Here is a 144179-nt window from a genome sequence, read left to right as displayed (position 1 = left end):
TTAGTTGCCTAACTGTATTTATATATGTCTGTGTCGATTCTTGCACGACCATGAGTCATTTCATATATGTATGTATATAATTTTGTTCTTATTTCTACCGCCCGAGGTATTGTGTAACATTCCCTGTGGTTTTTGTTGGCTGTGACAACAACAATTCATTACAGTTTCTTGTTTCAAAATCGTTTATCTCAATTTAAGCTCCCCTTTATTTCAGTTTCGCTTTCAAAGTGAACTGAAATCGCAAGTAAGCAAACACCTCAAATCGATCAGTGTGTTCGGAATTTGCCACAAATGTAACGTTTTAAATTGAACAATGTTAATGAAAAATAAAAGAAAACACACGCACAACACAGAGATGGACAGAGAAACGAAGAAGGCCGTTTGCTTGAATTGCTTAAGCATCAGCACCGGCTGCAACAGCGAAAGTTGTTCCAGCTTACAATCAATCCAACAAAATGAAAACGCTTCTATTTTCTTCAAGGTACGGAGCAGAGCACACAAAGAAAGCGCCCCCACCCCAAAGCCACATTCATCATTTCAAAAAAGTGAGAAGAGGAAACAACAATGCATGTGAGACGGAGGCGAGAGATGCCATCAATACTAAAGCCATTAAGCGTAACTGTTGACCCAAATTACCAATTATTTTATTACCAAAAACGTAATCGTGTAAAATATTTACAAAACATAGGCGATAATAGCGAATGCTTTTTAATTGTTCGGTGCGTCTTCGATTGGGTAAAACAACAATTCATTTGTGGGAGTAATTTTTCGCCCCAACGGCATTTTATGTTGCGACATTTATTCATTTTATTCGGACGCATTTACGGCAATTATCGTCATCAATTGCTTTCTAAGATTAATTGTATCCTACACAAATACACAGCTGCAGTAAAATAGAGATTTTCTTCCTGTTACAGCTATGACCGGCCTATCGACTGGATTGCAAATGTTGTAGTCTTGATGTGTGATTTAGAGATAGATACATACGTATATGTAGGTACCCTGCCTTTTCATTTTATTTTCAAACACACAAAATCACTTGACACATCACCTCCTGAAAATATAGAGCATACTCGGAAACCATCTCACTGATGCACGCAGCATATCTATGCACCTTGGAAGTGTGTCAATTGGTCATTATTCGATTCAATCTTTTTTATATGTAAGAACAAACCGTCGTTTGTAGATTCTGTATATGTGTATGTACGTCTACTTATATCCCAGCCAACAATTTTTGCCGATGGCTCTGATATCAGATTTTTTTCCGAGATTTCGTAACCTTCCTTTCCGATTATTTTCCGAGTGCTCTGCACAATCTCGGAAGGGAAATTTTGATTTGTTTTCTTTCCGATTATTTTCCGAGTGCTCTGCACAATCTCGGAAGGGAAATTTTGATTTGTTTTCTTTCCGATTATTTTCCGAGTGCTCTGCACAATCTCGGAAGGGAAATTTTGATTTGTTTTCTTTCCGATTAGTTTCCGAGTACTCTGCACATAATCTGAAAGAATTTTTGATCTGTGTATTTTTCTCGCGAGCAAAAATCCCGAACTCTGGTTGAGAGTTAATTGTATACAAACAACGCCAGCGGCAAGGGAAATTTCTTTGCTTTGTTTGCATGCTGTACCTTGTTTTTTAGTTATTTCGCAGCAGTTAAGTGAGTAAGACGTAGCGGAACAAATTATTGTGTGTTTTAAAACAAATTAAAATTGGAAGTTTGCATACACATTTTGTAAAAATATGTTTATAATAACAAATATTAATAATTCTATTTTAGATACGCCAAATAAAGAACAACATCGTGATGACACATGGAAACTTTATTAGGAAAAGTTGTGTTTTATAATTTTGCAAACACACAATATCAGCGGGCAGCAGCAATGAATACTATTAAATCCAACTTGTAAAGATGATGAAATAAATAATAAAAAAATTCGCATTAAACATCCGAACATTTTCCGAAATATAAATCACCGGAATTTTTTCCGATTTTCAGATAAAACATTACGAAATTATTCAGATTTTTTCCATATATCGGATAAAATATCCGATAATCTTCCGATTTTTTTCCGAATATCGGATCAAATATCCGATAATCTTCCGATTTTTTTCCGAATATCGGATCAAACATCCGATAATCTTCCGATTTTTTTCCGAACATCGGATCAAACATCCGATAATCTTCCGATTTTTTTCCGAATATCGGATCAAACATCCGATAATCTTCCGATTTTTTACCGAATATCGGATCAAACATCCGATAATTTTCCGATTTTTTTCCGAATATCGGATCAAACATCCGATAATCTTCCGAATTTTTTCAGATTTTCGAATGTTCCTTCCGAGTTTTTTCCGAAATTGTGTAGATAATCGAAAATTCCCTTAAAAATTTCCCTTTTTTTTATTCGAGTTTTTTTGCGAATTCGTTCAGAATTCGGAAAGAAACTCTAATATTCCTTCCGATTTTTTTCCGATAAAACTTTCCGAATTCGTGGGCACCTTCACACAATTTTGTTCCGATTTCTGAACGAATTCGACATCAGAATCGCATACTTGTGCAGAGTTTCGTTCCGAATTCGGAAAAAAATCGGAAAAAATTGTTAGCTGGGATCCCATGGACATAACACAGACACGCTGACAAACAAACAGTTTCTTATTAAAACCGCAAAGTAAGCGTGTTGCAGACAAAAGGCACTTCCATTGTGGCCAGATATACGTTGTAACCACAAGCTCCCACGTCTACTCTGATGTGGGAAACTACGACCAATGTTCGCGTCACAGATAAAACCGACATCCCCATTCATAGAAGATGAATGACGATCCCCATTAGAATCAATTCGTTTGACAAAAATTGCGTGATTTACTCAACATATATATGTATGCCCGAAGACGTAACCCATATGGAAATCAAAATTCGTTTTTTGATGGAATCTAATACATAAAGCTAAAATACATGCTCCGGCAAAATTTCAAACTTCTGCTTTCACAAATAGCGATTCTATTCAACAAATGACATTTCGGAAAATGGCATAACATTGCATATGTTGTTGTAATGACGGATCCCAAAACCAAGCGTTTTCGCGGTTTTAGTTTCATTACTTACTCCCATTTGTACATGATTGATAATACCCCAAATACTCCCCCTCAAAAGATTGATATTCTATAAAAGACTTTTTTGTTTTATAACGTTGGCTGATTTCCGTATTGCCAGTTGTTTTGTGTTGTTTAAACTTCGTCAAAATATTTCAGTTGCACACTCATACATTGTTCCTCGAAAATGCAACTAAATATATCAGAAATAAAAAGGACCCATGTTTGCTTTTTACCTGTGTTGAAAATGTGAATTTTTGACGTTTCGAAACACGTAGCTTCGCAGTTATTAAGTTCAACGGCGTTAAGAATCATAATACCTCGCAGATTTTCAGTCATTTGACGATACGGAAGTCAGTCGTTGTTTGCTTCTCTTGTAAACTTATATTATGTGACGATATGTAGATAGCCATGGATTTATAATCGACATAATAGGAGTAATGTCGTATTATATATAATTCCGTTTGCAACATTTCGCAATATTCATCTGACTATGCTTAATTCTCCGCCCGTTTGTCTCTCCAATTTTTGAAATATTCTAGATGGCCAAATATCCGAGATGTGCTGTCCCAAGATAATATAAGACATTCACCTTATCTAAGATATAATATATTCACTCTATTTGAAGTCCAGTATGTTTCCTCATAGAAGAATCCTGTGGCTAAAATATTAAGTAAAGTTTTCAAGCCCCTAACTTCAGTATAGATCCAAAAATTGGGCCGATAGTGCTTTCTTCTTTCAATAAATTACATCAATACATTTTTCATATACATACATATGTATGTCTGAAATATAGATGTACCCATTTATTACATTTATAATCATTTAATTCCAGATGCCGATTTCCCGCTGATGATTTCAACTTTGAGGAAAATGTGTTTATTTCACAACTAAGGAGAAGCGTTCTCGATGTTTCTATATTAGGCCGGGGCGATTTGAAAACCTTAATGGGCCCTTCGCGTTTCTGATTCCTGGGGTTGAACTGAGCAAAAAAGTCTACTGGACCATATATCTACCGTGAAAATCGAGCCTCCCGATTTTGACTTTAAGTTTTTTATTGACGTTTTTTGGATATTTTGGCATATAACACCCAAACCATTGAGATTTTCGATCCAACACAAAGACAAACATTGTAGCCAAGGCAGTAATTGAAAACTCTCTAATACATCGCAAAAGCATTGGAACGCTCCTTCAGACAGTTTTGGCCATAAGAATGTGCAAACTTTTCGGAAAATGTCGATAAATGACATTGTGCTACAAAATTTGACCCGAAAAATATTCAAGTGTTCTGATGCAAAATTATATCGTGTTGGGATCCATGGACAACGACAATGCATTTATTTCGTTTGGGTCACTTCGTTTTATTTTTTTATAACTGTAAAAGTAGTGAAAATCTGGGTTTCTTACATTTTCAAATTTAAACGGGCATATCTTATTTTTTCCACAACGGATTTCTTTTGATCCTTCTTCCTATTAAAGGGGTGAATAATGTCTTTTGAATAAGCTATTATTGTTTTAAATCGGTTAAGAAATGGCTAAGTTATAGTGGTTTATGTCTGAAAAACCCCACAAAAAACCTATAAAGGAATTTCTCATAATTTTCAAAATAAATATTGAACAAAACAAAAAAAACATTATATTTTTGAAAATTATGAGAAATTCCTTTATAGGTTTTTTGTGGGGTTTTTCAGACATAAACCACTATAACTTAGCCATTTGTTAACCGATGTAAAACAATAATAGCTTATTCAAAAGATATTATTCACCCCTTTAAAAGGAAGAAGGATCAAAAGAAATCCGTTGTGGAAAAAATAAGATATGCCCGTTTAAATTTGAAAATGTAAGAAACCCAGATTTTCACTACTTTTACCGTTATAAAAAAAATAAAACGAAGTGACCCAAACGAAATAAAGGCATTGTCGTTGTCCATGGATCCCAACACGATATAATTTTGCATCAGAACACTTGAATATTTTTCGGGTCAAATTTTGTAGCACAATGTCATTTATCGACATTTTCCGAAAAGTTTGCACATTCTTAAGGCCAAAACTGTCTGAAGGAGCGTTCTAATGCTTTTGCGATGTATTAGAGAGTTTTCAATTACTGTCTTGGCTACAATGTTTGTCTTTGTGTTGGATCGAAAATCTCAATGGTTTGGCTGTTATATGCCAAAATATCCAAAAAACGTCAATAAAAAACTTAAAGTCAAAATCGGGAGGCTCGATTTTCACGGTAGATATATGGTCCAGTAGACTTTTTTGCTCAGTTCAATCCCAGGTATCAGAAACGCGAAGGGCTCATTAAGGTTTTTTTCCTTCCACACAAATCGCCCCACCCTATTCTATATAGTTATTTCTTTTAAAAAGTGTAACTTTTTATAAATTATTTCATTCCGTTTTTCTTTTACTAAAGTCTGTTATCTATTTCTATGGAATTTTTTATGTACCTATGTGTCTGTTGTTGCTTATTTCTATGCGTTTGAATAAACAACCACTATTATTTATAAATGTGTGTATATGTTACAGATATCCAGTGACCCTCCAAACATTTGGAAGTTAAATATATCATCGCTCAGCAAATGAGTTTCCTAAAAGTGTCTGAAAATGCAAAAAGCGACTGTTGTCATTTTACAAAAACAATTTCATTGAACCAGTCTCATTATCTCATTCTAACTTATTTTAAACCTTGTGTAGAATTCCTTGCGTACTTTACTTCAGATAAAAAAGCGATTGTTTACCTTTATTTATTTTGCACAACATTGAGCATATAAAGGCCATTAGTCAATCTTAGTATTACATATAACGGTGGTGCAATGGATAGCATGCTCGGCTGGCATTCTGCATACCCGGGTTCTAATTCCGGGCCAGGCGACTTCAAATTTTGAAAGTGGTAAAATTAATGTTGTCGACAATTCAGATGAGTATGTAAAGTAAACTATATGTAAAAAAATAAAATATGAAAAATAAAACAATAAAAAATAAAATAATAATAATATAAATAAAAAATCATAACTATAGGTGTCTATTCTGGTTTTAAGCTCGATTCAACATTTCGTGACGATCCACAGTGGATCCACCCATTAGCCAAAAATAAAAAAATGAATGTCAAAATATTGGTACAACATCTGGCAACACTGACAGCTATGACATGGACCTTTTTAAATATATATTAGTTTTTGTTTCATTCGAACGCGAACTTCTCAAGGAAGCTTCAAAAGTCAGAACATTTGAGTAATATTTTTTTGTTGTGAACACAACCTAAATTTTAAGTGCAAGTAAATATATTCAAAATATCGCGAAACTAATACGTATAGCAAAATATTATAGTGGATTTTGAAGGAGGAGGTAATAGCTTAATTTTCATTAAAAAATAGTGTTATAGCGTGTTGTGAAATTCTAGTTAGCTGCATATTTTCTTAGTGTATTTTGTAATGCCAATTCGATCATATACTTAAATTTGACCTAAGGTTTTAGTCATGATGCCCACCAGTGCCCACCTCGGGAATAATTTTCCAAAGTAGGTCATGGGTTTAAGATTATTCAGTATTAAAATCAGCTGCCATCTAGTGCCAGACCATAAATGGTGGGTCGCTCACTAAAGCTGCCCTAGAATAGGGTTTCTATGGATATATTAGCGTATAACTCAGTTATCTGACCACGTACATTAACATAATTGGCATCAGTGGCAAGATGAAGAAATCTTCTTCCAAACTTGTCTTACGTTGGTGGTACGTGCCTTCCAGGAAGAACGCTATAAGATCTATATTAAACATTTTACCAGTTTTCAGACAAAAAATTTTGATTTTTTTTAATCCTCTAAATTGATTGGATTTTATGTTGTTTTGGAGACGGTTTTGTTTCCCTAAGCCTATTTTTGCATCAAAAGATAATCGGGACCTTTGTTCATGTCATTTTGTATTAACAGCATAAAACAATTCTTACCGTATACCCCCTCCAGAGGGGAAAGGGGGGAGAATGCTACGCTCGTGATTTCTTAAAACACTCTTTGCAGCAGCACAAAGCTGTAACTGGCGCATTGGCTTGATTTTTACACTCTAAATATTTTTGGCCACTTTCTCAATACAAGTGGATCCACTGTGCGATCGGACCATAATTGCGACCTGGGCGGACTGACACACAGACACTAATCGCTTTATCTCGTCGAGATTTGAATTTTGGTATGCCACATGGGGGGATCTACTATTAATATTTTGCGGTGTTACATTAATTTTCGGAAAAAACAAACTTATAATATCCTTTCCAATCTGTGATGTAGGGTATAAAAAATGCATGGAAAAACACATCTTTTTACTCATATAATTTCAATAAATTTAAAATTTATAGACTAAAAAGGATACTCTCAGGCATCGTTCTATGGTAATTTGTAATAATTGGTTCTTAAAACTATGACCTACCTAACTAAAAACCAGTAAGGAAAGGATCATAGTCGGGCGGGGCCGACTATATGATACCCTACACCACTGTGAATATGTAAAATATAGGAGATATGTATCAATTTGAACTGATTTATATACATATATATACACATCCCAAATTTCATCAAAATTAGACAGAGCGGGCGAAAATATACGTAGGAGCTATATCCAAATCTGAACCGATTTCGATATAAGTTGTTACACTTATTTCTAGACTAAATTCAGTCACACATTCCAAATTTCATCAAAATTGCACGTAAATAGCGTGTGTTCAGCAAATACGTCAAATCGGCCGAAAATATATTTGGGAGCTATATCGAAATATGAACCGATTTCGATGTAGTTTGGGACATTTATTTTGAGACCGAATTCAGTTACACATTCAAAATTTCATCAAAATCGGACGTATATAGCGTGTTTGGTGCAGCAAATACGCCAAATCGGCGGAAAAATATATGGGAGCTATATCCAAATCTGAACCGATTTCGATATAATTTGGTACATTTATTTATAGACCTAATAAATTTAAATGTCAAATTATAGCTACATCGGTCTGAAAATGTAGCTACAAACGTCAAAACACCGCAAATCGGGGGTACAGTTATATGGGGGCTATACCAAAACGTGGACCTATGTCCACAAGTTTGGTTATATAAGTGTATTGACACTTAAGAACCCTAAGTGTCAAAATATAGCTAAATCGGTCTGAAAATGTAGCTAAAACTGTCAAAATACCGTAAATCGGGGGTACCGTTATATGGGGGCTATACCGAAACGTGGACCTATGTCCACAACTTTTGTTATATAAGTTTATTGACACTTAAGAACCCTAAATGTCAAATTATAGCTACATCGGTCTGAAAATGTAGCTAAAAACGTCAAAATACCGCAAATCGGAGGGTACCGTTATATGGGGGCTATACCAAAACGTGGACCTATGTCCACAACTTTTGTTATATAAGTTTATTGACACTTAAGAACCCTAAATGTCAAATTATGGCTATATCGGTCTGAAAATGTAACTAAAAACATCAAAACACCGTAAATCGGGGGGCACCGTTATATGGGGGGTATACAAAAACGGGGACCTATGTCCACAACTTTTGTTATATAAGTTTATTGAAACTTAAGAACCCTAAATGTTAAATTATAGCTACATCGGTCTGAAAATGTAGCTAAAAACGTCAAAATACCGTAAATTGGGGGGTACCGTTATATGGGGGCTATACCAAAACGTGGACCTATGTCCACAAGTTTTGTTATATATGTTTATTGACACTTAAGAACCCTAAATGTCAAATTATAGCCAAATCGGTCTGAAAATGTAGCTGAAAACGTAAAAATACCGTAAATCGGGGGGTACCGTTATATGGGGGCTATACCAAAACGTGGACCGATATATCCCATCTTCGAACTTGATCTTCCGACGGCTAAAAAAATTGTATTCCCCAATTTTCAGCGAAATCGGTCAACAAATGCGACCTGTATGTTGCGAACGGACGGACGGACGGACGGACGGACGGACGGACGGACGGACGGACATGCATAAATCGACTCAGAAAGTGATTCTATGTATATCCCTAGAAGGAACTATGGGTCTATCTCGCTTCCTTTTGTATGTTACATACAAATGCACTAACACATAATACCCCTTACCACATAGTGGTGTAGGGTATAACAATGAACACAATAATATCTGTTATAGTTTCCGAAAAACATATATTTCTTTCTACTGAATTTTGCAAAAAAAAGACGATTTTTTTTTTTAAATTGTGAAAACTTGTCGTTTTTAGGAGCAGGCCACGCCACTCCCATATCTTCCAATAGTTTGACCTATTTATTAGTTTATTTAGTTTCAATATGATTACTATCGAATCTCACATCGAAATTAACAATCGGTGACGACAAAACATTGGGCTTTTGACATGGAAAATCGATTTCTGAACCATTGCCCACACTCAGTCAAACATCGGCAAAAATAATTTAGCGCTGCCACATAAAACAAGAGTGCAAACTTCTAGTAAAGCATGTATTTTTCGAGCATTTCTACTCGAGAGTAAAATCGAGCAAATTTGAGCTTGCTTCTGGGACATTATCACATTATTATATAGCAATTTCCAGCTTACTTGCTACCAGTAACCGCACACTGCCGCTCGCGGAAGCAAATATTTGCCTAATGTAACCTTAGCTTTATTTATTGATTATTTTATTACTTACTTAGCCCCGAGAATTTTTTTATTTTGTGGGAATACTTAAAATTTTGTATGAAAATGATATTTTTGAATCTTTTTAAGCATTTTCAAACAATTAACTATTTCTTATTTATTTTACTTAAAATTGAAGAAGTTTTTTTGAATTTAGTTTTTTTTTTCATACATTGGTGCCAATGTTTTTGTTTTGGTAATCAACTGTTATCTTGCTAAAGTTTGCTAAATGATATCTTTTTAGTTTTTTTCTCTATTTCCGTATAATTGCTCTCACGCCCGTACCTATTATTCAACGCGACGTACTAAAATAATTCACCATCTACCACAACAGTGCCCTTGAGCGTTCGTATTACCCAAATACGTTATGACCGAAATCCTGTTTAAAACACAAAACCGCGATTAAAACATATTAAAACTTTTTTCATTCGTAGACACAAATATAATTGCAATATATTGATTTTCATTATTTGTTTGGCTTTTATTTTCAAAATACAAAACATACACAAACAACTTAAACTTAAAACTTAAAATACCCTCGACGTATTTCGGTAGTGTTCATAAGAATACATGTGTTCTACTTTTTTTCACCACAAACGCTTTGGGAATACGTACGTATTTAGGCATGCGCCTTACTCTCTGAAAACATTTTAGTCCATTTCCAACTTAGGCAATTTTCCTTGCGGCAATTGTCAGCTTGATGAAGAGAGAGGTGAGGCATATAATTGCTTAATGTGGAAATGGACTTACTGAATAAACCTTGTGAATCAACGCAAAGTTTATTTTGGAATTGGCACGTCTGACGTTACCTCAATAATTTGGCGGATAGGTAAAAAGAGAATGCAATTTTACTGGGGATTTTATTGTGCCGACACTGCCCTAAGCTCCTCGTCACTCATCGAAAAATATGTCTCGGTTAAACTAACCTGGGGTACTTTTCTCAACAGGTTGAAAAAATTGTTAGTTACAAGTGCAATATTCTACAACTAACAACAAATAGGTGAAAAAGTCATATATAGATCAACCAGATTGAACACTAAAAATGGACAACTGACATCTCTTCATTACTTTTCAATCAATCAGTTTGAAAATAGTAAAAAAATTATATTTTAAAATCATCTAGAAATCAACCAGTTGAAAACGTTCAATGCTAATCACGGTGGTTTCGGCGCAAATAATTCGCATATACACATTGATAGACTCGACATACGGAGGAACAATAAGGAAACATAACTGAGAAATAAACCACTCGTGTCAAAATAAAAAAAGAAAAATGAAAAATAAATAAAACAATGTGTTTTGTTCATTCTCTTTAAGACAAAAACAATATTTTAAACTGACTATAAAAGGTCAAAAAATAGTTAGATATGAGCTGTGTTCCTTTACTTACCTAAGGTTACAATTTTTGCCATTTGTTACCATTTTTTACCTGCAAAGCGTTCCTTAACCCCAGAAAGTGTAAGACTGGCAGCAATTTTTAAGAGAGTGAGAGAGGAGAGAGAGCACATATGCCTTTCTCTTCTACCACAGGCTATCAGCAAATTTTCTGCAGGTAAAAAATGGTAGAACTGATTTTTCGACTTTTGTTTGACGATTATTTCACAATGAAGAAAAATATGGACGAAAAACAGGAGAAAAAGTCGAACGCTGACAAAACTAAATTAAAAACTGTGAAAAAAACGAAAATTGATTTTTTATGTTTCTTTTTGACATTGCTACCAGATCTACCATTTTTCCGTTCCTTTGCTTTTCTGGTAAAAATGTTCATGAGAGAGCAATTGTGAGAAATTTTGACACTTTTCTCTTTTACCACTTTTACCATTAAACAAATAAGAAAAGCGTTAAGTTCGGTCGGGCCGAACTTTTTATACCCTCCACCACAAATTTCAGCCATTTCGGTGGATTAATGTGGCCACTACCTTCAAAATACCGAAATTCGGAAGGTACCGTTCTATGGGGGCTATATGATGGCGTGGACCTATACCTACAAATTTCTGGGGGGAAAGTTTTATACGCCTAAAGAAGACTAAATACCAAATTTCAGTCATATCGGTGTGATAATGAGGCTAAAACGTTCAAAATATCAAAAATCGGGAGATATTGTATTATGGGGGCTATATCAACACGTGGACCTATATAAACATTTTATGGTAGAAATGTTTCTTAGCCTCTGGAAACACAAAATACAAAGTTACAACCGATGCTTTGGTCAAATGGGTCTAATACATTCAAATTAAAATGACGCGTGCTTTATATGGGGCCTTATATGGGGGCTATACCAAAACGTGGACCTATGTAACCCAACTTTGGTAGGAATATTTTTTGGCCTGTGGAGACACAAAGTACCAAATTACAACCAATTCGGTGGTAAAATGGGCCAAATATCTTAAAAATTCCTTAAAAAGAATACGCGTCACGCGTCATTTTGTATGGGGGCTATACGAAAGCGTGGACCTACATAGCCCGCTTTCAATACCAAAAGTCCTACGTAAATATAACATATTTTCCCAAAATTTCATCAACCTACGTCAATCCGTTCGGACGCTAGAGTGATTTCCACAGACGGACAGACGGACGGACATGGCTATATCGATGTAGAATTGCACGCTGATCAAGAATATATATACTTTGTGGGGTCTACAATGATTATTTCGAGTAGTTACAAACGTAGTGACAAACTTAATATACCCCCATCCTATGGTGGAGGGTATAAAAAGTAAGGGAACAAAGCTATAAATTAGTTTCTATAGATCAACCAGATTGAACACTAAAAATGGACAACTGCATTACTCTGCATTACTTTTCAATCAATCAGTTTGAAATAGTTTGAAAAAATTATATTTGAAAAACCATCTAGAAATCAACCAGCTGAAAACGTTGAATGTTAAACACTATGGTTTGGACTCGACATACCAAAAGAGGAACAATAAGGAAACATAACTGAGAAACAAACCACTCGTGTCAAAATAAAAAAGGAAAAATAAATAAAACAATGTGTTTTGTTCATTCTCTTTAAGACAAAAACAATATTTAAAGCTGGCTATAAAAAGTCAAAAAATAGTTAGATATAAATTAGTTTCTATTCATTTTTTGTAATTTTTTAAATTGACTCTAATCCGGTCAAAAATAGTTCGTTTATAACAAGGCATCGGATTTTTGTATGTTTTTCTTATCCGATTGAACTCAAATTTTGGATCTAGGCGTTTCGATATTTGGGGTCATATCAAAACATGCAAAAAATTTGCAAAACATATGCAAAATATATGCAAAAATTATGCAAACAGTTTTTGGCCGAAAATCGTCATAAAAGTCGTAAAATTTTCAATTAATTAAAGTTGGAAAAATCATCAAAAATATTCCAAGTGTTCTAAATTAAAATTGTTGGGCATTTAAAGTCGATTTTTTAGCAGATTATTATGTTATCGAGACCTCTTACGACAGTATGGTGTAGGTTTTAAAAAATGAAAATATGCAAAAATGTAAAATTTGACAAAAAATTTCAAATGTTTTATGTAAAATTCAATATTTTCCTTGTTTAATTTGTAGCATTGGGCTGGTCTTAACTCAATGGGTGCAAATCGACGTAATTTTTTTTTAGCCGCGGGTGCCGCATTAACATTTAAGGTTTGTTAGATTTGAAGATTGCCAAAGTTTGAGCACAATTGGAATATTTTAACACGTGCTACTGGGGCCTCGAAGTTATGAAAATCTCGATGTTTTGGCTATTTGGCTACTTCGGCAACCCATATCTGTGGAACGGTTCAAGCTATTTGCAGGTATTATGCATTAAATTCTGTTCATTTTATGTTCAAAAACAAAACAGGTAAGTATTACTGAATTCAATATAATAAAGCCAATTTCCCGATAAACGTGACTATGTACGCCTTAGGGCGAAAATGGAGTCTATTAAAAAAAATATTTTTTCCTTTTTTATCAAATTTTGGAATGAAATCAAATGTCTTTTACATTTTATCGTAATTTAAATTTATTCAAGCGTTGACATCATGTGGTTTTGGAACTATCTGGGTACGGCTGACTACTTGGAGAACGCATTGTTTTAGTTGTTCGTCCTTTGTAAATAATTGGTGTTGTAAACTCTGATGAGCTCAACACCTCGCTCCTCCTGAAAATTCGTTTTTAATGTTTAATCTCTGTTGTTGTTGTTGTTGTAGCAACTAGAAACCTACGTATAAGCATAGGTTTTTTGCTGGATTGGCAGCCGCTGGCCGAAACACAATGGTTTCGGGTCAATCCGGTACGAAAGAACTCGCTGCCGTGGGATTGGTGAATCTCTTGACAGGTTTTAATTACGCCAGGTAGAACTTTTTCTAGGAATTTCGGCAGCTTGTAAGTTTGGATCGGATATTTTTGGAGAAATTTCCATCTTTGTTTTATTAAGATTTATGTCGCCTTTTGGCTATTTACGGTGGTTTGCACTGTCGGATCAAACAATGCCAGGTCAACAAGTTTAGGTCTAAGATACCACAGATTATTTATCAGTTTGTTATTTTCTTTTTCTGATATTTATTTGTCAATGTTTTCGTATTGTAATAGATTTTCAATGAAGTCTAGGTCTTGTTTTGATGCTAAACGCATCGTTGAATCTGAAGAACCATCTGTCCCGAAAAGAATCAAGCGTGGCTTCAAGAAAATCCTAACCACTATAAAACACTATAAAAATGGACCAATATTGGTTTTGATTCCATATTCACGTATTGTAATCTAAATCTGAAAAGTGTGCAAAATTTCAGTTCGATTAGTCAACTGCAACTGTGTTAAAAATAAGTTACCAGATTTCAATTAAACGGACATCAAAGCAAGTTAAATAAAACACTGTAAAAATTAATATGAGCTGTTCTACAATTTTTGTTTTTGCATTAGATTTGTTGCCTAACTGTATGTAAGTCCCGGGCCACACTAAGAGTAATTTCACTGAAATTTTGACATGAAAGCAAAAGAAAATGTAAAATAAAACGGTCTGTTTGTTTCATACGAATATTGCAACAAAGCAAAATTGCAGAACACATGAAACCGTGTACAATAGTTTCTTGAAATTATGATTTTTTCCCAAAAAATGCAAAGTTTCATGTCAAAACTTCATTGAAATTACTCTAGTGTGGCCCGGGACTAAGTAAAAAACACATTAATGTGTGGATACGCATAACAACGAAGGCAAAACATTCGATAAACACCAGTAAGGCTTTTTCTTTGCAGCGTGTCATCACATTTTAATTCTAGCATAGTTCGGATAAGCAACAACAACACTTTGCCCGTTTTACAATATTACAGCAATTGTTTCATTTGTTTCCATCGTCTACATTTACGATCGGTTTTTTGGCTAACCGTCATAAACATAATTATTCATAAATGGTAGAAGAACGCCACATTTATTCAAAGGCTTGACCTTTTCCGTTATGGAATAATTTCGTCTTTAGCTGCGGTACTCAATCAACTACTACTTGCCAACAACTACTTTATCATCTTCATGAAATAATCGCGGCAGTAAAGGCATACCATTCTGCATATTAAAACAACAACATAAAGCCAACACCACCAACTTTGCCGACGCCAAAAGCCATGTATGTATGTCAAAATTTTAGTCACTAAAACAATGACGTCGTTTCATTTTACCACATACAAGTCGTCATTAAATTCAAATTTTGTATTTATCGACCGGCCGAACGATCTGCCATAGATCATAAGGAACGCGAGTCTAACAACGAGTCCAAGTCAAAGTATTTGAGCAGACACATCATTCAATGTGAATGTCAAGTGCATGCATGGCTCAAACGAATGGTCGGTCATATTCCCCAATGTTAGTTTAACGGATGGTTGGAATTTAAATAAGAAGTGAACAGGAAATATACAACACCTAACAACAATTAAAATGGCAATTACAGAAACGTGTACATACAGACTTACGATTTCATAGGTCTAGTTGATTTTTGTATGAATGTATATGTTTATTAGTCAAGACCTTGATCGCGTAAATATGGTTTAAAAGTTCACAACACTCAAATCAACTAATGACGACTATAGCCTCCAGATGAGTTCATCTAACATTCTAAGCAATGATAAGTACATACATACATATGTGGGCACAGAAATAGCGTATATTTCTAAAGAAATTCAACAAAATTTAAAAACTTCAACACTTCATATTTTGTATAATTCGGAAAAAATCGAGTAGGAGGTTCTGTTCAAGCGAGCGGTAGTGTATATGTACATAACTTATTGAAGAAAGGAAGCAAACATGGATTAATTTTTAAAATTCATGGTAAGATTTTTGATGGTAAATTTTTTTTATATTAATAAGAATGTTACGCAAATGTGTTTTATTTATATTGGGTATTTGAAGCTATACCCGTTAATAGATGAATCTCATGCTCTATGCCATACTATGAAATGTAAAGAAAGTGCATATGGCCACTGCATATGTCACACTACCATCTCAAAACTTTAACTATAGAGGGCAAAAAAATCATAGGATTTTATCTGTTACTTAACAGATTTAACTATCGATAGCTACTAATAAATTAATTTGACAGAACGCTTAATATTTTGTCCAGCATAGAATTGATTTAACTATGCGACAGACGCATTTGTAAAAATTGTCGTGATTTTTGCCAATTTTTGGTTTTAACACCACCGGTTTGTTGCAACAGTGCAGATATGCCCATTATTGATAATACCAGAAATTCTCGACCTCAGAAGATTATTATTCTTTCTATAAAACGGTTTTCATTTTATAACGTTTTTGTTTTCTTATTCTGTAGACTTATGCTTTTTTGAGTACGTCTTTGAGTTAAAGTAAAATCGTTGAATTCTGCCCCAGTCTCATGCAATTACCATCTGATGTGGTCAACATCTACCTTTCCACATGAAACAAAAACACAAATAACAAGTAAAAAAGTATCAGTCGGCTTTGCCGACAGAGATATACCCTCAGCCTGTGCAAATTGAAACACTTTTTTCACAAAAAACTTATGTATTTAGGGGCTTTCAAAATTTTGGTCTCGTATGAACCGACAAAAATGTTATTAGGATTAAAGTTCAAAAATTTTGCTGAAAAGGTACTTAAAGGAATGGACCGACATAGACCATGGGGGTGCCATAGGTGGTTTTTACACCCTTCGGGCTGTTTTCACAAGAAGTATGGTCTTGCCCCTGAAACAACTTTTACCATCGTAATTGAAGCAGCGAATGTAAGTTTGCTTCAACAAAAATCAAAGTGAAATTATCCAAAATTTTGTGTGGGAGGTACGGGATGGAGTGGACAAATATAGTCCATACTCGAACCTGATCTATATCTGGTAGATATTATGAGAAAGAGTTATCGTGCCCACAATTTTTCCGAATATTTTTGAACTTTTGTGGGGTAGGTACCTGAAGGAGTGGACTGATATGGCTTATCTACAAACTTAAACTAAGTTTAGAAACAATATTACGAAGGCCAAATTTTGGCCGGAACCGGCATTTGCGTTCGAGAATTACCTTGCGCTTCCACCCATAAACTTGGTGTCATAGGGTTTGTTTTTCACCTTTCAGGCTATTTTTTTAGGAAGTATGGACTTGCCCCTGAGGAAACTTATACCTTCGTATAGGGGACAGTGAATACCAGATGGTACAACAAAAAACAAAGCGATTCGAGAGCAGGTCCTAAACTGAACTTTTCCGAAATTTTGTGTGGGAGGTACTCGAAGGAGTTAATCGATTAAGTCCATATTGGAACCTCATCTAAGTCTGGTAGAAATTTCATAATGTGCAAAGTATGGACCAAATCGGTTACTCCCTTCAAGAGTTATCGTACGCACAAATTTTTTCGAACTTCTGTAGGGGAGGTACCGGAAGGAGTTGACCGATATAATCCATCTTTAAACTTGAACTAAGTTTGGACAAATTATTACGAAAGCCAAATTTTGGACCGAATCGGCAGATCCGTTAGAGAGTTATCTTGCGCTCCAACCACTTCACACGGTGTCATAGGGCTTTTTGTAACTTTCAGGCTATTTTCTCAGGAAGTATGGATTTGCCCCTAATGAAACTTACAGCGTCGTATAGAGGACAGCGAAAACAACTTGCGTAAACAAAAATCAAAGCGATTCGAGACCAGGTCCTAAACTGAACTTTTCCGAAATTTTGTGTGGGAGGTACGCGAAGGAGTGGACCGATTGGGTCCATATTGGAACCTAATCTAAGTTTCGTAGAAATTACACGATGTGCAAAATATGGACCAATTCGTTTATTCCCTACAAGAGTTATCGTGCGCAAAAGTTTTGCGACAATTTTTGAACATTTGTGGGGGAGGTACCTGAAGGAGTGGACCTATATGGCCCATCTTCGAACTTAAATCGAATCTGGACAACATATTTCGATACCCAAAATTTGAACCGAATCGATTGATCCATTCGAGAGTTATCGTGCGCACCAGCCAGCCAGACCGACAGACAGATAGACAGACAGACAGACGGACGGACATTGCTAGATCTACTCAAAATTGTCTGAAACGGATATCGTACAAACATACTTGGGGTCTAAAACCATTATTTCGATGAGACACATTTTTGGTCGTATCAAAGTGTAAATACCCTCTTTAGCCTAAAGGCTGAGGGTATAAAAAATATGTGGGCACAAAAATCGATTGAAAGATACATATGTAAGTAAATTCTATTTAGCAGCTAGTCTTAAAGCACATCTCATCTTTCAAACCCTTCCATTTGCATTTTGATAATCGATATCACTAAAATTGCAACCTCTAGAGTGAGTACAAGGTTTAGATGGACACCAGACGGACGAACAGGCAGAGCTAAGTCGACTCAGAATTCGGAAAGAAGTCGATCGGTATGTTACAAACTTTTGGGCTAAAACTAACTTATTATACCCTCCCCACGTAGTGGTGGGTTGCAGCATAAACTTCAAAATAATTGAAAATTTCGGCGCCAACTCAAAACCTGTAACAACTGCCAAAATGCTTATTCTTCATTGTTCTAACTCAATTCTTTACGTCGCGAAAGTCTACATAAACACATATTTCGAAACTACTACAACCAGATTGAGCTCCAACGATTACAAATTTTACGTCCGTAGAATAAATTATTAATTAATTTAATTTTATTTGAAACAGATATTGACGTACTATGGTGTACGTATGCCAATAATAGTACGTTTAGACTATGGTGGATTTAGCAAATCCAGTCGATTTAAGTTATTATTTTCATACAATATGTTTATGTCAAATAAATCGAAATAATGCATTTAAAAATTTTATAATTGTATAGTCTAATACTAAGTATACGTCAAATAAATCCTCATTAAGAAGGTTAACCCGACAAAAACCTATTATATAAACTGTGTACGTACACACAGAGAACAAAATAGGATTGATCCAACAATATTCGAAGAGCAAAATATGAATAGTAAAAAATATTGTTAGATTTTGTATGTAGTATTGTGACTCCAACAATCGTTTTTGTGAATTACAACAATTGTTTTTGTCAACTGGACAATATTATTATCTTTTCTTCGACTATTTTATTCTCTACGTTGATTTGATGGTTCAAAAACCAAAGAGAAATTGACATCAACTTTAAAGCACCCGTGTGCACAGGCATCCACTGGTGGCTGCTGTAAGATACTCTTACTGTAAATAATTCAACAACACTTGGACGTTTAAGTATTTTTTGTAATTATTATTTAATAATTAATTTCAAGCACGATTTTAGATTAAAATTATGTCTTCACAATTTGGAAAAACCATGAAAATCGACAAATGTTTCACCATAGACTAATGAAAAGATAGACGACGGAATGCTCTCACCGAGTATGTTCGAATTGAGTATGCTGAAAGCGCAACTCAAAATAAAATGCCAAAAAATACAAGTTAATAAATATTTTGTTCTGGCAAAAGGCAACTTGGGGTTAGTTTTTGATGGGAACAATATCCTCAGACAAAAATATCCTTAAAAATATTTCCATTTTCCGCAAAAATCGTCTTCGAACTTTTTTGAGTTTTCGTGTTTGAGTAGGTTGACGGCGCAAAATTGAGTATTCCTTCGTCTATCTTTTTATTAGTCTATGGTTTCACCATTGCTTTAAAGTCGCCTAATGCTCATGACTGATGTACACCATGAGATCTTGTTTTTATTTGTTTCTTCTTTCTCATTCTTCTTTTGGGTATTTATGCTTGATTTATACCGGCACAATCTGAGAAGTATTTTTGGGAGGAAACTTATGCCTGGTCGTAATTTGTGTTTTCATAGTTGTTATGTTCTTTTTTATTCCTTATGTTGTGGTGGTTTGCTTTGATGAGCGCAATGGAGTTGTTCTGTTTGTCTTTGTTGTCAGTTAAAGCATTAAAACTTGACCATGTATTGAGCTGATCAATACTCGCACGTGACATTTTTATCAAAGTTATGTGAAAAGAATCTAGGCCTATAGAAGGTCGGCCATTCAGAGTTCTAACAACTCTTGACAACAAACATAATAGATTTTATATTATTGTGATTTGAGTTTCTTTGTAATTTAAATCACAATAATGCTTTTGACAACAAACATAACAATCAGGTGGGCTTACTGTCCAACTGTATAAACTGTGATAAGAATTATATTCAATCAAATCAAAATTTTCATTATCAGGTTTTCAGGGCTGACAATAGTTTTTGTAAAAATTCTAGATCCTGATAGTTCCTACTATCGGTATTGTTAATGATTATTACAATGTTGCGAAATTACGCAAGTTGTTTTTGTTTTTTATGTTTGGAGCAAAAGATGGTATTTTTGGATTTGCAATTGTAATGCTTGAACAAAACAAATCAATTGTCGGAACAAAAATATTTTTTCTATGCGTGTATGTAAGAAGAACAAATTACATTAAACCAATTTTTTCAGATTTGAGCAAAAATCTGTTGGACTTTATGTTTCACAATCGATAAAGCTGAGTCGTCGATATTTCCATCAAGATATGCCAGTTGTTACCGACCAAAATTGGTAAAAATAATACACGACACTTTGAAAGAAAAGTTTCAATACAAGCTTACAACGCTGTTTCTGTCGCTAAGTCTTACCGACAAGTTTATACTGGTCGCTTACGTACCGAAAATGTTCGTCAGGTAGTTGTTAATTCTGCAATTAACTTTCGAACTTGTCGATAGGGAATGCAATTTTCTCCGGCTGCCCATATCCAACCCTATACATAAAAACAAAATACTTAAAATTTACATCTTCCATTTTCTTTTTTGTTTCTCTTTTAATACCATACAACATAGTATGGAGGGTACATTATTATTTCATCAAGAAAGAACTTTCAATTTAAACCCGTCTGTTAGAACAACAACAAAATTAGCCACTCTATGGCTACTATAGCTTTAATTAAACTTAGTTTATTTTAGGCTTATAAAACGCCCTTCTCACAAGCTAATTTCTTTTGTGTTGTTGTAGTTCCAGCAAAATGTGCCTTTAATGGGTTTCAAACATGAACTGACGAATTAAAAATGCATAACTTGTATTGCTTCCATCCATATACAGACAGAGAGACAGACAACAACAATGTCAGATAAACCACACAAATGGATGTTCCCGACATGTACTTAGTTACGAACTTATTCACCATCGTCAAGAGATTTTTATCAAACACTGAAGAAGTAGAGGACAAAGCAGCTTGGCCGCCTTTGATTCTATGGGGTTGTACGGCGCTTGCGTGTGTTTGTGAACACAAAGTGTTATTGTAATTTAGGAGTCTCAATCAAAATGTTGAGCAATGAAATCATCTCCGATTTAAGGCAAATTCAGTCATTGACCTCATAATGGGAAAACCGCCGAACAAACCAAACAAATAATTTAAAACTGGCACCTTATGACTTTTGTAACCATCTTCGGATACCAGTTCTAGGAAAATCAAAAAGCAAGCTGTTTTGAAAGTTGCACGCTCATGTTTAAATTGGAATTTTCGTGAATAGAAAGAAGCAATAAGAAAAGGTAGTTGTAGAAACGAAAAACCTGAAATGTGAAGCGATACTCGGCTGTTACGACAACTGGTTTTGACTGCAATTGAAAAAGAAGCAGTGTGGTAGGTTATGGTTAAGTTATTATTATATTCATAAAATCCCGTTTACGTCAAAGCTGGTACAAAAGAAAACTAAAATGAAATTGTTAAGTAGAACATTAAACTACCATTACAATAGCAGGATTAGTAGCGATAGGAAAATCAATTAAATGTTTCCTCTAATCTAGATATGTATATGTACATACATTAATACTATTTTTTCCAATTTTGGGCTAGAAACCAGTTTCGAGAAAAACACGTTTTAAGTTCCCGATTGAAATTTGACTTCCCAAATTAGAAAAAAAATACTATTTGGACCATATTTTGTAAAGAGCTAGCCAGATATTAGTGCTAAATTTCTGAGCAAGATGAAGCATGATTTGAAGTGTTTGTTCAACATTTGTGTCTAAGTGCAGTTTAGGGTCTGTTCGAAGATCCCTTGGAAATGTATACCGATGCGCGATATCTATCGAAAAGATATGACTCCCAAAATAAGATCCAATTCCATACTGGACTGTATCGGTCCATTCCTTAAAGTACCTCCTCCGTAAGACTTTTGAACTTTAATCCTGATCCACATTATTGTTGGCAAGTTTAAATGTCCAAAAAGGACCACAAAATTCTGATAAGACCCTAAATGCATTCTATCTGTCTGTAGATGAAAGTTTAAATTAAGTTTATATAAATTTCAACAAAAGTTACCAACGAAAAATTGTCTATATCGAACAAATTCTTTCAGGGTTGTGCTAATTGAATTGTTCTTAATAAAAAAGTCCATAAAATTATAAAAAAGTCAACAACACGTTTTCGATTTTTGTCCACTGCGACACGATTGTGTGTCGTAGACGTTTAACATTATGAAAAACTATATATGTATTAGAGTGGGGCAATTTAAACACCACCACGGGCGCCTGCAGTTTCTGATTCTTGGGATTGTACTGAGCAAAAAAGTAAACTAGACCATATGTCTACGGTGAAAATCGAGCCCCCGGATTTTGACTTGAAGTTTTTTTCTCAAGGACTTTTGGATACTTTGACATATATCAACCAAACCACTGAGATTTTCTATCCAACACAAAGACAACAATTGTAGCCAAGGCAATAATAAAGAACTCTCTAGTACATCGCAAAAGCATTGGAACGCTTCTTCAGGCAGTTATGGCCTCGAGAAAGTGCACATTTTTCGGAAAATATCGATAAATGACACTGTGCTACAAAATGGGACTCAAATTCAGTGGGTGGAAAATCCCTTTCGAAGATGAAAGCCCTCGGTGAGTGTACTAAGAACCCTAAAGGAAATTTTCACCATTGATTAACTTTCCGAGATATTGCGTGATTAATGGTTTAATTTTGGCCCCTTAATTTGTGAGAAAATAGCTTTATATCTCACTAAAGCGTTATTGTAGCTTCATTTTGATATTACATGTCTTCAGTCAAATCGAATGGTGAATCTTTTTGTAGAATATTTCATCCCTCTAACTCCATTCCTTTTATGTCCTTTTCGTCCTTTATTTTTTGAACCGTAGTAAAAGTACCAGAAGACGAGATTTTACAGCATCCAAATATTCTACAAAAATGTTGTTCAGAAGATTTTAGGTACGGTTCTCATTGATGACCAATCGATATTTCCCCGTTTTCATGGTCCTTTTTGACATTTACCCGGTTTTTGTTGAGAAAACTATGCTTTGTTTTTATGTATATTCGTTATTGGTATGTGGTGCTTTTGAAATACTTACCATAAATAGCTCTTGTAATGACGAACACGTTAATAACAAATTTTATTGAAGGATAGATCCGGTTATCTCAATTTTCGAACCGGTTATTCTGATATAAAAACCGATTTTGGAACCGGTTTTAAGTAACCGATTAACCGTATATGTATATCATTAGAAAGCTAATAAAATGGTCAATCAAATGACAGCAAGTAGCTGATTACAACTTTGTTGGTTCCGAAGCATTCTTAAACCGATTTTGATGTAAAATATCACTGGTTTCAAAAATTCTTTTTGGAGATGAAAGTCGATTAAGATAGTATTATAACTCTGGAAAGACAGTTATGCCATAGGTAAAACTTCTGAGTTATGGTGAGATGAATTTGTGTTATGTTGTTTTTTTATCATGCACTTAAAGTTCATCAAGAACTCAGAAGTTTAAACCACGTCAACTCAGTGATATTTTACATTTTTTTCTATCTTCGGAACCAACAAAGTTGTAATCAGCTACTTGCTGTCATTTGATTGACCATTTTATAAGCTTTCTAATGATATACATATACGGTTTTGATATGAGAATAACCGGTTCGAAAATTGAGATAACCGGATCTATCCTTCAATAAAATTTGTTATTAACGTGTTCGTCATTACAAGAGCTATTTATGGTAAGTATTTCAAAAGCACCACATACCAATAACGAATATACATAAAAACAAAGCATAGTTTTCTCAACAAAAACCGGGTAAATGTCAAATAGGACCATGAAAACGGGGAAATATCGATTGGTCATCAATGAGAACCGTACCTAAAATCTTCTGAACAACATTTTTGTAGAATATTTGGATGCTGTAAAATCTCGTCTTCTGGTACTTTTACTACGGTTCAAAAAATAAAGGACGAAAAGGACATAACAGGAATGGAGTTAGAGGGATGAACTATTCTACAAAAAGATTCACCATTCGATTTCACTGAAGACATGTAATATCAAAATGAAGCTACAATAACGCTTTAGTGAGATATAAAGCTATTTTCTCACAAATTAAGGGGCCAAAATTAAACCATTAATCACGCAATATCTCGGAAACTTGATCTGTGGTGAAAATTTCCTTTAGGGTTCTTAGTAAACTCACCGAGGGCTTTCATCTTCAAAAGGGATTTTCCACCCACTGAATTTGAGTCCCATTTTGTAGCACAGTGTCATTTATCGATATTCTCCGAAAAATGTTCACTTTCTCGAGGCCATAACTGCCTGAAGAAGCGTTCCAATGCTTTTGCGATGTACAACAGAGTTCTTTATTATTGTCTTGGCTACAATTGTTGTCTTTGTGTTGGATAGAAAATCTCAGCGGTTTGGTTGATATATGCCAAAGTATCCAAAAATCCTTGAAAAAAAACTTCAAGTCAAAATCCGGGGGCTCGATTTTCACCGTAGACATATGGTCTAGTTGACTTTTTTGCTCAGTACAATCCCAAGAATCAGAAACTCCAGGCGCCCGATAACACTTTTTTCCTTCCATACAAATCGCCCCGGCCTAATATGTATATATACTACGAAATTTGTTGTGTTTATAGCATTTTTAATCCATTAAATATCGAATGAAACACATTTTTCATTCCTAGGACGAATTTTTCGGGTTAAAGTTACCATTTATTTTTAGATACGTTGTAATATGATAAAAGGATCGACCGATTTTAAACGACAGCATATAAAAACAAGTGAGCAAAGGGTATAGTCGGGACGGGCCGACTATGATACCCTACACCACTACACCTGTACATAAGCTTTTCACTCGTAAAGATTTCTTGTAGGCAGATACTAAAGTTTTCACCTATCTGGCTTTTATACCAAATGACTTAAGGCGAAATGAACCAACATAATAGTATTTAATTTTATATTTGGATCAAACGAAGTGTTTTTAATCATAGCTCAAGAATGTGGCGAATAAAGTTTATTTGCGCGGAAGCTATGACCGCGTAAATGAATAAAAATAGGTAAAAACACGGTGAAGCAAACGAGTTTTTTTACGTTGTTATTCGATTGGCGGTTAAACCGTTTAAATTACGGATTTCTGTCCAAAGTAAAAGTAGAGCACTTCTAATGTATCACATTTCAAAATCTCCACTACATCCACCTTTTATGGACGCTGACATTTTGAAGCCAGATTTTAGGTGTTTTTTGTATTTTTGATCTAACTGCGACGCGTATTCGGATATTTCAGAAAGCATATAAAAGAATCAAAGTACTCGCGATTGCGCATAATTTGATATGTATATTGACCAGAGATGGTCTGTATGACGATTTTTTAGGTTTTCGACTGTAGGAAAGTTGTAAACGTCGAAAACGTCATATACCCGTAGAAAACGTATAAAAAGTAGTAAATGTCATAAATCTCAAAAAATTTATGTTACCATCATATTTTTCACTTAATATTAATTCTGCAAGCCTGTCTTTGTTATTGAAGAGGCTCCGTACCTTTTTTGAAAATAACAGCATATTTTTATTAACATTTTAATTTTTAAAATAACTGAAATAATTGAACAATAAATTGGATTACGCACTTAGTACGCCATCTACAATATATTCCGAACACTACCACTACTTTACGTAGATTCAAAGAATTTGCGGGTGAAGTAATAAACAAACATATGTGTAATGCCCATATAATATAAAAAATATATATAAAATGTACATTTTAGAGTGAAATCTTTTTATGCATGTTTTGTAATAAAACAGGATCTCAAAAAAATAATAATAAAATGAGTTTTATTATTATGGAAAAACATCGATTTTTAGGATATAAAATTCGTTTGTTTATTCTGTCAAAAACCTTGTTTATTTGGCTAGGTTTACGACGTTTCCGACGTATGTAATATACGTCAGAAATGTATGTCATATACGTCATCATTGTAGACAGACCATCTCTGATATTGACTATGTAGCCCAGACAGCATCACTGTAAGCCACTGCCAAAGGGCAAAATTTATTGCGATATTTTTTCGAAAAATCCTTTTTTTTTATTGGGAACAGTAATTACAATATACTTTTGATTGTGCTGTGACCCCAAGATATTTTAGTTTTCTGACGGCCCGGATCATATAAATCATAGATCGTGAAAATCCATCCACTAGAACAGCGAAAACAGCAACTGCAAAAACCGAAAAATGTGCGTAAAATGTTTTTGAAAATATCGCGGATTCAATCGCGTTTTCTGTGGATCGTTTTCTTTTCAATGGAGAAACTGACACATTACTCGCGTTTTTGCGAAAACAGTGGTTTAAAAAATTTAGTGGCATCCGATTTATCCCAATAGTGTGTGATGCTACATCCACGGTTCTTGATGGATTTTATCGAAATACGTTTAGATCGATGTATTTTTTCATGGATGATAGTGAAATCGGATGCGCATAAAAAGTGTATGCACTTTGTGCAAATTATAAGCGTTATACAGTTTGTTGCACACTAAACTGCAGACGATGCTACATCTTCGTGGCCAAAGTAAATCCTGGCAAATGTGTACAAATTAAAAGAGAAGAATTCGCTGTATTGGTAAACCGCATGCGCATCAAGTGATTTTGAGGATTTCGCGATTTACACGCATTTCAAAATGAACATTACCCGATACAGTTTTATTTCAAGATTATACCCCACTTAAAGGAACCCAACATTTATTTGAAATATACCCATATCTTCTGTGATTGTTTGCGTGAAATATAACTAAAATAGGAGAATAACTCAGACCAATTTTTTTACATTTTCTACAACTAACTCACAAAATAAATTTTAATATTTTCTCTTACAACAATTTTATAAATTTCCTCAATATATATATATATATATATATATATATATATATATATATATATATATATATTTTTGTTTTTTGGTATAATATGCAAACCGCTAAACGGATTTGTATACATTTGGTTTCATTTGAATCTTCGCGATGTTTAGATTACCTACATGTTTTTATATATTTTTCAGATGCATACACAGCTTGAATTTTACTAAAACAAGTTGCAAACTACCAATTGTTTTGAATGCTTTCCTAATTTCCGCGAAAATTTTCAACTTCTTCACTAAAGTTATGGAACCTCAGTAAACATATAGTATATAGGAAGCCATAAATTAACAATGTTTCTCGATATTAGTCCGGTCAAAATAGACATGCGTATAAGGGGGAAATAGCAAAAATTCCCACAAAGCTGAATTTTGGTGGAGAGCTAGGGTTGGCCATTAGAAGCAACGTCCTAAAAGTCCCCATCGACCCAATGTGTGCAAAACATGTTATTCGGGGTCAAAGGTCATTTTTGGAGGCATTATTAAGTTTTTTTAATTTTTCTCAAAAACGGTAATACTTAGCAAAAGCCCGCTAAAGTAAAAGTTGTAGATTCAATAATTGTCTACAAGATTGGTCTTTATGATTCTTAAAAACGACTTACCATTTTCGAGATATCTCGATCCAAATGTCAATTAAAAAATTAGCCGCGTAAGTACATTATGAGGAGAATCGGTTAAAGTAACGACACTATGTGTTCGATACTTCCGTAAGCTTTCAAACGATATCCACTTTGCAGTAATCGGTTCAGTAGAACTGGGTCTAACCTGGTTTCAAAATTTGGCCCTTCGGGTCTAATAACCGGCGAACCGGATCCGCAACTGTTGAAAATTATACATTTCCGTAATCAGCGCAACAAACCCTACCTTCGGACAAAACTTGAAAAAAATCGGAGAGTTTTTGTTGGGGTCGTTCCCGTTGGGCTTTCGATTATACATGTGGGTTAAATGGGCTATTTTTGCATAAAATGACTCTAACATTGAATAACTCTACTAAACACACTCCGATTTGGTTGGAATTTTTTTAGAAGAAAGGTATAATTTCACTCTTCAAGAAAATATATATTTTTTGGGGGACAGACCCGATTACTTCGCTTATTTTAGCCGGTTCGTCTGAATATGTGCATATTTCCCTTATAAGTGCATAAAAATCATGTGTTTTTTAGAACAGCTATATCTCAAGAATGGTTCCTTCTAAGAAAAACATTATAAGGGTCAAACTTGTAGATAATTTTTCTGTCTACAATATTTACTTTAGTCACTTTTTGATTAGATCAACCGTTTTCAAAAAATAAATCCGAAAACCTAAAAACCCTTAAATTTTGACCTTTGACCCCGAATAATTTTTTTGCACACATGGGATCGATGGGGACTTTTAGGACGTTGCTTCTAATGGCAAACCCTAGTTCTCCACCAAAAATCAGCTTTGTGGGAATTTTTGCTATTTCAATGTCTATTTTGACCGGACTATATAATGAATATCGTTTTTATAAGATTTTTTCTAATGATCAGAAGCGAAACCGCCATAACTTTTGCGCGCAATATCCAAAATTAGTATCTCGAACAGATTTGAGAATGGAAATTTTTTCTCAATGCATGAACCAAAAATCGTTCATGTAGCGTCAAAAACAAATTTTAAGTTTTTTCAAATGGAATATTAAAAAATTCTGACTTTTCCTCATATACACTTTCATACGGGCAAATTGTGCCTCATCGAAATAATGGTTTTATACCCCAAGTATGTTGGAACGAAATGTGTTTCAGACAATTTGGAGTTGATTTAGTCATGTCCGCCGTCTGTCTGTCGGTCTGGCTGGCTGGAGCGCACTATAACTATCGAACGGATGAACCGATTCGGTTGAAATTTTTGCTTTCGTAATATTTTGTCCAAACTTAGTTTAAGTTCGAAGATGAGCTATATCGGTGCACTACTTTCGGTACCTCCCCCACAAAAGTTCGAAAATGTTCGGAAAATTTGTGCGCATGATAACTCTTGAAGGGAATCTAGGTACTTCTTTGCGGAATCTAGGTACTTCGTTTCGGACTAAAGACCCGACCACGCCCAACTTTTAGATATGTATGTTAATCTCCAAAACCACTGAACCGCTTTTCATGAAATTTGCTGAAAATGTTCAAGGTTTGCATGTCGGTACAGACTATTCTCTACGGGAATGTTTTAATTTCTCAATGAAGACTTTATATAAAATTTCTGTTATTTCCGTTGGATAACTTTCAAAATTCCGAAAATCGGGAAGCTATATGGTGATTATATAAAAACGCAGGTCTATACTAGCCCTGAACCTTTTACCTGTACCCTATTAATTTAAAACGCTATATTTGAAAAAATTGTGGTCGCATCTCAGAATCTAGGGACTTAAGTCCCGACTACGCCCACTTTTTAAATATCTCCAAAACTACTGAATCGTTTTTCATGAAAAAATTCAGAAAATGTTCAAGGTTTGTCCGTGGGAAAGTATATTTTTATGAATATCGGAGGAGGTGGGGCACCTTATCCACGTCCTGTTTTTTGAACTTTATATATGCAAAACGTATGGCCGTATCGATTTGATCATTAATTTTGGGAGTCCATGGTGGTTGTGTCTCCAAGGTACTCTAGGACTTATTTTGGCGCAAAAATAATATGGCCGCCTACTTCTTTAAATATGTCATATCTTAAAAACTGAGGATTTCGGTACATTTTCAAAACTTATGAACGCATCGGTTTGCAAAATGATTTGCGAGACAAGTGGTTGTTTCCCCGAACAAATGTTCTTATATGTATGTTATGCTATACATTTCAATTTTGTGTAATACATATCAAAAACTAAAGAACCGATTCCCATGGAATTTTCAGAGGTAGAACGGTACCTCCCATATAGAATAGAATGATACATTTTCAATTTGTGAAAGAGTATATGAAATTTGTAAATGTGACCTGCGTAGGAGTACCTATAGTCGGAAAGTAAACTCTGTTGCGAGCAGCGGCGGTGCTTAAACTACAACAGCTGGATGTGACGGAGTAGTCCAGAGTAAGCCGTGCGATAGAGCTATGATAGTGGCGCTTGATTTATCAAAACCCTTTGATACTGTCAAAATTATATGTGTGGACGCCAGTTGTACGTAGAATTTAGGGTCAAGAAGCCCAAGAACCGTAGAGTGAAACATGGAGTTGTCCAAGGTGGGGTGATATTGTCGGAACTGTCTAACCTATACCTCTCGTGAATTCCAACCGCTGCACAGTGCGAAATATGAGCCCTTTAGCGGAACTTTGCTAATAACTTTTAAAGGAATGGGCGTAGATTCCTAAAATTTTGCAAAAATGTCTCTTATATTAGTGGATAGTGTTTGGCTAAAATTGGGCCACATAGGCCCGCGGTTTCCCGCGTAGTTAAGCGGAAGGCTCAAAATCTGCTCGGTAAATCCAAAATATAACAAAAGAGGGTGACGTAGGGGATGGAAGATACCAAGGAACGGTCCTGACCGGTTTTAACATGGCAAAGCCCAGGATTTATCTTGGTCCCTCTTTCATCTCAAGTGGACACTGACCTCCCCGTGGTGTCACCTGGGGAACTGCCTTTAACACCCGTTAAAGGTAGTGAGCTAACATGTGCCGCGCGTTCACCCATAAGAACGTTAAAAACTTGGGTTTGGGCGTCGGGTTAGTAACCCTCCCCTAGAAAAAACAGTCTACTATGAAAAAACGAAAGAAAAGAAAAACAAACCCCTCTAAAGTTGACGAACCCCGCAAACGTTTTAAGGACCATGATCTGCGAATCTGCACCTGGAATGTTCGCACTCTTTATAGAGAAGGTGCAGTTTACGCGCTGGCAGATGTACTTGAAAAGTACAAGGCCGACATTACTGCCATACAGGAAATACGATGGACTGGCAAAGATGTCACAACAACACCTAAAGGTGACACACTGTATTATAGCTGCCATGACACAAAGCATGAGTTTGGTTGCGGATTTGTAGTTAGTCGGAGACTAAAACATCTGGTATCCAGCTTCACTCCAGTGAATGAAAGACTTGCTACAATTCGATTAAAAGCAAAATTCTTCAACATCAGCTTAATCTGCGCTCATGCTCCAACCGAAGATAAGGACGAACAGACCAAAGATATATTCTACGAGCGCTTAGAAGAAACATATGACCGTTGTCCTGCCCATGACATTAAAATTGTTCTAGGCGATTTTAATGCCAAAATTGGAAAGGAGAATATCTTTGGACAAACAGTCGGGAAATTCAGTCTACATAGTGAAACATCAGACAATGGAATGAGGCTGATAGACTTCGCAGCGGCAAAAAACATGGTAGTTAGCAGTACCAGATTTAAGCATCTCGATATTCATAAGGGCACTTGGCTGTCTCCAGACCAAAGAACAATAAATCAAATTGATCACGTTGTGATAGATGGAAGACATTCATCGAGCGTGTTGGATGTACGATCGTTCCGAGGAGCAAACATAGATTCGGACCATTACCTCGTTGCAGCAAAGGTACGTACCCGTCTAAACGTCGCAAATAAAGCACGGACAGACACAACACGAAAGTTGGACATCGCCAAGCTGCAAACACAACAGATAGCCACAGCATATTCCACTCAACTGACCCACATGCTTAATGAAAGCGCTTCTCGTCCCGATAACATATCAGCACAATGGCAAAACATTGCCCACTCCATGCAAACAGCCGCAAAATCAGTACTTGGATACCAGAGACCTCCACCAAAGAATCCATGGTATGACCAGGAGAGCCGTGCTGCTACCGAAGAAAAAAATGCGGCATTTAGGGCTACTTTACAATCAGTAGCAACGCGTAGCGCACGAGAGAGGTATCGGGAGAAAAGGAAAGAGGAGAAACGTCTTTTCCGCAGGAAAAAGAGAGAGATGGAGAAGAGGGAGTGTGAACAAATAGAGATGCACAGGAGACATAACGAAGTTCGAAAATTCTACCAAAGAGTGAAGCATCAAACTGATGGCTTTGGTACAGGCATGTCCTCCTGTAGAGACCAACAAGGAAATTTGGTAACTGATACAGATAGTGTGCTCAGGATATGGAAATAACATTTTTCCAAACTGTTGGTATCCGATAGCAGTGAAGACGGCGAAGATACCACAGATCCAATCCCAGAAGATGGTATTGAATGTATACCGCCCAGCCAAGATGAGGTAAGGACAGCAATAAACCGGCTGAAGAATAATAAGGCGGCAGGAGCAGATGGCCTACCAGCCGAGCTGTTCAAAACCGGAGGCGACAAGCTGATAAGGTGTATGCATCAGCTAGTTAGCACCATCTGGCAGGAAGAACGCGTACCCGACGATTGGAACGTGAGCATCCTATGTCCAGTCCACAAGAAGGGTGATAAGACTGTGTGCTTCAATTACAGGGGCATAAGTCTGCTCCCTATTGCATATAAGATAATATCTTGCATATTGTGTGAGAGACTAAAGCCTATGGTCAATGAAATTATTGGACCCTACCAGTGCGGCTTTAGACCTGGCAAATCCACCATTGACCAGATATTTACTTTGAGACAAATCCTGGAAAAGACCCAAGAAATGCAGATCGACACCTTCCATCTTTTCGTCGATTATAAAGCAGCATTCGACAGCCCTATACGTTCAAAGGTGTTCCAAGCCATGTCTGATTTTGGTATTCCTGCAAAGCTCATTCGGCTTTGTAGAATGACATTAACTGAGACGAGATCCTCAGTTAAAATAGGAAAGAACCTCTCCGAAGAGTTTATTACCAAAAGAGATTTCAGACAAGGAGACGGCCTGTCGTGTGATCTATTCAACATCCTGCTGGAAAAGGTCATACGAGACGCGAAGGTCAAAAGAAATGGAACGATATACACGAACAGCCATATGTTACTGGCTTATGCCGACGACATTGACATCATGGGTCGATCGGAAAAGGAAGTAACTGACACCTTTGCAAAAGTCGAAAGAGAATCTGCTAAAGTTGGTCTGGCAGTAAACGGCGAAAAAACCAAGTTGATGGTATCAACGCGTAATATGTCCACAAACCCCGCACCATCTGTGAATGTTGGTACCTACAATTTTGAGGTAGTAAAGGACTTCGTAAATAACATCAGTTGTGAAATACGAAGAAGAATAGTGTTGGCTAACAGATGCTACTTTGGGCTGAGTAAGCAGTTTAGGAATAAAGCCACCTCTCGTCAAACAAAAGTAACACTTTACAAAACACTGATACTACCCGTGCTAATGTATGGTTCCGAAGCATGGGTACTTGCTCAAGCAGATAAGGCAGTGCTTGCTGTGTTCGAGAGAAAAATTCTTCGAAAGATCTACGGGCCAATCTGTGTTGACGGCGAATATCGGCGTCGTATGAACAACGAGCTGTATCAACTATACAATGACATCAATGTAGTTGAACGAATCGAGATACAACGATTGCGATGGCTAGGCCATGTTATAAGAATGAGTGATGATGAACCCGCAAAAAAGGCGTATAAATACGGGCCGCATGGAGGTTCTCGCAGATCTGGAAGGCCAAAGCTTCGTTGGAGCGAACAAGTGAAACGAGATATCAGAAAGTTACATATCCCAGATTGGGAAAATACAGCAGCAAACAGAGAGGATTGGAGATTTTTTCTTAGTTCGGCTTATGGAACAAATGTTCTGTAAAAGGCCAGCTAAGTAAGTAAGTAAGTAAGTATAACAAAAGAAGACTTGTAATAATGGGGGTAAGCTTGACTTACCTACAAATAGTAAGCAAAATTTATATTTTTTGCTGTAGCTATTCGGCCATCTATGTACCTTATTAATTGTACCATGGGTCTTATTCCGCAAATTAAGAAGAATTAACAGTAACATTTGTGGACTCAATTTTATAGTACAAAATGTTAACATAACAGTACTCACTCTCCCAAACTACATTTCAAATAATAGTCTCTGGTCTCTGGTGCGTGGTTGGCCGATGTTAAATCGTGATGTAAAAGAGAGTAATGAGCTGTTAAACGAGTGTTAGTTGTACGCCGGCATTGTGGAATGGAATCCAATCGGTGGGAGAGTGAGAGCAAAACTCAGGTTTTCAAAAAATATAATATTTAGTGTACATTTCATGTTGTTAAGATGTTACTGTTACGCCGGATTTTACCGAAGAAAGACTGTGGCTGTGGTCTCCGCGAATGAACGAATGAAATGACCGCGTCCAAAGTGATTTCGTGAACAACAATTTAAAAATACTGCTTGAATAGTTTAACAAAAGGAATGTATAAAATGCATGCAAGGGACTAGCTAGCGAGCAGCACCTAAAAATACATTTCTAATAATACCTGAATAGTGAGTGGTGCAGTAGAGTGTGGTTGCATTCTTCGATATTCTTCGACAATGAAATGAAAAGCGCAACAATGCAGCCTACGGATATTTGCAAAGTAAAACTAGTCCCCTAATTGAAAAAAAATCTGCCAAGACAAGTTTTTGAATAAATAAACCAAAACGGCTATGGAAAACATAACAAAAAAGAGAAAGATAAAGGAAATAGCATAAGAAAAAAAAAACAAATAGTAAAACAAGTGTCAAATGGGAAAACAACAATTATTCTACTTAAAAACCACATTGAATCGAATCGATTTTTAACTGGCCTCGTAGAACCTTTTTAGAATGTGCCTAATTTATTTAAATTATCAAAGCCATATTGAGTTGTGCTGTGAATATCGTGACATTTCCGCGGAATTTCTACAACAATTGTCTCGTATTTTAGAGGAATTTCGGTAACTTTTGAACAGAAATTTATTCCAAAATTTTAACAATACATTCATCAATTCCGTTGCTTTGCACACACACACGAACATACCTTGTTGTTGTTGATTGCTCTTGGCTGCTGCTGTTTATACAATTTTACATGCACACACTGACGTTATTGTTGGTGCTGCTGTTTCTGTTAGTTTTTTTTTTTTGTGGAGAGGGACTTTGTCTCATAAACCGGATTTTTATGAAAGGAATTATTCAACAGCTTAAACATCGAAGGGAACCAAAACGACAGAGCAAGCGAACAGACATCAGAGCAGAATTCAAAACACAAGCATGCAATGAACATCCATAAACAATAACAACAACAAGTTATTTTCTCACAGCATTTGTGCAGAGTTTAACAACGAAGAGAACACCACCCAGTGATGTTATTGAGTAAAAAGAGTGCCACAGCACCAAATGAGGAAAACAAAGAGAAAACGAGTGAGAAATAAGGAAAAAGAATGATTGAGAGGTCGAAATATTTGGGATTTATGATGTTTTCGATGCTGGTAATAATGTTAAAATGCCAGTGTTTTGGTTTCTAAATGTGTAAAGGAAATGCTGAAATGCTCTTCTTGGGGGACGGAAAGATGCACACAAATCCCCATAAACTGGAATTTGCTAAAGTGTATAGGGGCATAAATGTACAAAAATATCCAGTCGCAAAGCAGCATAAAAGCATGTTGCCCTCTTCATCGAAAGACCAAAAGAAAAGAACAAAATAAGAAACCATATTTGTGCATAATCGAACAACTATAATTACCCAGCGAACCAAATTTTGTATGTCGTCTGAACATTTTCGGAAGCAAAATCGTTCCGTAGTAGGATTCTGTAACTCATTTTTGCTGTTATCGATAATTGTCGGTAAAATTAAAATGCTTATAATTTCGATAATTAACGAAATTTTTCGATAAGTTAACGATGAATAAAAAGTTGTCAGTTGTCGCTAGCCTCTACCGACACAAACAGTGATTCCAACTTTTTTATGTTTTTAGTCATAATTTTGCGATTTAATTTTACCGATTTTTGTCGGTAACAGCAAAAATGAGTTACAGAATCCCACTACAGATTTCTAAACGATTTTTCGTAAGGGATTTCGTTTCGAATTCGAGCGAAATGTCATTTCGAATATACCCATGCTTTTCTTCCGATTTCGGAACGAATTCGAAGCGAAATGTCGGAATCAAATTTCCCTTCGCACTACAACCACCACACACCGCCACTTTGGCTGACTTCGAAGCGACAGTTGCGTTGCAAATGTCTTAAGTATTGTATTTCATTACGCCATAATACTTGACAAATGCGATGCTATGTAGTATTTGACTTCCGAAACGTCATAAAACTGCTTTGGTCGTGCATTGCAACGGTATTTTAAAATACATACCGTTGCAAAATCTACCTACTGCATCAGTTTTCTATCTGATGCTTTTTATGTGTGTATTCTGCGTTTCAAATGCGCATCAGTGACGTTATGGAATAGGATGCTTAAGACATTTACAGACATTAACAAAGCAAATGAGGTTACAAAAGTCAGTCTATTTAACAACTTACAAAGCAGAAGGGGTTGGTTTCGTTTTATTTTTTCGTCCCAAAAACAAAGTGATTGCTCATCAAGTTCGCACAAACAATTTTTCATTTTTTTTAATATATGGTAACATGGGGCGCCTTCGCCTCGTTTTTTTCAAAATGTTCTCATATCGACATCATTAAAGTTTTTCCAAATATCATTTTTGGTAAGAATATTAGCTTGTCTTGACTATAAGTTTTGATATATAAATGATTATAATTTTGTTTTTAAAATATTATTTTTTAACATTTACAAAATGTCTAAAAAGTGGCGAAGCCTCCCCACCCATGGGGTAGCTTCGCCATCGACATAGGACATATATCAATGGACTCTAAAACTGGCATTTACCATACTTCCTCCCCAAATATCAACATTATGCATAAAAGGAACATGTTTTCTATTTAATAATCAAAAATGATTCCAAAATTTACAAAAAGAAAGATATTCTAGCCGTTAATTGAAGTAGGTACCTTGAATTTAGGCATAAAAATGAAAATTTTGCCAAATTAGATAGGTTTAGCACAATATTTATTTTAAACTTCACATTATAGCGTGGTATATATCAATAGCATAAACAATTTAAGTTAAACCTGACATATTTCTCACATTAACCCACAACACCCCTATCATGGCGGAGCCGCCCCACCCCCTACATAGTTCATAATATGAATATATTGACGTTTATAATTACTTTTATCATGCAAATTATTTGGATTTATATTCTTCAGTAGTTGTCTATTAACGGTATAAAATATAATTTTGATATCACAAAAGGTATACAAGATATTACAAAATATACCTACCATAAATATTTTTCGCAATACCCCAGAAACATGAAACCGCGTGCATCAGCAATCATATATTTGATAGAAATGCCAATTTTTGGGAGATGAAAGATCTTCGTTAAACTCACAATTTTTCCTTTAACGGCATTTCTGTAGCAGTTATAATTATCAAGAAAATCGGTGCTGGCGAAGGCGCCCCAGTGGCGAAGCCGCCCCATGTTACCATATGTATGCAACTTATAATAATTCAAGCTAATGCTGATAGACTCAACATATTCGTACACAAAGTTCAATATTGTTCTATTATTGTTACAATCTTTAAATAAAAAAAACATAATAAAGAAAAATTGGACAACAAAAACGTTTCGGGGGGAATTTTTTCCTTCGATATTCATGCGGCAGAAAAAGTTGCCCTTCCGAATTTCCCAAGGATTTCGGTGCGAAATTTTGTCAACCACTTCATATAACTTTCGTTTAGATATCGCTACGATTACGGATCCGACATCGGACGTAGCGTCCGAATTTCGTAGCGATGTCAGAACGTATGGTTTGCTGGGTATTTACAAACATACATATGTATGTTCAGCTGACATACATACAATGTAGGCATTAAGTTTACAAGTAATCTACATTAAAAACATTCTATTTTTGTGTTATTCTTTTTAGAAAGTGATAAACTCGCACTCAATCCGGAAAAAGTGCGGATATCGATAGCAAAAAAAAAACTTACAAAAAGTATTAAAGTATATTGTATTTGTGTTAATCAAATTAGCAGTTGTAACGATCGAACGGATTCAAAATATGTATAATCACTGTGTTAAATCATTCACTAACGCCTGAATACAAATCGACCAAAACAAACCCAAACACTTTCGAATTGGATTATTACTGCTGTTGTCATCTACTTTGGTAAATGCCCGGTTGCGGTCGTTAGAAAAAAAGGATAAATACCAACAGAAATTTTAATTTTTTAGGTAAGTGTATGTACTTCTGTGAAAAAAAACAATTGTTTTTTTGCTGTCCAAGAACCACGAAAATTATTGCGGATACCTGACTGATAATTGACTGAGAGATGTGAATAGTCACTCTAAAGCATAGAACACAATGACCACCAAAAATTACCGTCATCGGGCTGTATTTCGTGAATGTCAAAGTCTATCTGAATAATTAATTTTCTAATATTTTTTACATGTTGTATTACAAACATTTTAGCTAAACAAATGTTATTAACTGCCTAGAAATTGTCCTAAAAGTACGTTGAGTGCCATTCTGATAGTATGGCACTGATAGTAAAACCATTTCACAATCCCACGGCAGCGGGTTCTTACGTACCGGATTGACCCGAAACCAAAAGTGTTTCGGCCAGCGGCTGCCAACCCAGCATTATATGCTGCTACAACAACAAAAACCATTTCAGTATATTGAAATGTCAAACATTTTATTAAGAATGTATTCATAAACCTATTAGTAAAAAATCCATAAAACATTCACATTTTTTCAGTAATTATTTTCTTTTCCATTTTTTTGTTTTAAATTACACCATATTTTTTTCACATCTTATAGGTAGTAAACATAAACTGCATAATAAGTTTTCTTTTTGGCTTTAACTTCCAATTTTAATTTTCTTGCATAGAACTGGGTTTTGCTCAATAACAGACTGAGCTATACCTATTAGACCGATAAAACCGCTGGTTGTATAAAAAAATTGTCCGTTTTCTTCTTACCAATGTAGGCATCAGTAGCTCAAGCTGTAATTGTCGTGAGATTTAAGCTTTCGTAAACACGTTTCTTTTACAACTGTGAATACTATAACAACCCTGTGAATACTTGGCGAGCAATGCCAAATTTTCCAAACATCAAAAAGCGAGTAGTGAACTAATGGGTCGATTCCGTATTGCGACGCGAGTCATGTTGCGACGTCTATCGTCTCTGCGACAAAATTTAAAAATTATACTACGTAAAGCGATAGAAAATTATCGTCGATAAAAAGTTATAGTTTTCTAAAATGAAAGTGGAACTATTTTTTGATGATAGTGACGAAAATATAGTTAACATAGCATCTATCAGACTACACATAAGAGATAAATCAAATCCTTTGGAATTGCCATCAGTATTGTATGTTTGGTTTCCAACATTCATCAAAATAATTGTTAATATTTTAGGTTTAAAGAATATTTTCGGCTTCCAAAAGACGCTGTTATTTGTATAGTAGAGGCATTAAAAAATTACTTAAAAAACCCACAGATCAACAGCAATACAGCCACTCCTTGAAGTGTGTTCTGCTTTAAGGTTTTTTTGCAGAAGGAAGCTTTCAAACATCCCATGGCAATGATTTTACCCTCGGGATGGCTGAACCCCCATTGTCAAAGGTATTAAGCGAAGTTCTGGAGTTAAAAGAGGAAAAACTGTGTAAAATTTGGATTGTTTCCAAATTAACAGAAGAGGAAAAACGTCAAAATAAAAACAATTTTTATCCAAAAACACATTTCCGGGGCGTTATCGGATGCATTGGCGGAAGACGTATATATAATGGGACCAAAGAAAGATGTTCGCCATTTATATCTGAATAGAAAAGGATATTTTGGTTTAAACGTTTTGTTGGCAAGTAATATTTCACCAATTCGGAAACAAATCCCAAAGTATTAATTGTTGTTTGTTAGGTTTGCGATTGTAAAATGCGAATCAGGTTTGCTGACGGCAGACATCCTGGTTCTACTCACGATGCCTTCATATGGATCAAGAGTTCATTGAAGCAAATGATCGCTGCAGATTTCGGGTCCAATACGTGGTTACTAGGTCGGATCTTAAAATAAAAATTTGTTTGTCTTGCAGTTTATTTCGTTTCCTGCAAATGGACCATACGTTGTCAATCTCTACTTCATTTTGATGTCTTTCATTTTCTACTTCAGCAGATTGTCCAATTTCATTGTTATTATCATCCCATGTCTCTTCAATCCCATAGATTGCACCTGCAGAAACCATATTATTTGAATTTTAAACTAGAGATGGGCGCGTGCCTAAAAAATTAGGCACGAACATGCACGAACACGAACCAAAATTTTTATGCACATTCACGCACAAACACGGGGTTTTTCGAGAAGGCACGAACACGCACACTCACGCACGAAATTACAAAACCAGTAAGGAAAGGATCAAAGTCTGGCGGGGCCGACTATATAATACCCTACACCACTGTGAATATAAAAAATATATATGGAAGCTAAATCCAAATCAGATTTTGATATAATTTTTCACATTCATTTGTAGACCAAATTCCGTCACATAGTCCAAATTTCATCAAAATCAAATCTCAAATCTGTCTAAAATATATATGAGAGCTATATTCAAATCTGAACCGATTTCGATATAATTTGGCACACTTGACACACTAGGCCAAATTCCGGCAAACATTCCAAATTTTATTTAAATCGGGCATATATAGCGGACATATATAGTTTGGTGCATTAATACCTAAAATCGGCCGAGATTATATCGACACCTCCAAATAATAGTATGCTAAGTCTAAAAAGTGAGTTTGCAGGAGAAGCTCTCAAAGTTTGGAAATTTTTTTGAACTTCAGTACTATGCTAAGTCAATATTTGTTTATAACTTCTGTTCGGATTGACCGATCATTACCAAAATTAGACAGAATTTCAGTTAAAGGACGTTCGACACCTCCAAATAATAGTTTGCTAATTCTGAAAAGCGAGTTTTGCAGGACAAACTCTAAAAGTTTGGAAATTTCTTTGACCTTCAGTACTATGCTAAGTAAATATTTGTTTATAACTTCTGTTCGGATTGTCCGATCATTACCAAAATTTGACAGAATTTAAGTTAAAGGACGTTAAATATAAAAATGTAAAGAACTTGAAAACATGCTAAGTCGACTTAGCATACTATTGTTTGGAGGCGTCGATATATGTATGGGAGGTATATCCAAATCTGAACCGATATCTATATAATTTAGCACACTTATTTCTAGACCAAATCCCGGTAAACATTTCAAATTTTATTGAAATCGTACATATATATCCCGTTTCGTACATCAAATGCCTCAAATCGGGCGAATATTTATATGGGACCTATATCCAAATCTGAACCGATTTCTATATAACTTGGCACACTTATTTCTAGACTAAAATCCGTTCCACATTCCAAGTTTCATTGAAATCGGATATACAGTCTGTCGCAAAAATTAGTATACACCGTTTAAACCAAAATGTATTAGGGATAAATATCACTATAACTTATTGAAAACAACAAACAATTAGTTTTATTTGATAGACAAGAAGGTTGTCTTCCGTAATAACAATTAAAAGTGCGCAATATTTGCATACATTAGCAAATGTACGGTTCGAATCCCAAAAAGACCAAAATTTATGTCGCAAAAGTTAGTATACAACGGAGAATCCTCCTGGAACTGTGTAAAAAATTCTTGATATTTTTGAACAAAATGTAACTAAATCAGTACTTAAGATCATAAAGAGTATATTAAATGGTTTTAATGACAGTTATAGTACTTATAGTGACAAGTCCAACGTACCGAACCGAAACCGAAATTTCTTGAAGGAAATCCATACTTTTGAGGCCATTGTCCTTTTGAAACATGTAATAATCTTTAATCCTTACACATAAGGACTTTCCTTTTGAGTCAATTTTCTCACAAATGTTGCCCCTTTTCATATCCCCACCAAAAGTAAATAGTAGGAGAACCTCAAGGTCCGTTGTAAGCCCTACAGTTATACTGTCCTACCGGACATGCTTCTTGTATCCCTAGTGTATAACTTACTACTAATGCCTAATGAACTTCTTCTAACTGATCCATTTAGTTGTATTTTGGTCCTAAGTGAAGCGAACACAGCTTTTCAGAACGTTTTTGCACAATCCATGCGTTATAACAGCAGAGAAAGCTCTGTATTAAAATTTTAAATTAGCTATCATATCCTTCTGTGGTGGTGGAGTATCACTGTAGAGCTTACACCAGAACTTGAGGTTCTCCTACTATTTATTTTTGGTGGAAATGTGAAAGGGAACATAATTTGTGAGAAAATTAACTGAAAAGGAAAGTCCTTTTGAGTAAGGATTAAGGATTAGTACATGTTTCAAAAGGACAACGGCCTCAAACGTATGGGTTTCCTTCAAGAAAGTCCCGTTTCTTCAAAAGGGACAAGTCGAAACTCAATCAAGATCACCCCATATTGAAACTTTAGAGCCTTTCTGAGCTTTTCATGGCTTTAGAATTCATAAACAGGACATAACACTCGGAATTTTGCCGAGACCAATTTTTGTGGATTAATATGCTCTTTATGATCTTAGGTACAGATTTAGTTTCATTTTGTTCAAAAATATCAAGAATTTTTTAAACAGTTCCAGGAGGATTCTCCGTTGTATACTAATTTTTGCGACATAAATTTTGGTCTTATTGGGATTCGAACCGTACATTTCCTAATGTATGCAAATATTGCGCACTTTTAATTGTTATTACGGAAGACAACCTTCTTGTCTATCAAATAAAACTAATTGTTTGTTGTTTTCAATAAGTTATAGTGATATTTATCCCTAATACATTTTGGTTTCAACGGTGTATACTAACTTTTGCGACAGACTGTATATATAGCATTTTTCTTGCACCAAATGCCTTAAGTCGGGCGAAGACATATGTATACAGATATGTATTTATATGGGGGCTATATCCAAATCTGAACCGATTTTTACCAAAATAAATAGCGTTCGTCCGTTCTCCAAAAAACTATCTTTCCCAATTTTCATGCTAATCGGACAATAAATGCGACATGTACTTTGTTTACAAAAATGCATGGGCAGACGGACAGACAGACGGACATGCGTAAATCGACTCAGAAAGTGATTCAATGTATATCCCTAAAAGGAACTATGGGTCTATCCCGTTTCCTTTTACATGTTACAAACTAATGCACAAAGACATAATACCCCTTACCACAAGGTGGTGTAGGGTATAAAAAGGAGAAATCGACATAGGTGTACATTTATTTGTTTTTAAAAAATATTCATATGTACTTCTAATTTTTCTATTCTTATTTAAAAACATTAGTTTGTCCAAGCTAGAACTCAAAAGTCTAGTACGCCTTTCGTTAAGAATATTTCCAGATGTAGAAAAAATCTCTCGCTCGATGCTGAGCTGACGGGTATAGCCAAAAATTTCCTGGCTAATTGTTCTAAATATTTTAGATTAGACTGTTTCCAAAAGTTTAAAACATCAGTCGTGCAAGATACGGCACTCGATAATATGTATCAATTTCTGTATCAAGTGGAGACTTTTTCATTTTTCGTCCTTTTGCCAGTTTGATCCAAAAACTCTGATAGTTAGTGTAAATGTGGCATTGTAATTTCCTGCTCATCATATGTTCTCAATTTGTATATCAAGTAACATTGCTTTTACATTAGCTAATAAAAAATCATCTTCTTATAGGCCATTTAGATATGACTTCATTAGCCGGATAATGCCTGATAATGCACTAATATCAGGTTTTAATTGCTAAATCCGGTCAAAGTCTACCAGATTTCCCATACAAAAATAAATCCTGGTATTGGGTGGATTTATTTTAAATCCGGCATAAATCCTCGTATACAACTCTGCTAGAAAAACATGTTGCTAGACTAATATTGAGACCTACAGAGCCGCTACAAAATCGGGTAACAATTTTATTTTTGGTCCATTTCACCCGCTAAATATTTCACGATCATCACCAATAAGAATAGGGATATATTCTGATCTGAACCCGACCTCCATACAAAATTTCGTGACGATCGGTCCATAATTGCGGCCTGGAGCGTGTTTAAAATTTATAATGGACAGACGGACGGACACACATCTCAAAATCGCTTTGAAGATTGGTATACCACATTGGGGGTCTACGACGAATATTTCGCGGTGTTACATGATTTTTTCCAAAACAAACTTATAATACCCTTTTCCACATTGTGGTATAGGGTATAATTATTCAGTAAAAAAATCAAAAACGAAGTCTTATATCTATGAAATCTGAAGAATGTTGCACAATCGTATATATTTTTATACCATACTGGAGTCATTTGTCATTCCGTTTATAACACATCGGAATATTCGTCGGAGATCCTATAATGTAAATAACCACGCCCGTCCGTCTGTTTAAATAAAGATACAATGTACAATCGCAATATTTTAATTAAACTCCTAGGATGTTTGGTATTTGAAATGGACTCTATCGGTTCACGTTTCGATATAGCCCCCATACAACTGTACCTCCAGATGTTCGTTATTATGAATGTTTGAGCCACATTATCATACCAAAATTGTTGAAATTTGGTTTTTAGTTTTCGTTGGGCCTACGAAACTCTCCCCAGAAATTTGTCAGTGCAGGTCCACGTTCTGATATAGCACCCATAGATATCGATATTTTAAATGGTTTAGGTTTAAATTAGGTATTTTATATTGGATATCGGTCTAAAACATCCCTATAGAGAATTGTGGGAATAAATACACGCTTTACTATAGCCTAGAGCTGGCAAATTATCGATAGTGCTACTATGCTTTTGATCGCTGCCGTAAAGCTTTGTTAACATTGAACTCTAAAAAAATTTTTAAATAATTCGTGACAGTCAAAAAATGTGTTGGTGGTCGACGAAAACATTTTTTTACGTCAGTAATTAAAATTATAGTCGGATTATCGATATTTTAGCAGCACTAATTTGGACCCCTAGAAGAGGTATCGATTCTTAAATTGGAAGGTACTACGATACCGCTCGATGCGAAACATTTTAAATGGTTAGTCTACTGTAGTAACTGTAACTTGGTATTTCGGTTTATCAATGCCTGGAAGAGCGCCACAAAGAAAATGAGCAATATAGGTTAATATTTTGGTATATTCCCAAAATGAAGGAACAACCAGATTTTTTAAATTTCTACCAATTTGCATGAATAAAAATTTCAATCGTGGAAGCAAAGTGTGAATTTGGCATTTTCATTTCTACATAAAATTTTTCTAGAAATGGTACTGAATTGGCCGCGGGGGTACTTCGGTACCTTTTATAGTGAGATGGTACTGAAAAAAGTACTTTTGTACTGAATTTTCCATCCCTGACCCTCATAGTAGTTTTCGTATTTGCGTCTCTCATGAACAAAACAAATGGCAAACAAACATAATCTTTTTTCACTCATACTCTGGCCTCTCCATAACAAAACGGCAATAAGCACCAGACTACAAAAACGAAGCAAATAATTTTAGGAATATTTTGGTAGGTTTCCTGTTCGATGTTCGTGTTTAGTAAGGTATCTTGCACGACTTCTAAAGGGAGACCAAAAATTTAGCACGATCGTGTCACATAGTGCAGATAGTGTTTAGTCGTGTCGTGCAAAACCGTGTCGAACAAAAAAACACGATCACGCACGGCCAAAAATGCATTCCGGCACGACACGCACAAACACGGCGTTTTTCGAGTAGGCACGAACACGCACTACTCACGGCACGACACGCGCCCGCCTCTATTTTAAACCATATTAATTTGCAGTAAGTCTGCTACCGCTTGCTCCATTGACGACAAAGATATTTCTTGTGATGGTCCACCTCCTGTAATGTTCTTATTTTGAGGCATTTTTTCTTTAGTTTGGATTAAAAATGAGTCCACACTCTGTGCCATTCATCTGGTGTACGGGTTGGTGGACCACAACTATTTAATTGCTCCGCAACATCCTTCCACACCTCAAAAGTGACTTTAGTTTCGCCAAAAAGTCTGACTGCCCGAGCTTCGGTTGGGTGGGCTTCCATTTTTTCAATCAGCATTTCAAATTGCTGTTTTTTAGTAATTTTTACCATTATAAGTACTGAAACACCAAAAAACGTATATAATATTAAATAAATTCACTTAAAATAAATAAAAATGTTACTTACCTTTAAATTTTTCGTTTTTATTCGTTTGTAAAAATGAACGTCAACTAAAATACTGCAAGACTATTGATCGGACTTGACCAACTTTAATTGACTAATGAAACATCAAGAAAAATGTGATTTCACTTCTGAATTGGCATAAGTCGAGTTTAGGGCCCGGTCTCGGATCTTGATGATATATATACCGCAGATAGCATCTGGGGTCATGAGTACAACGATATAAATTTTGTCTTGCACAATTCCCGGCCACCCCCTTATGCTTCTAATTATTAAAGGAAATTTAACAGCGGGCTTTACAATGAAACACATTGCATTGGTTGGCTGTTAAAGTGTGAGAAATGTCATTGGTAATTGTGGAACTTTGAAGGTCCATATCTCGGGAAGTATGAGAGGAACTCTAAACTCGTCTTCTTCCAAGACAGTATCATGCGGGATCCCACTGCGTTGTTTTTGTATTTGCTTCTCTTCCTGGCCTACATTTTACGTGGACAAAAACAAATGATAAACATTGCTTAGGTCTTGAGTATTCCCCCATTGGCTTAACTTTATTATTACTCTCCATCATAGAGAGTAATATTTACAAAACGCACTGACAGCCTTGCAAATTTTAATGATCGCTACCAATATCATGATTTCATCCCGGCGAAGGGAATTTCCAATTGGTTTCTCAGTTTTTGAAATGATGATTTTTTAGTGAAAAATCGTACTCTTTAAGTATAGAGTATTCTCATGTAAATGAAAATGATGCTCACATTTCGTCTTTCCCAGAACAAAATATTTGCAAGTTGTCAGCACGAATCAACTAAGAACTCATCGAGTTCTGAATCTTCAACAATAACAAAACAAACAAAAAAACAACAACGGCACGCGCAAGGGCATTTTTTTTTTCAAGAAAACTACCAAACTTTTTTGTTAAATTTGTTTTTCATCAGAAAGAGCACATCTGAATTTTTTTGTTGAAAAATTTTATGTGATTTTGTGGCAAATGGCCGTCCACGAAATCCTCTACTCTAGCTCTAAAACTAATTACCTGATCGTCATGTATTTTTGTGGGCTTATTGAGAACATAAAGGTCCAGTTCTTCGTCGATCCATTTAAAAAAATATTGGATTTTACTAAAATGTAGGGCCAAATAATTCAATATTTTAATTTGTGGCTTAAAAAACTGAAATAAAAGGGGCGTTACATTTCCCTCATATGAAGCTCGCTGCAAATTAATAGATTTGCCACTGCTTTACAATTGTAAATACTTACAATCTATAATGTTTTTGTACAAACTTATTAATAGTTTGATTGATTGTCCCCAACTTCTGGAATTAATACGTTTTAATGCTCCCATCCGTTCTCTGAGGAATACTGAATATTTTTATATACCTTATCATAGAACAATGTATGCAATGAATGAGCCAATCTTAAAAATCCTTCGCGAATTTAATAGAATTAATGTACAGTCAAACTTAGATTTCTCTGATACTATTATAAAATTCAAAAATATGTTAGAATTAATTTATTTTTAATGCATTAGTCTGTAAGGAATTTGTACTCCATAGACGAAAATAAATAAAAAAATGTTTATAAATGAAATCGATCGATGAAGGACTCGATTTGTATGTCCTGGAAAACCTGACGAAATTGCATGACAATCAGTTCAAAGTGTCATTTCGAGAAAAACACGTTTTTAGTTTCTATGTTGCATACAAAAACACAATAATTATTATATAACTAATTAACCGATTGTCATATATTTTTGTGAGCGTATTAAGAACATACAGATCTAGTCCTTTTTCGATCCAAAAATGCAAATGCATTTATTCCAGACTTTATAACTAACAATGTGGGGTTTTTCACCTCTAAAAAATATTAAAATAATCACGGGCATGCAGTGTGTATGGCGGGGGTACTTACTATTGCAGCGCGATGGCACCCATAAACGCAATAATAGCCCCTGATATAATGCAACCAAATTCATTTTCTGAACAAATACTTCGTATGTCGTTAGGTCCTGAATAGAACATGAACAGAAACCATTTGTAATTCATATAGATATTAGACTTTAGCCAGTATATGTATTTGGAATAAGAACTACTAATTATGTAATTAAATTAATGAATTTCTGTTTTACTGCGTCGTAAAGCATCGCCAAAAATGAAGAATGAACTCTACATTTAATTCTATATGAATGCAACAAAATATGCACGATTTTGTCACGAACAACTCCCATCGAAGTGTCGTACAATTACCCAGAGTCAGCGCATTCACATGCAAAACAGATTGTCAAATGCCAGAACGGCACGATTTTGTTTCATTGAATTATCGACTAGCTTTGAACGCACTGGGTAAAAATTGAACGTGCGCTTAACAATTTTTGCTTCCTAATGGCGTGACAATTTTAAAAAAAGCATTTATTCGTCATGAACAAATTCGCTTCCGTAGCACTTTGCTCCGAATTATTTACCTGTATGGCGGATATGATGGAACTTATTATGCCAACTTTAGTGTATTTCTAACATATTTGAATTTGGAATTTATTTTATTATTTGTATTGTGAGTGAATATATTTGAAAGGAGAATTAAAAAAAATAACACCAACTAGTGTACCATCCATTTTAAATGTGTAGTTCCTTTAAAAGCCAAATAGTCAATACGCAATGCATTCTTCATATACTAAGACCCACAATTTATACAGTGGGACACCAATCCCAGCTGATTGTTATGTTTGTTGTCAAAAACATTATTGTGATTTGAAATACAAAGAAACTCAAATCACAATAATATAAAATCTATAATGTTTGTTGTTAACAAAACTCTAAATGGCCGACCTTCTATAGGCCTTCCTAAGACCGAAGGATAATCATTGAAACCACAGTCTATACAGTCGGACACTAAGGCCACCTGATTGTTATGTTTGTTGTCAAAAACATTATTGTGACTTAAAATTCAAAGAAACTCAAATCACAATAATATAAAATCTATAATGTTTGTTGTTAAAATTTGTTAACAAAACTCTAAATGGCCGACCTTCTATAGGCCTTGATTGAAACGATAGTATTTCAAATGTTTTTACCAATAGAAGCTAGAACGTTTACTTTATTGCTGCACAGACTTGTATATATTAGCCTGGGTATCATACTTTGTTCCCCTAAATATTATCTTTTAATAGAGTTTTTAAAAGCAAAAAATAATTTTGGATGGGAAAATATCTGATTGTATTTGTTGTTGCACACCCAGCTAACATTTTTTTCCGAATTTGTTTCGAATTCGGACAGAATTTCTGAAAAAATATCCGATTCTGATGCCGAATTCGTACCGAATTTTAGATTTTCTGACAGATTTCGGTCCGAATTCGGAAGAAAATTCGATGAAAAATTTAGATTTTCTTAGGAAAATCCGTACGAGTTCGGAAAGAAATTCTGGAAATATTGGAGAAAAGTTCAGATTTTCTGAAAAAATCGGAAACAACTCTGACGCTGATGCCTTTGATATTAACACAACACGTGTCGTACTGTACAGAACAAACCCCACAACAAGAGACAATTTTCTTTTAATGTGCTATTTATAGAAGATTCTAATTTCAAACATTCTAATGATTGTGCCTGTTGTTATCATTTTATGATTAACAGTAGAACAATGTGCAGAAGCATGTTGAAGCTATCAACACTTGAATTCAAGCTTGAATTACTATATGTTGCATTTATATTAAAAAAATTTAAAATTATATATGCGAATTTTATGACCAGTCATTTTGATCTTCGACACCAACCGAAAAAAAATTCCCTTAGAAATCGGAACGAATTCGGAATGACGATTCTTAAGATTTTTTAGAAAATGCGCAGAGATTCTTAAAATAAACTTATAGAAAATCGGTCAAAATTCTAGGAAAATATTGGAGAAATCTACACATTTCTAAAAAATATTCAGAAAAAAATCTGATATCAGAGCCGGAAAAAATTGTTAGCTGGGCAGTAATTAGTGTACCATATGTCAAGCACGCACACATACATGTGTGTATGTTGCTACCCAGCAAACCAATCGTACCGACATGTCGGATCCGAAATCGTAACGATATCTTAACGAATGTTGTATGAAGTGGTTGACATAATTTCGGAAGGCAATGTCGGATCGATTTAGGTTAGAATTCGGAACGAAATCGGAAGAAACTCCTTGAGAATTCGGAGGTCGAATTTTTTTTCCGGATTTTCGTACAAATTTCTGAACGATTTCGGAATAATGTCGTATGAAAATCAGAGGTACCTTCCGAATCTTCTTAAAGATTTCTGAACGATTTCGGAATAATCTCCTATGAATATCGAAGGAAAAATTTTTTTCTGACGCCTTTTTTATTGATAAAATGTTCTTTTTTTTAATTTCTCTTATGTTTTGCTATCATTTTGTCGTTACAGTAGAACAATGTTGAGTCTATCAGCACTAGCTTGAATTATTATATATTGCACTTATATTTAAAATATTTAATAATTGTATATACGAATTTTATAACCAACCACTTTGTTTTTCAACAGGAAACTAAAATGATATCAGCCCCTTGCTGTTAGATACATAGAAAAGGTGGTTGTTGTGCGAAGGGAAATTTGTTTACGGCATTTCGCACCGAATTCGTACCGAAATCGGAAGAAAAACATTGGGATATTCGAAGGGAAATTTACTTCCGACAATTTGAACGATTTTGCTTCCGAAATTGTTCAGATGTGTCGGACAGCCGACATTTGGTTTGCTGGGTAGTGTCAGTCACACTCAAAAATGTGTATGAATGATGCCTGCATACATGTCCTCATCAACAAGTTCTCTGTGCTTACCAGCGGGACTATATGCGCTCCATGGAGTACATCGACGCATCCATAAATATCATAAGTGAACTTACAGCACAGTTTCGATAGTCTATTTATAAAACGAAACATGTGTGGAGTCGTTACAAATCATACACCAACAACAACGTATCGTGCGTGTGGGTCTGTAAAAGGAATAACAGCATTTCTTAATAGAAGAAAAAGAAGAAGTTTGGTGTTGTGTTTCGTTGTTTAAATACCATCTTCACAATACAGACAGATGTGTTGCATGTAACTGGTTGGGAGACGTTTTCCAGTTCCTCCCATCATCAAATGTGTGCAACATGTGTGGTTGCTATTCGTATTTCCATCATCTTACCTACCGAATGATTTACGAAGAGTCAAGATGATTTTTGTCATTCGCACATAACGGGAACCCAAATCAACAATTGGTCATGTTTCACGGTGCTCTTGAAGCAACTTTAAATGGAATGTGCTTACACCTGGGAAGTTTTTGCGGATTCTGAAACTACAATGTTCATAGATGAGAAAAATTAAAACATAAAAATCGCCGAAGCGCTTTTTAAATAATCGCCATTCAAGCTGACATTTTTAGGGGTTTTTTAGGTTATCACGATTTTGCTTGGAAAGCGCAGGTACTATTGAAATGGGACCAAAGGGAATATTGTAGTTATGGAAATTCTCTACAAGATTGGCGTTTATGGTACTTCATAGGTTTTACCGATTTTGAGATATAGAAGTTCAAATTGGGACAATGCACTGACTGTATCGTCTTCTTATAAAACAGTGTCATAACTGCAATTTTCCAACTTAAACTTATATATCTCAAAAATTGTACAACCTAGGCAAAATATACGAAAGTCAACCTTGTAGAGAATTTTCACAGCTACAACATTTTTTTCATTCCCATTCCGATACGACTTCCGGTTTTCAAAGAAAGACCTGATAAAAAACTGAATCATTGATCTGAATATCTATATCTCAAAAACGGTAAAACCTACGAAAATAATATACAGGTCAATTTTGTACAGATTTTTCAATGCTGCAATATTTTATTTAGTCCCATTTCGATAGGACTTGCGGTTTCCAAGCAAAATTGCGAAAAACCTTAAAAATCCTAAAAAATGTGAAATTTGACCACGATTTATTTAAAAATCCCTCCAGCGATTTTTTATTGTATTTCTGCTTCAAAATCAGCAAAAACTTGCCAGGTGAAAGCGGTTTTCACATAAAGTTAGTTATGTTGTAGTTTTAGAATCCGCAAAAACTTCCCAGGTGTAAGCACCTTCCATTTAAAAAATAAGTTGGAGAATCGCACTACAGGTCACGTAAATAGCACAATAACAACTCTATTTTTGCCGAAAATTCTTCAATATGTCAAAATGTTTGTTTACATTTCATAGAAATGATTCACAATAACAAAAACATTTACATATTGAAACCAATCAGCTTGTCGCAAGGCCTATAGAAGGTCGGTCATTCAGAGTTCTGTTAACAACTTTTGACAACACAAATAATAGATTTTACATTATTGTGATTTAAGTTTCTTTGTATTTTAAATCACAATAATGTTTTTGACAGCAAACATAACAATCAGCTGGGCTTAGTGCCTTAGTGCCAACTGTATAAATTGTGGCTTGTTGTTTTACGCCACCTTATAATTTCATCATGAAATGTTAGCATTCATATTTGTCATTTTTATAAAATAAAAACAAAAACAAATAAAAGTAAAGAATCAAATTTTAGCTACAAAAAACGACGTTTATGATTTCTATGGAGAACAAATGGGAAACAAACGCAATTTAAATTGCTGTGATCTATTCCAGTAAATTGTTTAGGGGTAGTTTACACTATATGTAAATGTCATATGACATGAAATTTTCCATCGTTATATATTCGCTAATATGTGCAATATTGGAGATTTTCCTTACGCCATTTACTCTGTGGGCCCACACCAGCAAAAATGTAAAAAAAACTACGTCTCCACATTGCCTCCGTGGGTAGATATGGAATGTTTTTATTTCGTGTCATATGACATTTACATATAGTGTAAACTACCCCTTAGCCATCTATAACCAAAACTTTTGGAAAATACATTATGCATGTCCGTGTACTCGATAATTTGTAATAATTATAACAAATGTTTGTTTATGAAACCTTTTTTGAGCATTTTATACAAAAAACCGAAAAATGAATGAAGTGTCAAGGTTTCTCCATATAATCGAATTGTGGATATGATTAAATGTTTATTCCAATGCAAAATCGAAGAATTTCTTTCACAAAAAGGCTGACCTCCGTATCCTCAGTTGCTTGGCAAATGACTAAAAATATATGAAGTGTTATGTTTCATAACGCCGCAGTACTTAACAACTGCGAAGCTACGTGTTTCAAAATGTCAAAAATACGAATTTTAACGCAGGTAAAAAGCAAACATGTATCATTTTTATTTCTGATGCATGAGTTTGCAACTGAAATATTTTGACGAATTTTAAACAACACAAACCAACTGACGATACGGAAGTCAGCCAAATGTCCTTAAAACTATTTTAAAAATCATTGAAATCGATTGTTTTAAAACTTGTTTGGCATATTTTTCAAACAGTACACATACATACACAAATTGTGTATGTATGTATATTCCCATCATACTATTGCTATCGAAAACGATATCGTTCGGGAGAAAGACACACAAGAATGAATTGAAAACGATTCATTAGTCGCTCAGTTTGTGGCAGGAAAACCTTCGATTTAGATTATCGTTAATAATATTATTAGCGAATGAATGACGATAGTTTCTACGATAGTGGCGAACAACATTTTAGTGGAGTTTCTTGATGTTTCTTTAGACTGATATCGTTTTCGAACTATTTACGACCTAAAGGAAAACACAAGAAAACAATTTGCCAAATGTTCGGAAATTATATCGTTTTCGAAACTTATGGCTAACATTCGAACAATATCAGCAACTGGTATGTTGGGTTGTTTTCAAGTTTAGGAACACTTCCAACAAATTTTAATTGGCAGGTTTCTTTAACATACTTCCCTAGTTCTACTGGTATGTTGGGTTGTTTTCAAGTTTAGGAACACTTCCGAAAAATTTTAATTGACAGGTTGCTTTAACATACTTCCCTAGTTCTACCATGGTGGGGGTATAAAAATAAAACTCGGAATGACAGCCATGTTTAGAGAATTTAATACTCATGGTTCACAGTTTCTTCACATCGTAAAAAAAAATTCGGTAATGCGGATTTTTTTGTAACAAATAATTATTTTTGTATGTTACCATCAGAACTGGGCTTCGTTAACTTTGAAAGGCTTATCTAATCGCAATTGCCTTATGATATATGTAGGTGGGCTTTATCAGAACAAGTACTAACTAATGTAGGCACATCTATCACTAGAGTAAACACCATTTCCATTAAAAAGAAAACACATTCATGCAAAATAATAATGCCAGGCACATCCCAGCAAACCAATCGTACCGACATCGGAACAAAATTCGGACGCTACGTCCGATTTCGGATCCAAAATCCTAACGATATCTTAACGAAAGCTGTATGAAGTGGTTGACATATTTTCGGAAAGAAACGTCGGTCAGAATTCGAAACGAAATCGGAAGAAAATCTTTGGGAAGTTCGGAATGCGAATTTTTTCCTCCGACTTTTCGTACAGATTTTGGAATAATGTCGTATGAATATCGAAGGAAAAAATTTTTCTCTGACGCCTCGTTTTTATTGTGATCAATTTTATTTATATTTAAAATATTTAAAAATTGTATATGCCAATTTTATAACCAACCATTTTGTTTTTCGACAACAAAGTAATATTTTGATTGTTAGATATATACAAAAGGCGGTTGTTGTGCGAAGGGAAATTTGTTTCCTACATATCGATCCGAATTCGTACCGAAATCAGAAGAAAAACATAGCATATTCGAAGGGAAATTTACTTTCGACATTCTCTCCGAAATCGGAACGAATCCCCCTACGAAAAATCGTATAGAAATCGGAAGGAAATCTGAACGATTTTGCTTCCGAAATTGTTTCGATGTCGGACATCCGACATTTGATTTTCTGGGATTTTGTAAATCACCCTTTGCGTATAGTGGAACTTTCCCACAATAAAGCAAATTATTAGAAAGCTTTTAAATCCCGTTCAATTTCGATTCAGAATGGGTCGAAAACAAAAATTGTTGCAAAAGGGAAACAGTGTGAATAAATTGTCAGCTCTTGCCGTCCAAGGTTTTTGATAGCGATTTGTTTGTTTTACTCAATTGTAGATAAAATGCCTACTTGACTATGATTATGACAAAAATTCTACTAATTAGAAATATGCTTGAAGATAGGGAGGTAAATCATGTCACTTGATTTCACATCAAAAGTAAAAACAATTCACTTCTGTGATACGACAATGAAACTGGGTGCTTCTAATGGAGACCAATTCAGTTTGAGCCTTAGGGAAACTTTAAGTATAAACGGTTTTTGATGAAGTTAAAATTTCTAACTCCATTTTGTCGTCTGTATTCAGTGATTTTTAGAGATATGACTTATCATCGATTGGTATGGGAAAACACAATTCAAAATAAGACTATTTTGCACCTAAGCAAAATAAAATAAAAAACATTTAGCGATTATAAAAATAAAACTATTGTTATTCTATGTTACTCTTGTGTCAGACATTGAAAATATCACATGCAATATTTTTAGCTTTTAAGACATGGTTGAGGAGGAGGAGGAGTTCCGGTTCTCCATTGGGGTAAATATAAACTCAAAAAAAAGTTTTTTTTCAAAAAAAAAAAAGTTTTTTTTTCAAAAAAAAAAATTAAAGTGGTTTGTGCGGAACCTTTTTTATAATAAAATGGAATGAATGTTTTTTTTCTCATTTTTGAGAAAAAATGTCAAAAGTCATAACCCTATTCAGTATGACATCATATAAACATTTTATGTAAATTTTTTTCACAAAAAGGAAGTATATTGGCCACTATACGAGTATAAAGAATAGCGTATTCTGGAAGCCGAAATTAAGATTTGAAGCAAAAAAATAAACAATTATTTTGATGAATGTTGCAAACCAAACATACAATACTGATGGCAATTCTAAAGGATTCGATTGATCTCTGAAGTTTTTTCTGATAGATGATACGTTAACTATATTTTCTTCTCTATCATTAAAAAATAGTTCCACTGAGCTTATCATTTTAGAAAACTATAACATTTGTGTACAACTTGTTCCGATATTTTTTCTCATTTATTCAAATCAATACAAAAAACGCTCCGCTACGTCGCCGATAACTCGTTATTTCGATCGCTTTACGTAATACAAATTTTACGTTTTGTCGCAGAGACGACTAACAATGCGACTCGACTCTTGTTGCAATACAGAATAGACCAATAAATTTCAATATAAGTTACCTAAGAAAAATTGTCTACGTTTGGGGAGCAATAACTTTATATATTGACAAAATTGGGCCAGGATTGTCCTACTTGAAGTGTTTTCAATAAAATAAAATCATAAAATTATAAAAAAAGGTAACAACACATTTTTCGATTTTTATTTTATTCCCAACCTTCGACAAAAATCGAAAAATCGATATCAACAAATTTCAATGACAATTCAGCAAATTATCTGTAAACATATCATATTTTAATTTTCCAACAATGTTTTTGTAACTTATAACGGTACCCAGCAAAAATTTGGATCCGGTAGTCATTACGTAACCCATTCCAAAGTAATGTAAACAAGCTTCTTTTCACATTACAAGTAACCTGAAAAGTAATGGGTTACTTCTTAAAAAAATTACAAGGTAAACCTACTTACTTTACTCTTCACTAAGTAATGACGACGGTGGCACAGTGAGTGTGTGTCCGACTATAAATCCTAGGGTTGTGTGTTCAACGCTCACCGTCGGCAAACAAGTTTTTATACCCTACACCACTATGTGGTAAGGGGTATTATGTCTTTGTGCATTTGTATGTAACATACACAAGGAAACGAAATAGACCCATAGTTCCTTTTGGGGATATACATATAATCACTTTCTGAGTCGATTTATGCATGTCCGTCCGTCTGTCTGTCTGTCTGTCTGTCCGTCTGTCCATGTATTTTTGTTCGCAACGTACAGGTCGCATTTTTTGTCCGATTCAGCTGAAAATTGGGGACTACAACTTTTTTAGCCATAGGAAGAACGCTATTGCTTTTGGTGAAAATCGGTTCAGATTTGGATATAGCTCCCATATATATGTTCGGCCGATTTCACGTATTTTCTGTACCACACACGCTATATATGTCCGATTTCAATGAAAATTGGAATGAGTGACTGACTTCGGTCTAGAAATAAATGTGCCAAATTATATCGAAATCGGTTCAGATTTGGATATAGCTCCCATATATATGTTCGCCCGATTTCACGAATTTGCTGCAATAAACACGCTATATACGTCCGATTTTGATGAAATTTGGATTGTTTTACTGAATTCGCTCTAGAAATAAGTGTGCCAAATTATATAGAAATCGGCTCAGATTTGGATATAGCATCCAATTATATTTACGGACGACTTCGCGTATTTGCTGCTCCAAACAAGCTATATAAGTCCGATTTCAATGATATTTGGAATGTGTGACTAAATTCGGTCTGGATATAGCTCCGATTTATATTTTACATATTCACAGTGGTGTAGGGTATCATATAGTCGGCCCCGCCCGACTTTGATCCTTTCCTTACTGGTTTTTTAATTAAAAAATAACAGTTTGTGGTGCACATGTGCATTGCACATTTAAGTTCTTAAGCAACCCTTAATATTCGTTGTACGTGGCATAGTGTGTAGTGTCTTTGGCTAGAAATCAGAGGGTTCGTGGGTTAAATTCGGGCAGACATCGAAATAAGATAAAGTAAAATAAAAGTAAGATGTGTGATGAAACTAAAAACAAAATCTCTACATCAACTGTCTAAAAATAGAATTTTTTCAACTTCTAGTGGCCACAGAATAACTGTACAAATTATTCGTAAAAATGTGCTGGAAATTAAATTTTTTAAACTACCTTTTTTGTGGACTTATTTCCGTTGAGTTTTACTATGCCATAGGATGTCACTCTCATTTATTTATTTATTTTTTTGAATGTTCGATATTGTGTTAAGTATAAAAAAATTTAGTTCCAGCTGCATATTATTTGCATTTCCGTGTGTGACATCCAAAAAATACTAATGATGCCGCCTCTGGTCGCTTTAGTGAGTATGCTATTTTTTGTGTTTTAATTGATTGTATTGGGTTTTAGATATTGTTTTTAGGTATCTACTTGTGAGTGTATTTTTTCAAGCTTGTACATCTTTGATATATGATTCTCTATGCAAAGTGAAAAACAAGAAAAATGTTAACTTCGGCCAGAATTATTTTATTTTCCTGTCTACAATATCAGGCGGAGACGCTTTCTGACTACTGAGAGCCTCATAACCAAATTACAGCCAATTTAGTCTGAAAATGAAGGGGGGCAACACAAAAACTTGCACCTATGTCCACACTTTTTTGTTGGGAAAGTTTCCCGGTCAATAAGAACTCCAAATACCTGAAATCGCGAGGTACCGTTATATGGAGGCTAAACCAAAACCCATGTCCACAATTTTTGGTGCAGAAGGTTTCTGACTACCGGGCCGAATATATGAGAAAAGCTTCAAAATACATGAAACCGGGTGGTAACGTTATATGGGGGCTATAGGAAAAACTGGACACATATTGATGATTTTTTTGGATAAAGTATTTTTAATTATTTTAAGCATTTACTGAAAAAATAGATCTATCAGACGATTAGAAATATTTTTGTCGCACCTTCCCTGTCTCCTCTGGGATGTTTGAGCAGGGATGCCAACTATTCCGAGGTAAAAATCGCTACAGACCGTAGATCTTTTTTTACCTCATAATAGTTGACATCCCTGCATAAACAGTTGTTTTTTCGTCAAAAATCACCACAAGTAGCAGGAAAACTACCAACTTGGCATCCTTGGTTTGAAGAGTAATTATTATACTCAAATTCATTCAAATTTGGTTTGAGCAGACTTTAACATCAATCTACTTTCGGCAACATCGCTCATATTGGGACCTACAATCAACGAGCAAACAAAAGACCCCCAACGATTCTAGCTGCGTTACAGCGGTCCTTGTTTGCTTCCACAAATAAAGGATAAAAACGAGCGAACGAACTATGCTGCTGTTTAAATCCAGAGACACACACATATTCAGACGCACTGTCCAGCATTATACCAAGGAAATTGAAGATGAGTCACAAAAAACACCAAGATCAGTATACCTTGAAAATTCATCTGTCTTGTCTAAATTTATTTGTGGGAATCTGTTAACGGTCCACAATTCACAACTCCAATTTGACAAATAAATCGATATCACATTGGCAGCTTCACAATTTGAATTTCTTTAATTGCTCCACAAATCTCGAACGAACAATTGGATGGACATTGGCACCGTTTTCACTTTGTACCATGTCAACCTTAATGAATCTTTTCTAATGCTCCACCGGAAAATAAAACAGACCTTTCGACATGACACATTTACGCTGAGGTGGTGGCATCTGTGCACTGTGTAGTTGTTTTCTGGGGCAAATAAGATTCATTCTGGGCAGACGGAGCAATGTACATGAATTGGATATGACACGTCGTCTGGGTAAAAGCAAAAGTAACAAAATGCAACAATAATCATTGCATTACTCAGAACCAGCCCAGAGCAAAGGTCTACTTTTGCATTCGCTTTGTGGGGAAACATTAAGGCTAATCTTGATGAAATCTGGAGGCGACACGACATTACATATGTAAGAGACACATATTTTTTTATTTATTGCTTCCAAATAGGAATTTATCTGTAATTTGTGAGACCAAATGTCATCGAAGTAACTAAAAGCAGTAGTTTTATTCTTTTTGTTGTACATTAGGTAAAATAACAAATTTGGGTAAAGGTAAGCAAAACATAATAACGAGAAGAAAATATAATAAAGAGCCTACTCTAAGGAAATGACGTTTTACAACAAACATGATTGCAATTTATTATTATATGTGTTCCAAAAATATTTTAATAGTAAAATATGTATGTAAGAAAGTATCAACTGTGCCGACAGAGATATACCCTCAGCATCGGACGTAAAGAAAATTAGTAAACATAATACTTCTGACCTCTATATGGAGGTTTTGGGCCAATTTATAAGGGAGTATGGACTTGCCCCCGAAAAAACAAATTGCATACACAACATGTTGCTAAAAATTTAAAAACAATCTCAAACAAGTCCATAAACTGCACTCTTTCTAAACTTTGTATGGGAGGTATCCGGAATCTAGAATCTAGAAACAAATCTTAATGATCTTGTGGAGAATTTTTACAGAATTTTCGTTATCCCCATTTCGAATGAATGAATGACGTCATAATGTAGAAGCAAGGTTCAATACACATTTAAAATATAAAGTATGTATGTTAGACTGGGGCGATTTGAAAACCTCAACGGGCGCATTGCGATTCTGACTCCTGGGATTGTACTGAGAAAAAAGTCCACTAGACCATATGTCTACGTTGAAAATCGATTTTGACTTGCAATTTTTCATCAACGTTTTTTTTTTTTTTTTTTTTTTGATATGTTGGCATATAACAGCTAAACCATTGAAATTTTCATCCAACACTAAGACGTAATTTGTTGCCAAAACCATAAAGCAAAAGCATTGGAACGCTCCTTCAGACAGTTTTGGTCTTGAGACAGGGCATTTTTTCGAAAAATGTTGATAAATCACACTGTGCTACAAAATTTGACCAGAAAAATATTCAAGCGTTCTGATGCAAAAATTATATCGTGCTGGAGTTCATGCACAACGAAAATACCGTTGGCTTTTATGGGTCACTTCGTTTTTTTTTTTTTGTTTTATAACGATAAATGCAGTGAAAAACGGGGTTCCTAAGATTTTCTAGTCTAAACGGACATAACTTCTTTTTTCACAGCGGATTTCTATTGGCCCTTTTCCTTTCAAAGGGGTGAGTATTATCTTTCGAACAAGCTATTATTTTTTAAATCGGTTAACAAGTTGGCAACCCTGTTCTTGTGAAGTCGAGTTTTTTATTACATATTGATCCTTGATAAATTAAATATAAATATTTCCAATATTAGAGACATTACCGGCCTAAAACCCGATTGTTTACAAAAACGAACTGTGGTGTAACCAGTGTTAATTGAAATATGCCGCCAACAAAAAGACGCAGTGTCGTAGAGGAAATAAGTGTAATAAAGTGCGTAGAATGTAAATTGGAAGTAGAAGAAGAAGATGATAGTATCGATTGCGATAAGTGCAAAAACAGTTTTCATGCCGTTTGTACGAAACTAAACAAGAGACAATTCAATCACTTGGTGGCTCATCGGAGTGAAGTGTTTGTTTGTCATGTATGTGACACCAGCAATGTAAACAACAACAACTCATCAATAGCGGCTGAACTGAGTGCGATGCGAATAGAGTTGAAGAAATTAGATGAACTGAAGGAAATGCGAGAAACAATGGTATTTATGTCGAAGCAGTACGATGAAATTATTAAAGGTATGGGCGAAAATAAGAAGAGTATTGAATTGATCAAAAAAGAAAATAAAGAATTGAGAGCCGAAGTGAGTACTCTAAAAGAGACTGTAACTTTTTTGAACAATCAAAGGGTGCAGAACGATTGTTTGATAACTGGAATCAAAACAAAGGAGAATGAATCAGCTGTTGAAGCTGTGATGAAGTTGTCAGCTAATGCCGGCGTTGAAATGAAGGCTGATACCATTTCTGATGCGTATTTTCTAAGGAAGAAGAAGAGCGATAAACAGACGGTGGTCGTTAAGTTCAACTCGAAGATCGCCAAATCGAAATTAATGGCAGTTAAACCCAAATTGAAAGATAATGAGGAGACTAAAAACGTTTTTGTTAGTGATTTCTCAAGTAGGGAGACAATGAACCTATTTAATTATGCTAAATCTTTGAAGAGTATTGGTTTCCGTGCTGTTTTTACATCGAACAACAAGGTTTTTGCTAAGCGAACCGAATTGTCAAAACCACGGCATATAAAGAATCAGGATGATGTGGATAAACTGTTATCTGAGGCAGCAACGCATCAAACTCAGCGACGGAGGTCCCAACAAGTCTTAATAAATGTAGAGGAGTCGGATAACGAAAATGATTATGAGTCTCCAGAATAAATGGAACTCTGTTATTTAACTCAGTACTTTTTTAATATATAAATTCTTATGAATACTAAATATATAAATAACTTTTCTGAATTTAATAAAATTCAATGTCCAAATAATAAACTTTTTAATATATTTTCTGTAAATGTCAGAAGTATTTCATCAATTAACAAATTCAATAGATTTAAATCAATGATTGCCAGAATTTCTATTTTACCTGCGGTAATTGCGGTACAGGAGACATGGTTCAAGAGTGACGTTGCTGATATATATAAGATTCCAGGCTACAAATCTATACATTGTTGTCGATCAGATGGTTATGCTGGGACATCTATATTTGTGAAGGAAAATTTGCAATTTACTCTTTTGGAATGTAAAAGTGCAGATTTTATTGATTCAATTGTTCTGAATCTGACCGACGTTAAAATAGGCATGAAACCAGTTACTATTATTTCATTTTATAAATCACCGAAATGCACATCATCGAAATTTGTTGATTATTTGGAGCGGTCACTCTATCATTATGGCAGAAAGCCTTGTATTATGGTTGGTGATGCGAATGTTGATGCTTTAAACAATATGACCTTTAGTGATGTTTACAATATACTTCTGAATTATGATTTTAACAACTGTCACAATTTAATTACAAGGCCTGTGAGTTGTACTTCCATAGATCATGTTTATTCTAATCTTTTGCAACCAATGTCAATTTTCTCTGTAGAATGCACATTAACAGATCACAATTTTATATACTGTCAAATAGATATTGATACTCAGTTTAATAATTCGGATAGATGCAACTACTCCTTTTTGGACTATGATAAACTGCGAACTTATGCAAATACGCAATTTCAAGATTTTTCACTCCTGGGGACGCCCACGGAAGACATACATAATATTATTACAAACATTCAGACAGCCATAGAATGTTCCAGAGTTACGAAATGTATGAAGGTGAACGAAAGAAACGCAATCATACCATTGGTTAACGAAAATTTACTAAATATTATCAATTATAAAAAACGTCTGTTGAAATTGAGAAGAAAATATCCCAATAACATAAAGAATCAGTTGAAAAGGATCAGTAAAGTTATTCGCAGTTCAACCAGAAACTCTATGAATAATTACTATATGAACAGTCTTATTAACATTCAGAATAACCCGAAGAAAACGTGGCGTTTCTTAAATGAAACGCTTGGCAGAGACGTAAAAAGTCAGATATCGTTGGAAGATGATGATGGCAATCCTTTAATGGATAACGAAATTAAGGCCAATTTATTCAACAATTACTTTTTGCAATCTGTTGAAAATCTTAAGAATGACATGACTGAGGACCCTTAATAATGTTCGAAACACGCTTAGTTTCCGTTTCACCACTAACAGTGAAATAGAAAACGAAATTTCTGTGCTAAGATCGAATAAAAGTTGTGGTCATGATAATGTGTCTCACAAAGTTCTTAAAGTTTGCGCTAATAATGTAATTCCTTATCTTGCAAGCATATTCAACAGCATAGTTTCGTCGTCGACTTACCCAGATGTTCTTAAAATACATAAGATTATACCCATACCAAAGGCTAAAAATTCTACAAGTATTGAAAATTTTCGGCCAATTTCTTTATTATCATCTATAAACATTATATATGAACGTATTATTTACCACCAGTTGTGTAATTTTTTGCATGCGAATCGAATTATTACAAAATGTCAATATGGCTTTCGAAAAGGATGTGGAACAGAAGAAGCAGTTATTAATGTACAAAATTACATATGCAAAATGTTAGACGAAGGTAACAATGGAGTTGCAGGGATCTTTTTTGACCTGTCAAAGGCTTTCGACATGATTGATCATGATATTTTAATAGAAAAGCTAAAATATTATGGAATCCGTGGACGTGAGTTATTACTATTTGAATCTTATTTGGCCAACAGGAAACAGTTTGTCCAAATCGAAGGTTGTAAAAGCGGGTTATCCTTAATCAAACATGGCGTACCACAAGGCAGCGTTCTTGGTCCACTACTGTTTCTTATCTACATAAATGATGTCAGCAACTTAGAATTACATGGAAGATTATTTATGTATGCCGACGACATATGTCTTTTTTATCCCTTCAAATCAGTAACTGCAGTTAGATGTTACATGGAACGTGACTCTGCATTGATTATGGAGTACCTGCGATTAAATAAATTGTTTATAAACAAAGGAAAAACCAAACTGATTAGATTCAAGCCACACCCAGGCTCAACTTTGGACTTTAGTATAATGGTGGATGGGGAGCCCATACAAGAAGTCAGTACTGTTAAATACTTGGGAATATACTTACAGTCGAATCTTACCTGGAACCAGCATATAAATCTTTTGAAGTCGAAGATCTCACCAGCAATTGGTTTATTGTATAAGTTCAAGTATAAGTTTAATGAAGCAACAAAATTTTTGATTTATCAAACCCTAATACAAAGTCACCTTAACTATTTGGCTGTCATCTACGCTTGCAAAAATACTACGGCATTGAAATCACTGCAAAGACTTCAGAATAGAGCTTTGAAAACTATAGCGAATTTACCTATGTCTTTTCCCACTGTTGCATTATATAACAATATTTTTCCAACGACTTTACCAATTTATGGAATTTACAAGTACCAACTTCTTTTGTATGTGTATAAGTGTATACACCATATTGGATACCATACAATTGAATTTAATGTAAACCAAGTTTTGTTCAATACTCGAAATAATCAGCAGCTACGAGTTGCACTGTGTCGCTCAGAGACGACTAAGCAGAAAATATAATATTCTGGCAGCCATGAATACAACAATTTACCAAATGATGTTAAATATAACCGAATCTCAGTTTTTAAAAAATCGCTAAAAAGCTACATTAAATCTCAAATTGAAACAGTTTTGTAAACAACATTACTTACTTCTGATATATTATGAATAAATTTTCTTTTACCTGAAAACTTAAATGTTTGAATTATGTATGTATGTAACTTGCCAGCAAGCCTCTCTAATGCCTAATGGCGCTGAGGCGTTAATGTAAATGAGTTTTAAGTTTTATAACGAATAAAGAAATATTATAAAAAAAAAAAAAAAAAAAAAAATGGCTAAGTTATTTAAAGTGCTTGAAATGTGAAAAAACCCCACGAAAACTTTATCTGAATTTTTCATAATTTTCAAGCTGCGTTTCCAGACCGCATTAGCTATAATTCCGCACTCGGAGCCCTCAATGATCAAGAAAAGCCTCCACAAATAATTATTGTCATAGGAACACGTTTTGTTCTAAAAACGTCAAAATACCTGAAATCGGGGACCATAATTTTTATACCCTCAGCCTTTAGGCTAAAGAGGGTATTTACACTTTGATACGACCAAAAATGTGCCTCATAGAAATAATGGTTTTAGACCCCAAGTATGTTTGTACGATATCCGTTTCAGACAATTTTGAGTAGATCTAGCAATGTCCGTCCGTCTGTCTGTCTGGCAGGCTGGTGCGCACGATAACTCTCGAACGGATCAATCGATTCGGTTCAAATTTTGGGTATCGAAATATTTTGTCCAGATTCGATTTAAGTTCGAAGATGGGCCATATAGGTCCACTCCTTCAGGTACCTCCCCCACAAATGTTCAAAAATTGTCGCAAAACTTGTGCGCATGATAACTCTTGTAGGGAATAACCGATTTGGTCCATACTTTGCACATCGTGTAATTTCTACCAAACTTAGATGAGGTTCCAATATGGACTCAATCGGTCCACTCCTTCGGGTACCTCCCACACAAAATTTGGGAAAAGTTCGGTTTAGGACCTGGTCTCGAATCGCTTTGATTTTTGCTTACGCAAGTTGTATTCGTTGTCCTCTATACGACGCTCTAAGTTTCATTAGGGGCAAGTCCATACTTCCAGAGAAAATAGCCTGAAAGTTACAAAAAACCCTATGACACCGTGTGTAGTGGTTGGAGCGCAAGATAACTCTCGAACGGATCTGCCGATTCGGTCCAAAATTTGGCTTTCGTAATATTTTGTCCAAACTTAGTTCAAGATCAAAGATGGATTATATCGGTCCACTCCTTCCGGTACCTCCCCCACAAAAGTTCGAAAATGTTCGGAAAATTTGTGCGTACGATAACTCTTGATGGGAGTAACCGATTTGGTCCATACTTTGCACATTATGAAATTTCTACCAGACTTAGATGAGGTTCCAATATGGACTCAATCGGTAAACTCCTTCGAGTACCTCCCACACAAAATTTCGGAAAAGTTCAGTTTAGGACCTGCTCTCGAATCACATTGGTTTTTGTTGTAACATCTTGTATTCACTGTCCCCTATACGAAGGTACAAGTTTCCTCAGGGGCAAGTCCATACTTCCTGGAAAAATAATCTGAAAGTTGAAAAACAAACCATAAGCCATATCTGTCCACTCCTTCAGGTACCTACCCCACAAAAGTTCAAAAATGTTCGGAACAATTGGGCCACGATAACTCTTGATGGGAGTGACTGATTTGGTCCATACTTTACACATTCTCATAATATCTAACAGATATAGATCAGGTTCGAATATGGACTATATTTGTTCACTCCATCCCGTACCTCCCACACAAAATTTTGGATAAGTTCACTTTAAGACCTGCTATTGAATCACTTTGATTTTTGTTGAAGCAACTTACATTCGCTGCCTCAATTACGATGGTAAAAGTTGTTTCAGGGGCAAGTCCATACTTCTTGAGAAAACAGCCCGAAGGGTGTAAAAACCCCCTATGGCACCCCCATGGTCTATGTCGGTCCATTCCTTTAAGTACCTTTTCCGCACAATTTTTATACCCTCAGCCTTTAGGCTAAAGAGGGTATTTACACTTTGATACGACCAAAAATGTGCCTCATCGAAATAATGGTTTTAGACCCCAAGTATGTTTGTACGATATCCGTTTCAGACAATTTCGAGTAGATCTAGCAATGTCTGTCCGTCCGTCTGTCTGTCTGTCGGTCTGTCTGGCTGGCTGGTGCGCACGATAACTCTCGAACGGATCAATCGATTCGGTTCAAATTTTGGGTATCGAAATATTTTGTCCAGATTCGATTTAAGTTCGAAGATGGGCCATATAGGTCCACTCCTTCAGGTACCTCCCCCACAAATGTTCAAAAATTGTCGCAAAACTTGTGCGCACGATAACTCTTGTAGGGAATAACCGATTTGGTCCATACTTTGCACATCGTGTAATTTCTACCAAACTTAGATTAGGTTCCAATATGGACTCAATCGGTCCACTCCTTCGGGTATGTCCCACACAAAATTTCGGAAAAGTTCAGTTTAGGACCTGGTCTCGAATCGCTTTGATTTTTGTTTACGCAAGTTGTATTCGCTGTCCTCTATACGACGCTGTAAGTTTCATTAGGGGCAAGTCCATACTTCCTGAGAAAATAGCCTGAAAGTTACAAAAAACCCTATGACACCGTGTGTAGTGGTTGCAGCGAAAGATAACTCTCGAACGGATCTGCCGATTCGGTCCAAAATTTGGCTTTCGTAATATTTTGTCCAAACTTAGTTCAAGTTCAAAGATGGATTATATCGGTCCACTCCTTCCGGTACCTCCCCCACAGAAGTTCGAAAATGTTCGGAAAATTTGTGCGTACGATAACTCTTGAAAGGAGTAATCGATTTGGTCCATACTTTGCACATTATGAAATTTCTACCAGACTTAGATTAGGTTCCAATATGGACTCAATCGGTAAACTCCTTCGAGTACTTCCCACACAAAATTTCGGAAAAGTTCAGTTTAGGACCTGCTCTCGAATCGCCTTGGTTTTTGTTGTACCATCTTGTATTCACTGTCCCCTATAAGAAGGTACAAGTTTCCTCAGGGGCAAGTCCATACTTCCTGAAAAAATAGCCTGATAGTTGAAAAACAAACCCTATGACACCATGTTTATGGGTGGAAGCGCAAGATACGAACTTTACATGCTAATGGTGCGTCATTCTTTTTTATTTGTATTTACCTTCATGTAGGACGAGGAATTTATTATGGATCATATTTATATACCCCTACATGATTAGTAGGAGTAATTATTTTCGAACGGAAATGCCGGTTCCGGCCAAAATTTGTCCGTCGTAATATTGTTTCCAAACTTAGTTTAAGTTCGTAGATAAGCCATATCGGTCCACTCCTTCAGGTACCTACGCCACAAAAGTTCAAAAATATTCGGAAAAATTGTGGGCACGATAACTCTTGATTGCAGTGACCGATTTGGTCCATACTTTACACATTCTCATAATATCTACCAGATATAGATCAGGTTCGAATATGGACTATATTTGTCCTCTCCATCCCGTACCTCCCACACAAAATTTTGGATAAGTTCACATTAAGACCTGTTATTGAATCACTTTGATTTTTGTTGAAGCAACTTACATTCGCTGCCTCAATTACGATGGTAAAAGTTGTTTCAGGGGCAAGTCCATACTTCTTGAGAAAACAGCCCGAAGGGTGTAAAAACCCCCTATGGCACCCCCATGGTCTATGTCGGTCCATTCCTTTAAGTACCTTTTCAGCAAAATTTTTGAACTTTAATCCCAATCAACATTTTTGTCGGTTCATACGAGACCAAAATTTTGAAACCCCCTAAATACATAAGTTTATTGTGAAAAAAAGTGTTTCAATTTGCACAGGCTGAGGGTATATCTCTGTCGGCAAAGCCGACTGATACTTTTTTACTTGTTGGTTGAGAAGTTTCCCAGCAAAAAGTTTGCCTCCAAACATGCAGTTAAATCATATGTGCAAGTGATTTGGAATTGCATCAAATTATGTATTTTCACTCATGATTTTTACAAGACTACTGAAAAATGCACTGCTTAATCTGGCTATGGGTCAATCTCCAGTTCCAGGAAAGTGTTTTATGTACTTGTAGGGATCTCTAACAACTGCTAATAAAATGTAACGAACGGAATGCCTTTTGCACGACTCCGTTTGAACTGCAGCGGGATGCTATTAAAATGTGAGAAATGGATGTACATCATTGGATTGCATCCGAATGGGGTTAAAATGTAAGGAATTTGAGTGCATTTTTCACTACTCTGATTGAACTGCATCCGGATGCAGTTAAAATGTGTGAAATAGATGTCATTCGTTCGTTAGAACTGCATCAAAACATGCCGTAAAAGAACTAGTCTACATTGCTCATAGAGCAAATCCAAGATAAAGCAGATCTTTGCACAACGATGTCTGCAGTTATGGTTGCAAATTAGATGCTAAAGTCAGGAAATACTGAAAACATACATAAACATGCGAAATACAAAATTTAATGTTGGTACTACTTATTGTAGAATATAGGTAAATACAGACAATTCCTGATACGGATAAGCTCCCAACACAGGTATGACGAGCGTTGTTACACGACATTGAAAGTAATTTGTTTAGAGTTTCTAGTCTAAAGCTTAGGCCTGAAATGTTTTCTTCGTTGATGATACAATGTACACATCTTCTACGTACATATGTATGTGTATTTATGCAATTGGAGAAAATACAAATTTTTACTATATTTGTGTTTCAGAACCTACAGATAGTACTATTTTGTAAGATATCACTATTTTAGTAGCATGTTCGTTGTGGCACCTGATTGACCGATAAGTTGACTTGACATTCCAACTACCGTTCCCGTACTTTTTGAACCAACTTGCATGTGAAAGCGATTTTCGACAGATTGTTATGAAATGAAAATTAAATATGAAAATTAATCCATTAAAAAATGAAAGCATATACTTGCATGATTCTACATTCATTATTGAATCATGTTTGCTCATATTTGCTTCAAAATTTATATATTGTTTTCCATTTTTTGCTAATTTCAGTTAGGTCTCATATCAATAAGCTAATATGAATCGGAATGCTCTCATTGGTATGAGAAAGTCTTCCTTGTCTCTTTTGGGATGATTGTTGGAACTATTATTATATACGAACAGTGGTCCGAGCCGCTTTTTAATCCACTGCAGTGTTCTGTATTAATTATTTGCTAGATATTGGCATACGCAGGATTTGCTTAGTTTTACTTTATTTTTCTACACACATAAGCATTGCATGTATTGCGAATATTCCGACGACATTCTTCAAACGGAAACACTTTCATATCCTTTTGAAGCATGAACGTATATCGATGTCTCGTCCACAATAATATATTTCATAGCTGCAACAAAAACAAAGCGTAGCAAGGATTTTCAAGGGTGGTAATTAAATTAAAAACTTTTTATTATGCGCAAATCAACTTTCTGTCTGTTGAATTTGTTTTGGTTTTTTTGGTAGTCTATAAACTATTAATATCACTTTCCACAGATTTCTGAATGCGATCTAAGTGACGACCAGATGACAAGCAAATAAAAACTTTGCATTGCCATGGGAAAGAGATAAACTTTTTATGTGGGCAAGGCATCGTGAAATAAACGCCCTACATCCGACGCGATGGTACAGCTTTATGTATTCCATATGTGAATTTACTCTACCAATTGGCAAAGATGAACTGCATAATGTTGAACACCAAGTCCTTAATGAGAACTACAGATCGAATGTTTATAAACCTTATTCATCACGAAAGGAACGTCATCGAATTCGACAAAAAAAGTTACATCGATATAACATGTCTGCCGTTATTGTTGCAGACTAATAATTCAGTCATTAATTCCAATTTTTGGTACAAATCGTTAGATTTCAAACTACATACATACAGTTAGACAATAAATGTATTACAAAGATCAAAATTGTCAAAAAATGTCATATTAATTGTTCGTTTATGGCAACGAATTATGTAAAAGCTATACTGTTTTTTGTGCAAGGGGTTGCTCTGGACTTGTCCACGTGAGGGACTACGACAGGGACTATTTTCCTGCAGGCTGCGTGAATACAGTCCCCAGTGAGTCGTCATCGGATTACGAAACTCCCTCGTCGTCTGATTATAAGACTCCCCCGCAGTCCCCTCTACAACAACCGCACATGCAGCCTTTAACACCAGCCGTTGTTGTCCCAATCCCGGAAAATGCAGCCTTTTGCAATTTAATTGCAATGGACTCCGAGGTAAGATCCGAGGTAGTATATTTCATGAGTCGGAGGAATATCAAGGTGGCTGAGGTGCAAGAAACCAAGCTCAACAGCAACTGTAGCGTACAACGTGCTGAGGAAGGATTGCACCAAAAGTGGGGGTGGGGGATTAGCTTTCCTGTTGCACCAGTCTGTCCAATACAGACCTATTTCGCTTGAGCCTGTCTCTAATGACCCGTACATGGAATATATGGGGGTAGCAGTCAGGTGTGGAACTGCCGAGATAGAGTTGCCGAACGTATACATCCCGCCGAGAAATAGCTGTATCTCAGATTACGAGCCCGACATTAGCCCGCTTTTGGAAGGATATTCCTCTGGTCGTGGGTACTTTAATGCGCATCATTAGATGTGGCATTCGGCCCTCGGAAACGACCAGAGGCGTACAGCGCTGGCTGAGCAGATTGATAGCTCTACGTTTTAGAGGAGAGTGTCACAGTTCGCTAGACATAACCATCGTGTTACCTGGTCTTAAAATAACGTTACCTGGCAACCCGTCATTTCCCTTGGATCAGACTATCTCCCCATTATTGTCTCCATTAGCAGACCACTCATCACCTCTGAACACCGCACATTCGTCAATCATAAGACAGCTGATTGGCCGAGTTTCAGAGAGTACACCAACCACCGCTGCAGAAAAATGTCCAATCCTTCTGATGCTCGGGTAGCGGAAAGGACGTTCCGAGACATCATCACTGCTGCAGCCGCTCGCCGTATCTCTGCTGGCCGAATACCCGAAGTAAAACCAAACTTCCCAGCAGAGGCGACGGGATTAGCAAATGAGCGTGATGAGCTTCGTCGAGACAACCCCAATGACCCCAGAGTCAGGGAGCTGACACTGGAGGTCAACAGGCTGGTCGGCGAGCATAAGCGGAACAAATGGTTAAATCATCTGAAGAGTTGCAACATTGGAACCGGTATAGGTGAATTGTGAGCAACGGTTAAGTCACTCTCGAACCCTGGAAGAAGGGAAGAAAGGACCTCAGTCACGTTTGGCGACGTTACGTCGACTGACCCGAAGAGGTGCGCAAGTTATTTCAATCGACAGTATGTCGAGCACCCCGAGAGTGACAGGGCGAAGACAAGAGTATTACGTCGCATTAGATCTCTTCCTGCCGAGGATGACCCACCACAGTTTACAATGGATGATGTTGCCAATGCCATCAGGAACGCTAAATCATCCAAAGCGTTGGTCCCTGATGGAATCTCCATGGTAATGCTGAAGCAACTGGATGAGCCGGGAGTCAAGTATATCACTAAAGTTCTCAACTTGTCGCTAGCCACCCTCATTGTTCCCGAAGTCTGGAAAATGGGCAGGGTGGTCCCACTACGGAAGCCAGGCAAGGATGCCAGCAAAAGTGAATCGTACACGCCGATTTCGCTTTTGTCGCCCGTAGCAAAGACCCTTGAGGCCTTAGTCCTCCCCAGTATCAGAATAGCTATCAAGTTGCCGATCATCAGCATGGATTCCGTAAGCAGCACATCACGACAACAGCGCAGCACGCCATTACCACATATATTTGTCAAGGGCTCAACCAGAGACCGCCGTGTGATAAAACAGTGATGACGGCGCTTGACTTATCAAAAGCTTTTGATACAGTCAGGCACTCCACGCTGTTTGAGGACATTGAGCAGACAACCCTCCGGCCAAGCTTGAAATGTTGGATAGTCAATTATAAGTGCGGACGCCAGTCGTACTTGAATTCAGGAACAAGAATTCCAAACCCCGTAGAGTGAATCAGGAACTGTTTAACCTCTACCTCTCCTGTATTCCGCCCCCTCCAGACGGCCTCGAGATCGTAACGTATGCGGATGATTGCACGATCCTGGCGTCAGGTACCTTCCCTGATGACATCTGTCATCTTCGTATATTTTGACGGAATATTGTTTTGAGGACCAATAGCAAGAGATTTGCACTAAAAACCGAATAATTTTTACATAATTTGTTGCCATAAACGAACAATTAATTTGACATTTTTTACAATGTTGGTCTTTGCAATTATTATGTTGTCTAACTGTATATTCTAAAAACATAGAACCGAACCGACTGGCGAAAGAGTATAGTAGCTACCTCACAAACTATTGATATTGATTTGTCGGTGCTGTCAGTATTTACATTAGTATGCACTTCGCTTCGCTAAACGCAAATTCAGCTTTGTTGCTTTTATTACTATCGATTTGATGCGAAACATTCGCATTCACTTATTCACCGGCCTCTATAGCGTAAACACTCAGCTGTAGCCGAATCATGCGGCGACGCTGAAATACCATAAATGACAAAAGTGACTGTTTTGTCGCCAAATGTCCAAAACTCAAATATTTTACTACATACTATTTATATGGCTCTCGGCTAAGCGTCTGTTTGCGGCTCAAAGTAATTAACCTTGAAATTAAATACTTGGCTGGTCTTGAACAACGATCAAGGTCAGCAATGCCTTATTGAGATACGAAACAATGGTATAAACTATCCAAGGAATGCAATAAAGTTCAATGTCGAATCGAAGGAAAAGTTAAATGTATTTCGCCGGTTTCTTTATTTATTCAGTAATATGAAAGCCTTTAAGAATTTTCACAGCTACAAAATTTTTTATAGTCCATTTCGATACGATTTGTCGTTTTCAAGACTGGCGTAAAGAAGAAAACTCCTGAATTTATGAATTTGAGTTTTTAATAAGTTTTGCCAACCTTATTTCTGAATTTTGGTTTTAATGGATTCTGCCAACCTGCCACGATGCGCTTTAATTAACTTTAAATAAAAAACGATTACATAAATAGTTTTTGTCTCTATTGAAAAATTGAAAAATTAGTTGAACAATGTTTTTTGTTATGGGTGATGTGATTTAGTCTGAATGAAAAAAGAACAAAGCAATAATGAACAAAAATCTAGCCACTGAACTTGTATGATTATATGTTGGTTCCAGTTCCATGCAACACTACTAAACAGATTGTTCACTTCATAAATGCAACATTGTGTTGTCATATAATTTTGAAGTTCAAATTATTACATATTTATGAATACTTCTCACTAATACGACATTTTAAATAGAATTCTTCGTCAATATCAGGTACAAATGTCATTCATAATACAAGACAAATGAAACACTACGCAAAAGTGTCCAATTAGGTAAAAAAAAGAGTACCAAAACCGACACGAACACAGCAGAAGAACGCCAGCTTCCAAGGCAAACACGAGTGGTTTTAGCCCAGTTAAGATCCGAACGATATAGTCGCCTCAAATCGTATCGGACCCGAATTGATGCCCCGATACCCAAAACCTGACAAACAGATATTAATTTAAGCTAAGAGTTGTTATGACTGATCACCACAATTTAAGACTCATTTCTAGCTGATTATCGTAGCTTTTAGAAGAACTAATGCTGTGTTTGTTTTATGGTTAGTCAAAGGTCGCACAACGATGATGGCTTTGCGGATGATGAACCCAAAATGTTCAACTACGGCGTTTTTTATAACAAAGCGTGAGTGTTGTTGTTCTGTGTTTGTCTAAAATCCAGCTCACTATCGCTTGAATGAAAGATAAAAGATTGCCATCACAAATAGGTTTGTACGAACGACGATGATATTTTTGTGTATTTTGCTTTAGGCGATACAAACTCCATAATTAATTATACAACAACAACACCTTTCCTTGGTAGAGAATGAACGAAGAATCCATGTTCAGTTAAATAATATACATATGCATGTATGTATGTATATGAGAAAAATATGAGAAATTAGAAAATAATTTTTTCCCAACTGGAAGCAAAAATTAATTTTATTTTTATTTCCATCTTGGAGCAATTTAAATATTTTGGCAAGTGAGTGCATATTTAAATGGATGGATGGATGGATTACAGATCCTACGTGGTATAAGTCTGATGTGATGAACCCTTGAAATATACACCATTAAAACATTCTGTATAATTTCGGAACTCTACAGAATTTAAAAGCTCCTATTGTCAGTGTTGAACCTGTATTGTTTGGTGTTTTAGTATAGGCTGTCCCAGCGATCCGCAACGTGAGAGGAAATATGTATTTATTCTGACTACGTCTCATCATAATGGAGTAATTATCCAATCGCCCAACCACCCAAAGTCGCTATTCATCGCTTGAAGACCTTTGTGTCTTCGCTTGTCAATGTTGTGAAAATGAAAAAAAAACTCACATTTGATGATCTCATCATTAACAAAATTAACAATGTACATAATTATGAAGCCCGCTTAAATAAAAATAAATATTTGATTTAATAACCAACAACAACAACATTAACACAATGTCTGGACTCACAACACAATGACAGAGATATGGTAGAATATAATTGGGAAATCTGTTGTGACATCAGAATTTCGATGTTGATTTTGTAATTTGGAATGCTGAATGCTGAATATTCAACAACAGTTACACCGTCATATTGAAATAAAATACAAATAATCCACCGCTTAATCAAACATCTATCATTGGAATCGAGTCCACTTGAGAATACCATTGAAATGTTTTCAATGAAATGACCTACAAACGGAACGAACCCATTTGCAGGTTTTTGATAACTAAACACTCATAATGCCAGTTAAACACCTACCAATGTCTCATGGATTTGTGTTTCATTCTTTCATGCAAATCATTGTAGACAAACACCCACAAACGAGTTGAACGAACTTTGAAATTCCGTCTCCCTCAGCCAAAAAGGGGAACCAGAAGATCCAATTACACTAGAACACCATACAAGCAAAAATCTTAACCACAGGGCCATGCTGGCAAACACAATTGATATTCACAACTCGTTTAGACAGCGGTAAAACCCACAGTACATGAATACTTAGACAATACCGAGAAACTTTCTAAATCACTTCAAATTGGGAATCCATCATACTGTCAGAAGACAAATCTACAGTAGCCAGATTGCTGGAGTATTTGGTGTGACCTACAACAGCAAAGCAACCAGCCACAAGCAATAGACAAACAAATTGAGGTGCTTTTGGTACAGCGGGCATACATCAGTTTGACCCACTTTTACTGGGAGAACAAAAGCCGCAAGTGATCGACCATTGTCGATAATGGAATTCGTGAGATCTTATCGCAGGCGCAAAGTATTAGCCAACCACAAATCTAATGTGGATGCATGCCGCCATTGTACAAATTATTTTATGGAAATAAGTGACTGTACTTTTGGCAACGACTCACTACGTCGCAGTTAGCAATGGAATCAAGAATCAAGCCACATTTTAAAACTGTCTATAACTCGGGATTGCCTATTGAACAGATTATTTATTACTGTTTACATGTTTTAAACATAAAATAAAATTAATTAACACATTATATTTGTGTTTTTAATACAATTGAATATGACCGGTCATCCGAATAGAACATTAAAATTCTTGTTATAAGCTATTATATGTATCCCATACCGAATGAATCTATGATTTTAATTTGGTAGGAATTTTAGGTATGTATGATGTTCCGTATCAAACACAGAAAAAATTGTTTTTCTAGCCTTTTGCGATAAGAACATTTTTCCAAAAGAACTATGACAAATAGTTTTCCATTTCACATTTCCAAACCTTTAAACGCAAACATTTGCAAACCTTTAAACCTACTGTTATGCCGATATTATTTTTATTTTCTACAAATTTATGCCATTTCACGCGGTATTTTAGAGACTTTCTTTCTAGGAAACTCATTAAAAAATCATGTTTGATCGACTGAAATAATAATAATAATAATAATAAAAAAATAATAATAGGCGTTAATATATCGACAAAATAGCAGAACTGTTCTATCCTAATTACCCAAAATAAATGCCTATTTTTTAACTTCAACGTTTAGGCTAAAGTATGTTTGGACGAAATTAAAAAAATTTGGAGTCGATTTAGCCATGTACGTCCGTCTGTCTGACTGGCTGGTGCGCACGATAACTCTCGAAAGGGTCGTTCCAAAATTTGGTATTCATAAAATTTTGTCCAAACTTAGTTTACACTGTGCAACACTGGAAATGCAAACAACTTCTAATGGGCATTTTCTGAAAGTACATATTGAGACTACAAAAACCTTAATTGGGTTTTGTGTTCTTAGATCGGGTTTAGATTTTATGGCCTCATTTAAACCGACCTAAAATGAGCCTTTTTTCCAGTGATCGGACCTTTATCTCCGAAACTAATAAGAATTTTGCTTTGCAGTCTTCAGCAATATTGTAGCCCTAAAGTAGTACAACTTATGTGTCAAACAGATGAACTAAGAAAAGCTGCATCTAGCGCATCAAACTCGTTAAAATATAGAAAAGTTTACATAATTTCTGAAATTCTGGTCAGTAACAACTAAACTGTTGGGAGTTGAAACAAGTAACCATTCTAAAAATTTTCCAAATAATGTGACCATCAATTCATCAGAACATTCTGAAACTCTAAAATGGTTATTTCACGTTGTTTAAGAGGTATTTTATAACATACTTTTTACAAAACTTATTTCAAACAATGTTCACACAGGCTGTTTATTCTCATGTTGGGGAATTCAATGAATTATTGAAATATTTACCAAATTGTTGTTGAAAATTTTGCTATAAACAAGACGATAGAGCCACTTTACAACAATATAATGTTCTGAAGAGTTGTGTATTACATTCCAGAGAATATTTTCCCGAGAGGTAACATTAAGAAGAATTTAACATTTTGGGAGATACGCTGCGAAATATACACAAATTATAGAATTTTTAGATATATTATAAAATTTGAGGCAATAAATCCAGTTTTTCGAGTTCACTATTCCTCCAAATATTTTCTTCTTGCTCTTATCTACAAGTTTGCTGCAGATGTCAAAACAAGATTCGTATTGGTTTCAGAGATACAGCCCCGATTTGTTTTAAAAATTCGATCTTTTACCATGTTTAGATGAGGCCATAAAAACCTAACCCGATCTAAGAAAACAAAACCCAAATATGGTTTTTGCCTATTGGTCCTCTACTTTCATAAAATTCTTGACAGAAGTTGTTTGCACGCGATTGGCTCAAAAATGTTGCACAGTGTTATGTTCGAACATGGGCAATATTGGTCCAGCACTTCGGGTACCTCCCACCAAAAGTTCAATTTTTCTGTAAAATGGTGTGAACGACAACTCTCAAACTTTGCACATCGTATTATTCCCTCCAAATATAGATCAGGTTCGAATATGAAATATATCGGTCCACTCATTCGGGTACCTCCCACTCAAAATTCCGAAAAAGTGAAGTTAAAGATCTATTCGAAATTTTGTTCACCATTTAGTTCTTAAGGTCCCCTTTACGATGTTACATGTTTCAGGGGCAAGTCCATACTTCTTGAGATAATGGCTAAACTCTCCAAGAAACCCTGACGGCACCAACTAAAATGGCGAATCCACAAGTTAACTTTCGCAGGGAGCTTCTGATTGGTCCAAACTTTACACATCGTCTTATTTCATTTCATCCATTCATGTATCAGGTTGGAATATGGAGTATATTTGAAATTTTTTGCAGAAGGTTGTTTTCACGGTCCCTATTACAATTTTTTTCAAAAGTAGTATTTGGTATAGCCTCTCATTACGGTACCTACAGATGAAGCAAACTCGTGATACAAAGACAATATATTTTATATACGGTATAATTGTTGTGTTTACTTGTCTTTTTAGTCAGAGGTTGATGATATACATATCTCCGTCAGCACAACTGACTGATACTTTCTTACTTGTTTACAGTACTTTCGGAAAAATGATTCACAAAATCATTTCGCGAAAGACTAGAAAAAATCTTTTTCTGTGTTAGATGCGAAACATCATAGGGATTTTAAATCATTACAAAATTTAAATCATATATTCATTCGGTATGGGATACATACGCTAATATTAAGAAAAATTTGGATGTTATTTTTTGATGACCTGAAGTGTATGTAAGAGCCTTTTATACTGTGTTTCTATTAGATAACCACATTATATATTTGTCGGAAGTCCTATTATGTGTTAACATAGACCAGAAGAATCATAAAGATGTTGCCATATTTCCCTACAATATCGTTAAAATATACCAAAAATTATCAAATTTTTTTGCCACTCAAAATGGTTTGGCGGCATGGGCAAAATTGATCAAAATTACTATGGTTGTGGTTTTTAGATAATTTGTTTAATTCATAAAGTGGAACATTTCTGTAGAAACTCTTGGTCTTGGTTCGATATTCTACATAAAAAAATTTATATATATATCGCCGAAACCGTCTAACCCACATATTCAAAAAAATCCAACTGATTACATTAACTGGAACCGTTTGAAATAAATACCAAAAAACTCCATATTACATTGCTTTAGGAGGTAGTATAACCTATTGTTATACAAAATAATGAGTCGTTTTTTAGTATTTATTTCTAAAGGTTGCGGTTAGATCAATATAGTCAGTTTGATTTTTTGAACATATGGGTTAGGCCGTTTTGGCGCTGAGCGCCTCAATTGAAAACATTACACGCTAAAATTAGATTCGATTGTAGAGATCTAATATACTTCCCATTGACGATCACTAAGTAGTGTGAGTTTGAAAAGGTCTCCAGGACCACTAAGTGAAGGGTTAAATGGTGTGGTGCATCCTCGCCCATGTATAACAATGTTGTTGTGTCGGCGAGTTCCAAATTCAAGAATTTTTATAAACTACATTCTTCTGTTCTTTCCTCAATTACAACATAAGAAATATCGGCTTCGGTGCTTTGTGTAACCTGCGACATTCAAAATTTCCAATATTAATTGCTCACTAATGACTGCATGAATTTTTATCAGGGTCGAAAAATGTCAGAGTTGTGTAGCGATATTATTGTAATAATAATCAGCTGTTCGAAGAATGAGAGCTGTGTCGTATCAGGACATCTGTCTCAAACATTTTAATCATAATGTTATCCTTGAATCATCTCCCAGCCGTCTGCTTGTATGAACCGTCATTTACCACCATTTTAGTGCATGTATGTATGTATGTATGTACATATGTGTATCACAATAACTGTAGAATATATTCTATTGACTGTCAGTGAATGAGAACGTACAAACAAAGGCTATTCAAAACAACAACCATCGGGATGGAAATTGATATCAGACAATTTGTTTTGGCAGGAACGGGAGGCTCGCATTCTCACAACGTAGAAATAGAAAGACGATATGTCATTCGAAAATTAGAAGAAGTTGTACTACTGCTCCATGGTGAGTGACGGTAGGGAGAATACAATATTGTGACAAGGATTTATTAGCACACCGCTCATTGGGACTCCCCCCGCTGGTATTTTCATTAAACATAGGTAGAATTCTCCGACATTAGGACAATACGGGAGATCGAAATGTATCTGTTTTCAGTACTATGTATGGCATGTCATAAACATGGTGTGTTCTCGCTTACGACTCTCCCAATCCGTAACAAGTCCTTTACAAGGGGTTGCACATTTTAAACTTATTCAATGTGTACAATTTGCTCTGCTCGATTTGATTTGATGGTAATGTTGTTGGGCGAATTCTTTAAATGGGAAACAACGTCATAAATATTAAAAGGGACTAACTAACAGCAGGAAGCGTTCTTTCATTTCCTCTTCTCAATGTGCCACCTAATATATTTGTTCATTAATCGAACAAATCACAGAAAAAGCGAGAGATTGGCGATGCAGAAGTAACTACTAATACATTAACTTAATGTCACCAGGAAACTATCACATACCATTAACAACACAAGACTGCAATATAGACTTCTTTCAGAACTGACATAATGTAATGTATTTTTCAATTTTTATTTAATTTTAAAAGGCTTTACAAGTTTCTTGTACTGACCACACATGTGATAATCTAGTGAGATTTCAAGACCACATATTTTAGATATATCCAAATGCGTTATTATTCCTCTTACAACACCCAAAACCATTCAACACATCAATTCAAATTTATCTTTTCTTTTTGCAGAACTAGGAAAGTACAACATCCGGTCGACGGTGAGCCGTGGCGCAAAACGTAAGTAACTACCCCTTCCTAAAATACCAATTAAGTTTTAATTTATTTACATTCGAAGAAACCACCGAACGAAGAATGATCTTTTTCATTAGCGATGAAATTTTAAAATGTATGGGAATGACTTATGCGTAAAATATATGACTAAAGGAGATAGTACGCTTCTAAAAATAAACTTGTTGAAAGAAAAAAGCAAGATTTGTTTGGCATTACACCTGATTATTTAAAGAATCCTCGCCAATGCAGGTTATACGGGTGTATCCTTAATCAGGAGGGATATACTTTTACTGAAAGTACTTCGTTTTCAATATAGAGTGTATATGCATCGATATTCTATTACAATCTTTCTGTATTCCCAAGTTTTAAAAGGGCGTTCTATTCAAATGAGCCACATTTTTTACTTTATTTGGTTTTCCTTGCATAATTCTTATACAAATTGGATTTGAATGCAAATGAATGACTATGTTTACTCCAAACAAATGAAGCAAATTATAATAAAACTTAAAATTGTCATATTTTGTATAATTCGTAAAAAATGGAGGTTGCAAAAAATTTTGCAGGGGGGTTCTATTCAAGTGAGCGGCAGTGTATATATTTTGTTTCATGAATATTATTCTTAAATATTCTCTATCCAATAAATTAATGCACTTGTTTCTGCCATATCTGTTATAAATAACGATTTTACTCATATTTGAAGGTTGTTCGAATGGGAGTTTTGCATATAGTACGTTTCCGATCTATAATACACGCGTATACAAGGAACATAAGCTTCGACGCATAATTAGAGCAACATATATTTCTTTTGTAGTATATGATCGAGAAATCATAAATCGGTATGTTTGGTCGACGAAATAGCCATTTTGGACCACTGTTTGTAACCCACGTTCTTGCACTTAGTACTCCCCTTCGACATGGGATCGCGCCATATTGTCCCAGCTGCTTAATGTGGGAGATTTATTTCTCTTAAATCTTCTCCAGAATTTGGCGTAAGGTCAACATCTGGCCACTTCTGGATTTACCAGGTCTGAACACGCATTGATATCCATCGCACTGGTTAAAATTTTATAAGCGATGGGTAAGACGTATGCACCTGTAAAAATACGATACCTTGTTGGAAGACTCCGGACACCATTTTTGTTCTTTTCGTCGTTTGGAATGCCTGTGCTGTAGAAAAATGTAAAAATAACGATATTGTTATTACAAATTTTGTATGAATAAAAGGATGGAAGAACATTCGAAATGCAATTTACTCCCGAATTTTGGACGAAAATAGCTACCAGCAGTCCTTCTGCTACAATATTCGAGGTTTTATATGAAAATAAATGTTGCCATCGTTTGGAAATGCAACGAAACTTAATCCGGGCTAAGGTAAAAATCGCAAGTCCCGTTTTATATTTGGCACAAACTGTGTTGAAGTTTTAGAATACGGTTTCAAAAATCATTTTATGTCGAAAACTTTGAGAAATTATGAGTAACAATTAAACTATGCAAGACTTCGTACTGCCTGCGTACGACTGGAATTCTACGCTTACTATGAACAAGGTTATGACTTACAACATTTCAAAAATAATGGTTTTTACTTCTAGAAAATGCTATTTCTTTAACGGACGGTCCAAAACTAATATATAAGTTTCAAAGGAATGAAGTAAGTTGGCCAGGAATGAACGTGGAGTAACCTATTGAAGAAATGCATTAATTTCGAGGAAATTGTGCAGTAATTTCCGATATGTCGTGACATTACACGATTTTTAACTGTATTCTAAAATTACAATATATTTTAGACCAAATATATAACGAAACTTGCGATTTTTACGACGTAGATACCAAAAATGTCTACGTTACCTTAGACCGGATTACGTTTCGTCGCTGGCAACATTTATTTTCATATGAGAACTCGAATATTGCTGCAGAAGGGTGCTAGTAATTATTTTCGTCCAAAATTCGGGAATAAATGGTCATTGTTAATCATATTTTTCCTAAGTATTTCGAATGTGGGTCCGACTTTTTATTCGTGCAATTTTTTTCAATAAAAATATTGTAATTTCTACATTTTTCTACAGAACAGGCCTTCTAAAAGACGAAAAGAACAAAAATTACCGGTATTTCGCTTAAAAAATAATTATATACCACAAATAATTATATACAAAAAAAAAAAATATAGTGCTTCTAGGTGTACGAATACGAACTTTGCCGCCCACACAGGCGCCATCTATACCTAAATGACGGAATAAATTAAAAATTTGTTTTTATATTTTTAAATCTTTCTTCGTTATGATTATTCCCGTCAATTGTTTTTATTTGCATATGAAATATGACATTAATAACGATTTAATTCATTTTTGAGGTGTCAGGGTGAAATTATGAGTCAATCTATTCATTTCCGTCCGTCTGTTGGGATCCGTCTAGTATTCAGACAACTTTTGAGAGGACAATAACATTTAGCACACATAGACGTCTCTTTTGTTTGCCGGCATGTCAAGTTTGAAGATGGGCTATATCGTCCCACATTTTAAAATAACCCCCATATAACGGTTTTCCCGATTTCAGGTATTTTGAATTTTGTTTCTTACCAAATTAGCTATAATTTGGCATTTGACCAATGGGAGCCCTTAATGCCAAGTTAAGGCTAATTCGGTCTGAAAATGTAGCTAAAACTACAAAAAACCTGAAATTGAGCCGTACCGTTATATGGGTACAATTCCAAAACTTGGATAGAGCCCATCTTCGAACATGTCCTGTCTGCAATTAAAAGATACATACATACGAGTATTATCTCAATCTGTTTAGAAACTAGAGTGATTACCACGGATGGATGGACATGTAAAAGATCGACTCGTTATAGGGTCGACATTAGTGACATACGAAAAAACAAACTTAATATACCTTATATGGTGCTATGGTGTAGGTGATAAAAATATATTTAGTCATGGATTTTTTGTGCAAATTTACTTTTAATTGTACAATTTTAATTAAGTATTTAATCTCTCATATAAAAAGAGGACATTTCGTCGCCATGTCGCTTAGTCAAAAATAAAAAACGGTCACATAATTCGGTGGTTGTGTTGGTTCGAATCTTCGGCTTTCGTTTTTCACTTGCACAAAATCTTCGATCATTAAGCTCAACTCCAACAAGAAAAATTATTTAAGATTCGCCACGTTTGGCAAAAGATCGCCATATCTGACAACACTGATGCTGTTCCATGTTGTTTCATTCACGAACGAAACAAAATTAATCGTTTTCAAACGTTTGCTGTGCGAAATGATCAATGCCACAGTCATACACACACACACATTTGATTGTTTAACAACACAATAAGTCCCGGTCCACACTAGCGTGAATTTCATTAAATTAGGCGTTGAGAACCTTTCGCTTTTCGTTTTGTTCACACTCACGAAAGTAAACAAAACGAACTAAACACCGAGTTCGGTCAACTTGAGCTATCTCTTATGTTACACGCTAAAACTTTCATACGAAACTTTCCCATTATTTTGGCGTTCATAGATCGAGTTCCATACAAAAGTAATTTTATGAAATTACTGTAATGGGGAACTCGACCTTAGAACGCCAAAATAATGGGAAAGTTTCGTATGAAAGTTTCAGCGTGTAACATAAGAGTATGTTTCGTTTTGTTCCTACGAAAAATACGAAACGATTTCAAACGCTTATTTAGAAAGCAAACCAAACTGCCAGAAGTCGGACCGGAATCGGCCCGAAACTCTGCTCCTTCCGGTTTCGGATCTAAAATAGCACCGAAATCTGTACGATAGTTATATGGAGTAGTTGACAAGTTTTCGGACCTAGACTTCGGAAGGAAATCGATTGTTTGTTCCGGCATTTCGTTCCGTAATCGGAAACTTTCGAAGTTAATTTTTTTTCTTTCTTGTCGTATGAAAATATAAAAAATGTTTTTTCGCCGACGGTTTTTTTCTCTACACACAAACCAAGCAAGAAAATTAACCCATCATGGTGTAAAAAGTATGGTGTTTGCATGAATTACAAAACCTAAACAATTTACAATAACAAAATTGTTTTATGAAAACCAAATTGTCATTGACAACATTTGAATACTAGGGTCTTTCAAAAATAGTTCAGTAAAATTTATAGGAAATTAATGGAAATATGGCAAGATTTAAAATTTCGTCTTAATTGGCTTCGAATTTACTCTATACATAATGCGATACTTGCTTTACTTAATTTTTATGCTACATTGAAATATTCTGGGTAGATCCAAATAAATTCTGACAATTTAGTTTATAAAAAAAATCGAAATATTGGTACAATAAAAATTAAATAAAAAACAAACCCACTGTTTTTTAATCATTCTGACCTAAAGCCAAACAAAAAGCAAAAGTTTAAACAGTCCAAAGGTCAACTATAACAAGTAAAAAAGTATCAGTCGACTTTGCCGACAGAGATATACCCTCAGCCTGTCCAAATTGAAGCACTTTTTTCACAAAACACGTATGTATTTAGGAGGTTTCAAAATTTTGGTCGTATCAACCGAAAAAATTTTGATTAGGATTAAAGTTCAAAAATTTTGCGGAAAAGATACTTAAAGGAATGGACCGACATAGATGGTCTATGTGGTGCCATAGGGGGTTTTTACACCCTTCGGGCTGTTTTCTCAAGAAGTATGGACTTGCCCCTGAAACAACTTTTTCCATCGTAATTGAGGCAGCGAATGCAAGTTGCTTCAACAAAAATCAAAGTGATTCAATAGCAGGTCTTAAAGTTAACTTATCCAAAATTTTGTGTGGGAGGTACGGGATGGAGTGGACAAATATAGTCCATATTCGAACCTGATCTATATATGGTAGATATTATGAGAATGTTTAAAGTATGGACCAAATCGGTCACTCCCATCAAGAGTTATCGTGCCCACAATTTGTCCGAATATTTTTGAACTTTTGTGGGGTAGGTACCTGAAGAAGTGGACCGATATGGTATCGAGAATTATCTTGCGCTTCCACCCATAAACATGGTGTCATAGGGTTTGTTTTTCAACTTTCATGCTATTTTTTCAGGAAGTATGGACTTGCCCCTGAGGAAACTTGTACCTTCGTATAGGGGACAGTGAATACAAGATTTTACAACAAAAACCAAGGCGATTCGAGAGCAGGTCCTAAACTGAACTTTTCCGAAATTTTGTGTGGGAGGTACTCAAAGGAGTTTACCAATTGAGTCCATATTGGAACCTCATCTAAGTCTGGTAGAAATTTCATAATGTGCAAAGTATGGACCAAATCGGTTACTCCCTTCAAGAGTTATCGTACGCACAAATTTTCCGAACATTTTCGAACTTTTGTGGGGGAGGTACCGGAAGGAGTGGACCGATATAATCCATCTTTGAACTTGAACTAAGTTTGGAAAAAATATTACGAAAGCCAAATGTTGGACCGAATCGGCAGATCCGTTCGAGAGTTTTCTTGCGCTCCAACCACTACACATGGTGTCATAGGGTTTTTTGTAACTTTCAGGCTATTTTCTCAGGAAGTTTGGACTTGCCCCTAATGAAACTTACAGCGTCGTATAGAGGAGAGGGAATACAACTTGCGTAAACAAAAATCAAAGCGATTCGAGACCAGGTCCTAAACTGAACTTTTCCGAAACTTTGTGAGAGAGGTACCCGAAGGAGTGGACCGATTGAGTCCATATTGGAACCTCATCTAAGTTTGGTAGAAATTACACGATGTGCAAAGTATGGACCAAATCGGTTATTCCCTACAAGAGTTATCGTGAGCACAAGTTTTGCGACAATTTTTGAAAATTTGTGAGGGAGGTACCTGAAGGATTGGACCTATATGGCCCATCTTCGAACTTAAGTCGAATCTGGACAAAATATTTCGATACCCAAAATTTGAACCGAATCGATTGATCCGTTCTAGAGTTATCGTGCGCACCAGCCAGCCAGACAGACAGACAGACGGACGGACATTGCTAGATCTACTCAAAATTATCTGAAACGGATATCGTACAAACATACTTGGGGTCTAAAACCATTATTTCGATGAGGCACATTTTTGGTAGTATCAAAGTGTAAATACCCTCTTTAGCCTAAAGGCTGAGGGTATAAAAATAAAAATAAAATAAAAGAAATGAAAAACCAACTGATTGTCACTTACACCTGTTGTTACATTACTAGTAGCTCTGAAGACATGAAGAGTGACATAACGGTATTTTTGACAAAGGAGTACACAAAAAATAATGGGAAATTTGTTAAGGTGGAATTAGACGTGACATAGCCATAACGCCATAACCATAGAAAACCAAAGCCCAATTGGTTTCTTATGGTTATGGCATTATGTTATGTTATCACTAATCGAGTACATTGATTTCCATAGGTTTGGTTTAATCAGCTGATTGATATGGCATTATGGTTATGTCACGTCTAATTCTACCTTTAGTGGGTGGAGTTGAGCATTATGTATCGTTTTTTAATAAAAAGTGAAAATGTAAACATTTTAAGTTACTACCCTTTTGTTGATTTGTTTTAGGCCCATTGCCTATGCACTTTAGTGCATAATAACAGCCACATCACTATGAAGAAGAGTGTTCATATTCTCACATACCACATTATTTATCCTGTTATTTCTTTAAATTTATTTTGATTTCCATCCATGCATCTATTTGCAAGCGTTTACTAAATTAGATAACGTAGAAACAGTACTTGAAATTTTCAGAGATGATAGATCTTCAATGGACAATGGTCCCCTTTCTACCCAACGTGCAACAAAGTCAAATGCTAGATTTTAAGTAGATGTGCAGGTGCATGTTGGGGAGGGACCTATCACAACCTTTTTAGATTATTCGTGGAGATCACATAAGTGTTAATTTTTAATATACACAGTTTGTTTATAAGCAATATGGCTAGATACAACAGCTGAAAATCTATGAACAAAATACTAAACTCCACCGCTACGAGCAATCAATTGAACATAAAAAAAATCATTTTGAAGCTTGACCGTGACTCTATTGACTAGCTGTGTACTTTACCTTCACTCTGTATGTCCGTCCATCCGCCCAATTGTGGATCGTCACTGTCATGTGGCTGATGCTTATTTTCAGAGTTTCATAATTAATAAAAATATTACCTCATTAAATGCTTTGTGTCATGCGTTGCTTGTTTACTTTAGCATTGGAGTTTGAACGGATGAATTGACGAATGACGAAGGTAGAATCGTACTTTTTGCATTGGAGCTGACATCACTAAAGGTACACGAAAAGCTACACTGCTACACACATGTCATTTAAAGCAAATGTTAAAATAAATACCCGCCCGCTTACAACCATTAATAAATGGCATGTAATATTTTCTAATTTGCTAAATGGCAAAAAGGCCAGTCTACCTAAACGTATAAAGAGCACCAGTCCAGAACTGAAATGTCATACGACCGAAGCATTTCTCGGCAAATGTGTCTTCCGATGCGCTGTTGATGGATATGATACGCAGCCGATTCCCATGAAACCGAATATCCCAAAGCATGGCCAGACTTTAAATAACACCACTTGTTCAAGTTTTTGCTCTTTTTAAGCCCTACGCCAGAATCATTAACACCATCAACTGGCGACTGTTAGAAACGCGATTCGAAACAGATGCAAGAAACTGCAAACAAGCATCGCCAGCTCATATTATTTACCCAACATCTTCTGTTTCATTGTTTCATTACGGTAAATAGATATTTTTTTTCGTCATTTTATTCTTAGAATTATTGCGTATGTTTGTTTTGTGGTGCCCAACAACTGTCTCAGTTACAAATAGCTGCAACTGCCATAAATGAATTACAATGTTATTCATCCCATAGCGTGGAGTAATTTCTCAATAACTTCCTACACACTCCATGGATTGAGGAGACCTTTCTAATATTTATTAGATTGGTCAATCTTTATGTTTCTTTTGGAATTCATTTCAGCCTTTGTATTCAGGAGAAATGGGCAAAAATCGTTCGAAGTCACTTTGTTACGTTGCACTATAGGCAGTGTTGCCGAATTTGACGATTTATCGTCATTTTGACGATTTGTTGGTATCGATTTGTTTTTATCGATTTCTCACTGCCCAACAACAATGTACCGACGGCCATACTACCAAGCATGGCGGAATAACAAGGTGTTAAATCGATAACAATAATCGGGCCATTTACCACTCCAAACGTCAACATTTGTTCGCAAATTTTGACGTTTGGTCTGGTAAATGGTCTGATTATTGTTATCGATGTAACACCTTATTATTCCACCATGCTACCAAGCAAGCTATATTTGAGCAAGCTGTCATTAAAAACTGGCAATATGTACTCGTACCCAGCTTTACCTTGCTGCATTACTGCAAACTCGATAACTGAAAGGAGATTGGGTTATATTTATTGTTGTGGGTTGCATATCGATTTCCGTTCATTTTCTTAGCCATAGGAAAAACTCTATTGCTTTTGGTGAAAATCGGTTCAGATTTGGATATATGTAGCTCCCATTTTACTTATTTGGTGCATCAATCACGCTATGTATGCCCAATATTGATAAAATTTGAAATGTGTGACGGAATTTGGACTAGAAATATTTGTTTCGAAAACGGTTTAGATTTCGATATAGCTCCATATATGTTCGTCCGATTTCATGTATTTGGCGAACCAAACACAAAATTGGAATGACATTTTGATGAAATTTGGAAAATGTGACGTAATTTGGTCTAAAAACAATACCGTAAAATTATATTGAATGGTGGTGACGCAGGGTATCATAAAGTCGGCCCCGGCTGCCTTTCTTGCTTCCCTTAGTGGTTTTAATATACAGTAGAAATCGCTTTGCACTACAGTCGAACTTCTCTATAACGAACTTCCTTATAACGATTTTTTTCTATAACGAATAATATAACGTTTTTTTGGCAACCCTTTTTATTGATTATAGGTCTGTCTGGTTACTTTCCCAGCAAGAATTGTCCAGCAACAACTTTCTCTGAGAGTAAGAAGTTTTTATACAATGGTGAACAAAACAGTACTCTAGCGTCAATTTCATTTCGTTTGTTTGTTTATTCTTTTGCACTCAGTCGTTGGTTTGCATACAAGCACGGACGTACGAACTGTTTTCTTTATGTTTTAATTAAACAGTGTTTGTACATTAGAATTAACACTTGTAATTTATTGTTTGTTATTTAAAATGACTTCTTTAATCTGACCATATCAAACAAATAAAGAAAATCTATTAAAAATAAAATTTTTAAATTTTTTGTGCTCAGTTCGCCATATTATCTTGAAAGCGGTTCAGATTTGGATGTAGCTCCCAAATATATTTTCGGCCGATTGTACAGAAATTTTGATTAAATTCGGAAGATGTGTCGGAATTTGATCTAGAAACAACGGGCCAGAAACGCAGACCCGGTTAACCCACTTAAAGTCACTGGTCGTTTAAACGCCACCAAAAATGGTTGCAAAAATTGACGTAAAACTTGGATATTTTCGTATATTTTTGTGTGTGTGTTTTTTTTTTCATTTTGTTATCTGTTATCTGTTGTTCTACGTCTATAAGATTACATTTGTCCTATACATTTCCCCGCATTTGTTCTAAAACGCAAGCAATTCAAAAAATCGACTTTTTTGTCATTTTCGACTTTTGATGAAAACTTTAAATATACCATAAAAATTATCCAAAAATGATACATTCATACATTGTTGGGAATATAATAAGAGTATTTTCTCAATCAAAAACCAAGGGATTGTCATGTAAGAATACGCCTATATAACCCTTCCAAGTTTTCGGTACTTTTAAAAGGAAGCCCGATTGCAGGAAAACTATTAGTTTTAGAAAAAGTTATTTTTTAAGAAATGCTTAAAAAGTCTCAAAAATACAATATTCATACAAAAGTTTTAAGTTTTCTCGCAAAAAAATTCTCTGCGCTAAGTGGGTTAAGCTTGTTAATTTTGGAATATATTGAATTAAGAGAAAATGTAAATATTTGAATATAATTAAAGATGACGTATGTCTCACGTCGCACAGTGGGAAAAATGCAGATCTAACGTGCAGAAAAAAAAGTCGATGTTTTATTCTATGTATATCCATAATTATGATAATAGCCTTAAATTAATATTTTTACTTCATTTATTGATATATTTGGGCAATATATATATAATAACAATTGTTCCACAAACTTCCCATACGGGACAAGGGAGACTTTTCTCATATCAATGAGTGCACCCCGATTCATATTAGCTCAATGATATGGAACCTACTGTTTATCGCCGAATCTGAACGGCGTCTCTTAAGACACCACTTTGTAGATAAGTTTTACATGGCTGAAATACTCAGGAAATGTCGCCCACATTTCTGAGGGGTATTTTGCCACCGTTGAAAATGTTTATGTTGAATCGGGAATCGGACCCGCGACCTTCAGCGTGCAAGGCGGATATGAATACCTTGCACCACGGTGGAACCCCAATTTGGGCAATATGTATTTATTATATATTTTTGGTATAACTCCCATAGAATTGATAATATTGATGATTTTAGCAGAATTATCTAACTGAAATGGCTGAAATTTGGCATTTAGTCTTCGTAGGTGGTATAAAATATTCCGACAGAGAATTGTGGGTTTAGGTCCACTTTTTGATATAGCCCCCATAGGACAGTACCGCCCGATTTTAGTAATTTTGAAGATTTTAGCCACATTATCCAACTGAAATGACTGAAATTTGATATTTAGTTTTTGTTGGTGGTATAAGAATTGTCGGAATAGCCCCCATAGAACGGTACCGCCCGATTTTAGTAATTTTGAAGATTTTAGCCACATTATCTAACTGAAATGGCTGAAATTTGATATTTAGTTTTCGTTGGTGGTATAAAATATTCCGACAGAGAATTGTCGGTACAGGTCCACTTTTTGATATAGCCTCCATAGAACGGCACCACCTGATTTTCGGTATTTTTAAAATGTTACCCATATAATCCATTCCAAACGGCTAAAATCTGATTTGAGTATATATGGGTGGATATTACGAAAAGACTGGTTTCTGTGTCCCCAGGCATTTAGGGTTAAAAATATTGAAAACAATTTAATTTTTAGAAACGGAATAAGTAAAACAAAATGTTCTTTAACGAGGTCCGAAAATCAAAATAAAATATTTTACATATTTATATGCAAATAATTGGTCGGAAGGCGCGAAACGTCATTACCGTGCCGTGTCCCCAATCGTTTTGTTTGTTTTTTGTGCATGTTCCCGAAAATTTGTCATTCCCATGCGGAGCATTTTTTTCCGTTATTTATGTTATAATTTCCAAATTAATGGTATGTGTATGTTAATCTTTTTAATCTGCATTATATTATTTTAAATTTTATAAAAAAAATAAGATTTGCACATTTAAATCCAAGAATACTCACGTTTCCATCATTGCAGTGTCGTCATTACCGTGCATAATTTCCAACTACGGTAATGACAAAAATAAAAAAAATGGCCCATCGCTAATTAATCCATAAAATTGCCTTATAAAACAGATTTAAAATTTAAAATTAAAAAAATAAAAATAAATATATGTTACAGTGTTTGATTTATAAATGCACTAGAAACTGGAGAATAATTTTTCGTTTAGCCTCATTAAGCATATTCTTCATGAAGGGATCTCTCAAATAAAACGCTTGCCATTTAAGTTTGTCACAATCAAATGCCAAGTTACAGTTCGGGCTAAAAATAAGGATAAAATCATCAAAATACCTGAAATCGGGTAGTACCGCTATATGGGGGCTATAGGAAAAAAATGGACCCATTTTGGTTTTGATTTCATATTCATGTATGGTCATCCAAATCTGCAATGTGTGCAAAGTTTTAGTTCGATTGGTCAACTGTAACTGTTTTAAAAATTATATTTGAACTAAACAGACGGACAACAAAGCAAGTTAACGCAGATAAAGCCACTGGTCGTTTAAACGCCACAAAAATGGTTTCAAAAATTGACGTAAAACTCTGGTTTTTCGAATATGTTTTTTTCTTTTTCATTTTGTTATAGTATTTTCTGTTATCTGTCATTTCACGCTTATAAAGGTTTATTTGACCAATGCAAAATTTAAATATGCGATAAATTACCTTATATGTGCCTATATTCGTGGCACTTTAAAAAGAAGGCCCGTTTGCAGGAAAGCTACACATTTTAGAGAAAAAGTTTTTTTTTTTTTTAAATGCTTAAAAAGTCTCAAAAATATAATTTTTAGAACAAATTTAATGTTTCTCGCAAAAAAATCTTGGCGCTAAGTGGGTTAAAAAAACATTGTAGAAAACTACTCGGGTTTTAATAAAACTCATACAAAAACTCATTTATATCAAAAATGTTCATTTGTGTAAAAATGCTATAATTCATATGGGAAAAGGGTAAGAGAAAATGCACATTTTTACCGACGTATGTAGATCGTTTCGGCTCTAAACGATACCTTGAATTTGTGGACCAAACTAAAATTACAATACCAAAATTCATTAGTTGTTAATCTTTCCAATTTAATAATTCTGCTAATTGTCTTTTAACCATTCTTTACATGCAGGTTCTATCGTACAAAGTGACAACTTGTTTGCCTCAAATCCGTCCTGTATCTTTGTGGCCCATGTATACAAGCTATTCCTATAAAGCTATCTGAGATAACCAGCTAAACAAGGTGCTGCATAACAAAGCGAGATTTCAAACGACACATTTGTCATAATGGCGCGAACAAAGGTTATTTTGAAAATCCTATTTACGCTCTGCGTCTGGTCTTTTGTGATAATAGGCGTTTTCAAAATGCACGGTACCAACATTGTGCCGCAAGAGTATGTATCTGTGCCATTAAGTGGTCGCATACTGCTGCAGAAGGACGTTCTTAGATATGCCGAGACGACATCCACAACAACAGACAGATTCGATCCGTCTGAAATACTGATTGATAATAGGACCGGTAAGTAATTCACAGCTAAAATCGAAACTCATCCTTAAACATAAGTATGTATGTACAGTTGCGAAAACAATAATAGCACCACCTTGAAGAATTTGTTTGCCACTACAAAAACAATCATGATTGTTGTTGTTTCCACTAAAGATGTTGTTAGGTGCATATCCTAAGGTGTCCCCTGTTATAAAAAAGTAAAATGTATATTCACATTATTATAAATATTTGTTTTTGGCAGCTCTAATAAAAAAATATCAAAAAGAGGCGAAAAAAATAATAGCACCACTTACATTTTCTGACATACCACCTAAAAATAATAAAAAAGTTTTAAATTAAAATAGGTCATAAAAGGGCCTACAGTGCAGAGAAGCCCAAAATAATGAACAGCACCTCTGTTGATAGCAAAGTTTTACAGATAAGTTGGCATATTTGTTTGAAAATCTAAGAAAATGATTCATCACGCTATTAACTGTAAAGAAAATGCGTAAAGTAGTGGAATTAATTGATTCCTGACATAACATCAGGTCAAAATTTTCATCTGAAATGCAAAAAGGTAATATTTCAAAGGTCTTAGTAGGCTATAAAAGGACCATATTGTATCGGAAACAGTACAAGAAGTTCGCAAATATCTCAGAGAACATTATTTAAAAGCACACAGTTCCTGGAAACCCCATAATTTTAACGAATTACACGATACAGAGCCGAATAATAATCACAATGACATTTTACATTTGCCAGACCAACTGTGGGGCAATATTTTATGTAGTTGTGGCTCTAAATATTTATGTTTGGAGGAAAATAATTCATTTCTCAGTTACATGTTCTCAAAAAACTCTGAATAGAACCAAGAATATATAGCAAAAACCATTATGAAAGGATTGTTTATAGAGCTGATTTTGTCGTTAGAGACTAAGCCCTATACATGGCAAGAAAACTGTAATGAATTAACTTATTATCGATGAAATCCTAGAAAATATGACTCTATTTCATTTAGAAAATAAGATGCCACTAGTTTGGTCCTTCCAAAAGGATTTGAACAGTAATAAACTGGGTTATAAACTGGAATAAAGTCAAAGAAATTGTCTTTTGGAAGTTCCTTGGCCATTCTCTAAGGTTGTGCGTTGTCCCTGAACTATGACACATCAACAAAGTGTTAGCTAAGGTCAATAACGCAACTACAGCATCAAAACCAAAGATCAGAAAATCATTTTGGATAGTTATTTAGGGGTCCTTTAAGAATAATCCTGCGAAAAATACCAGAATCCGCTTGTTCGATACCAAGCCTATCCTGAGGCGTTACTATCGAATTCAACTGAACAATAAATCTATAGGCACTTGTTTCTCTTGATGTACTACTATTCTTGAGCAATAAAGTGAAAATATTTGTCCAATTTCTATCATTTTAAGAAAATTTTCAATGGTGGTGCTATTATTTTTTTGCCCTCTTTTTGGAGTTTTTGTTAAATTTGGTTAATTTTTTTAAAGAGTGTCGAAATTAATTGCGATTGTTGTTACTTTTATATTCCTTGGAGTCGTTTTTTTCTAAAATCGCATGAAACGGTGAGTCATAACCATTTTTTTAGGAGGTGGTGCTATTATTTTTTTCGCAACTGTATGTACATATGTACTTAGCAAATTGTTATCTTAGTATATCGTCACTATAAATGCCCGAAGACGTAACCGACATGAAAATCGAAATTCGTTTTTTGACGTAATCTGATACATAAAGCTAAAATGCATGCTCTGGCAAAATTTTAAGCTTCTACGTTCAAAAACAGCGATCCTATTCATGAAATAGCATTTCGGAAAAATGGGATAATATTGCAGATTTTGTTGTAATGGAGGATCTAAAAACTAAGCAATTCAGCGGTTTTGGTCTCACTACTTATTCCGCTTCGTATATGATCGATAATATCCCATATACTCGCCTTCATAAGATTAATATTCCGTAAAACAGTTTTTAATTTTATTAAGTTTTTTGCTTCTCCTGTAAAGTTTTGATTTTGTGGGTTACGTCTTCGGGCATTTATGGTGACGATATGTAGCTGCTTTTCGAACGTTTGTCAGGGGACGTATTTATTGTCGATTATGGCCGAATAAATGACATTTTTAAATTGAAAAATTGTATTTCGGATCAATTCTGCATAAATGATTATTTTCAAAGTTGATAAAATATTTGAATTTTAAACAAATCTTGTCATGGCACTTTATGTAATTTGGCCTGTTTTTGAGGCAAAAGTTAATAACGGTGCATTTAAGGGTTTTTTATACATTTTTAATGATTTATATGCAAAAGTGGACTAAAACAAAGAGTTATACAGTAGAATTCGGTCATAGCGAACTTCGGTTATAAGAAACCACGTTTATAACGAACAAAGTTTTTTGTTTCCGTAGAAGTTTCCTTAAGATTTACACACACATCCAACTTCTTAAAACAGCCACAATTATAACGAACAAAAAATTTTAGTAGAATTTCCTACAATGTGTTAGGATTTGCAGGTCTGCTTTTGATCACAAGTCGATCACAAGTCACTGTTTAAAATATTTTAATACATAATAGGCCTGTTCGATAACTTTGCAAGTAAAAAGTTCTTGCATGTACTTGCAACTATGTACTTCTCAATTTGAACAAACTTTTGTGTTATCGAACAGACCGAATATTTAAAAGTAGGCTGATATAAGAATTTCGCAGAAGAACACGATTATAATGAATGCCGGATATAACGAACAAATTTTGTTGTTCCTACCCCCTATTCTTATTTTATCTATTTTATTGATTCCAACACAATAAACGTGGTCAAATCGAAAATATGATTATAAAAAAACTAAGATGTTGATCCGCTAAAAGATTTTTATACACATTGATATGTTAAAAAATGTTGATTCGCGAAAAGTTCTTTATAAACGTTATATGTTGAAAAGGACCAAATAAATCGTGTAAACATGATCCCTATGTTGTACGTATTACAGCTATAATTAACACAAAATTTGACCACGACACGTCTGTCCATTTTTTACAACATATGGTGAATATTTCGTTAAAGAGAATGTCTTTTTAGTTCAAAGCGGAAGCTTTTTTGTATTTAATATTTCCTTCACCAAACCAAAAATTAATAAAATATTTTTTTTTCTGTGAAGTCAAAATCTTTGGGAGTAGACTGTATTCCGATTGCCTTCATCAAAATAATTGTTCCTTATTTGTCAAATGTTATAACAGATTTGGTTAATGGTATTCTAATGACATCATCTTTTGCTCAGGCTTGGAAGATAGGTCGGGTTGTTCCCATTACAAAAACCAAGAACGTAAGTGGACCTGATGACTTTCGGCCGATTTCGATTCTTCCGGCTATCTCTAAAATTATTGAGCACGTTATGAGAAATCAAATAGTTCAACACTGTTCTAGTTTGATTTGTCATTCACAATATGCTTTTAGACCTGGGCACAGCACAACACATTTGCTACTGAGTCTTACTGACAAAATTCGGGAAAATGCCAATGTTGGAAAACTAAGCATGCTGATTTCTCTGGACTTATCCAAAGCGTTTAATTTCGTTAACTATAATTGATTGATTGCTAAGTTGAACCAACAGTTTGGGTTTTGCTATACTGCTTGTAAATTTATATATTCTTACCTGTCTGGAAGGACTCAATATGTGACTTATAATGGACTTCAATCGGATTTTGTATCCATTTTCTCGGGAGTTCCCCAAGGATCAGTTTTGGGGCCCCTATTTTTTATATTATATGTAAATGACTTGCCAATTCACACAAGTTCTAACGATTGTGATACCTTCATGTTCGCAGATGACATGTTTCTGCTCTTTAGTGGTTGTCCGGATTTACCTGATGTATGTATGTATGTCAAACCAACATTAATGACTGCTTGAGGAATGTTGTTAGTTGGACCAGCTGCAACTCATTGTCTATTAATTCAGCTAAGAGCAAAGCCATTTTGTTTCCTGCATCAAATCGCGTTATTCCACAGTTTGATATTTTTATACAGCATGACAGGGTGCAGGTTCTAGACCGACACAAATGTCTAGGTATAATAATCGACAGTGAACTTTCTTTCACACATCACATTGATGCGTTATCAGGTAAAGTTGTATCTTCGTTGCGTAGGATTTATGGTTGCAACATGCACTTACCTTTCCATATAAAATATAAGATTGGCCATGCCTTACTTATGTCACACATTAACTATGGATTTGAAGTTTTTACTGAATAGAATAAAGCGGCTAGTAAATGCAATAACCCGGTTGGTCTACAACATTCCTAGTAGAAATCATGTGTCAAGTTACGTCATAAGATTTCTTGGATGTACGTTCAACAGATATGTGCATTTTAGGAATTTGATTTCATTCCATAAAATAATAAAGACTGCTAAACCAGTCTCTTTATATAGTGGTTTTAGCTTTGGTCGCTCGTTCAGAAACCCGCAAATTCCTATCCCAAGAATATGGAAAAACGTATTTAGAAGATCATTTTTAGTACGAATAGCTCGAAGCTGGAATCGTTTACCGTCAGAGTTACGGCCCGGCCAAACTAGCCGGGCTAGGCACTTTGATTTTTATGACTACTGCTGACTAGGACTTATTACACTGTGCAACAAAATGGAGCTCGAGGTCTGGGGGTGGAAAATTCCATTTGGGGGTGAAAGCCCTTGATGAGTATATACAGAACCCCAAAGGGCAGATCCGCCGTGAGTCCAACTTTTGAGTTATGGCGTGATAAATTTTTCACTGGAGACCCTATAAGCCATCAGAAATTAGCGTTCTATCTTTGTTCGCTGTTGCTTTGCCTTATTTTTGATATGACATGTCTTCAGTCAAATCTAATGAGGAACTTTTTCGTAGAACATTTCGACTTTCTAACTCGCTTCCTTCCATGTCCTTTTCGTCCTTTATTTCAAGAACCGCAATAAAAGTACCAGAAGATGACATTTTTCAGCTTCGACATATTCTGCAAAAATGTCGCTTAGAAAATTTTAGGTACGGCTCTCATTGACAACTAATCGATATTGTCGGGTTTTCATGGTCCTTTTTGCATTTACCCTGTTTTTGTTCTCCAAAAATGTCGCTCAGAAAATTTTTTCCAAAGCAACAGCGAACAAAGATAGAACGCTAATTTCTGATGGCTTATAGGGTCTCCAGTGAAAAATTCATCACGCCATAACTCAAAAGTTCGACTCACGGCGGATCTGCCCTTTGGGGTTCTGTATATACTCATCAAGGGCTTTCACCCCCAAAAGGAATTTTCCACCCCCCAAAATTTCGGTTCACAGTGTTATTTGATTAATAAATTCTTTCTCAAATTTTATGGTTGGGGAACCATATTTACTCATATTTACTTATATTCTTTGATGTTTAATTTTATAATCTTACTCTTTTATTTGATTATCTTACTCAGTTGAATTATACTTTGTAATGTTTTTGGCCTTGATGGCTTGTATTACAAAATGAATTAAATAAATTAATAAATAAATATAGCTCAAAAAACGCAAAAAAACGCAACATGGTACATTCAGTAGTTGATTCGGAACCCTTTTCTGAAGATATTTCCGGTGCAACGTGCGAAATATGGGAAGTTTATTGGAACTTTAAGGAATTTTGAAGTACATAAAATTAATTAAATTTTTATTGAATTCGTTAGTTAAGTACTCCACTGCAAATGATCCATACTCAGTTTGGCGATTTACTCGGCGAAACGACGTAAAAATTCACTTAAAGTTGCACTTTTGTTTCATAATCTTAGTCAGTTGCCATGATTTTTTTTTTCTTATTATTTTACAAAACAATTATGATATTTTACTCTTTAAAAAATCCAAAAAACTCTTATTGTTTTCATGCAATTTTAATAGTAAAGAAGTGCTTTTTTGAAGTTTTCAAAATTATTTTTTTTATTTTCCGTGGATATTTCAAAAGTGAGTTCCGTACATTTCCGTGTTAATATATATATTATCTGAATGTTTGGGGTCTCCTCTGTTCGCAAAGCCATAAAACAGTTGCGGAAACGTGCGGTCTTGGGTTCAGGTTTTTTAAATGACTTCGGAAATTTCATTTAATTGCATTTTCCAATGTGGAAGGTTAACGCAGCAATGAACGCCATTGTTGACTAACAAGTGACGATTTCTGTTAAATTAAGAATCCTCTCGCAATTTTTCATAGTTTTGACCTGCAAATGTTGGTGATTTATAAATAGTGCAACATTTTTGGATGCTGTGGTACAAGTACCCATATACGTTAAACATTGTAATGCATTTCCAACCTGAACTTGATCTGAGAGACATTATCAGGGCAATCATAAATATTTCCCTCGGAATTTTCCGCACGGAAAATAATTTTTAAAAATGAAATTCTTTTAAAATCAATATTCTAAAACGTTGAAACCTACTAGATTCACTTAATTATGGCGTACTCTAATCGAATCGACAAAAATATTCCCTTTTTGGTCATAAATAAGAAAATAAAAAATTGTGAAATTGGGGAAAGGGAACAAATTCCGCACGGAATTTTTATTCATGATTGCACTGTATTAATAAAATTAATGGTACAGACCTGCTAAATAGACCAATCAACATCACAGCTACAAATGAAAACAAAAAATATTGACATTTTACTCCTTAATGCATGTGTAGGATTGTTGGGCTTCACCCAGAAGTGGACCTATGTTGACCGATTTTATGTGAGGAGGATGTTTATTCGCTAATATCTTAAAATTTACATTTGCATCAAAGTCGGTTGCAATTGTTGTCTTCAACATTTAAAATAAATACCTAACATGAAGGAACCCGTCATGTGGGGGCTGTACCAAAAACGCGAACCTATATTGAAAATATTTTGTACATAAGTTTTCTATCCGCTGAAAACTGAATATACCAATTTGCAGCAAAATCGATTGAAAAATGAATGTAAAACGTAAAAACGGTAGCCGGCGTTACATGAACGCTACGGGAAACCGCGGACCTATGCGGCCCAATTTGAGCCAAACACTATCCACTAATATAAGAGACATTTTTGCAAAATTTTAGGAATCTACGCCCTTTCCTTTAATAGTTATTAGTAAAGTTCTGCTAAAGTGCTCATATTTCGCACTGTGCGGTGGTAGAATTTCGGACAAAGTCAGATAATTTTGTGAAAGTCTAAAATATCTTATTATATAAAAGAGCTTAGTGATAAGTGAGTGAGTGACAGATCATCGCCCAGACGAAACGGCTGAAGCTACAAGCTTGAAATTTCGAGTGTGGGTTGCTGCTTGTGTGTAGGGGTAAGATAAGGCTGGGTTTTTGGAAATTCGAACTGGAAGGGTACGAAAAGTACTAAAAGGTACTAAATATGGTACCCTTTGTATTGGGCAGAGCTAGAATTCTGAAATTTGGAATGAGGGTCACTGATGGAGAGCTTGAAAGATGTACCAAAGGGTTTTTGGAAATTCAACCTACAAGTGTACGAAAAGTACTAAAATTTACTAAATTTTGTATCAATTGTATATTTTTAACGGATATAGCTAGAATCTTGAAATTTGGTATGGGAATCAAGGTTGGGAAGTAGTTTTGATGTAAAAGAGCTTAGTGATAAGTGAGTGAGTGAGTGAGTGACAGATCATCGCCCAGACGAAACGGCTGAAGCTACAAGCTTGAAATTTCGAGTGTGGGTTGCTGTTGGTGTGTAGGGGTGAGATAAGGCTGGGTTTTTGGAAATTCGAACTGGAAGGGTACGAAAAGTACTAAAAGGTACTAAATATGGTACCCTTTGAATTAGGCAAACGGTAAGAGCTAGAATTCTGAAATTTGGAATGAGAGTCACTAATTGAGAGTTAGAAAGATGTAACAAAGGGTTTTTGGAAATTCGAACTGCAAGTGTACAAAAAGTACTAAAATTTACTAAATTTTGTATCAATTGTGTATTTTTAACGGATATAGTTATGTATACGCAAAGTTCTAAATGGAGGTAGCTTTGGCTAGTCGTACTTATGTGTACGAAAAGTACTAAATGGTACTAAATTTAGTACAACTTGGATTTGCGTGAACTGATAGAACTAGAAAGCTGAAATTTGGAATTAAAATTGCTATTGGGATGTGGGATTGTGGTAGTTATGGAAATTCGTACTTATGCGTACGGAAAGTAATAAATGGTACTAAGTTTGGTACAATTTTGATTTAGGTGAATGGATAGAGCTGGAATCCTGAAATTTGGTATTATGATTACTTTGGGAGTACAGGACTGAGGATGTTTTGGAAATTCATACGGGTACGGAGCGTACTAAATGATTCTAAATTTGGTACAATTTTTTTTTCTTGTACTTATTGGTATGAAAAGTACGGATAGAGCTCGAATCCCGAAATTTGGAATTAAGATTACTATGGGAGTGTATGATTGAAGATGTTTTGGAAATGTGTACAAAAGGGGACAAAGCGTACTTTGGTACAATTTGGATTTGAGCGAACGGTTAGAGTTAAAATCCTTAACGTTCGATTTAAAATTACTGTTGGACTGTAGGATATAGGAAGTTTTAAAAATTCGAACTTATGGGCACGAAACGTACTGAATAGTACTAAACTTGGTACAATTTGGATTTGGGTGAATGGTTAGCGCTGGAATCCTGAAATTTGAAATTATGATTACTGTTGGCCTTGGGAATGAAGAAGTTTAAAAAATTCGTACTTATAGGTACGAAGAGTACTAATTTTGGTACAATTTGATTTGGGTGAACGAATAATGCTGCAATTCTGAAATTGGGAATTAAGATTACTGTCGGAGTGTAGGATTCATGTAGTTTTGGAAAATCCTACTTATGGGTACGAAGTGTACTAAATGGTACTAAGTTTGGTACCATTCGGTATTGGACGAACGGATGCAGCTGGAATCCTCATATTTGGAATTAACATTAATTACTGTTATTATTTTGTATTAAAGTCAGTGTAGGGTTGAGATACATGGTTGTCGAAATACATAAGTATACGAAAATTACGAAATGATAATCAATTTATTGTTGGGTGTAGAGACAGAGCTGGAATTTGTATTTTTTTCGAGTTAGGGTGAGTATTGGTGTGTAACGTTGGTACATGGACGTGTTTTAAGAAATAAATTTACGAACGTACTAAAGTGGTCTAAATGTTGTATCGGGTGTAGGAACAGAACTGGAATTCTAAAATTTGTTCTTAGAGTAACTGTCGGTATGTGTAGTTAGGATATGGAGATGTTTTTTTTTTGAAAAACATGCTATGAAAAATACTAAATGGTACAGAATTTGATATAAATTGTTATTGTGTAAGGGTTAGCAGGAATTTTTGAAATTTTCGGAGGTGCTTTCCGAAATTGATACTGTCGTACTGTATTTATATTTAAATTACTATTATTGCGTTTGGAAAAACTGAAAGAGCTAGAAATGAGATTCCCGGTTGTTATAAATGGTTGATATAAGAAGGTAATTTTTTAGAGGTTATACCCAGGTGTATGGAAAGTACTAAATTGTGTAACATTTTGTTATAGCGTGAATATAAGGAGTTTTTTTAATGTTTACAAATTCTGAAATTTGGTATGCGGGTCGCTGATGGCTGAAATACTACTACTATTAGGCTACAAAAAGTACTAAATGGTTCTAAAATTGGTCTTGGGTTTATTTGTTTACAAGCATGTGTTACCTTCTAATAAAGTACCCTAATTAATATGCCCCAAAAAATGTGACTCGCTGTTGATGTGTAAGTGTGAGATACGGCCGATTTTTTTTTTTTTTTTTTTTTTTTTGAAAATGGTAGGAAATTTACTTAATTAAATTTAATACACTGTGTGTAATTTTATGAGTCATGTTTTATTAACCATATTCTGACTCCACAGTGTGATAGAACACCAAAAATGAGAAGACATGTGTCTCGCCGTTTTTCCCTATCTCATCAACTTTGCGGTTATAGGCCTCCAAAGGTTTGAGGCTTCGATTTAAAAAGGGTCATTTAGTCAGGACTTTATCTTCCAAACCGTTGGGAAATTTAAATTTATATCATAGGCAAAGTTGTAACTCTTGCCTTAAAGAACAAAAATTGTGAACACATATAATCCATCAAGCTTCACCTGCAAGGTCAAATTCGCCATGGTCAAATTTCTTTTAAAAATTTTCTCAAGTTTTGCAATGCAGATTTCAAACCGATCAAATTTGAAGCAAACAACCAACTACAAAAATGTACCTCAGATCTCAATAAACATTTTTCTAGAATATACGAACCCTGAAGGAACACGTCTTAATGGTAAAAATAGCAAAACATTTGTGATTTTTATCCTCTTTTCTTGGCTTTTGCTCCATAGATATTAAACCGTTCAAAATTCAAGAAAACAATCAACCACAAAAGTGTAGCAAAGGCTTGAGTAAACAACTTTCTGGAATATGCGAAATGTCTATGAACGGTTCTTAATGCTAAAAATAGCAAATAGATTTTGAAAATATCGAATTTTTATACTTTTTTCTCCGACTCTGGTCCAAAGATACGCAACCGCCCAAAAATGAAGGATACCGTCTACCACAAAAATGTACCTTAGATTCCAATAAACGACTTTTTCGAACATATGAAGATTCTAGGAATGATTCTTAGGGCTGAAATTCACGAACAATTAAATGTTTTTAACATTCTCCCTGCTCAGGTTTGGAAATATCGAACTGTTAAAAACACAAGGAAATTTTAAAGGTTTGTTATTTACGGACCTGAACAGGAGAGAATGATCTAAAATAATCGAATTTTGAGGTTGAAGAATCGTTCCTAGAATCTTCATTTGTTCTAGAAACTTGTTTGTTGAAATCTAAGGTACATTTTTGTAGTTGACTGTACCTTTAATTTTTCGGGCGGTTGCGTATCTTTGGACCAGTGTCAGAGAAAAAAGTATAAAAATTGGATATTTTCAAAAGATTTTTGCTATTTTTACCATTAAGAACCGTTCATAGACTTTTCGCATATTCCAGAAAGTTGTTTATTGATGCCTTTGCTACAATATTGTGGTTGATTGTTTTCTTGTATTTAAAAAGGTTTAACATCTATGGAACAGAAGCCGAGAAAAGAGGTTAAAAATCGCAATTGTTTTGCTATTTTGACCATTAGGATGCTTTTCTACAGAGTTCGTATATTCGTATTGAGATTTGAAGTAAATTTTTTTTTGATTGTTTGCTTCAAATTTGATCGGTTTGAAATCTGTATAGCAAAACTTGAAAAAAAAATTTACAAGAAATTTGACCATGGCGACTTTGACCTTGCAGATGAAGCTTGATGGATTATATGTGTTCACAAATTTTGTTCCTTAAAAAAACAAGAGCTACAACTTTGCCTTCGTGATAAATTCAAATTTCCTAACGGTTTAGAAGATATAGTCCTGACTAAATGACCCTTTTTAAATCAAAGCCTCAAACCTTTGGAGGCCTATAACCGCAAAGTTGATGAGATAGGGAAAAACGGCGAGACACATGTCTTCTCATTTTTGGTGTTCTATCACACTGCTGTGTCAGAATATGGTTAATAATTTTCGTGTTGCACAGTGATATTGATTAAAATTGGTATTAGTGCAACAAAATTTGCAGTGTTCGCCATTTCCAAATATTGTTTATTTGTTTTTTATATTCTTTCCGCAGTAGCGTGCACTTTGCTAGTAAAACTATAAATTTGCAAAAGAAAAAATTCTTAGGTTGTATCGTATATGAAAAGTTTTTCCACAGTAACAAACATTTTAAAGAAAATTGTATCTTAAAACAGAAAGTACATGTCGTCGGTGTCATGCTTAAGTGTTCCATACGCCATTTTTTACTTTTTGAGATACAGGTTGTTTCTAGGGTTTTCCGGTACGCTCTTTCTGAATTTCTAGTCGGCTTTCTCCTATCTTCTCCAGTTTCCGAGATATCCACGCATCGACGAGAAATCTTAAACTTTTTCCAGTTATGAAATTAATATTTTAAAAACTTACAAGTTTAAAAACACATTTCAAAAATCAAAACATTAATTTTCGGTTTAGTGGTATTTAATTTATTGAGGCAAAGGTGAAAAAATGTTTGTCACTTTGTTCCATGTGATTTACAATATATCACATTTATGTCATAAGTGTGTGGAACAAATCGACAAAAATTCTTTTTTTTTTTAATCTATAACTTTTATATTCCAATACATATTCCTTTATATTTTTGCAAATATGTTCTATATACTATTTTTAATATTTCAAGTCAAAAATATAAATATTTTCTTTAGTCAGCTCCGCAGTTGTGACGCAAAACATTAAAATGTGATTATCTCACAACTGGCAAATGGCGTATGGAACACTTAAGCATGATACCGACGATGTGTATTTGGTTATTACCAAACGCTTACAATTTGCGTTTAAATTCTGCTCTGATTTTTAATCTTTTTCAATATTTTTTACTTTGCCTTCTAAATTTTGATTTTGGGTTCGAATTATGCAGCGAGTTTTCAATATTTTTAAAAACAAATTGCATATCCCTATAATTTGACATGTTCTTTCTTCAAAACAAATTAGAAAACTAGCGTTATTAAAAGTGCAAAAGTCGAATTTTGGCCTAAAAACCAGTCCAAAAAATTATTGCATTTTTTGATTGGCAAAATAACAAAAAAAAAAAACCTTTATCGGTACAATCATCTTTAGAATTTGGCAAATTTTTTACATGCACATTCATACATACATATGTAGTTTCTTACACATACCTGAATATCAATTAAATGTTGTTTTTTATTTCTTTCAGCTATGGATGACGATCAGCTGGTGAGAGATGTTGAATCAAGGATACCCTCATTGCCTATTGCATACTGGAGCAAAAATAAAAATTTTCTCCAACAAAAGTCGTCTACATGTGCAAAGTACCCATCGATATTTGAGCTGGAATTCAATAATATCTATTGGCAAACGATGCGAACCAGTAATGGCACTTTTCAGCTGTTTGGAGCCTACTACGATATTCGGAAAAATTCACTATTGGGTCCCACCGTTCGAATTCTGGGAATGATCGACCGCATCGAACCGAAAGTGAAGACTTATTGCCAATTTTGGTTCGACGGCCAAAAAGAGCCATTCATTGTAAAGACGTACGAGTACAAGTATATCTGGTACAACAAATGGGGTAATTACAAGCAGGGCATTTACCAGCCATATTTGATCGCATGTCAGATTCCTAAGCCCTTCCACGGTGTGGTACCTAGTTCTGTATCGATGGTCGAGAAAGAATGCGACACAGCCACAAACAATTTAAGAGTTATCTACAATAGACCCCCCGATGATCAGAAGAAAGGCTTTGCCGTCTGTGTCAAGGGCTTGGACTTCCTATACGACGATTTGTCTGTGCGACTGATCGAGTGGATTGAACTTTTAAACATGCTGGGAGCTGATAAAATTTTCTTCTACAATCTACAAGTACATCCAAATATTTCAAAGGTTCTCAATCACTACGAGCAGGAGGGCAAAGTGAGAGTTATACCCCTAACATTGCCGGGTGGCCAACCTAACGTGCCCGGTTTCCAACATCTCTACTTAACTAAGAAGACTAATCACAAACGACAGAACGAAGTTATACCCTACAACGATTGTTTATACAAGAATTTATACCTTTACGACTATATTGCGCTTCTCGATATAGACGAAGTTATAATGCCAAAAGGCAACTTTGTTCTGTGGTCGGAGTTGATGGCTAAGGTAGTTCCAGATTCCCTAAAAGTACGACCTGAGGGATATCATAGTTTTAATTTCCGCAACGTATATTTCTTGGATGACCAGCAACATGAACATGGATGGCACAAGGATATACCGAAATACATGCATATGTTACAGCATGTCTACCGGGCGAAGAACTACACGAAGCCCAATCAGTATGTCAAATGTTTCCATAATCCCGAGAAGGTCCTGACTCTGCACAACCACTTTCCCTTAGCGTGTTTAGGCGGTGTGTGCAAATCCTATCCTGTGGATACAAAAGATGCTCATTTACAACACTATAGGGCAGACTGTGTTAACACCTTAAAGAAATCTTGTGAAGAGTTCAGGGAAAACTCCGAAGAGGACAAGACAATATGGAAGTACAAGGATGAGCTGATTCGACGCACCATTAAAGCACTGGATACGCTGGGATTCTTCCGGCGTTCTTCGAACACATACGGCAGTGGATATGGCTCAACAACGCACTCTTCAGAACGGTGATTACCGAATTCCTGGTGGTCTCTGACCATGCCAGCATGGTGGGGCATTCTACGGGGGGGTAAAAAGCTATTTAGCGAACCAACTAACGCCACAAGTGTGGCTAAACTAAATAGGAACCGTAACACCAGCAATGGACAACTCAGTGCTAATCCGAAAGAAAATTGTAGCAATCTATCTCCAAGTATTGTTAGTCCAAAACAAACCAACGCTACAATCCAAGAAACCGTAAAAAATATTATTGACGACGTTGCTAACAGAATATCCACAGCAATTCGTTACAAAAGATAATGAATGATACCTTAAGTTTGAACATCTGAAATAGCTGCCAAGTAGCATACATGCCCAGTAAACGATTTGCACGAGTCCCCTATTAAGTTTACCTAAATGTTGCCATTAATACCAAATGCGAAGATCAGCCTATGTGCAAATATTATATAACTCTTTATGCGGTTTTCTAATGGTAACCAACGTTTTTTGGGGAAATCACTTCAATTGGTATTGGTTGGTCCATCCTAGCCACACTTCTAGTTAATTTCCAAGTATAATTCTACATCGTGAAAGTAAAACATAATTTTAGGTACAACCAATAAGATAAAATAGAGTAGCATAAGACAACAATTTTTGTTTATTTCGAAATGTGCCTTGTAAGTCAGAATTACGTTCATAGATGGAGAGATAAGCATGAAAAAACACAAATCGCCAACTCATTGTAAGAATATAAGTTTGAACCCTAGATCCGGAACCAATGTGTAAAATTGAAGGCCGTTGTTACAAGTTACATTTACTATACGTATGTTGGATTTTTCGAATGGGTTCATGTTATCAGATTACGTTAAAGTTAAAAGTGAACTTTATGTCTGTGTTATGTCTGTTAATACCCAAACAATAATAAACGATAGCTTGTAATGATGTTCTATAGTAGGCCTAGTATTTGGTTTTAAATGGGCAGAAAAAACTACGAAGTTGATTGCAAATATTAAGGATTTCCAAAGTGTAGAAAACTACGTATGGGAATCAAAATCTCGCTTCCGGAACGAATGAAATATCAACATTGCAGTTTTCCAAAATATTCGGAACTCCACACGGACGTGAACTGTGCATTAAATCGCGTGAATATCCACAAATATTTACTATGCACTTTTTATATTCATAAAGGTGTCTATCCGATAACATCCCAACAATCCAAACAGCAACGTACATATGTTATATATTTTTCGACTCTCCTCAAATCGGTCTAATGTACTGGTTCCTCGATTTCTTCACAAATCAGATTAAAATTTGTTTAAGAAAAGTTAAGTTAAAGACTGAAATTTTAGAAAATTGTTCTTTAGTGTTATGGCTAGTTAATAAATACAAATATATTCATACATAAATACGCAAACATGTATATATACTGATAAGGAACTATGTAGCGAATGAATTATTAGATTTAATTAAAACAGTAAGGGGGTTCTTGCAGAGTAGCGGCAAATGATATTCATCAGATTAATATTTTATCGTTAAAGAACTTTGCATCCGAAGGTGTGTAGTAAAACAAAAAGTTGTACATTTGTTTTGAAAGTGGTGTTTACTTTGGATTTAAAGTACAGCATATTCATTTAAACCCGAAGACTCAGCTAATTTGGTCGTCTTAAATTTTAATTCCGGTGAAACGCGCTAGCTATGAACAAATTATATTTGTTCGGATTTTTGGCATAAAGCGACGGAAATGTTGGTTCATTTGAAGAATTTAAATATTGATTCCAATACCCAAAAATTTGATTTTCCATTATTGCAGTCAATCAACAGTCATTATAAACAACCCCAGTAGTGTAATTCTGTAACTCATTTTTTGAGTTACCGACAAAACTCGGTCAAATTAAAACGCAAAGTTATGAAAGGAAAGCTTTAACTAAAGTTGATAGCACTCTTGATTCGGTTGAATTTAACACTACTACATTTTAGTCGCTATCTTACCAAAAATTGTCGTCAATTACCGAAATTATAAGCATTTTAGTGTTACTGATTTTGTCGGTAACTCGAAAAATGAGTTACAGAATTCCACTGCTGTTGCGGGATTCTTGTTCTATAAAAATTTATAATTTTTTTCATTTGACAGTTTTTTTCCTTTATAAACGTTTTCATTTCACATTTTCATAGAAACAGAATTGAGCCCCTGGTCTTGATATCTGCATAAATACTTCAACTATAGAGTTAGGAGAAAGAGTAGGTTAATCGTCCTCAATTGGCTACATAGATATGTACAACATCTTATACCGCTTTCAAAAGAAATGTTACACACTCATTGAACATGCAAATGATCAATCGCTGGCTACTGAAATGAATTAGAAATTGAAAATTTTTCATTTCATGTAAATAGTAAAATTCAATGGAAGTCAGTTTATCTTGTACATACCGAACATGTTTTGATTTATATTATTTAACTTTTATTTAAAATATTTACTTTCAATCAATACTACTGTACTTAAGTTGGTAATTTTGGCATTATTTTTAATGTTCTTATATTTTGGTTTTGTACCGACATGAATGAAATTTATTTGTACAGAAATAATGCGCGAAAATATATATGTGTATGTATTAAGCATGTATTAAAACACTTTAAATATTTAATAAAGAATATAATTGAATAATGTAGTTTCACTTATCAATTTGGAATTATGTATGTTAGTTTTGTTATATTTTAAGATTGCCAAAGTTTGAGGACAATCGGAATAAGTTAACACGTGCCACTGGGGCCTTTTTCATAGAAATTTGTATGGGGCCAAATGTTAATTTTCACGAAATTGGTCTAAAAGCCGCAATCGATGGCAAAATTTTACCAGTTCATTGCTGTGGATAGAAAACGAATTATACAAAAAATTATGAAGATCTTTTTTATTTATTATTGTCTTTTTAGGATGAAGATCGCTTATCGGTAACCCATGGTGCAAGAAAGAAGGTGATACAATAATACCAACTGATGTCTTCATTTGCTGCCAAAACATATTTTTAATCAAAAATAAATAACAAATATTTCTCTTTTCTGCCCCGACTACGATAAAATATAATGGAATGCATAATTATATTAACGTTTTTAATATTTTAACGAATAAATATAGGAGATATGAAGGCGTTTATATATGTACCTATTCAGGGTTGTTATGGAGCTACTATGGTATTTTTGTATGTTTCAGGAGGTAACACTCCTCCGAAAGGTTTTCTGCCTACAAGTATTCCTAATGATTTAGATATATCATAATAAAATATAAATCTTAAGAAGTCTCTCAAAGATATGATACTTAATAGCTGTAGCCTTGGTCAATTCCTTCCCAACTATAGGGTGTTTTTTAAGCTAGATAGAAATTTAAATTGTAAAAAGTAACACAAAAAATTAAATTTTGGTGAAACTTTTTTTTATTTGTTTCAGTATACTCTGACAAATCATCATGAATAGACTCACGCTTGAACAACGCTACGAAATTATCCAAATTTACTTTGAAAATCAGTCGTCGATTCGCGCAACTTATAGACGACTTCGTCATTTGTATGGCGTACATAATCGTCCATCTAACTATCGCATTTTTGGCTTAACGGGTTTGTTAATAAGCAAAATTGCCGCATATGGAGTGAGACCAATCCACAAGAGACCCTACAGACTCCATTACATCCAGAAAAATGCACCGTATGGTGCGGTTTTCACGCTGGTGGCATCATCGGACCTTATTTCTTCAAAAATGAGGTTACGGTCAATGGAGATCGTTACCGCACCATGATCAATGATTTTTTGTTTGAAAATATGGATGACATTGATCCGGAGGAGATGTGGTTTCAACAGGATGGCGCTACGTGCAATACGGCGAACGCAACCATCGACTTATTGAAATCAAAATTTGGCGATAAGTTGATTTCGAGAAGTGGACCTCTCAATTGGCCTTCAAGGTCGTGCGATTTGACACCTCTCGATTATTTCCTGTGGGGCTACGTGAAGTCACTGGTTTATGCTGATAAACCAGCAACAGTTGATGCCTTGGAGGCCAGCATTGTTCGTGTTATTCGTGACATACGGCCAGCAGTGCTCGAAAAAGTGGCCAAAAATTGGACGTCCAGAATGTACTTCGTCAAGAACAGCCGCGGTGCCCATATGCCCCAAATCATTTTCAAATGTTAATGTCACGTATTGGTCTTTCGAATAAAAAAATTTTGATTACAATTTAATTTTTTGTGTTATTTTTTACAATTTCAAGTTCTATCGGGCATAGAAATAGCATGAAATTGACCGAAAATATATATGGGAGCTATATTCCTATATGAACCGATCTCGATATAATTTGTCAATTTTATTTTTAGACCAAATCCCGTCTCACATTCTAAATTTCATTGAAATTGAACATACATATCGTGTTTTGTGCATAAAATACAGAAAATCAGCCGAAAATATATATGGGAGCTATATTCAAATCTGAACCGATTTCAATATAATTTGTCCCATTTATTTCTAGAACGAATAAAATACAGAAAATCAGCCGAAAATATATATGGGAGCTATATTCAAATCTGAACCGATTTCAATATAATTTGTCCCATTTATTTCTAGAACGAATTCCATCACACTTTCCAAACTTCAGTGAAAGTGGACATATATAGTGTGTCCAAATCTGAACCGGTCTCGATATAATTTGGCACATTTATTTTTGAAAATTCCGTCAGACATCCCAAATTTCAGCGACATTGGACACATACGAGTATATCGTGTTTGATGCATCAAATACACAAAATCGGCCGATAATATATATAGGAGCAATATCCAAATCTGAACCGATTTCGATATTATTAGGGTAACCCTAGTACTACCACATAAAATGCAACAATCTGGCAGCATCATAGCAGTGTTGCATGCATCAGTAGTTTAAGTTATTATCTCTCTCTACTCATTGTCAGTACACAGTCAGTCAGTTACTTTGCAACCACCAATTAATAGACATCTCATCTGTACATATTTCGTCATATTTCATTGTTCCTCATAATTAATACTTTATTTCAACTCATAAAACAACTTAAAGTTTTATTCAATAAATGAATTGATTGTTATGTTTAAACATCGTCTTTCATTCAATCGACCACCTCCGTAAGAACATAACAATTTGGCGACGAGGATTTTGGAACAAAGATGTATGTATTATTCTCGCTAACAATTTGACGACGAGGATTGTGAATTGAAAACAGCACTAAGTAACAAAAAGAATTTCGCAATTTTATCAGAACTTTCAACAAGGCTGCGTAATAACATCAAGACATCGCACACAATAAAAGTTGTGGCAGGAAGATTTTCAAGGAAAACATAAAAACGCACAGGCGCAAGTTCATCAGGAATATTCTAACAAGAATTTTCAAGAAATCTTCAGCGATCAACACTCACACAAACAACAGTTTGCAGTCTCACATATACAGACATTTTTTTCAGCTCAACACACACACCACTACAACGTTGGGAATTTCATCATTTTTGCTGTCAACACACACACCACTACAACGTTGGGAATTTCATCATTTTTGCTGTACTCACATACAGATATACAATTGCAGCGTCTCAAAAAAAATTGTAACGGCTGAAAACACACAGACTCTAGAACATGTCGGAACAAGCGAATATTTTACAAATACTTGCGAATCAACAGGATTTGCTCAACAAACTCACACAAATCATCGCTGGACAACAAGGTGCAAACACAGTTTCATCATCAATTCAGGTGAATCATCAGTGGCAAAAGCTCACCTCATGGAATCTTTAGCTAATTCCATGACGGATTTTCACTATGAGCCTGACAGTGGTTTATTATTTGAATCGTGGTACAATCGTTTCAAACACATCTTCGACAGGGAAGCAACTGCACTGGACGATGCAGACAAAGTAGGACTTTTGTGGAGAAAAATGTCCAATCACATTCATGAACGATTCAAGAATTTCGTGTTACCAAAACAACCTCAAGAACTTTCATTGGCAGACACAATCAAGCATCTTACAAGACTATTTGGCAGAACAGAAACACAATTAAGTCTACGTTACAAGTGTCTCCAAATCACAAAGATGGAAAATGAAGATTTTAAGGAATACGTCAGTCGTGTAAATCTCCAATGTGAACTTGTTAAACTCGATGTTGTTATGTTGTTGTTGTTTAACAACAGACCAGTTCAAGTGTTTAATTTTCATACTTGGTCTTAAATCATCACAAGACAGTGACATCAGAATCCGTTTATTAAGGCATCTCAATGAAAGTAAGGAAGTAGTCAACCTAGAAAAGCTAGTTGATGAAACACAAAACATTTTGGATTTGAAAAGTGACACAGCACTAATTGAGGGAAGCCAAAAACAGTGCAACAAAATTGGTAAGCCTCAACGAAAACAGAAGATACCAAAAACAACATGTTGGTATTGTGGAGATATGCATTATGCTAAGTATTGCCCCTACTCCAAGCATAAGTGTATAAAATGTCAACAGATTGGCCACAAAGAAGGATTTTGCAACAGCATGCACAGGCAGAGCAAATCAAAACACAACAACGACAAACCTCAACAGAGCAAAACCAATCATGATCAAAACTCAGAACAGAACAATGTGAGTCATCAGAATTTTAAAACCAACAAAACAAAATTCAGAACAAAAACAGTATCTACAACAGATCCAGTCAAAATCAAGCAGGCAAGAAAATATGCTACAGTGAGTATTAATTCAAAGCAAGTGAAACTACAGTTGGACACGGCATCAGACATTACCATAATTTCTAAATCAACGTGGAAAAGAATCGGAAAGCCGGATGTATTTGAAACCACAGACACCGCCGAAGATGCAGGTGGCAATAAACTCACATTTTTTGCAAAACTTTTTCCAATAGAAGTGTCAGTTGCAGGAAAATCAAAAATTGTGGATTGTTACATTTCAAAATTGGAATCATTAAATGTCCTAGGCATAGACTGGATTGAGAAATTTAATCTATGGGATATTCCAATAGCGAAATGGTGTCATCAGATCAAGTTCACAGGAACTAAGTCATTTAACAATGTTTATCAAGTACTCAATGCTCACTTTCATCCCAGACCAAATAGACAAGTCAAAACAGCACTCAAAAAAAGGGAAGAGGAAGGCGCGACCGCAAAAGCATCTTCAAGAAGAAAAACTCACAACGTATTCAACGTTTATAAAAATCTATGTTCATCAGTCATGGACAGAAATCAGAAAAAGGAAAGTCAGTATAATTTCAAACACGGAAGTCGCATCAAGGTACATGCAGATAAACTTAAAACAAAAATAGGCGATACTTCTGCTTCATCAAACAAATTATCACCTTTGGATATATTACTTCGAGAATTCAACATTAAATTACCGTATACAGATTCTACAGCTACAGATGAATCATCCACAGAAGACAACCAGTTGAAGTAATATCCAGAACCCAGGTTCAAACTTAAAAGGGGAGATATTAGGGTAACCCTAGTACTACCACATAAAATGCAACAATCTGGCAGCATCATAGCAGGGTTGCATGCATCAGTAGTTTAAGTTATTATCTCTCTCTACTCATTGTCAGTACACAGTCAGTCAGTTATAGACATCTCATCTGTACATATTTCGTCATATTTCATTGTTCCTCATAATTAATACTTTATTTCAACTCATAAAACAACTTAAAGTTTTATTCAATAAATGAATTGATTGTTATGTTTAAAAAAATTGATATTTTATCTCAGGAAAGTGAATGCAAATCGCTGGGTTCCACCCAGTTTCGTTGTCTGTGGACATCTATAGGTCCAAAAAATAAAGAAAATCCCACCGCCGAAATCTTCATGTCACCATCAAATCCTTGGAATTTCAAAAGGTTCTAAGACATTTGGTGTGAAGAAACAGCTTAGCGATAGGGGAAGGCAGACGTTAAGTTTCTCTAAAGGAACGAGTTTACTCATGGTAGAATGATAAAAGGTAGTCGCATCTGTCACATACACGTAAATGCAACTCTGTATGTCTGTACAGGAGCGTGTCAAATCCATAAGAACAACAATACTGCATGACATTTCATTACAAAAACAAAACAGTTTGTTTATTTTTGAGAAGCAGTGGACAATCAAAACAAACAATTTTTGTATTTTCGTGCCAGAGGTATTATTAAAGTCGATAATCAACATTTTTTATCAAGAAAACCGAAGTAACAGCGTGATCTTCCATCTCGGAATATCAGTAGAAGTCTCCACAATAAGATACAATTTGATGCAGCCCTCGACGGATTAAAGTGAGTGCTTCGGATTCATATTGGATAATTACGCAGTTAAGAACAATCGTGGACACCATAATAAAAAAAAACATTGAGTTCAGAGTCAACATATTAGCTCAATGATAATGGATGGACGTGTCCGAATTTCGTTACTGTTAAATATGCCTGACAGGGGCATCAACCACGACATCCGTTGAAAAAAAAAAAATGGCGGAATATTAATTAATTCCGTAGTCTTTTTTAAGTGCTGCTTAACTGTTTAATACAAATTTTGTGGTTCATCGAAATAATGTATATTTAGACGAAATCCGTTTCAGACAAATTGGAGTTGATTTAGACATGTCCGTCTAGCTCACAGGTGTGCACGATAACTCTCGAACGGGTCAAGTGATTTGGTTCAAATGTTGTGTACCGTAATATTTTGCAGAAACTTAGTTTATTTCAACAGAACCAGAACATCAAAATTATCGCCGTAGCGAATCCCCTAAACGCAATGTCGGCTAACTTTTGTTGTTGTAGCAGCATATAAACCTACGCAGAAGCATAGGCTTGATGCTGGATTGGAACTCTTCCGTGAAATTAAAAGACAAGAGACACTACAAATCGACGTAGTGGCATGAGAGAAGTCTATCTTCCTATCTTCCTACCTTCGGTGATGTTGTCGGAACACATACATACATATGTATTTGTTACGTAGTACAATTTCTATACTTGCTAAGAATTGGGCACAGCTCACAGACAATAAATAAGTTTAATTTAATTAGTTATGTTTAAGGTATTAAAATCCGAATAATTTATTTATAAAATATGTATACCAAAATTAAAAAAAATGCATTGATTAAAGAACTTACGTTATGTTCCAATATTAAATGATTCATTTTGTTATTGTTTGGACAAAATAGAAAAATCGTATACATCAAAAATTTAGTTTTATTAGTTTAAGTTCAGCTTACTTTAAACATATACATTATTTGTTGAGAAGATGCAACTTGTAATAACGCCATAATAGTAAGTTTAGATTTTCGAAATCCACACGATTTCAAAAGTCATTTTCATAGCGTATATGTCCAAAAAAAATCCACAGTGTTAAGGAACAGGATTTGCATCTATGTTCAAACTGGACTCTGAAGATGTCTGTGTCTACTCTGTAGCCATATATTCAAGGGTATCTTCAAGCTGGTAAATTTCTCGAAATTGGTGTCCTGAAAAATCTTCAACTTCGTTACCAACTTCCAATGGGTCACTAATATTTGCATCTATGTTCGCACTGGCTCTCCCTGTATCCATTCGGTACAGTCATGTTTTACATTGCTAGTCTCTCTCAAAATTTCAGTATTTCGTGCTAAAATATGAAATATATACTTCGAGATACGCAAAGAAAATATGTGTGTTACGGAATAACTTACCCAAACATGGCCATGATACCGTGAGAAATGTTAAGGCCTGCGTACATAAGCTGCTTTGCCTGATTGCCTTGCTTACCTGCTTCATTTCTGACGTAATAAAAATAATAGAATAAAGACGAAATTTCGAACTGGGTTGCCATCAGTTGGAAATTGGGTCGGCCTTCTTTGTTCTTTTATTTTTTATTGAAGCAGCAAAGCAAGGCAATCAGGCAAAGCAGCTTATGTACGCAGGCCTTTAGACACTTCTTCATTGTAATGGAAATCACATTCCTCTTCATTCATCATATTAATTTGCCTACTGCAAGTATTTGGTATTGATAATAGTGATCCACTTCTTCTTGTGGCCACAAATGGAACAGCGTTCGACAATAAGCATTTGCGTTTAGAAAAATGTATTATGTCGGATGGCAAAAAGTGATCCACGCAAATGAATTCTTTTCCATTGAAATTTATTTTGATTTTGACCACGTATCACGAAGTTTTTCACACTTAGAAACACTGAAAAATGACCAATTACAGCCAGCCACAATTCTTCTCTTTGCACAACACACAAGATCTCATGTTAAAATACAATTGTTTTTTTTATTCAACAATTCGAATTAAATTTTTGTTTATTTTGTAACTGTCACATATACAAATGTAGGTTTGTATGTATGTGTATGTACAATGTTTACTATGTCAAACTACAATTTGACAATGAACGTACTTCAAATTCAAAATTTGAAAAAAATTTAAATCAGTTGTTAGCATGAAACTACCTTTATTCTTGTACCATGGATTTTACTTTTGATGGTTATTTTGTTCACACAACTTTTACTCAAGGTATAAGTACCGAAAAAATATTTCTGACCCGTTATTATACAAAAACAAGTAAGAAAAGTCTATAGTCGGACGGAGCCGACCATGGGATACCCTATACCACTATCCCTGGACAATCGCTCTCCATGGAACTTCTTTTCAATGATTGTGAAAATTTAATTATCAAATATCAGAGATGTAATGTATAATACTTATGACCAAAACCAAAAAGTTATCTAGCATGACAAAGACATTTTTGTAGCAGGAAAGGAAAATTTAGTTCACACAAACTAAAATGTAATGAAACCCACTTATGTAGTACTCATGGCACAATTACCCAGGTAGTGGCATCGTAATATTTTGAATATGTTATGTCAAAACTTTCTTTATGTTGTTGGAGAAATTACAACAAAAATAATTTTTTATAAAGGGATTTGACTTTTCATATTCGATCAGCTGGTGTGATACCACTACCTGGTAGTTCTGCCATGATAGTACTACTACTTCCGTTGTTTAACCGCTACGTTATTGAAATTTTTACCAATTTAACACAAAAGATTCAGTCCATTTAACCCGCTAAGTATTATCTGATCTTCACGGTGGTTTGTACGCTTCTTCTTCATCATAAACTCAAACTTTGTTTAAAATTTTGCGGTTTATTATTTTGACCTACAGAGCCGCTACAAAATTGGTTAAAATTTTGTTTTTGGTCCATTTCATTCCCTGAACATTTCACGATCATCACCAAAAACTAATCATTTCTATTCTGGCCCGAAACCGACCTCCTTAAAAAATTCGTTACAATCGGTCCATAATTGCGGCCTTAAGCATGTTTACAATTTTAAATGGACGGACACACATCGCTAAATCGCCTTATCTCGTCGAGATATGCATTTTGGCATACCAAATAAGGGGCTAGGACGAATATTTCGTGGTGTTACATAAACTTTTGGAGAGACAATATGTAGCATGGGATAAAAATGTGGTTCTCTACACAGAACCCAGTATATATTAGACAGTAGGCCCGTTATCTAGCAAACACTTAATTGCAATTTACATCAGAGGAAAGGTCAGTAGTTGTTTCCCATATGTAGGCTACTTTGCGAAATATATATGTCCTCAAGGAATTAAAATATCGACCAAAGAAAAAAATATATTTTTCATACAAAAGTAATGGTCCATTTCACCCGCTAAAGAATATCAGATCATCATTCGAAATTGTAGGCATTATTTTCGACCTATACTCGTACCCGGTGCAAAATTTCGTGACTAATAATTGTTCCACAAACATCCCAGACGGGACAGGGGAGACTTCTCTCATATCAATGAGTCCACCCCGATTCATATTAGTTCAATGATATGGGACCTACTGTTTATCGCCGAGTCCGAACGGCGTGTCTTACGACACCACTTTATAGAGAAGTTTTACATGGCTGAAATACTCAGGAAATGTCGCCAACATTACTGAGGGGTATTTTGCCACCGTTGAAAATTTTGATGTTGACTGGCCGGGGAATCGAACCCACGACCTTCTGCTTGCAAGGCGGGTGTGCATACCATTGCACCACAGTGGCAATGATGTATAATTGCGACTTCTAGCGAGTTTATTATTACACTACAAACAAATAACGGGATATATTAGGCTGCAACTCTGTTATCTTATCATGCACACCAACATAATTGGCATCAATTGAAAGGTCAAGCGTTCCACTTTCAAGTATATCTCACTTGTCCGGAATGTCACTTCCAGGAATTAAGATATAAGCTGTATATTAAAATTTTTCACAATTTTCACACAAAAGTTTTGGTCCATTTAACCCTCTAAATATTATCCGATCGCCATCTCAAATTGCAAGCTTCTCCTTTGTGATATACATACTCTTACCTTATTTAAAATTACGCGTTGATCGGACTATTATTGAGACCTACAGAGCCGCTAGAAAATTGGATAAATATTATGTTTTTGGTCTATTTCACCCGCTAAATATTTCACGATCATCACCAATAAGAATAGGGATCTATTCTGATCTGAACCCGACCTCCATACAAAATTTCGTGACGATCGGTCCATAATTGCGGCCTGGAGCGTGTTTACAATTTATAATGGACAGACGGTCGGACGGACACACATCTCAAAATCGCTTTATCTCGTCGAGATATGAAGATAGGTATACCACATTGGGGGTCTCCGACGAATATTTCACTTTTTACCAAAACAAACTTATAATACCCTTTTCCACCTTGTGGTATAGGGTATAAAGAGCGCCTATGTTTCTGTGCTTTTCGTGCCATGCGATATCTTCTAAATCAAAGCACTTGATGTTGACATGAAGCGTTCGGCGGTGGGATTTTCTTTATTTTTTGGACCTGTAGTCCACAGCCAACGAAACTGGGTGGAACCCATCGGACTTTATTTATAATTATAAATAGTATTAAAACATGCTAATATTTTGAAATTTTTTCATAAAGCGAGTAAAAAGTACCGTTAAAACGCATATGTGAAACATGTTAGGTATTGAAAATGTCGGCTACTATATACTCTACATGTCCACAAAAATATCATTTACAATTCCTCTCCTATCGTCAGATATAACGGTATTTGTAGGCAAATATTGGCTGGTTCTATTCAGATGAACCGGAGTGTATGATAACTACGTATATGAAGCCTTTACCTACCCTGTAGGGACTGTGGCCGATTTAAAGCTCACATAAAGCTAGCTTTTTTTTAAACATAAGTGGCATTTTATCGATTATTTTGCCTTATGCCAACTGACTAATTTTACAAGGCGATGAGCGCCTGAGTAGTCAGTATTGTCCAACGCCAGATAACTTTTCGACTGATAATAAACTAACTTTTTTTTGCCTATTTTTAGTCAGTTTAAAACATAATGTGAAAAAAAAAACAATTTTTGTTTCTGTGTGTTTTTTATTTTTGACTTTTCATATTCTCTCTCTCTCTCTTTGTCTCTCTCTCTCTCTTTTTTGTGAGATAGAAGAAGGGGCAAATTTGTATATTTCCTTTGTGTTCCTTTTTAATTCCAGAATAATATGAGTAATATGTACGAATATGTTCAGTCCATCAACACTGTATTATATAACTGGATGCTGCATTTATACGAAGAATATTAAGAAAAAGCAAGTGCGAATTATTTACACATTTGTGCCTTATTTCTTCGACAAACACAAATACTTTGCAGACGGTACATGTTTCTGTTTTCAGAGTGGTTAATCTCTAGATAACTTTTCGACTAACTTTATATTGGTCGAAAAATTATCTAGACATGGACAATTGCAGAAAATTTTTTCTGTTCAAAGTGGTTCATCTCTAGATAACTTTTCAGCCAGTTTTTAGTCAGTTTAAAAATTATCGATCTATTATCAATCATTTTATCAACTGGTTAATAAAAGTCCGACAGGGTAATTAACTGCGTGTTGCGTGTGCGTGTGTGTGTGTCAAAACAAAAGTTAAATACATATATTTCAATGAATGTTTCCCAAATACGCTGTGCGTTTGAAAAATCAAAGTTGAATATTTCCTACTTTGACAATCCGTATTGTTTTAAAATTATTCACCAGCAACAAACATTGTCAATGGTAAGTAAAATTAAATTTTTTTTTCGTCAAATAATTCTTCGTTTTTTTACAGATGGATAACGAAAATCTAATTGAGTGTGTACGTGGTCAACCAACCACATATATGGAATAAGCAGGATCCTTTTTATAAGGATATTAATTTCAAGGAAAGAACTTGGGAAACAATATCTATAGAATTGAGCTGTACAGGTAAGTCGCCCGCTGCATTCATGGGAACCTTTTGATAAAATTTGTATCTCATTTTAATCAAAGCTTTGCAATGCAAGACACGATGGAGAACGTTAAGAGACAAATACAAGAGAGAGCTTAAATCAAACAATGAACCATCGGGTTCCGGAGCATCGTCCAGGAAGCCTTGGCCACTCATGGAATCAATGAGCTTCCTCCGAAGTTCGATGGAATCAAGAAAGTAAGTTTATTTAGTACTTTAGAATGAACCGCACAAGCTAAAAAGGATACATATTATTTCAGTACTGTTTCAAACTTGGATGACTCCAGTGGCGAAATGGACATTGAAACAGAATCAGGTAAATTGTGCATGCACAGAAAACATTTCAAACTATTCAAAATTATTTCTATTTTAGGAACTACACAGAAAGTCTGTAGGAAGAGGAAGCAAAATGAAGACTTGCTACTAGATGTCCTTACTTGTATGAAAAAAAAATATGAAGCAGCATCTGAACAAAAAAACGATTATCAAAGTTTTTTTGATATGTTACGGAACAATATGAGAGAATTGCCCCAAAACATTATAAACCAAACACAGATTGAAATTTTGCAACTTGTTAACAACAAAAAGAATAATAACTAATAAGATGTATATACGTTATATTGTTGCTTTACTCCTTTTTGGTACTAATATTTGGCAGCATTCGCATAGTACAATGACATATAATATCCAGCTCAACGTACGATATTGCTAAAATATTCCGTACATACATATTTTAGCGATACTGTACTGAAGCACAATGATAATCGCACTACTCCACTTGCTGGTATACTGGAAACATTTGTTACCACAGTCGGAACTCAAAAAATTGGAGTTCGACTAGGATTTTTAGTACTCCGTCTCTAGTACTCAACGTTTTTAGTATACCAGCATGTGGAATATTACGACTATCGATGTGCTCATAGTCAGTGTTGGTAGGACTATTTTAGTCAGGGCTGGTAGGACTATTTCGTGATTATACCAAAAAGAACAGTGCGATAACGCAGTGAAGTATATAGGTTTTTTACATCTGTTTCTGTTTTATTGTAATAGAATAATTCTACATATATAAATAGTTAGATTCAACATTGTTTAAATAATCGCATAAAATATTTCTATTTGATATAGCCGATTGAGATGCGTTATTCGAAACGCGTGTGTCCGCTCGTTCTATACTCCTTAGTGAACTGCTATCATCTTGAGTTGCAGCATCAGTTCTACTAAGACGCAGGAAATTGTGTAGCACAACAGTCGCCAAGACAATCTAAATTATGTATAGCATTATAAAAGCACATTTTGTCTGAAGCATTTTTACCTTTGTGGCATTCTGCGGCCAAAAGCCAATTGGAGTGTGAAGTACTCTCCACTTCGATGCCAATATTCCGAATGTCATTTCTATTTTTACCCTAGCTCCACAAATTATTTTATTGAATTTCACCATTTGTTCATTGTTGACCCTCGCATAAGGCTTAATAATGTTATTTGTTAGAGGAAAGGCAGCATCTCCTACCAAGTAGTGTGGGAAATAAATATGTGAACCCGGGAGTCTGCGTGGAGGTGGAAAATTGAAAGCCCCATTTACTATTTGTTGTCCGAATTGTGAATTTCGGAAAACTCCTCCGTCGCTAATACTTCCATAGTTTCCAACATTAATCAATGTGAAACAGTAATTTGCATCACAAGCTGCCATTAACACCTTGGGAGATAAATACACATGACTTTAAATGAATCGTTTACGTGGTGGATATTACTTACAATACTATTATATTTCTTGTAGTTGTAATATTGAGATCCTGAGTTTCGAGGACATACAATTCTTATGTGTTTTCCGTCGACTGCACCCATACAATTCGGTAAACCACAATTATTTTGAAAACCTTCCGCTATGTCCAGCCAATCATTTTCCGAAGGAGGTTGAATATAGAACTCTCTTAAAGTTTCCCATAAAACATCGCATGTATTTAAAATAATTGTTCGTGCAGTCTCAAGACCAATGCGGAACTTCATGCATAAGGTATGAAGGCTGCATCCATGGGCTAAATAGCTAAATTTTACAGAATAGTTTACAGTAATGTTTCCTTTATCAAATGCGTATCATGTCTTCACTTACTATAGTGTTATGTATAGCCGATTTTCAGATTCTATGGGTTTTCTGTGATATGAATTTTTTTCTAGAGCGAAACCAATTAGATTATGCAATGCCCGGAAACTATGTTTGCTCATTCGGATAGATTTTTCAAATAGACCATCATTCTCGGCTTCTAATATATTGACGCCAGTCAAATAAAAACCATGCTCCTCTCTGGTTCCGAAAAGTTTTTTGTTGCATCTTCTATATGATGAATTTTGTATGACGTCGTATAAGAGAAGTACATTCTCCATATCCTCCAATATTTCGTTTTCCATTTTTCTATAAAATTTTTTAATATGTGTAATTGTATTTTTATATTTTTTGTCAAAAATTGAAATAACGTATTTGGGTAATACGTCCGTATAGATGACTTAACCATGCGTAAAAAGGTGAGTATTATTGACACGCACACACGCAATTAATTAGGTAAGCCCCATATACATATCAAGATATCGTTTCACCTGACACATGGTACAATAATACAGGTAGCATTATCATGCCAGCTAATGGTAACATAATGTGTCAATTGCATTGAATTGATGTCAAATTTTGACATCTTATGTTGCCAACAATTGCCGATGCGGCTACCTGTGTATTTGTACCATGACCTGACACACAAAATATGCCACACCAACCAACAAATAAACACCACACAATTTAGGCCTGGGGGATGACATGAAAACGGAATCGTGCCAGAGTTGTCGTCGTGTAATGCGAATGACAGCATGAAAACGGAATCGTGCCAGAGTTGTCGCGTGTAATGCGAATGACAGCAAAATCAGATGATTTCGATTTGGTTTAATTTTACCGATATTTGTCGGTAACAAAGTGTTGTGAATAATTTTTGTATGTCTCGACGTAAGTTAGTCCCAATTTACATTAGGCGAGTTTACTTGCGGCAATTGTCAGTTTGATGGAGAGAGAGGTGAGGCATATGGTAACCCTTTGCCTCTCAGCCCCCTCTCTCACCTACAAACTGTAAATTGGGATGTAAATTGGGACTTAGGTATGACTGTTACATACATACAGTGAGTGTCAAAAATATTCGGTTTTCAATTTCACCAATAATAACACCTCAGTATTTTAGAAGCCCATGCCCAATATCCAAAAAACCAAATACTTAAATATATGTTGGTCCTGTGGCAATTAAAACGTGTATGTAACATGGATCCATGGCAACCCTATAAGCGAGAATAACAAAGAAAACGTTGTTAACCCTGTTTTCTATGCGTCAAAAATATTCGGTTTTTATAACTTTTGTTAATTATTTCGCCAAAAAACAGGTCATTATCGGACTTTTTCTGCAATATTAGTATACATTTTAATAACTGCGAACAGATGTAGCAACCGCCTGTGTGTCCACCGTCATCATTCAAGTACCACCGGATATTTTTGATGTTTTGCTCGGCTGTCGGTAGATGGCGTTAAGTTCTAGATACTATGAATGTGACACGGCTGTTAGCAAAAAAAATAAAAACAAAAGCTAGAAGCTAAAACTGAAACCTGGCTGAAACGTACTTGGGTTGAACTAGGAATATTTAGAAGTTAAACGGAGCACCACCAAATGATAAATCCAACTGACTGTTGTGTCTGAGACTTTTTTTGTTTTCCCTAGGAACGATAGATGAATAAGTTCCTGGTCACCCTCCCCAACCATGGTATCTCTTAGACCATTTTAAGGATACCCCTAATCGACTACACTGACGGTTTTTCACCCACTCACTTACCCGTAATTCTCTCTATTCCATGTTTACTGAAAACACTATCTATTTTTGGAAAACGTTATAATTCATTTCTTTATTCATGTATTCTTAAGCTAGCCTAGCACAGTGTGAATTAAAATTTGGAAAACTAAATCTAAAGAAGGTTTAGAGAAAAAAAAAACTAAACAAGAAAATAAAAAAAACTATTTGACATTGGAAATTAACTGAAATAAAAAGCTTATTTACATGTCGCAAATTGAGCGAGAAAAAAATTAAAGCAATATAAATGAAATAAAAAAAAATACAATAAAGTTAGTATGTTAGAATGTTATATTCGACAACATTAAGTTCAAAATATGTTTTAAGATAAGGTAAGTTTTTTTTAATTTCTTTTTAGATTCAATTGATTTAAATTAAGGTAAGTAACTTTTGTTTTCTTTTCTTTCAGGCTTATTATGTTATCTTTCAGGTAAGTATAAATCGAAGGTAAGTTTGAATAAATCATAGGCAAGTTTGGATAAATTAAGGGTAAGTTTATATAAATCGATGTAAGTATGATATGATCAACTTTCCTATCTTTAGCAATCATATTGACGGGATATTTAATCTTTGTTCAAGCGAAATTAATCCTTATCATGCATGGAAATAAAAAAAAATCGATCGACTTTTCTCGTGGGGTATGCAATTTATACAATATTTATGCAATCTATTTAGAATTCACAAGCAAAATCAAATTGATTGCTGTACAGTTATCAAAAAGAGGAATAATCTATTCAGGATCTTAAGTAAATGTTAGTATTTATAGTTAAATTCCATCATTAAATATTTTCTTTGGTTATAAAATGGATTTTTATAGAAGGTAAAATAACTTCCTTTAAATTTTCAACTTGCTCATTAAATATTTATGATCCAAATGCTCTCCTTAATTGCAAAGATTGCTTTAAACATTAGGATAACTAAAAGGCAAAATAAACCTACTCAAGAAAATCCATTCAATAATAAAAGAAAAGTTTTAATAATGATTCTAGATCTAATAAATATAATTAAGAATGTAAAGATCTGGCCTTGTTCGGTTCCTTAATGTTGTCAGCAGGATGGTTTGATGCTTTGTGCTGCAGATTTGTTTCTCGGCATGATGAGCAGGATAATGTGTTGACAGGATTATGTTTTGGCAAGACGGATAAGACGGATGAAGTAGATAAGTTTTTGGTGATTAATTTCTGACGCGAGGTGGCTTTGGGTGATTTTTGGTGCATTAGGTTTGTATTGGACTTATTTTTGTTTGTTTAATGTTTATGATTTTCATTTAATGGTTTATAAGGTAATAATTGTCTCACTCCACTTTCTTTAAGTATTTCTCTCTTTTCAGGTAAGTTATCTTTTTATCTCTTTTCACTAAACACTTTAGGTTAAACTTCTTTTAAGTTATGTGTTCTATCCTTTTGTGTTTTTCTTTTAGATTAGGTGAGTTTTATCTTTTCTTTTCAGGTTATGAGAACTTTCCTTTTCAGGTTATGTTAACTTTTTTCACGTTAAATGCATTTTTTTACTTTTTTAGGTTATGCAAAATTTTTACTTTTTCTCTTTTCAGGTTATGTAAGTTTTTACTTTTTAGGTTATGCCAAAGTTTTACTTTTCTCTTTTCAGGTTATGCAAATTTTTACTTTTTTTCTTTTTAGGTTATGTGAATTTTTTTCCTTTTTATGTTATGCAACATTTTTTTACCTTTTCTCTTTTCAGGTTATGTAATTTTTTTTTGTCTCATTCCAGTTTACACAATTTTTTCCTTTACTTTTTCTCTGTTTCGTTCTGTTTTTGAACTTTTCACCACATGTTTGCTGGGATGTATTGATTCGGTGTAAGATATGTGTGTGTAGAGCAACTGACCACACTTTACATGTAAAGCCTGCGTAACCCAGCACACTTTTTATCACTGTTTTGTTTGTATATTATCACCGATTTAATAACAATTATTTTTGGAATATATGGCTGAAGGCAACATATTTTAAAATGTAATTTAACTTTAATAATTTAAAATGTAGTTGTGACTTTTCCATCAATCTTTTCTTTTCGATTAATGTATGCGAACGGTATGTTTTTTTTCTTCTTTCAGAGTACAAATCGATATCATATAAATGAAACACAAATCGGTGTAAGTTTCTTGAACTTTCTCACAAAATTTAACTTTTTCTTTGTCATTTAGTAGGTCATAAACTGGTATTTATGATTTAATACTTTTTTCTTTCTTTTCAGGATATTTGGCGCGTTTACCACTGACAAACCGTGATTGACTTTTTCCCTTTTCGAAATACTTTTATCACTTTCTTTCTTGCATAGTTTAACATTGGCAAACGGTAAGTATATTTTCGCGAAAGTATTTGTATTTTTCTGTTTCCTTTCTTTTGCGAATTACACTTTTTTACAATCTTTCTTAGATTTCTCTAGAATTTTCGCATTTTTCCACTCATTTCAGTTTTATTTTTATTTCAGCGAATGCTATTTGTTTCTTCTTTTCAGGTTATATTATTTTTTTCTTTCAGGTTTTTTATGTTTCTTTTTCAGGTTTTATTTATTTTCTTTTACAGTTTAACTTTGATTAATTTTTCTTTGCAGGTTTAATTTATTTTCTTATTTAGATTTATTTTAATTATTTTTCTTTCAGGTTCTAATTATTTTTCCTGCTTTTTTTTTGAATTTTCATTTATAGTTAATATATTCTTTTAATAAATTCACTTTGATATTTTAACTTTGTTAGCACTGTTCTTTCTTTTTTTTCACGTACACCAACTTTTTCCTTATTCATCACCACCACCTTACCTCGTTACGCGTCCAAAAAAACTGAATTCAAAGAGAGAGCGAGCTTGGGATTTTGCCGCTTTTATAGCTGCTGTTGTTTGGTATTCCTTTTTGAAGGATACCGTTATAATTTTGTCTACTTTATTTAAGCCCCTCCCATTCAGTGTTGCATTTTTGATTGATCGATGTGTCGTTGCCATATCGTTTGGCCGCCGCCATAATTTTTCTTGCCGCCGTTGGTCATACGTTGTACGCTGTGTATTACGGCGTTTACACGTCACAAACCTTACCATCCTGCCGACAACCCTGTCAAAGGATGGGGAGGAACCTATGTCCTATTGTTGTACTCTTATTCTCTTAAGCTAGTTGTATTATCGAAGACAGAACGCTGAGCGATAGTGTGAGATCAATTATAACCGTAGCTTCAGACAAGAAACTAGAATAATCATCATCGGCCATTCATTCAACAAACTGTATTATGGTTTCAGATCTTTCGCATGGTAAATTCCAATAAATTTTCCTTGAAGGTCCTCTATTTCATACATACAATTACCTACGGGCTGACGAATTCTGCATTTAAGGTACTTCTTACAAAGTTTAGCGTTTACAAGATTCCTAAAATCACTATGTTGAAAATTCCGTCGATATACTTCCTGTCCTTGAATAAATTTGATTTCTCTAGCTCTTTTATTATAATTAAGTGCCCTTCTCTCATAAGCTTGGTTCATGTTCTTGGCAATGGTATCACTAATCAGATTTCTGCGATCTTCCTGAGTAACGACTTGTATATCAGAACCTTCTAGTGCCTGTAGTCGACGGATCAACTGATATGCACTACCATGTGTAATCATATTCTGTCCAAATAAGGCAAAATATGGTGTCATACCAGTAGATGCGTGGACTGAGGATCTAAGTGCGCATTCTATTTCAGAAAGATGAACATCCCAATCGCGATGATCTTCATCTAAATATGCTCTAATGGCAGCTAATATCGATTGGTTAACCCTTTCGGAAGAATTAGCCTGTGGTGCATATATGGCAGTCTTCATATGTCTGATACCAAAGGAAGAAACCATTTCAGAAAACTCTTTGGAAATAAATTGTTGACCATTGTCTGAGAATATTATCTCAGGAACCCCGAATTTGTGAAAAACCTCAGAAACTAAAAACCGACAAACATTCTTTGAGTTAGCTTTGGACATTGCCTTAAGCAAAACAAATTTTGAAAAATGATCTAGAACGATGAAGATGAACGAATTGCCAGACTTGGATCGAGTATAAGGTCCTAAGAAATCTATGTATACTTTTTGAAAAGGCCTCACGAATTTCATTTCCTTTCCCATCACTGGCTTACTAATCTGATTATATGGTTTGCATTCTTTGCATGTCTGACATTCGCGTACAAAATTCCTGACATCAGTTGTCATACGTGGCCAATAAAAATATTCTCGAATTCTTGCTAACGTTTTATGAAAACCACCATGACTAACTGTCGGTGGATTATGTGCTCTAGCTATTACGTCTTTCACTAACGCATTGGGTACCCAAATCTTCCATGCTAAATCTTCGCAAACATTGTCACCATTATAAACCGCTGTACGTTTATAAACCAAACCATCTATCACCATAAGATCTGGTAATTGATCCTTATTATCTTCGACTGTTTTAACTATGCCTTGGTATTCTTCATCCTTAAAGTGTTCAGAGTCTAGATCTATTAATGCGTTCATTTCTGTAGTGATAGCTTCAATGTCATAACGAGATAAAGTATCGGGAACAATATTTTGTAAACCTTTACGATGTTCAATCTCAAAAGTGTAAGTCTGTAATACTAAACTCCACCGAGCTAACCTCCCACTAAGATCTTTATTAGACATCAACCATTTAAGGCTGGAATGATCTGTAATAACCGTAAATGGCATTAACTCGATGTAAGGCCTAAAACGTTTCACAGCCAATACTACCGCTAGACATTCTCTTTCTGTTACTGAATAATTTCTTTGTGCACTATTAAGTTTCTGTGAGAAGAAAGCAACTGGGTGTTCGGCTAAATCCTCACCTCTCTGAAATAGTACCGCTCCTACTCCAACATCTGAAGCATCACATTGTACATAAAATCTTTTGGAAAAATCGGGATGCACTAAAATAGGAGAGCTAGTCAACTGTTGTTTGAGTTTGTCGAATGCTTCTTCGGCTGGTTTCGGAAATGAAAAACTTTTCCCTTTCTTAAGTGTTTCAAATATTGGAGCTGCAATTGTCGCATAATCTTTTATAAATCTCCTATACCAACCAGTTGTGCCCATAAAACCTCTCACTTGCTTCGGCGTCTTTGGATATTTAAACTTTACAATCGCTTCAACTTTCTCTGGGTCTGGCTTCAACTTCCCTTCTCCTACTATATATCCCAAATATCTGAGTTCTTTGAAACAAAATTTAGATTTTTCCACATTTATTGTTAAGCCTGCACGACTTAAGGCTTCTGCAACCCTTTGCAATAACTGAATGTGTGTTTCAAAGTCAGGAGAGACAACTAACAAATCATCTAAATACACAAATACTCTATCTCTGAGCTCAGAAGGTATAACCTTATCCATCAGCCTGCATTGCCTCTGTGCAGCATTGCATAAACCGAATGGCATTACGGTAAATTGATATAGGGGGCGTCCGGGTACAGTAAAAGCTGTCTTGGGCCGACTATCTTTATCCAAAGGGATTTGCCAAAAAGCATCTTTGAGATCCACGCTAGATATATAGTGTGTATCTCCCAAACGGCTCAGCAACCCCTCAATGTGTGGGAGTGGATAGGCGTCTTTGATGGTAAGTGAATTGAGCTTTCTCGCATCTAAGCATAATCGATTTTTAGTTCCTTTTCGCACCAAAGTTACTGGATTGTTCCATGGACTTTCACTGAGCTCAATCACTCCCATCGCCAACATCCTATCCAACTCCGCATACATGAGTTGTTGTACTGCCGGAGAAACTGGATAGTGACGTTGCTTTACTGGTTCCGATTCCCCTGTGTCTATTACATGGATTTCTAAACTTGTCTTCCCTAAGCCCTTCTCAGCAAATGATGGAAACTTCTTGACTACTGACTCTAACCTGTGCATCTGGTCTACTTCCAGGCTATGCATCTTCGGGTTAACTACATCCTTGGCAACTTCTTCTCCCAAGAGTATTCCCTCTGTACTCAAACTCTCTACGTTTACTATTAACTTAAAAGCCTTCATAAAATCGATTCCCAAAAACAAAGCTCGCTTAAGAGTCGGCACTAAATAAAATTCAATCTCTTTTTCTAGTCGATTATATTTGATTTTATGACGAAATCTACCCACGACACTGTGCGATCTTCCATCTGCAGTCCTAACATTCGCCGTGAACCTATGGACTGGTATGCCTGCCTTATCGACAAACTCCAAACAACCTTCACCAAGTACTGACACTGTTGCACCACTGTCAAGCAATCCTTCTATTTCATGACCATTAAAAGAAACTCTAGTGTACAGCCTATTGTCTTGACCTTCATACAAGGAAACCATTGAAATCTCCCTACGTTTTTGTCTACGAATGCGATATCTCTCCCTTGCCTTCTCAATTTTAGTTTGTTTACCAAAAATCCTATCTCTGGCCTCAGAATACTCCTTCATCCTTAGATGTAACGGCTTAATTTCTCTCACTACTCTACCGCTATCCTTCTGAATAATTCTCCTATTGCTATTTTGCAGTATCTTGAACTCTCTACTAATATCATGACTCTGCACTTCAACTTCAAGCTTCAAGGTATTGTTGTGAATGTTTACTGGGGTTTGTTGACTACCGGGCGCGCTTCCCCAGTTCGTGGCGTGTCCGTCTTCTGGTTTCCCCGGCATCGAGGACAATTCGGAGAGGTAAAATCATCTAAACCACATCGAAAACAGAAAACTCTGGTAATTGGATTTGGACAATCCATAAATGGATGCCCCTGGGTCTTACAATTCCAGCATATATACTTGTTAGTGGCTGTCACTGCATCGATATTAACATCGTCTAAAGGGAGATCATTGTATTCTAGCTCATGAACTTTCTGAGCTGGAGGTCCCCTTATCGCTGGATATAACTGCCTATGACTCATGAGTAGATTTTCAGCTTTTCTACACTCTTGTTGAAGATGACTAAGTCCACAGAAATCGATCGGAAACACCAATTGTGCAAGTTGAGGTTTAAGATTTGCTTTAATTACTCCAACTAGATTACCTTCAGACATTGGGTTGCCTTGTTGATTCCACAATCGGACTATAGCACTATAAAATTCCTCAAACCTCTCATGCGGTAACTGCCTTCGGCTCACTATCTTTTGTTGTATCTCAAAATCGCTCTCAAATCTTCGGAACCTGTTTGTAATGGCATCACGCAAATCCTGCCATGAACCAAAATCTTGAAGTCTTCTATGTGCCCAATACCACATCCTTGCTTCACCAGTAAGAAGAGTATGAATATCACGTAGTAACTCTAGCCAACTGCATTGGTAATCCTCACGTAAACGCTCAACTCTAAAAATGAAATCCTCAACATTCATTGTCTTATCTGTTCCATCGAAATTAATTCCCCATTTCTCTACTTCAAGTCTTTTAACTGGGCTTTGAACTGGAAATGGATTATAATTTGGTGGGTGTTGTGTCATGAGATTCTGTTGAGACTGGTATGCACGCTGCGCTGCTGATTGCTGCTGACGGGCTGCCTGTGCTAGAAATACTGGACATGTTGGTATATCACATTGTCCACTTTGAGAATGGACGTGCTGTTGTGCTGACTGTGCTCGACCTAGGTATGCACTGGGCCTGTTTTGATTTACTCCCAAAATTGGACGTGATGGTGGTCGTTGGTGAGACCTTTGTGCTGCTTCCCTTTCTGCTTGCGCCAGTGCTCCACCCCATGCATCAACTCTCGCCATGCCTCCTTGCACCTGAGACCTTTGTGAGCTTGCTGCAATCGACCGGATAATTTCAGCTACCAAACGTGGTACCATTAACTGAAGCCTCTGTTCCATTGTTCGTAACATCTGGATTTGTTGCAAACCTTGAGTAGCGTTAACCACATTAGTGTCTTCTTGTCCCATTGTATTTGCACCCTGCATAATTTCTTCGTTAAGTTGTTGAATTTCATCTCTCATGTTTTGTTGAGTAATGCTGGAAAATGATGGAGGAGTAATCGAAGTGTTCGAATCATAAAACGGATCGAGAGCTGCATTTGAATTGTTTTGCCTAGAAGGTACTTCTTGAGCAGTTGTTCTTGTTTCAGTTACTGTAGTCACAATACCTGGCGGAATTCCTTGCCCTGGTATAACGTTGACCGTCGTAGTCGAGGTTTCGGTGTGAGTCGTAGTAGTGAGTGTAGCAGACTGCATGTTCCTACTTTTCGATCTAGTTCCTAACATTGTAAACTACTAAAATGATTTCAAAACCCAAAAATAAACTTTAAGGAAAACTATTAAACAAATTTTCTGCTAATTTTTTTTTTCAAATCTCTAACTAAAATTTTGGGTGTGAGTGATGTGATAATGCCGTCAGTGTATTGAAAACATATGAGTCGAAAATAAATATAGACAAATTTCTACATCAGTAATCCCCATCTTCTTTCTAAGTATTCCTTTAGATATATTCGAGAATAGCTATATGTATTTAATACGCAATTTCTTCCAGCCATGAACGACTTCTACAGAAAGACTATCAACTACAAAATAACTATTTCTCTTTGGCTATTGAATTCTAAACTATTGCATGAGCTACCTAACCAAACTACTTCCATCGCAAGTATTTACTATCTTGATTGACTTTATAAACACGACTTATGGGCAGATTAATTAAGTAACCTTTACTTCTGAAAACAGCTTTGAAATAAATGTATTAAATCCTAACGTTGCACGCGATATTGACCTTGATTGATCTCTCTACCGGGACTCACTGAAAGTTTTTAATAATTTAAAACAAAACTAATTCTCAAAAAAAAACTGAAGTGGAAGAACCCGTGTTCTCGGGCCCCCATTGTTGGGCGCCATTTTTGTAACAACCGCCTGTGTGTCCACCGTCATCATTCAAGTACCACCGGATATTTTTGATGTTTTGCTCGGATGTCGGTAGATGGCGTTAAGTTCTAGATACTATGAATGTGACACGGCTGTTAGCAAAAAAAATAAAAACAAAAGCTAGAAGCTAAAACTGAAACCTGGCTGAAACGTACTTGGGTTGAACTAGGAATATTTAGAAGTTAAACGGAGCACCACCAAATGATAAATCCAACTGACTGTTGTGTCTGAGACTCTATTTGTTTTCCCTAGGAACGATAGATGAATAAGTTCCTGGTCACCCTCCCCAACCATGGTATCTCTTAGACCATTTTAAGGATACCCCTAATCGACTACACTGACGGTTTTTCACCCACTCACTTACCCGTAATTCTCTCTATTCCATGTTTACTGAAAACACTATCTATTTTTGGAAAACGTTATAATTCATTTCTTTATTCATGTATCCTTAAGCTAGCCTAGCACAGTGTGAATTAAAATTTGGAAAACTAAATCTAAAGAAGGTTTAGAGAAAAAAAAACTAAACAAGAAAATAAAAAAAACTATTTGACATTGGAAATTAACTGAAATAAAAAGCTTATTTACATGTCGCAAATTGAGCGAGAAAAAAATTAAAGCAATATAAATGAAATAAAAAAAAAATACAATAAAGTTAGTATGTTAGAATGTTATATTCGACAACATTAAGTTCAAAATATGTTTTAAGATAAGGTAAGTTTTTTTTAATTTCTTTTTAGATTCAATTGATTTAAATTAAGGTAAGTAACTTTTGTTTTCTTTTCTTTCAGGCTTATTATGTTATCTTTCAGGTAAGTATAAATCGAAGGTAAGTTTGAATAAATCATAGGCAAGTTTGGATAAATTAAGGGTAAGTTTATATAAATCGATGTAAGTATGATATGATCAACTTTCCTATCTTTAGCAATCATATTGACGGGATATTTAATCTTTGTTCAAGCGAAATTAATCCTTATCATGCATGGAAATAAAAAAAAATCGATCGACTTTTCTCGTGGGGGTATGCAATTTATACAATATTTATGCAATCTATTTAGAATTCACAAGCAAAATCAAATTGATTGCTGTACAGTTATCAAAAAGAGGAATAATCTATTCAGGATCTTAAGTAAATGTTAGTATTTATAGTTAAATTCCATCATTAAATATTTTCTTTGGTTATAAAATGGATTTTTATAGAAGGTAAAATAACTTCCTTTAAATTTTCAACTTGCTCATTAAATATTTATGATCCAAATGCTCTCCTTAATTGCAAAGATTGCTTTAAACATTAGGATAACTAAAAGGCAAAATAAACCTACTCAAGAAAATCCATTCAATAATAAAAGAAAAGTTTTAATAATGATTCTAGATCTAATAAATATAATTAAGAATGTAAAGATCTGGCCTTGTTCGGTTCCTTAATGTTGTCAGCAGGATGGTTTGATGCTTTGTGCTGCAGATTTGTTTCTCGGCATGATGAGCAGGATAATGTGTTGACAGGATTATGTTTTGGCAAGACGGATAAGACGGATGAAGTAGATAAGTTTTTGGTGATTAATTTCTGACGCGAGGTGGCTTTGGGTGATTTTTGGTGCATTAGGTTTGTATTGGACTTATTTTTGTTTGTTTAATGTTTATGATTTTCATTTAATGGTTTATAAGGTAATAATTGTCTCACTCCACTTTCTTTAAGTATTTCTCTCTTTTCAGGTAAGTTATCTTTTTATCTCTTTTCACTAAACACTTTAGGTTAAACTTCTTTTAAGTTATGTGTTCTATCCTTTTGTGTTTTTCTTTTAGATTAGGTGAGTTTTATCTTTTCTTTTCAGGTTATGAGAACTTTCCTTTTCAGGTTATGTTAACTTTTTTCACGTTAAATGCATTTTTTTACTTTTTTAGGTTATGCAAAATTTTTACTTTTTCTCTTTTCAGGTTATGTAAGTTTTTACTTTTTAGGTTATGCCAAAGTTTTACTTTTCTCTTTTCAGGTTATGCAAATTTTTACTTTTTTTCTTTTTAGGTTATGTGAATTTTTTTCCTTTTTATGTTATGCAACATTTTTTTACCTTTTCTCTTTTCAGGTTATGTAATTTTTTTTTGTCTCATTCCAGTTTACACAATTTTTTCCTTTACTTTTTCTCTGTTTCGTTCTGTTTTTGAACTTTTCACCACATGTTTGCTGGGATGTATCGATTCGGTGTAAGATATGTGTGTGTAGAGCAACTGACCACACTTTACATGTAAAGCCTGCGTAACCCAGCACACTTTTTATCACTGTTTTGTTTGTATATTATCACCGATTTAATAACAATTATTTTTGGAATATATGGCTGAAGGCAACATATTTTAAAATGTAATTTAACTTTAATAATTTAAAATGTAGTTGTGACTTTTCCATCAATCTTTTCTTTTCGATTAATGTATGCGAACGGTATGTTTTTTTTCTTCTTTCAGAGTACAAATCGATATCATATAAATGAAACACAAATCGGTGTAAGTTTCTTGAACTTTCTCACAAAATTTAACTTTTTCTTTGTCATTTAGTAGGTCATAAACTGGTATTTATGATTTAATACTTTTTTCTTTCTTTTCAGGATATTTGGCGCGTTTACCACTGACAAACCGTGATTGACTTTTTCCCTTTTCGAAATACTTTTATCACTTTCTTTCTTGCATAGTTTAACATTGGCAAACGGTAAGTATATTTTCGCGAAAGTATTTGTATTTTTCTGTTTCCTTTCTTTTGCGAATTACACTTTTTCACAATCTTTCTTAGATTTCTCTAGAATTTTCGCATTTTTCCACTCATTTCAGTTTTATTTTTATTTCAGCGAATGCTATTTGTTTCTTCTTTTCAGGTTATATTATTTTTTTCTTTCAGGTTTTTTATGTTTCTTTTTCAGGTTTTATTTATTTTCTTTTACAGTTTAACTTTGATTAATTTTTCTTTGCAGGTTTAATTTATTTTCTTATTTAGATTTATTTTAATTATTTTTCTTTCAGGTTCTAATTATTTTTCCTGCTTTTTTTTGAATTTTCATTTATAGTTAATATATTCTTTTAATAAATTCACTTTGATATTTTAACTTTGTTAGCACTGTTCTTTCTTTTTTTTCACGTACACCAACTTTTTCCTTATTCATCACCACCACCTTACCTCGTTACGCGTCCAAAAAAACTGAATTCAAAGAGAGAGCGAGCTTGGGATTTTGCCGCTTTTATAGCTGCTGTTGTTTGGTATTCCTTTTTGAAGGATACCGTTATAATTTTGTCTACTTTATTTAAGCCCCTCCCATTCAGTGTTGCATTTTTGATTGATCGATGTGTCGTTGCCATATCGTTTGGCCGCCGCCATAATTTTTCTTGCCGCCGTTGGTCATACGTTGTACGCTGTGTATTACGGCGTTTACACGTCACACAGAATCTTTGTTCCTATGTGCAAAAATATTATATTTTATACAAAATTATTAAAATTTAGCGATAAGGAAAAACGTTTGATCTTTAAATTTCTTCTTAAGTTTTTGTTTGGCTCTAGGTCATTTCAATAAAACAAATGGTGATTTTGTTTTATATCTTTATTAGTTTTCCGATATTTCGATCGTCTTCGACGATCATCATCAGGGATTTTTTGTCTTTAAGTGACTTAAAGACAAAAAATCCCTGATGATGATCGTCGAAGACGATCGAAATATCGGAAAACTAATAAAGATATAAAACAAAATCACCATTTGTTTTATTGAAATGACCTAGAGCCAAACAAAAAACTTAAGAAGAAAGATAAGGAAAAACGCTAATGAAATATGACCAGTTTTCTCTTTTCTTGGATAGCGTTTTTCCTTATCGCTAAATTTTAATAATTTTGTATAAAATATAATATTTTTGCACATAGGAACAAAGATTCTGTTCGCAATTATTAAAATGTATACTAATATTGCAGAAAAAGTCCGATAATGACCTGTTTTTTGGCAAAATATTTAACAAAAGTTATAAAAACGGAATATTTGTGACGCATAGAAAACAGGGTTAACAACGTTTTCTTTGTTATTCTCGCTTATAGGGTTGCCATGGATCCATGTTACATACACTTTTTAATTGCCACAGGACCAACATATTTTTAAGTATTTGGTTTTTTGGATATTGGGCATGGGCTTCTAAAATACTGAGTTGTTATTATTGGTGAAATTGAAACCCGAATATTTTTGACACTCACTGTAAGTGTTAAGTGGGGTACACACGATCAGTTTTTTTGTCCATACTTTTAATGGAATCATCTTCCTCAGGAGATAAAGTTGAAGAATTCTTGTCACTTGTTGCTGCTGCCGCTGACTCATATCCTGACTCGCTCCTCAGTTCGCTTTTTTGCGTCCACTTCTCAACCGAATTTGACTTCCTCACTTCCAATCTTCGTGTTATTTCGCTTTCTGCAGTCGATTCGTTGATATTGTTAGTTTCAGGTGCTGGCGACCAAGAGTATCTTGGTTTCCAGTTGTTTGACCTCATCTCGAAATCGGCATCAAATTCCTTTAAAGCACCTTGTTTTCTCATGATCGATCTTTGTACGCAGAAACAACTTGCTTGCGCTTCTTCCAACTGTTTTTCCATCAAACAGTTACCTCCTCCTGAAAATTATATCATATGTTGCTTTAAGTTTTTCCTTATAGCGTTCCAAGGAATTATATGCTCGCCTTAAAAAGAAATCTCCTTCGATTTCTACCAGAGTGAGGTTCGCTGTCGATTTTAGTTGGGTTTTTTGTTATGTTATGTTCTCCTTTTGTTAGAACACACTGAATATTTTTAGTTTGTTCGTCTCGTTGCTTCCGTTGATTGTTGTTGTTTTCTCGACGTCGACCGTCGCAGAATTTTTGTTCTTTTTGGTCGTTCCACTTTCTCCGTGCGTTCTTCTTCCCTTTCGTTTCCGTTTTTTCGTCTTCTTCGTCGTTTCTCTTCGTACTTTGCGAAATATATATGTCCTCAAGGAATTAAAATATCGACCAAAGAAAAAAATATATTTTTCATACAAAAGTAATGGTCCATTTCACCCGCTAAAGAATATCAGATCATCATTCGAAATTATAGGCATCATTTTCGACCTATACTCGTACCCGGTGCAAAATTTCGTGACTAATAATTGTTCCACAAACATCCCAGACGGGACAGGGGAGACTTCTCTCATATCAATGAGTCCACCCCGATTCATATTAGTTCAATGATATGGGACCTACTGTTTATCGCCGAGTCCGAACGGCGTGTCTTACGACACCACTTTATAGAGAAGTTTTACATGGCTGAAATACTCAGGAAATGTCGCCAACATTACTGAGGGGTATTTTGCCACCGTTGAAAATTTTGATGTTGACTGGCCGGGGAATCGAACCCACGACCTTCTGCTTGCAAGGCGGGTGTGCATACCATTGCACCACAGTGGCAATGATGTATAATTGCGACTTCTAGCGAGTTTATTATTACACTACAAACAAATAACGGGATATATTAGGCTGCAACTCTGTTATCTTATCATGCACACCAACATAATTGGCATCAATTGAAAGGTCAAGCGTTCCACTTTCAAGTATATCTCACTTGTCCGGAATGTCACTTCCAGGAATTAAGATATAAGCTGTATATTAAATTTTTTCACAATTTTCACACAAAAGTTTTGGTCCATTTAACCCTCTAAATATTATCCGATCGCCATCTCAAATTGCAAGCTTCTCCTTTGTGATATACATACTCTTACCTTATTTAAAATTACGCGTTGATCGGACTATTATTGAGACCTACAGAGCCGCTAGAAAATTGGATAAATATTATGTTTTTGGTCTATTTCACCCGCTAAATATTTCACGATCATCACCAATAAGAATAGGGATCTATTCTGATCTGAACCCGACCTCCATACAAAATTTCGTGACGATCGGTCCATAATTGCGGCCTGGAGCGTGTTTACAATTTATAATGGACAGACGGTCGGACGGACACACATCTCAAAATCGCTTTATCTCGTCGAGATATGAAGATAGGTATACCACATTGGGGGTCTCCGACGAATATTTCGCTTTTTACCAAAACAAACTTATAATACCCTTTTCCACCTTGTGGTATAGGGTATAAAGAGCGCCTATGTTTCTGTGCTTTTCGTGCCATGCGATATCTTCTAAATCAAAGCACTTGATGTTGACATGAAGCGTTCGGCGGTGGGATTTTCTTTATTTTTTGGACCTGTAGTCCACAGCCAACGAAACTGGGTGGAACCCATCGGACTTTATTTATAATTATAAATAGTATTAAAACATGCTAATATTTTGAAATTTTTTCATAAAGCGAGTAAAAAGTACCGTTAAAACGCATATGTGAAACATGTTAGGTATTGAAAATGTCGGCTACTATATACTCTACATGTCCACAAAAATATCATTTACAATTCCTCTCCTATCGTCAGATATAACGGTATTTGTAGGCAAATATTGGCTGGTTCTATTCAGATGAACCGGAGTGTATGATAACTACGTATATGAAGCCTTTACCTACCCTGTAGGGACTGTGGCCGATTTAAAGCTCACATAAAGCTAGCTTTTTTTTAAACATAAGTGGCATTTTATCGATTATTTTGCCTTATGCCAACTGACTAATTTTACAAGGCGATGAGCGCCTGAGTAGTCAGTATTGTCCAACGCCAGATAACTTTTCGACTGATAATAAACTAACTTTTTTTTGCCTATTTTTAGTCAGTTTAAAACATAATGTGAAAAAAAAAACAATTTTTGTTTCTGTGTGTTTTTTATTTTTGACTTTTCATATTCTCTCTCTCTCTTTGTCTCTCTCTCTCTTTTTTGTGAGATAGAAGAAGGGGAAAATTTGTATATTTCCTTTGTGTTCCTTTTTAATTCCAGAATAATATGAGTAATATGTACGAATATGTTCAGTCCATCAACACTGTATTATATAACTGGATGCTGCATTTATACGAAGAATATTAAGAAAAAGCAAGTGCGAATTATTTACACATTTGTGCCTTATTTCTTCGACAAACACAAATACTTTGCAGACGGTACATGTTTCTGTTTTCAGAGTGGTTAATCTCTAGATAACTTTTCGACTAACTTTATATTGGTCGAAAAATTATCTAGACATGGACAATTGCAGAAAATTTTTTCTGTTCAAAGTGGTTCATCTCTAGATAACTTTTCAGCCAGTTTTTAGTCAGTTTAAAAATTATCGATCTATTATCAATCATTTTATCAACTGGTTAATAAAAGTCCGACAGGGTAATTAACTGCGTGTTGCGTGTGCGTGTGTGTGTGTCAAAACAAAAGTTAAATACATATATTTCAATGAATGTTTCCCAAATACGCTGTGCGTTTGAAAAATCAAAGTTGAATATTTCCTACTTTGACAATCCGTATTGTTTTAAAATTATTCACCAGCAACAAACATTGTCAATGGTAAGTAAAATTAAATTTTTTTTTCGTCAAATAATTCTTCGTTTTTTTACAGATGGATAACGAAAATCTAATTGAGTGTGTACGTGGTCAACCAACCACATATATGGAATAAGCAGGATCCTTTTTATAAGGATATTAATTTCAAGGAAAGAACTTGGGAAACAATATCTATAGAATTGAGCTGTACAGGTAAGTCGCCCGCTGCATTCATGGGAACCTTTTGATAAAATTTGTATCTCATTTTAATCAAAGCTTTGCAATGCAAGACACGATGGAGAACGTTAAGAGACAAATACAAGAGAGAGCTTAAATCAAACAATGAACCATCGGGTTCCGGAGCATCGTCCAGGAAGCCTTGGCCACTCATGGAATCAATGAGCTTCCTCCGAAGTTCGATGGAATCAAGAAAGTAAGTTTATTTAGTACTTTAGAATGAACCGCACAAGCTAAAAAGGATACATATTATTTCAGTACTGTTTCAAACTTGGATGACTCCAGTGGCGAAATGGACATTGAAACAGAATCAGGTAAATTGTGCATGCACAGAAAACATTTCAAACTATTCAAAATTATTTCTATTTTAGGAACTACACAGAAAGTCTGTAGGAAGAGGAAGCAAAATGAAGACTTGCTACTAGATGTCCTTACTTGTATGAAAAAAAAATATGAAGCAGCATCTGAACAAAAAAACGATTATCAAAGTTTTTTTGATATGTTACGGAACAATATGAGAGAATTGCCCCAAAACATTATAAACCAAACACAGATTGAAATTTTGCAACTTGTTAACAACAAAAAGAATAATAACTAATAAGATGTATATACGTTATATTGTTGCTTTACTCCTTTTTGGTACTAATATTTGGCAGCATTCGCATAGTACAATGACATATAATATCCAGCTCAACGTACGATATTGCTAAAATATTCCGTACATACATATTTTAGCGATACTGTACTGAAGCACAATGATAATCGCACTACTCCACTTGCTGGTATACTGGAAACATTTGTTACCACAGTCGGAACTCAAAAAATTGGAGTTCGACTAGGATTTTTAGTACTCCGTCTCTAGTACTCAACGTTTTTAGTATACCAGCATGTGGAATATTACGACTATCGATGTGCTCATAGTCAGTGTTGGTAGGACTATTTTAGTCAGGGCTGGTAGGACTATTTCGTGATTATACCAAAAAGAACAGTGCGATAACGCAGTGAAGTATATAGGTTTTTTACATCTGTTTCTGTTTTATTGTAATAGAATAATTCTACATATATAAATAGTTAGATTCAACATTGTTTAAATAATCGCATAAAATATTTCTATTTGATATAGCCGATTGAGATGCGTTATTCGAAACGCGTGTGTCCGCTCGTTCTATACT

The 144179-nt window shown here is 35.1% G+C and overlaps 1 protein-coding gene and 1 long non-coding RNA gene across 7 annotated transcripts; one reads left to right on the top strand and one right to left on the bottom strand.

Annotated features, from left to right (window-relative positions):
* Nucleotides 1–30758: 30758 nt before the first annotated feature.
* On the top strand, nt 30759–111041 carry LOC141398051 (uncharacterized). Of its 6 annotated transcripts, none has more exons than XM_073975169.1 (5): nt 30759–34623; nt 38095–38402; nt 81314–81361; nt 93868–94254; nt 106970–111041. In XM_073975169.1, the coding sequence occupies exons 4-5, from the start codon at nt 94023–94025 to the stop codon at nt 108412–108414; spliced, it is 1677 nt and encodes a 558-aa protein (XP_073831270.1). In that variant the 5' UTR covers nt 30759–34623; nt 38095–38402; nt 81314–81361; nt 93868–94022; the 3' UTR covers nt 108415–111041. The 6 variants fall into 6 exon arrangements, with proteins under 6 accessions (XP_073831270.1, XP_073831269.1, XP_073831268.1 ...); XM_073975168.1 differs by having other exon boundaries at nt 30759–34715; XM_073975167.1 differs by having other exon boundaries at nt 30759–35054.
* A 12747-nt stretch (nt 111042–123788) lies between these two features.
* On the bottom strand, nt 123789–125004 carry LOC141398053 (uncharacterized). The gene is made up of 4 exons (XR_012411603.1): nt 124772–125004; nt 124417–124705; nt 123977–124357; nt 123789–123925 (listed from the first exon to the last, which is right to left on the bottom strand). It is a non-coding gene; the product is annotated as an uncharacterized lncRNA (long non-coding RNA).
* Nucleotides 125005–144179: the final 19175 nt, after the last annotated feature.

The sequence above is a fragment of the Musca autumnalis genome, unplaced genomic scaffold (assembly GCF_047663935.1).
Source record: "Musca autumnalis isolate F117 unplaced genomic scaffold, ASM4766393v1 scaffold_3, whole genome shotgun sequence".
Lineage (NCBI taxonomy): Eukaryota > Metazoa > Arthropoda > Insecta > Diptera > Muscidae > Musca > Musca autumnalis.
The sequence above is the reverse complement of the archived record's forward strand: the minus strand, read 5'-3'. Positions and strand labels throughout refer to the sequence as shown.

What these genes read in the sequence shown, in the direction of transcription:
- LOC141398051 (XM_073975171.1), top strand. Translation starts at nt 94,023, where the DNA reads ATGGCGCGAACAAAGGTTATTTTGAAAATCCTATTTACGCTCTGCGTC. An exon ending in ACTGATTGATAATAGGACCG is followed by an intron (nt 94,255 to 106,969) that starts GTAAGTAATTCA and finishes TATTTCTTTCAG; the next exon opens with CTATGGATGACGATCAGCTG.